Genomic DNA, 144,179 nt, shown 5'->3' with positions numbered 1-144,179 from the left:
ATAGCGTCGGTCGTCTACTGTTATAGCCAATTTGCACCCCATTGTCCTAACGTATTTGTTCGACATGTTCCCCACATTCATTTCTATGGTCATATCACGTAGTGCTTTTTGTGTCTTAGCAGTGAGAGCTCTACGCGAATGCCACTGCTTTCGGACGTTACGTGAAGGCACTGCATTGTCCATAGTAAGAGGCAATGCGGATCTCGAAATACTCAATTTCCTAACGATTTCCGAAATGGAATATCCCATCTCCAACTACCGTTTCGCGTTAAAAGCCATAATAATTTCGGAAACCTTTTCGCATGAATCACCTGATACAGATGACGGCTCCACCAATGCACTGCGCTTTTAAACCTTGTGTACGCAATAATACCGCGTTGTGTTTGTGCATATCCATATGCCACGACTCAGTGTATATCGCAAAAATTGTGTAACAGACACTGTCCGCCCAAAAAGATCAGAAGCTGGTTTTATTCCTAGCGTGAAAGCGAAGTCAGTTCAGTGACTATGGCGGCAGCTTTAACTAACAACTGTAAGCAACATACGTGCATTCGACTAATTAGTTGTGATCAGGCAGTGTTCAGTAGTGAATGTCCGGCCGTAGTGTGCAACGTTGTTATGTTACAAATCTCAGTGGAATAACATCTCTAAATAGTTTCACTCTTCTCCAGGATGATTTGGAGAAGAGCATGTGTGAGCAATGTTTATTCCGCACATCTTGACAAAAGCCACGACGCATGGACGACTTGACTGATACGCTAATCACGAACAATTATTTTCTGAAAAATAGATCGTGGGTGACAAACCGTGCTGTTATCAATACGAACCCACCAGGAGATGACAACATCCAAAGACTTATATGAAGGGTCCACGCTTCGAGTACCTGATACACACGGAAGCCAACGTGATGCACAAATTGGACAATATGGCATAGATGGTCTCTTCTGACAGTTGCAGTAGTGGCGAGGGGGGAGGGGGGGGGTTGAGGGGAGACTGCGTAGATCATCTGCACCATTAAAACCACCATCTTATCTCTTCTCTATGTTTTGTATATCCACTACCGAAATTTTTGAACTGACAGGGTATATTAATTACAACCTTTAATTGAAAAGTCAAAGAAGAGACAAACTGCCCGCACTGTTCATTGCTGTTGTTGATTTTACGCGTGACCAATTTGTTTATGTTATTCTCGTCTATTGATAAAATAGCGTTGAATAAATCTCTCCCCTCAAAAGTATGACATCTCAAACTGCTCGAAACCACTCTTCGTACTCTCTGGTAACCCACCGAGGATAACTGCAATTGTAATCTATGACGCATAATATTTCCCAGTGACCCATTTTCACGCAGTGTAGCGGTTGGTTTCAATTTCCATTATTCAGATACTTCGTAATACCTCATTCGGCTGGGGAGCGACAGAAGATGCTCCACTAGATAGAGATAAAGGCGAAAGTAGGTTCAGATCCGAAAAAGTACTATTATTTTTGTGCTTCTGGTGTCTAATACTCTGGCTATAGCTACGGTTGATTTCGATTGGGCAGTTTAATTCCCAGTATTGCAATATCGCGCATACGTTCTAAATCCTGAACGTAACAGCTTTCGATTGTCGTCCCGATAAGGTTCGTGATAAAATCTCTGGGTCTCTATAGCGCTTTGTGTGGCATCACCATGGAGAAATAACACGTCTTCGTACTCATCATAGGACTATTTTACGAGAGTGTCAATAAATTGCGTTTTGTGGCCTGAGTTAAGGATTGCACTTCGTGGAAGTATGTAATTACCGCAGCCATTTGTAGTTATCATTTCATTGTGACACACTGTATAACAACAGGTACTTGCTTAGGATTCGAATTTGCTTATTATTTTCTGCCCATTACTGTCGTCTCTGACCACATCGGCCATTGCATTCGTTACTTCATTTTATAGTAAGAGGGGGGCACTGTGACCGTCGCTATAGGTAGCGCAGATATATGCACTAAGGAGGACTTCACGGTTTAGCAATTATGGCAAACTAGAGATGTAGGTGCACTAACTCTTGTGTACAGCTCGACTCGTTGAGTAGGATGAATATAAGCTTTTACCTGACATATTTTTCACGGCCATTCAGAGTAAAAAGAGAAATTAAAATATGTTAGTTGTGCGACATGGCATTAATTAAATCATAGAAACAAAATGGAATTCGTTGTTGTGAAGTATCTGTTCTGCATACACAAACAAGAGTTAATATCTTCTTTTATTGCTGTCAGCAAAGTGATGGAAGTTTCCCGTTTACGAAGCAGTTAACTTTGCTGTATTTTAGTATTTGTCTGTATAGCCTTTTAAGAAGTCCTCCGTAGCAGACCAAACAATAGGCGGAATTTACTCCACAGTCTATTAGGTATCTTCAAGGGAATAGTTACGTATCTTTTCGGCCAATTTATATTTCACTGACGTATTGTTATATTTCTAATATTTCTCTAATATTCGTTACATTTCCTTACGTTCTTTACATTTATCAAAGAATTTCAACTTGGGGAACATACAAGTTATGATGAGAATTTCGCACATTGAGACGCAGTAAACATCACTGACATTTGATTTATAAAAGTTTATTACCACATATTGACAAAAAGGATATTTCAGAACAAGTAAATAAATGTTAACAAAAGTCTGCAGAGCTCATCCTGGGGTTCATTCATGTGCTATCGCATTTCTATGGCTTTTATATTCAGGGACTCCTACGGAGCACATAGAGCACATCCTTGATTTGTTACATCGCAGCCAAACGAGAGTTTCTGCCGAGAGGCTTTAGCGGACTGATGCCCATTGCATTTAACTGAAAGGTATGACTTGATCCAATTTGCGTTCACCAGATGCCCCTCGACAAATCAGGCCACTGCCTCTTCTTGCAAATACTAACTTATTACACAATACTTACAAAAGCTCCAGTCACACTAATGTGACCACCTGTCAGATTCCGAAAAGTACCGGCAATGATGCGGAGCTATTTAGGCTCCACAACCGCGTCCCAGTTGCGCCAAATCTCTCGGTTAATGATCCGTGACGTGAATAGTCTGGTGAAAGTAGTCCCACAGATTCGTGATTAGGCAATATCTGGTGAGTCAGGTGGCTAGGGGAGTACGACAAACTCACTGCAGTGCTATTCGAACCACGCGCTTATACTGCTAACTGTGTGACATGTTGGATTGTTCTGTTACAAGATGGAACTACAATTAAATCAATACAATGAAATGAATACCCTTAGCTGCATGCAGGAGTTGATATACGTCAACGAGGACAATTGAAAATGTGTGCCCCGACTGGGACTCGAACTCGGGATCTCCTGTTTACACGTGATGACTGGGTGTTGTGTGATGTCCTTAGGTTAGTTAGGTTTAAGTAGTTCTAAGTTCTAGGGGACTGATGACCATACATGTTAAGTCCCACAGTGCTCAGAGCCATTTGAACCATTTTTTATCCTGTTTACATGGCAGACCCATCTGTGCCACCGAGGACACAAAGCATAGTGTGACTGCAGGGACTTATCTCTGGCACGCCTCCCGTGAGACCCACAGTCCCAGCTTATTGTCCCGCACTATATTCGTAGTGCCCCTGCCCTGCGACTTAACTTCTGAGGTCATCAGTCGCCTAGAACTTAGAACTAATTAAACCTAACTAACCTACGGACATCACACACATCCATGACCGATGCAGGATTCGAACCTGCGACCGTAGCGGTCGCTCGGTTCCAGACTGTAGCGCCTAGAACCGACCGTACAGGTCAACGGCCATCTGTCTGATGGGGTGCACATGTTATTCATCTGAAAATACCACCTATCGCCACTCAGTGGAAGTGAATTCTCGGTATTGACGTGTAAATTCCAGCCTTCGTCGCCGATGAACAACAGTCATCAGGGGTGCATGGACGAGCACTTGCTGCAGAGGCCCATAAACAGGGACGTTCGCTGAGCGGTTGCTGAGGAGACACTGTTGGGAACCCCTTGGTTCATCCGGGTGGTCAGCCGCTCAACAGTTGCATATCTCTTCGCCCGTAAACATCTCAGCAGCCGTCGTTCACCCTTGTCATCTATGACCTGTGGTTCATCACCGTTGCCTCGGTGCCAGTTTTGGGTAGCGTCATTTTGCCATTCAGGGAATACTTGAACCACGGCGGAACGCGAACGGTTTATAAACTTAACCGTTTCGGAAATGCTTCTACCGCTGACCCAAAAGCCGATCATCAAGCGCTTTCGGGCGTCGGACAGATCACTCCGTTTCACGCATTACGAGAACGACTGCACTACTTCCGTGTCATTTGACAAGCTTCATACACCCTCCACTATTAGTGCTGCCCCCTGGTGTCTGTGAGAGGTTATTGCACGTTGACGACGAACATAAGTGATGGCCTCATTAATGTGACTGCACCGTATAAGACATACACTACTAGCCTTTAAAATTGCTACACCAACTTCTTGGTGTAGCAACTTCTTGGTGAAGCAGATGATAAACGGGTATTCATTGGACAAATATATTGAACTAGAACTGACATATGATTACATTTTCACGCAATTTGGGTACATAGATCCTAGAGAAATCAGTACCCAGAACAGCCACCTCTGGCCGTAATAACGGCCTTGATACGCCTGGGCATAGAGTCAAACAGAGCTTGAATGGCGTGTACAGGTGCACAGGTACAGCTGCCCATGCAGCTTCAACACGATACCACAGCTCATCAAGAGTAGTGACTGGCGTATTGTGACGAGCCAGTTGCTCGGCCACCATTGACCAGACGTTTTCAATTGGTGAGATATCTGGAGAATATGCTGGCCACGGCAGCAGTCGAAAATTTTCTGTATCCAGAAAGGCCCGTACAGGACCTGCAACATACGGTCGTGTATTATCCTACTGCAATGTAGAGTTTCGCAGGGATCGAATGAAGGGTAGAGGCACGGGTCATAACACATCTGAAATGTAACGTTCACTGTTCAAAGTGCCGACAATGCGAACAAGAAGTTGAAACGTCCCCTTAGAACAATTTATATATGACTGTGCTTAAATTGACACACAATATTTTTAGCGCAACGCAATCTGACTTTCAAAAATCCCTACAAAAGAATGGCCCTCACTAACATTAACCTATACGTTTCACAAATCACTTACCTCACCAAAAATCTTGGTTACTCGAACTACTGCAATACAGCGAGCGCCACTACTGCCAGCTAAATAAAAGATTCAAACTACGGAAGGCACTAACTACTGATAGGGATAGTTAGCAAATGAAAGATTTTAATAGAGAACAAACAATGTATTTACCTTAATAATCATAATATATATAGCAGTTCATGTCATCCAGTATTACAAATTTCAAAACTCCGCCATCTCTCTCCCCACATTCACCACTGCTGGCGGCTCACCTCCAACTGCGGAACGCTACGCGCTGTTCACATCCAGCTGCCGCTGCCCAACACTACAATGGCAGACAACAATGCAAACTAGCCACAGACTGCACACAGCACAGCCAGTGATTTTCATACAGAGAGCGCTACGTGGCGGTGGCGTTACCAATATAAGAACCTACACAGCCTACTTACATAGCCCCCATGCTCCCCACAAAAAATTTTACAAATTGTTTTGGGCACTGGGCAATACATATTTGTTAAAATTTTTCATAATTACAATAACAAAGAAATCAAATGCACACACTTATTAATACAATGTTGGTCAAAAGCTAAAATTTTCTCACAGTCCATAAAGACAGTCCAGATTATTCATCATAATAGTAATTACAGTTTTTTTCACAAAGTCTCATTAGTAAAAGAAATTGCACGCAGAAGTAGTGGATTTCCATGCAGTCTTGAAGAAGTAGTGTTGCCCTTCCAATGGGAAGACAGTGCTGACTCTTGACATGCTGACAGGTAATGGGCCACAACAGAGCAAACCCACAGCAGAGTCAGTCGACGTTTTGCAGAATATTGGTAGATAGGTCATCACAGAGCAGACCCACTGTAGTCCTGGTAGAGAATATGGTACTGGTGGGCCACCAGAAGCGCAGACCCACTGCAGTCCTTGTATAAATAATGGTATTGGTGGGCCATCAAAGATGCAGACCCACTGTAGTCCATGTAGAAATAATGGTATTGGTGGATCATCAAAGATGCATACCCACTGTAGTCCATGTAGAGACGGTCAGCAGCCATCTGTTGCGACTGTGCAGGTACACATTCACCATCGAAGAGTCTTGCGGAGAATATAGCAAGTCCATAAACCACCACTTGTGCACTCACAAAGTTTTTGGAATTGTCCTTAGAACCAGCAATGCTGTTATCCAGTCCCTTGCTGAATTAGTAACATACGTGCAAACACTAACAGTCCCAACGTCTCACATATTGTCCATATACTATGACCAACAGAAACGTGTGCAGTGAAATGTAACTTACAAGTTACTAATACGATGAACCGGTGTAATTACGATTTTATAACATGAGAATACAATTACAATGGTACAAAATACATCATTAAAGAACATAACAATACAGATAACATTCGTAGTACAAGCTTTACAAAAGAATCGAAATAACATATACATCAGTGTTACAGGAATTATGACATAAGTAAATATATAAAAGATCAGAATAACGTTTGAAACATCAACTTTACACATGAGCATTAAAACAAAACAGAATAAATAATGTCTAAGCATATTTACAAGGTAAATAACATATTATTAATGCCAATTAAATTTGAAGATAACAGTATTCCTCATCATAGTGAATATAGCTTAGAATTAGAAGAAGAAAAACTTCTATGAAACTACACAGAGGCAGGAAGAAAACAAATACACAAGGGTACACAAACACATAGTGGGATAACACAAAAGGAAAGGACAGGGTTCGTTTTCAGTATAACATTTGGTACTGCAGTCCAACCCAAAACTTCATTCCATAGATCTTTCGTCTTATTTCGATATTTGCTCCAGCCAAAAAAAATCCTATCCAAGCATGCTTTCTGTATTTTTCTCGTATAACCTCTCAGTGCATTTCTTCAAATTCATCCCAACTCATTCTTTTATAGGCTACCCCCTCTTAAGCTAACTTAAATCTACTGAGCTCAGATGCTAAACTAAGGGACGAGGCAATGCAGCAGCACAAAACAATTAACACAAACAGCAATGACAAAAAGTTCAAATTGGCAAAGCAATTGCAATATTACAACTAATATGAGGCACTGTGCAGCAAACAAGAAAAATAAATCAGTAGTAAACTTAGAAGAGTAACACAAAGTCAAATTCAGTAACACTATGACTGGCAAACAGCAGCAGTAAAAGCTATAACTTATACCTAAACATGACATAGCTCAAGCAGAAAAAAACATTATACTAAAGGCAATAATGCAGACAAGGGAAATGTATATTCACATCTTAATGTCTATGTAATTAAAGTGGTGCACCACAAAAACTAATTCTACAAAAATATTACCAAGTAGTTGAAAAGAAAATTCCGTATGCAATTCCTGTGAAGGGAAACGTCTTTTTATGCTCCTTCGTTTTTTTGAATAGATCATAAAATTATTTGCTGGATCTGTAGACATAAAATATTTATATTAGTACATCTATAAAATTCTATTTTAACCAATGCTGCAGTGCAGCTAGAAACTAGATATTAAAAAAACGAGTAAATAAATACATAAAGCAAGCCATATGGCATTTTTCTCAACTAGCAAGACAATAGCCGTGAAATGTTTCTCATTGTTTCATTAGGCATTTTAGTAAATATCATAAATTAAGAGCTCCACAGTAGAATCATATGTTTTCAATTTGAGCGTGTCGTATTTGCGGTGCTTTCTACAAAGGAATGTCAATAGCGAGGATAATGGCCTCCCCTTTTTTTTTTACCTGTGCCACTGAAAAGGCCCTTACTAATGGCTTTTTTTTTTCAGGCATCTGTCACAGCTGGGTGCCCACGACGCATTACGTGCAGGTGGTCCGTTAACTTTCTTACGGAAATATTTATGACAGCAGTTTCCACTACAGTGACAGTCTCATATACAAAATTTCACGGGTCGAGAATTTGCGTTGCAAATGTGTAGAAACAAAATCTTATGAATATAACAGTGCCCAAAAAATTTTCGCCAGCATTGTGATACATTCACGCATCTACATACATTTCATAACTCTTAAAGTACGATTCTTGGTTTCCAACAACCTTTTTCACAAACCAGAGTCCCTAAACACTACTCATTATTCCTTACCTTATTCGTCGACACTTCTTCAATATTTCATCATAACAGATACGTAGCTTAATCAAATAACTCATATAGCAAAAGCTTATTGATCATAAACTTACCGCAACAGCATAATACACATAGTCATCGTAATAATAACATCATAACACATCAGTCAACTCTCAAAAACGTCGTAGCTTCCTCCAATAATTAAAAAAAAATCTCTGCTCATGTCAAAAGTGTCATCTGCCTCAAATGTACTATAAAAATCGTGATCCCATACCAAATACATCATTCAAAGCTCTCATAATATCACAATGGGTCTGAAAAAATATGAGCAGTTCACAAAGTACAGACAAAATACAATTTCATAAGTGTGAAGTTATCCAACGGTGTAATTGCGTAAACATCTGTCACTGCCATAGTAAAAAAGTTTGTCTTTCTCAGTTAAATGATCAGATAGCTGTGTAATTTGTGTTAGAGAAATATGGTACCAATGTGTAAAGTTGTATAAGCAAATACCATATTAGCTAGGGCTCCTTGTGCTTGCCAAACACATGATACACAAAGCAAGCGTATACCCCCCTGAGGATTAATGTAATTATACCCTCAGGTGTTACAGATTACAGCAATGGAATGAAATGTATCATGGAAAACTTTCTTTGTAATTCAAAAATCTTTGAAAATAAATGTTTTAAGTACAAAATTAATCACTGAAATGGGTGTCCTGTAGCGCTAAATGTGCCTCTTGTTGTAAGATAATCTCTGTTGAAGTGTCGTAGTTACTTTCCTCTGAAAGCTAAGTTCTGCAGAAGCCAATGTACTTACCTCATGATAAACAAAAGTGAAATGCTTTGCGTAGAGATATCTTAGTTATTACACTTATTGTTGTGATGATGAAAGTACTGCGCTGTAACGTATTGTTGTGCTACGGAAAAGGCTGTCTCCTTGTAGCTATACCACTAAAGTTACTACTAAAACATGTTTTACTTTCCAGAATTATTCAGAAAAACTGTGCAGATATAAAACAGATACACCGCAAAAGCAACATTGTAAATTGTCACTCATTAGTAACGTTGTGATATAATCGTGTAGCTGTCACATAAACTAACCACTGTGTCATCTGGCATTTCACAGAAAGCACCTCATATCCAGAATCCACTCTCAAGCAAACCAAAATCTTGCATGAAAATCTCATTAGCAGTACCAGTATATGTTCTAAGTATGTAAGCCTTATAGTCGTTACGTAATCGTGCAACTAACAAGCAAGAATGTACACACACAATAAGACCGTGACGTCTGTTCACTATAAAAATGCAGTGGTAATTTCTGTTTAAATAAGTTCTCTTGGTTCTTGACTGGATATTTAACTTCAAACACTGTTGAATGTTAACAGATACTAAGTCTGACAAAGCATACTGGTAATGTAAAGTGAAAAGTTATATGGCAAAGACAAAGTTAAAAAGCAGATTATCTTTCAATAAACGGTTTTACATGTGAAATGTGGTGTAAACCTTTGCTTTTCTTAGTATGCAGAGTTTCAACTTTAATGCAATTATCATGTGGAATACGTCGGTAAAGAATACTGGAATTTTTCTCAAGGTTAGCATCTATGTTATTTTTCTCTGAGTCAGCCGGCGCACGCGGCAGCCTGCGGTGCGACTCATTGTCTGTTCCTTTGTTGGTGCGCGTCATTATTGGGATTTGGAGACCTAACTTCTACAAATTCACCGTGACGAGAGGCCCCTGCCCTGTTTAAATCTCGCCAGTTCTGATGCAATTCAGGTCTGTCGTTACGATTATATCGTCTGTCATCATGTCGGCAGATTGTATAGTTTCTTTCTTGCCGGTCACGTGTTGGGGAATTTCTTCCTGAATTGTAACTGCGTGCTGAACTGTTGCGTCTGAAGTTATTCTGTCTCCCGTGACAATAATAGTTCTGGTTGCCAAATTGTCTGTTTCTATGATTGTCTCTGTCATATTCATAACTACGGAAATGCGATCTTTCTCTGTAGCTATTACTCTGCCAGTGGTTGTCATAAGGGTGGTGTCTGTTTTGGTCACGATTTACGTTGTAAGAATAGGCTTGTCGTGTCCAGTTATTGTTTCTGTCGTCACGGAATTCTGATGGATGTGACCTGTAGTGATTGTTTTCCTGTTTTCGCATCCCGCGACTGTCTGTGTCAATTTCTAATTCTTGTAAGAGTCCCTGAAAAGCTTCAATGTCGTCTTTGCAACGCCCTGCTAAAATAATATGTCGTAAATGTTCAGGCAGTTCGATTAAGCAAATGCGGATGAGTTCTGAGGGGCTGTATGGGTTTGATAGGTACTGATTCTTGTGCAACATGTCTTAAAAATATTTCACAAGACTGGAAAATTCAGATTGTTCGAAATGTTTCATCATCATGATTTTATGTTTTACTCGGTCTTGTGTAGCTTGAGACCAATATGCTGAGAGGAAGGCATGGTAAAATTCTCCTTCACTGTGACAATCGTGAATGACCGATCGCATTCTTACAGCTGGTTCATTCTCCAAGTAGTCACACATAAATTCTAACCTGTGCTCCAATGACCAGTTGGGAGGAAAACAATGAGAGAATTGATGGAGCCACGCTTGTGGATGAATGTCGTTGGTATAATTCTTAAACGTTTTGAATTTACGTGTAGTAATGAACAGCTTATAGTCAAAATCATCGTGTCGGCGAGTAGCATATCGGTCATTGTTACGTCGTTTCGGCGGTTCCATTTCAAAATTCGGTGCACCTTGCCAATTTCTTTCATAATTTCCGAAGTGCCCTGAGTAATTATTTTGTGGCTGTTCCGTATTTCTATGTCTCTCTTCCCGTATTGGAGCGCGAGTGGCCTCTGAAATACGTAATTCTTGTATTACCTGTGTCAACTGATCTTGTACATCCCGGATTTCTCTTTTGTACTGTGTATTGATTTGATTTTGATTTTGTTTGAATTTTCTAATTTGTTCATACTCTTCTGTGTCAGTGAAGGCTACGGGTCTTGTGTCATTCATATCATCATCTACCTTTGTAGATAAGTTAGTGACCTCATCCGAAAGTTCAGCTACTTTCTCAGATAGTGAACACATTTCCTCAGTGTGTTTTTCTGAACCAAGTTTCAGAGTGTCCATTTGTGTTGAAATCGAATCTACTGTGTTCTTTAAGTTTTCCTGAGTTTTTGCAAGTTGCGTAACCGAATCGGTAGATGCAACTGAGTCAATTTTAGCCCACAAGGTCTCATGATTTTCATGAACAATGGTTTGCAGTTCTTTTATGGCTGCTTCGTGATTCTGTAATGCATTTTCATGCCGCGAAAAAATAGGTTGAAAATGCTCACAAATTTGTGTTTTTACGTCATTACAGACTTTTTGACATTTCGATTCAATGTTATGTAACTCAGTAGTTAAATCTTCACGTGTTTGTTCAAGTGTGGTGTCTAACTTCTGAAGATTTTGTTCCATTGTGTCTAACTTTTGAAGCTTTTGCTGTGTTTGTCTCTGATTTTGTTCCATTGTGTCTAACTTTTGAAGATTTTGTTCCATTATGTCTAACTGTTGCTGTGTTTGTCTCTGGTGTTGTTCCATTATCTCTAACTTTTGAAGATTTTGTTCCATTGTGTCTAACTTTTGAAGCTTTTGCTGTGTTTGTCTCTGATTTTGTTCTATTGTGTCTAACTTTTGAAGCTTTTGTCCCATTTGTTGCATTAATTGTAATAATAATGCACTGGTGTCTGAAACATGTTCCTCAGTGCTATTCGGCAATACATTTGAACCGGCAATATTCGCAGTTTGAAAAGCAGAAAATGTGTCTTGACTTATTTGAGAGAAGGGTGAGGACGCAAAACTTGAATCTACAGTATTTGCAAGATTGTGTCCTGTCATTTCGGATTCCTGAGGCAAGCTGTTGCCGACCGATCGATCGATAATGCTTCCCTGTTCACTAATTGTTTCACTGTCTACACCATTGTTTGCAGCCCGCTCCATTTCCCTATGTACAATTACCAAACTACTACTTTGAACATTAGTTAATTCATTACTCGGTGGCGCTAACACACTGCTTTCGTCTTCAGTGTCATTTCTCAGTTTACTTTGTAGCCTAGTATTACGTTTTTCACACGACAACACAGAAAAACACAACTTGAAGAGCAAAAATAGGGGAATACATTAACATAGCACTGAAAATAATATCTAGTTAATTGCAAGCGCAGCTGCGAAATACTTGGTGCAAATCTACGTGCATGACACAACTGTTTTACTGTACAACAATGAAAGTCTGCAACTACAAAGGAGATTCTCTCTACAATTACGCGCTAGCAATAAACAATAGCTACACTACTAATTACACAAACTACAACAAAAAAATCAGAAGATTCCAGTGAGGTATCCTCGGCTAAGGGTCGACATATGAAACGTCCCCTTAGAACAATTTATATATGACTGTGCTTAAACTGACACACAATATTTTTAGCGCAACGCAATCTGACTTTCAAAAATCCCTACAAAAGAATGGCCCTCACTAACATTAACCTATACGTTTCACAAATCACTTACCTCACCAAAAATCTTGGTTACTCGAACTACTGCAATACAGCGAGCGCCACTACTGCCAGCTAAATAAAAGATTCAAACTACGGAAGGCACTAACTACTGATAGGGATAATTAGCCAATGAAAGATTTTAATAGAGAACAAACAATGTATTTACCTTAATAATCATAATATATATAGTAGTTCATGCCATCCAGTATTACAAATTTCAAAACTCCGCCATCTCTCTCCCCACATTCACCACTGCTGGCGGCTCACCTCCAACTGCGCAACGCTACGCGCTGTTCACATCCAGCTGCCGCTGCCCAACACTACAATGGCAGACAAGAATGCAAACTAGCCACAGACTGCACACAGCACAGCCAGTGATTTTCATACAGAGAGCGCTACGTGGCGGTGGCGTTACCAATATAAGAACCTACACAGCCTACTCACAAAGTGACCGAGACGGGTAACCAATGACACCCCATACCATAACGCCGGGTGATACGCCAGTATGGCGATGACGAATACACGCTTCCAATGTGCGTTCACCTCGATGTTGCCACACGCGGATGCGACCATCATGCTGCTGTAAACAGAACCTGGATTCATCCGAAGAAATGACGTTTTGCCATTTGTGTACCCAGGTTCGTCGCTGAGTACACCATCGCAGGCGCTCCTGTCTGTTATGCAGCGTCAAGAGTAACCGCAGCCATGGCCTCCGAGCTGATAGTCCTTGCTGCTGCAAACGTCGTCGAACTGTTCGTGTACATGTCTTGCAAACGTCCCCATCTGTTGACTCAGTGATGGAGACGTTGCTGCACGATCCGTTACAGCCTTGCGGATAAGATGGCTGTTATCTCGACTGCTAGTGATACGAGGCCGTTGGGATCCAGCACGGCGTTCCGTATTACACTCCTGAACCCACCTATTCGATATTCTGCTAACAGTCATTGGATCTCGACCAACGCGAGCAGTAATGTCGCGATACGATAAACCGCAATCGCGATAGGCTACAATCCGACCTTTATCAAAGTCGGAAACGTGATGGTACGCATTTCTCCTCCTTACACGAGGCATCACAACAACGTTTCACCAGGCAACGCTGGTCATCTGCTGTTTCTGTATGAGAAATCGATGGGAAACTTTCTTCATGTCTGCACGTTGTAGGTGTCGCCACCGGCGCCAACCTTGTGTGAATGCTCTGAAAAGCTAATCATTAGCATATCACAGCATCTTCTTCCTATCGGTTAAATTTCGCGTCTGTAGTACGTCATCTTCGTGGTGTAGCAATTTTAATGACCAGTAGTGTACTTATCGCGTTAATAGGCACCCTTTTTATTTTTAAAAGATTTTATTTTTTCAGCTCGAGCACGGTGTTAATGAATCGTAATTTAGGATTCGTTATTTTGCTAATCCTCTTTTCCCGCAGTTCCTCTCTTCATATCAGCCTCCTCTAGACCGCTGGGGGACAGGCAGGAGATGAAGGGTGACACCAGTACCGTAACAGATGTTCGAGAGAAAAAACGCCACGTCGTTTTTGGGATGTCAAGTCTCATCTTCAACCAGCGGGACAGACGCAACATATGCCAAGTGGTAGACACGGCTTTGTCCGCTCGAAAAGCCAGATTACAGTTCTCTTGCGATCTGATGCCGTTGTATATGAGAGTATCCCTTAACTTAAGGCAAGATCATATAACATGGAAAAAGAGTGAGGTGGATCACAATGGCACTGAGACAGTACTATACTCTGCAACAAGCTCTCCCACCTCCCCAGAACAAATGGTAGTTTATGACACACAGTAGATTACCTCCTAACGTTAGTCGTAAGAATGCACCTCCAACACGTAAACTCCCTGCCACCTTCACAGGACGGGCGCCAGAGCCAGTGAGTAGTACTGAGATCATAAAATCATTAGGATCAATAGCAAAATTTAAAACAACAATTTCTCATTTACATTGTAGCTATCTCTGCATTACAATACGCTATTTTAGGAATAGCCATTGACTTTTGAAGTGATTCTAACTAGTATATTTAGTTGCCTGAAATTTCATGGACTTTTTTTTCAGTCGTCAGTCTTTTGACTGGTTTGATGCAGCCCGCCACGAATTTCTCTCCTGTGCCAATTTCTTCATCTCAGGTAGCACTTGCAGCCCATGTCCTCAATTATTTGCTGGATGTATTCCAATCTCTATCTTCCTTTACAGGATTTGCTCTCTACACCTCCTTCTAGTACCATGCAAGTCCTTCCCTGATGTCTCAACATACGTCCTATCATCTGTCCCTTCTCCTTATCAATGTTTTCCACATATTCCCTTTGATTCTGCGCAGAACATCCTCAATCCAGTAGCACCATGTCTCAAATGCTTCGAGCCTATTCTGTTCCGGTTTTCCCATACGAAGCATGGATAAGGTTTGAAAATTGTCAAGTGGTAGTGCTGAAGCTACATGTTGCTCATCCTTTACATTATGTAAACCATCGTATATCCAGACAACGTCTGCCGCTCATCCATCTGCTCTTTGTTTGTTGACGAGACGCTGCACACCGAGATGGTTTAATCACATGCACGCTTCCTGCAGACGGCCTGCTGTTTGACATGGCGACTAGGATGGCCCACCTAGCACTGAGGTATGGCTCGTTGTGTTCAGGATTGCTGTAGAAAACGTGTCTACTATCTTTGAAGAATGACTGCTTTCCTCTGCCTTCGTAGTCGCGAGCTCGTGGCTTTACAGTCGACAGCTTTCGTGCTTCTGCAATTTTGGTTTATAGAAGCTCAGACGCCAGCGTTTACTGTGTAGAATAGATTACTGAGCTCCTCAAATAATTAAGTTCACATACTTTTGCTGTTTGTATAATTGCTAGTCTTGGAAACAAGCGAATCAACCTCCTGAGATATTTTACGTATTTCCACTTAATAATATGTAATGAAATAATTTTACGGGGTAACACACCATTTAGAAACAAAATATTGATTGCACAAAAGCGAGAATAATATGCGATGTTTACCAGAAGCATTTTTGAGTTGCGCTTCTAGGAACTAGGAATCTTAAACGCGCCGCCACAATATATTTGCTAATGAAACTTTTCTTATTCATCCACCCCAATTTGAGAAGAACAGTGATGTCAATATTTACATCAACAGAGCAAGAAATGATCTTTATTATCCACCAAAGCTGTCAGTGGCTCAAAAAGGAGGCCAATATGCAGCAGTAACTTTTTTGATCATTTGGCCATTAACATAAAACGTCTGACAGGTAGCAAAGCAAGTTTCAAATCTAACCTAAAATCATTCCTTCTGGGCAACTCATTCGATTCCATGGATGATATCCTATATTAAAACTGATTTCCAGAAAAAGGGAAAAATAGAGGGCTGCAAACAGGGCGGTTGGCTCGCTCGTACTCACTCGAGCCCACAGTGCTGGAACATGGCTTATCCTGTACGAACGATCGAAGCCGGCAGACTGTGGTCGAACGAGGCGCCGCGGGGAGGGCGGAGACCGCTGCGCTGCTGCTGCGACTCTGTGGCCTGCAGGCTGCTGTCACTTCTGACGTACTCGCGTCAGCTGGTGGAACTGGACTCAGCTACGCTATAGACATATATTCCTGGCTGGTAGATTCTAATGCATTACCAAAAATCTGGAAGCGTTTAGGCGTTTGACAGGGACTCCAGTTACCATCTTTTGAAGTTATGGTAATTAAAAATCACATTGCTAATTTTTTACACTGAAGAGCCAAAGAATCTGGTACATCTGCCTAATATCTTATAGGGCCCCTAAGAGCACGCAGAAGTGCAATAACACGACGTGGCATGTCTGGAGTAGCGAAGGAGGTAACTGACACCATGAACCCTGCAGGTCTGTCCATAAATCCGTAAGAGTACAAGGGGATAGAGATCTCTTCTGAACAGCACGTTGCAAGGCATCCCAAATATGCTCAGTAATGTTCAGGTTTGGCTAGTTTGGCGTCTAGCGAAAGTATTTAAACCTAGAAGAATGTTGCTGGAGCCACTCTTTAGCAGCTCTGGACGTGTGGAGTGTCGCATTGTCCTGCTGGAACTGCCCATCTCTCAGAATTCACAATGGACATGAGTGGATGCAGGTGATCGGACAGGATGCTTAGATACGTGCCACATGTCAGACTCGTATCTAGACGTACCAGGGTACCAATATCACACCAACTGCACACCTACCACACCATTACAGAACCTCAACCAGCTTGAACATTCCCCTGCTGACATGCAGGGTGCATCGATTCCTGAGGGTGTCTCCGTCCCATACACGTCTATCCGCTCGATACAATTTGAAACGAGATTAGTCCGACCAGGCAACATGCTTCCAGTCACCAACAGTCTAATGTCGGGATCGTTAGGCCCAGGCGAGGCGTGAAGCTGTGTGTCGTACGGTAATCAAGGCTACACTAGAGGTCCTTCGGCTCCGAAAGCCCATATTGATGATGTTTCGTTGAATGGTTCGCACTCTGACACTTGTCGATGACCCAGCATTGAAATCTTCAGAAATTTGTGGAAGGTTTGCACTTCTGTCATGTTGGACGAGTGTCTTCTGTTGTCTTTGGTTTCGTTCGTGCAGGTTTTTTTCCGGTCGCGACGATGTCGCAGATTTTATGTTTTATCGGGTTCCTGATATTCGCGGTATACTCGTGAAACAATCGTACGGGAAAATCTCCACGTCATCGCTACCTCGGAGATGCTGTGTTTCATCGCTCGTGCACTGACTATAACACAACGTTCAGATTCACTTAAATCTTGATTACCAGCCAGTGTAGCAGCAGTAACCGATGTAACAACTGCGCCAGACACTTGTTGCCTTATATAAGCGTTGCCGACCGCAGCGCCGTATTCTGCCTGTTTACATATCTCTGCATTTGACCACCTAAGTAATTAAGATATCAAGGAAAAAATGGTGTCCAAATGATTCCATTTTACCATAATTTCAATCAATCGATTTGTTTCGGATCAAACCTGCTTCGTCTGTTCGAGATAAGGTTCCATGACGCACTGAAATTTCTTACGGAACGGAACGCAAAATATTTTTCTCGATTAATTCGATAGCATGGGAAAGAGAGTATGATTTCGGTGTCATCTCTGCAGCCGATCATCTTCGTCGCCATCATCTATTCGGCTTAAATAAAAGTCAGCATCATCGGCAGACTGAGTAAGAAGTCTCTCACAGCCTAGTCACTCCGAAAACAGTACTTTATGGTCTTGGCTGTTTAGCGTGGCTTTCATTCGCTCAATGGCCTTGAAGATATATATATATATATATATATATATATATATACAGAGTAAAATAATACTGCCACCTTATAATGTTGTCCTAGCTTAATAGGAACTGTCAGACACAGATTGTTTAATAACCGAAAGGGCGCCCAGAGAAACGTTACTATTCAGTGCAAGGTCAGAATTCGAACTCTGTACTCTATGAGAAGGAGACAGCGCTCTTTCAGCACTCGTAGTATGTACAGTTAATAGACGATAAAACGACAGCTATGCAGTACTGCCAACATAAGGGTGAAACTGAAATTGTTATCTAATTAAGTGTATTTTTCAATTGCTGGACACGTAGAGGGTATTAAACAAAGAAACTAAGTCTACAGTAATCACTGGATCTACAGTAATCTAAACGTACCTCTGTACTTTCGGGCCCTTTATTACAACAATATTTCAGTTTGTCCACCCTTAACCAAACAATTGGAATTGTTGGATACTTCTCGCCTTCCGGCATTCATATTGCCCCTTTGAATTGATCTAAAACGTCACGATTTCATTTGCAATGTTGTTGTTGAAGTGTCGGCAGAAGTGCCAACACTGTTTTGTTTGAGGAGACCGAAATGCACGCTATAAGCTCACGCAGGCTGGCGTGAGGTCTGAAACAGGATACGTAATGAATGCTATAAAGAAAAGTACGTAGCTTCTGGAATACTTAACTTTAATTCATAATTGTAGAACATTGCTCTTGATGATACAGAAGTATTATAGTAATATAACAAAGGATAATGGCGCCGTGCTAGGTCGTAGCAATTGACGTAGCTGAAGGCTATGCTAATTATCGTCTCGGAGATCGTTATTGTCAGTGAACCATCCCTATGAACGTCGGCTGTACAACTGGGGCGAGTGCTAGTACGTCTCTCTAGACCTGCCGTGTGGTGGCGCTCGGTCTGCAATTACTGACAGTGGCGACACGCGGGTCCGTCGTATACTAGCGGACCGCGGCCGATTTAAAAGCTACCACCTAGTAAGTGTGGTTTCTGGCGGTGACACCACAGTTGTCGTAACCAGTAGCTTTTTCCGAGACGTCTCTCTCCAGAAACATTTCTACGGTTTTATCGTCGTACTGCGTAACTACAGACGGTAGGTCCTAAACAAGCTGTTTCACTTACCCTCCGTCATCAGTTTACCTCATGAAAGGGATAGTTTCTTTGGCAGCTTAAGTCGTGGAATAAACCATTACAACCCAGTGCCTTGCAAGTCTTACCGCCTCAGTCAGAGAGAATTGAAATCTTATTAAAATGCTGGCAATTTACACCTAGCAATTTGAATAATGTTTCATTAGTGTAGTTCTCAATATGTTCCCAGATGTTTTCCTTCGAAGAAAAAAGAATTGTCACCAATACCATATTTCGCAATCGTAAACTTGATAAGCAAAGTGCGAATTAATAAATATATTACACATCCGTACCCGGCCGCTGTGGCGAGCGGTTCTAGGCGCTTCAGTCCGAAACCGAGCTGCTGCTGCGGTCGCAGGTTCGAGTCCTGCCTCAGGTATGGATGTGTGTGATGTCCGTAGGTTAGTTAGGTTTACGTAGTTCTCAGTCTATGGGACTGATGATCTCAGATTTTAAGTCCCATAGTGCCTAGAGCCATTTCAGTACATCTGTATGCAATCATGTGCATGGCTTGGATAATGCTGGGCATGATACTCTCCCACACATCATCGGCCTGTCTTTCACTATTTCATGATAGTGTCGTAATATGAGGCAAAATTCTGGAGACGTCTAGATGTACAAATTATTCTGAACTGCTGTTTACAACCTTCTGACATAAAGTGCGAAATCCTACATCTGATATCAATGTAAATGGACGAAGACCTCTATCACACATTTCTACACACCCTTCCAACTAGCGTAGCTTTCAATGAAACTGGTAATGGTTCAGAACTTACACTTCGACGTGTTATGCAGAGGTGTTCCTTTAGAAAGGTAATGGTGGATCCGCTAGGAGAACAGGGCACTTGCCACAATACGTGTAGCGGACATCCTTATTAGTCGCTAATGAAAATCTCTCCTAGCCGTCTTTCACAGTCAGGATATAATCTTTCGGATAAAGTTCCGCTTTCGCACTTCCTTCATGTACGTTTCACAATTCGTGATCCTAGGGCGGAAGTCTGAGTGGCGCTCAGGTAACTGTAGTAGATAGTCGGGCAATTCGAGCATTTAAGATTTTCGAACGAGCGCCGAGGAAGTCGAGTGCATCTGCTCCCCCAGTCAAAAGCGGGTGTATCGGCATCTGTGGGACTTCCATCGAACTACATCGAACAATTAGAGCGAGCGTAAACGTCAGATGCAGACCTCTAGAAGAAAAGGAGAATTAAACTTGTTCAACATGTAGAGCCTGAGTCGGACTGAAAAGCAGTGTGTTCATTAATGTTAATGTTAATAAAGTGTACATATTTTGTAAACTGGTTCGTTTCACACAATTTCGGTAAAAGAATTGTTCAAATTACTCGTGGAACATGTAACTAACTATCTAACAGAACAAAAATAGTGAGAAAGTTTTGTTTCATGTTGAGTGCTGACTGTTCTTTGAGCAAGGCCTTTCTATAGACGTTAAATTGCGCTTACCAACTGCCACGCTGTGTAGGTTTCAGTAAAGACCGTTGTTTTGCTCTTTGTTCCCCAATGTGGATCAGCATTCCGGGTGCTAGTGCAAGCCCGAGTTACTTAAAACTTACTTTTAAAAAAGCCAGATAGAATTTAAATTTTAGTGTATATCGTTTTATGAAGGTTTATTTGTGTATCTATTTAAAAATAGGAAACTTATCTTTTTAACTTTGAACTTTCTTGTAAACGTCACATGTTATACCTTCAAAGAAGTTAATCCATGAAAGACCTTCGTTTTAAATACTGTCGTAGCAGATTACTGTCGTTATTAGACCACGTAAAATCTGGAAGTGCATTCTGAGATGTCTTGTGCGAATTACAATTTATTTACGTTGTTATTACATTGTGTCTATGTGGTTTAAATGTTGCTCTCTACTTGTTCTAGAGTCCCTAATCTGAATGAAGGGACTGATTGATGTTTGGACTAAGTTCAAGCTAGTAGGACCAGACGTATCTTTTTCAGGTTTTTCAGCTCTAATTAGTATTTTATTTTTCGGTTTAAAATGTCGTTGAAAGTGAATTTGTTACAAAAGAAACCTTATGTGTGCCAAACGGTAAAAATTTCTATAAGCATTTTATAACTTGAATTATCATCGAGTGAAACAACAAATTTACTAATACCAGTCACTGTTTATTTATACACAAAGCATTTCGGAGCTTTAAACCTATATCACGACCTGGATTTAGATGTGCTGGCATGATAGATGTGTGTCTTGTGTCACAGTTTTGAGATAACTTGCGCCACTGTCTAGTGGAGAAACAAAACCACTATTTCAGAACATGGTTTTGGGGTGTTTGAGTAAAATCTAAACGTGTTTTTAATGTTGAAAATAAAACAAGTAAAATAGAGTATATCCAACTCTCACAGGTTTCTCTCTCTGTCGTACTACGTCACAGGTAAACTACCATATTTTGAAAACAAAGATGGTATCTGGAAACTACTAAGTGCAAAGAACATATAGCAGGACAGAAACATTATCTCTATGTACAAAGAATGTATGTCATAACAATATTATCATTTCAGAATAATTTTTAAAGGACTGTGAGAACTTTTAGCTGTTGATTACACGCATAAGAATAAATAATACAAGTGGTATAGAAATATTTTTCTGTTACGTTTATACACCTAAAATTTTATACGCAACTATACAATCAGGTGACATGTTGCCAACTTTAAGTAAAATAGTAATGTTGCCAAGAGTGGTAAAATGAAACAAAAAGTCCCATTTTCTCTGGGATTCAGAGACATTGATGACAGAATGGAGGCAGACAGAGAGAGAGAGAGAGAGAGAGAGAGAGAGAGAGAGAGGGAGAGCGATTCAGATAAGGAGGATTAAAAGAGTGACTGGAGGAGAGAAAACGTTTCCAGAGCGGAGGTTCTTAAGATTATATCTGCCACATGTACCAACTAAGCAATGACTGGAGTGATACATTAGTTCCTACTTTAAAAATATGCTGATAGATGTACAATTTATGCTGTTGCTTGTTGTACATATAGCCCAAACGTGACAGGAAGTTGTTCATTTAGAGAATATAACTAATCGCTTATGGTTGATACGAAGGTGTGTGTGTGCCGGCCGCGGTGGCCGAGTGGTTCTGGACGCTTCAGTCAGGAACCGCGCGACTGCTACGATCCCAGGTTCGAATCCTGCCTCGGGCGTGGATGTGTGTGATGTACTTAGGTTAGTTAGGTTTAAATAGTTCTAAGTTCGAGGGGACTGATGACCACAGATATTTAGTCGTATAGTGCTCAGAGCCATTTGAACATTTGAAGGTGTGTGTGAAAGAGAGTGTGTGTAGACTAAAAATTTAATAATGTAGGCTCTTGTGGAAAACAGAGATGATACTCTTGTAAATGTTGTATGTTTGTCATTTCAAAAGAACTCAGGTTGTTTTCTTTGGTGATTTTATATTTGGAGTGTTTCAGATATGTCTAGTCTTTTGCCTGTAGGCTGGATATGTAGGATGGCGATGTAATTGGAATAGTGTTTTGTTTAATGCAGAGTTGTGGTATTTTTTGTTTTTTTTAGTGCTGCCATGTGTTCTTTGAATCTAATCTCAAGTGATCTACCTGTCAGGCCTATCTACAGACACTGGCTGAACTTCACAAATAATAACATATAGAATGCAACAATTAATAATAAGCGGAGGAAGGCTAATTAGGTTCGCCTTCCTCCAACACTCCACTCGCTGCTCTTCGTCTCGGCGTCACTGCGATCAGCAACACGCAAGCAAAATGTCGAGATTCACAATGGTGCAAGTTTCACTACTTGAATTAAGGTCCACTCAACTTGAACTTCTTGGGTTCCGTCGACAACGAGGTTGTACCCCTCGCGACTACAGTCCTGCATGCGTGCTGCCAGTGGTCCCAGTGTGTTCTCGCGCTGCGTGGACCTGGCTGCTCGTCCGTCCCCAACCGAAATGCCGACGCACACGACACGGAAACACCACAACGTCACCCCAAAGATAGTACCACCGTTACTAGAAACCGATAACCACCGCTGCTGCCAAAGCGAACAGACAACGCTTGCAAATAGAGTGGCGCCAATGAGCACAAGAGCAAGACGACAACCGTAACTATACCACCTAAACGATGCCAACCTATGCACCACCGCGAACCGCAGCAAGACTCAACAACGTCCGGACGTTATTTGACCTCTGTTTCGCCACTCGTTGAAGACGCTCAATAATGCACTCCTCGATCACCCGATAAGTCGTGCAATTTCCGAAATGCTCATACCGTGCCGACGAGCCATCACAATCTGACGTCAGTAAAACTCAGATTGACAGCGCGACTTCTCCATTCTACACACGGACAGCAAGCTTCTGATACTGCATGCACCGTGTCTGTGTCTGACTAGGTTATTCCTCGTCAGGTAACGCTACTGTCGCCTGTGCCGCCTTACATCGATGGTAGCTAGATGACCATAATGTTGTGGCTGATCTGTGTATGTCACATGGTTCTTCCCAGGAATTTTCCCAAGGCTTAGATTTCCCATCGACGGTCATAAAATAAAATATTTTGGATTTAATATGTCCTTCATAAAATCTCTCGATCACTCCCACGCACTCACATAATAAAATATAAGTGAATATTAATTTTAAGAAGGTCCATTATTACGTCAAATGAAAATTGCAAATGTTATAAAACGAAAGGTTCTAGTTAATCGGTTTTCAGGAGCTGAACTTTTCATAATGACTTCATATGATTTTGAAAGGTAATCTATTGCCGTTACTACATCAATTTTGAAAAACTAGAATGGTTTGTGATTTTTATGCAAAATTTTATCTACTTTCATAAAACAATATTTTAACAAACAGACTACCAACGCAAAGTTTAAATCTTTTCCAAATTGCTTTTCCTTTAAATAATTACATCTAAACCTTCCACCTCACTTAATGATTAACAGAATCACTATGGTTGGCGTCCTTGAAAACCTATCACATTATTGCACGAAACTTCGCGTTAATTCTCGTCTATCAACAAAAGTTTACTAGCACAACACCACCGACTTCTCTATTACGTCACTGGGTACAAAATAGTTTCTTTCTTTCGCAACAGTGGCACTATCTTTATTAATTATTCACAAAATCGCTGTGACGTCCGTGTACACCTATTGTAACAAAATAACACGCATTTATACGGAGTCACTGAGGAGGACTTACTTCTTTCTCAAACATATGCGTCGTTTACATCTAGGGCGTCGCACTGACGTCTGGCGTCCAATCATCTGTCCACAACCAGGTGTCTGTGAGTCTCGTGTCTGGTTCTACACTCCTGGAAATGGAAAAAAAGAACACATTGACACCGGTGTGTCAGACCCACCATACTTGCTCCGGACACTGCGAGAGGGCTGTACAAGCAATGATCACACGCACGGCACAGCGGACACACCAGGAACCGCGGTGTTGGCCGTCGAATGGCGCTAGCTGCGCAGCATTTGTGCACCGCCGCCGTCAGTGTCAGCCAGTTTGCCGTGGGATACGGAGCTCCATCGCAGTCTTTAACACTGGTAGCATGCCGCGACAGCGTGGACGTGAACCGTATGTGCAGTTGACGGACTTTGAGCGAGGGCGTATAGTGGGCATGTGGGAGGCCGGGTGGACGTACCGCCGAATTGCTCAACACGTGGGGCGTGAGGTCTCCACAGTACATCGACGTTGTCGCCAGTGGTCGGCGGAAGGTGCACGTGCCCGTCGACCTGGGACCGGACCGCAGCGACGCACGGATGCACGCCAAGACCGTAGGATCCTACGCAGTGCCGTAGGGGACCGCACCGCCACTTCCCAGCAAATTAGGGACACTGTTGCTCCTGGGGTATCGGCGAGGACCATTCGCAACCGTCTCCATGAAGCTGGGCTACGGTCCCGCACACCGTTAGGCCGTCTTCCGCTCACGCCCCAACATCGTGCAGCCCGCCTCCAGTGGTATCGCGACAGGCGTGAATGGAGGGACGAATGGAGACGTGTCGTCTTCAGCGATGAGAGTCGCTTCTGCCTTGGTGCCAATGATGGTCGTATGCGTGTTTGGCGCCGTGCAGGTGAGCCCCACAATCAGGACTGCATACGACCGAGGCACACAGGGCCAACACCCGGCATCATGGTGTGGGGAGCGATCTCCTACACTGGCCGTACACCACTGGTGATCGTCGAGGGGACACTGAATAGTGCACGGTACATCCAAACCGTCATCGAACCCATCGTTCTACCATTCCTAGACCGGCAAGGGAACTTGCTGTTCCAACAGGACAATGCACGTCCGCATGTATCCCGTGCCACCCAACGTGCTCTAGAAGGTGTAAGTCAACTACCCTGGCCAGCAAGATCTCCGGATCTGTCCCCCATTGAGCATGTTTGGGACTGGATGAAGCGTCGTCTCACGCGGTCTGCACGTCCAGCACGAACGCTGGTCCAACTGAGGCGCCAGGTGGAAATGGCATGGCAAGCCGTTCCACAGGACTACATCCAGCATCTCTACGATCGTCTCCATGGGAGAATAGCAGCCTGCATTGCTGCGAAAGGTGGATATACACTGTACTAGTGCCGACATTGTGCATGCTCTGTTGCCTGTGTCTATGTGCCTGTGGTTCTGTCAGTGTAATCATGTGATGTATCTGAGCCCAGGAATGTGTCAATAAAGTTTCCCCTTCCTGGGACAATGAATTCACGGTGTTCTTATTTCAATTTCTAGGAGTGTATAATGGTTCCATACGTGCACAATACAGCCCGTCTAAGCCAACTGTTCACAATTTATTCAGCGTAACTACACACATATATTCTCTAGTCACAATCGGTATGCTCAGTCTTTGTGGGTGACTCTGTTACAGTACAAGACCTTCAGAAAAACTTTTACTTATTAATTTCAGATGAAATTCATTATTAATAAAAATTCTTTTTACAGTAATGACCTTTTGCAACACAAATCTTAATGCGCATTACTACTCTCTGTCAAAAGCCTCGTTCGCTACTAATACTTTTCCAGTAATAACTGAAGTAACTAACATTCAAAAATGTAAAACAGTACCGGTACCCAAGTGGCATGATCAACTCTAATTTCTTATCAAAAAATCGACAAATTAATTATAGTTGAGACAAATTACTAACGCGAACTACTGCTGAAAGCAATACTCTTAACAATGCAATCAATTTTTTTTATTCACTTTATTTTGATTTGTTTATCTCTTCAAAATTTATTTACCTCTTCAAAAATTTGAAAAAATCGTTTAGCTTTTCTTTTTTTGGAAACATTATTTAACTTTACAGTTGCTATTCAATGGCACAGCTTTACACACTATTATTTGATGCGTACAGAAAATACAAAAGTATTGAGAATACTGAAAATATAGAAAATACATTGTGTTCAAAAATGTCAAATACTTCGAGAGTTGGTAGTACTCATCAAAAGAAATAAATTCCAAATAATATGGATCTGGAAATGGATATTTTCGTAGATAATTCCTTTAAACATGGGTCCCGAAGTGCATATATTCTGCGATAAACACGCGTGTACAGGAAGTATTCAACGTGGCGTCCATTCATGACAATGCGCCCTCTCTGCCCTCCGGCGTAAGCATGACAAATCCTTTGGCGTATACCCCGTTTTAGTACCTGCTGGCACGCAAACGCGACCCTGTAGTGTCCGCACATCACTGATTGGCGTCTCGTAGATCAATTTGTCAATTCCTTCAAATATCACCAAAACTAAAAGTCTAGGGGATTGAGGTTTGGGCAACGCGCAGACTAAGGCGTGCCCCCCCCCCCCCCCTCTCCCCCATGCCCGACCGATCCAGCGGTCCTCACATGTATGCATCAGATGTTCACGCACATTGTGACTAAGGTATGCTGGTGCGCCAACATGCATGAAACACATTTGTATTCGTTACTGCAATGGCACAGCCTCCAGCAAGATAGCCAATACATTTATGAGAAAGTCCAGATAATGCGCCCCAGTTAACCTTTGTGGTATGTATCTATCACCCAATACGCCTGCTTATACGTTGACTGAGAATCCGTACTGATGTCCTCTTTCCTGAATTACTGGGCGATTTACATCTGCCCATACATGTGGGTTATGGAAATTCACAACACTGTCTCTTGTGAACCCTGAATCATCGGTAAATAGAGTCTTGGATGTGAACAGTTTATCTGCGGCACACTTCTGCAATAGCCATTGACAGAACCGCCGTCTGCCACAATGATGAAATGAAATGGTCGAATGGCATTTATTGGTAGGGATATCCCCTTCGGCCGCCACCAGAAGCTTCCGAGTCGTCTTCGCGTAATGAGTGTAAGGGAGAATCCCTCTAAATCGTTTTCTCTGAGGATCAATCGTGTGCCTTCAATCATTTTCAAGTGTGCCTACTAGTACTCTGAACGCCTCAATGGGCAGGAGGATCCTCGAATAATGCAGCTAAATAATTCGATAGTCGTGTGCGGTGCAATGCATGGTGGAGGAACGCGGCATGAACCGTCCGGAGGACCCACAAGTCCAAAGCGTTTTCGAGCGAGGCTTGCAAAATATAATACATCACCATGCCCTTGAGCCAGCTGACGGCATTCCTTCTGGTAGTGGAAAAGAAGCGGTATATGGATGAAGGAGTTCGTCCGGCGTGATAGACTGGCTGTCGTCGCAACAGGAGCGCCAGCATACGTTGTACAAGATCCCAGCAGCTGCCTGTCACAGCACATGTCAGGCGGTGCGCGTCCAAATCGACGACTGCACTGTGCGGGCTCAAAGGGTCGCCAGTGAGATGGGTGGAATGGAGGCGCTGGCGTGTGGCTAATTTGCCGTTCACCACCACATACCAGAAGGAACGAGCGTACTTGGGCAGGTATGGAGTGTGGACGGCTGGCCACACCCTGGTCGACCGGATGGTTGCATGTTGTTGTTCCACGTTGTTACGGGGTTGCCGTGCCTGATAGATGAAATAGTAATCCCTCGTGCTCCGCGCCCTCGTCGTCGGTATATCCTCGGTCATGCAGCTCAGTTAGACCAGGAAATCACGGATGTGGACAAGAGACGGAGCTATGTGGACCACGGCGACCGATGGAAGAAGATCTCGCGGACCGGCGATCTGTAGCAGCGTCCCGGCAAGCTGTTGTTGGCCGCGGTCCATGCGAGCCGCCTCGGCCATAGGTACAATTCCGCGCGCGGTTGTGGACGTGAATCAACCCCAGGTCCCCTGCCAGTGGAGGCCTCGCTAAAGTAGCGTAGTGAACTTTGAAGATACGACCTTCAGACACAAACTGTTCGTACGCGCCTAGAAGCTGTGGGCCATAGAACTGTGAGCGGAAGAATATGCGCAAAATAATTAAGTTTGGACGCTAGGTAAGTGTTGACGTAACGCGTTTGGAGAATCATATCCATATTCCGGATCTGCTATCACAGAGCAGCTCCCGTGTCCTTTGTATTAGCCGGTGATACGTGCCTGTCGCATTTCGACGAACTGTACTGGAGAGCTGCACCCCCAATGCATTGAGTGAGGGAACTTTTTGGAAGGGGATCGCTGTCGGGTGCAGAAGGCCCCTCCCGACATCCATGTATGTCGTCTTGCGCATGTTGACGACACTGCCCGATACCGCGCCGTGACGGCACAGCCATTGAAACGTCGCTCGGATTTCGTCGCCCGACTACCACATCGTCTGCGAAGGCAGCACATCGGAAGGTGACGTCCCGAACGCAGATGCCTCCCAGTCGTTGACGAAGGCCGTGCAGTGCAGATCCGAGGGCCATCGCGAGTAAGACTCCTGATAAAGGACATCCCTGTCGCACCTACCGTCCAAGAGTGATGTGTTCAGCCCGGTGGCCGTTGATCATAATTCGGGGGCGCGCTCTGTGTATGAAGCACAAGATAACCGTTGCTGACGCCTGAGTCAGACCCACGCGTTCGGCCGGCCGCGGTGGCAGTGCGGTTCTAGGCGCTCCAGTCCGGAGCCGCGCTGCTGCTACGGTCGCAGGTTCAAATCCTGCCTCGGGCTTGGGTGTGTGTGATGTCCTTAGGTTAGTTAGGTTTAAGTAGTTCTAAGTTCTAGGGGACTGATGACCACAGCAGTTGAGTCCAATAGTGCTCAGAGCCATTTGAATCCATGCGATCGAGCACGGCGCACAGGAAACTGTAGTCGATACGATCACAGGCGCGATAAAAATCGACGTCGATAAGAGCGCCTCGAAGGCGGCAAGCCGCTACCAGCGCCGTGACGTCGCGGTAGGTGCCAAGTACCCTGTGGACGTTGTCACCGCCTAAACACGTCTGGTCAGGATGGATCACGTGTCCGATGGCGGTCTGAAGTGGTGTGCGGAGGATACAGGGGAAAAGCTTATAATCGTCGTTTAGGAGCATAAGAGAACGATAGTCGTGATAACGGTGAGAACCGCTAGGTTTGGGAACCGGTGTTAGGATGCCTTTAAGGAAATCTGTGGGGACGGTAAAAAAGTCACGGAGGAGGTCTTGAAACATCTGAATCCACTGAGCGTCCGTCAGGGAATAGAAGGCGCTGTAGTATTCGTTTGCCAAGGCGTCTGGGTCCGGTGACTTGTTCGGGGCACCCCGTGCCTAGGCCGCTGTAAGTCTTCAGCAGTTATGGGAGCCAGCAGGGTGCCGTCCTAAGCCCCTACTCTGGGGTCAGGCAGACCGGACAGGATGTCTTCGTACTCGTGAACAGTCTGTGGGTCCTCGGCGTAAAACGTCCTGTAATGCTGGACGAATGCTGCAGCGATGGTACACTGCGAGTGGACGCGTCTACCCTCTGCTGCCTCTACTGATATTATGTGGCGCTTGCGTTGGCGTCTCTCTCTGATAACGTGATATACGGATGCCATTTCGGTGGGGATGGTATCCTGCACCCTCTCCCGGACTCAGGCTCCGTCAAGCTGTTCTGCAGTGAGACGGAGTAAGAGTGCTTTGAGAAGATTAACCGCTGTATGTCGTTCACTGATGGCGGCTGGGTGATGAGTTCCTTCAGCGCAGTGTGATAAAATTCTAACGTCGCCAGACGCCAGCACACTCTGTCACGGCCATATGCCATGAGTGTCCGTCTGAGGGCCGGCTTGGCGCGGTAGAGCACCAGTGTAAGGTGGAAGGATGGGCTTGCAAACTCCGGAGGCAGCGGTCCCACGTAGTAGCGATATCCGTCGACATGTGTCCTCGTACAGGAGGAAACGTTCAGCGACCATGGACCACGGCTGCGATACGTGAGCTGTCCGGTGGTGGGACCGAGCAGATGTTGGCCACAGTTCCGCGTCCCTTGTCGTGGCGCGGAGACCTCGTGACACTGATATCCGATCGAGGCGGCTGGCAGAGTGGTCGGTGAAATATGTATAGCCACGGCTGTCCCCGTGAAGGAGACGCCACAGATCTCGCATGAGTGCCCGTAGTGCCGGGCATGTAAAGTAGTGCGGTGTTTGGTCTGCTGGATCCAAGACACTATTAAAATCGCTGCCTATGATTTACTGGTCAGTATTCCTATTCATGAGTGGAGCAATTTCGTCGGAATAAAAGGTGACCCTTTCTCTGCGACGAGATGACCCGCAGACCATGTAACACCGACAACGCGGACTGCTCCGACCGTGACGGAAACACCTCGTGCAGATGGCAAATACGTAACTTCCGATGCCTCGATGCCGTCGCGTAATAGGATGCCTGTTCCGGCGGCCTCGTCGCTTGATGGGATGCTGTAGGCTGTGTATCCATAAATGTTCAATTGAAGCTCTGGCGGGGCTTCTTGGAAGAGGGTGATATCCAGTCCGCCACCCGGAGTAGATCATGGAACATGAACTCATTTTGATGACGGAACGTATGGCGTTTAAGTTGACTGTACCCACACGGTAGGATTGGGACATCTATATGTGGAGTGAGTAGATGCAAATGGCGGCCTCTCGGTGATATTGGGGCTGCTTGGCTACTCTTCCTTTGCGGCAGGTACCTTTAAGGCGGCTCTTCTGCGGGTGTTAGGCTCTTCCCATGTGGGGCGCCGGTCCAGTGTGGCGAAGGTGTGTCAAGGGTGTGTTGTGCGTCTTCTGCTTCCACTTCAGCCGCCCAGTCACCGAGCGGTGACTGGGCGGGTCGTGCTCCATCACCTGGTCTTTGTCCTGAGGGGCTTCAGCCATGAGAACGGCTGAGCTGGGTGAGGGCACCGTCCTGTCCGTGGTGTCGGGTGGCTGCACCTCCCCGGTGCTGGTAGATTCCGCTGGCAACGACACGTCAGAGACGGCGTCGGCAGCGTGCTATCTCCGGCCTGTTGGTCGTCTTCCGTCGAGAGGCGGCGTTTCTTATGACCCTTTGGTGACCATTGTTTCCGGGTCCGTTTGTCCGCTCCCGTCTAAGGGCTGGGGTCAGTACCTTCGGTCATGCGGCTGGCGTCCGGAACCGACGCCTCTGGTACGAAGACGGTGGTGGGCGTTGTGTCTTTCAAGGGCGTCTGGTCGTGCGGCGCCGCAGTCACAGCGTCGTCGGCGGCTAAGCTCGCTGCCGCGGCATCTGTACACACCGGACGCTCCGCTTCCGCGTACGTAAGCGCCAATGTGGTTCGTTCAGCTGTCTGTGCTGGTTCCGCACTTGGCACCTGGACAAGGCAGCGCTGGAGGCAGCTGGATCGGACGTGGCCCTCCTGTCCACAGCCGGCATATATCCGCGGCTGTCCGTCATAAATACCGATGGCTCGGCAACCTCCGATAAACACACTCGACGGCACGTGTTTTCTGAGTTCGATGCGTACCTGTCGGACGCGACTGAGCACGCGATACGTTTCAAAGGTGTTCCATTTCTCTTCCGTGTAGCTTAGGACCGTTCCATATGGCCGCAACGCGTCCTTTACAAGCGCTGCCGGGACTTCGAACGGCAGATCGAATATGCGCACCGTGCGCCATCTCATACCAGCGTCGTCCTCGGTTAAAAAAAAAAAAAAAAAAAAATAAAAAAATAAAAAAAAAAAAGGTTCAAATGGCTCTGAGCACTATGGGCCTTAACATCAGAGGCCATCAGTCCCCTAGACTTAGAACTACTTAAACCCAACTAACCTAAGAACATCACACACATCCATGCCCGAGGCAGGATTCGATCCTGCGACCGCAGCAGCAGCGCGTTCCGGGACTGAAGCGTCTAGAACCGGTCACAGCGGCCGGCAGTCCTCGCTTACCGAGCTTACGTTACCATCAGAGTGGCGAAAGCGGTAGCCGTTGGTGGAACGTCGCACTAGGTTGTCATTCGCCTCTTCCTTTCTCAGCTTGAGATAGACTATACGGGAAGTGATAGACTGGTGTATGCCTATCAGCTGGTGGAGATCGACATGCATGTCGCCTCTCAGAAACCGTTCATCAGCCTATGGACGCGCGTAGAAATAGTCGAATGTGAGTTTCACCCTCTCCTGACGGTAAGAGAACGCCACAAGTAGTGAGTGCTGTAAATTACACAACGAACGCAGTACCTCTCGCAAGAGAGTAAACAAACACGTGTGGAGCGCTTCTCAGCACGCCGCGCGTCCGGGCCATGTCACGGCTAAATGCTGACTGGGGTGCGGCCACCCTATTGCGAGTCGTTTAAGTTGACGCCACTTCGGCGACTTGCGTGTCAGTGATGATGAAAATGATGATGAAGGACACACAACACCCAGTGCCCTGCCGGGAATCGAAACCGGTCCCCTTTGCGTGGTAGGCGGTAACGCTACCGCTGCGCTGCAGAGTTGCAAGGATAACCGTGTCCATCGAACAGTCTGCCGAACAGCTTATCGGAGGGCGCTCTGGGCTGTGGATATTTTTCAGCGCACGGGGCACGGTCTCACAGGCTGCGTCCATTTGCTACGCAATATTTGTCACTTCACTAGGCCGGTGGTGGAAGGGAGAAAACGTAAATACACCACCTCAAACAGCGCAATAACAGTAAACACATAAGTAAATCCGCGTTTCAAAAAAGGTAAAACAGCATGATACGTTCCCAGGGTTGACAGTACTGTACAATAAGGCATACATACACGACGAAAACTAACGTATCCTACAACACGACTCGAAACAGACAACTGAATGCAGATCACCTAATGTGTTACAGACTGGACACAATAGGAAGGACCAGGCCCCTTCGTTTTTTTTTCTTTTATCACTCGTTTATTACATCAGAGAAATATACATTTTAAGACAAAATTTAACTACATGAAATATTGCTCCCAAAAGGTTAAGATAAGCAGTGACAAAACTTAGTTCTCTTATGGGTTTTTGCTGGCAACAAATTTTAAGGAAGCAATGTAAGGTTTACATCAGTTTAGCTCAAACACGTAGCTACTGATTCAATCACGACATAGACACCTTAACAATTTCGGCAACAAATAAATAGCGTGAATTTGTAATCACAGTATCCAACTAATCAACAGCCTTGCCATTGAATAAGTAGTAGGCCATTTGGAACGAATTAGCAACACCCCACAACTAGGGGAGTTAATACCAACAGTCTTTAAATGTTTTGCTCCCCATTAAATAAACGAACTTACAGTAATTAAGTGAATAACAATTCAAACACACTACGCTCCACTTAAACTCTTAGTAGAAGCCAAGCCAAAATGAAGATTCCATTAACTGACTATCACTGAAGTCACACTAAAGCTCTTCTCTGTGTTCCCAGACACACATGGGGCAAACTTATATAAGACAAGATTTTGAAGGGAGCACATCAGTAAAACCGGTAGTGGAGCTAACTCGTGCCACTGAAAATTAAAGTACTAGACCGGGGCACAAGGTGGTATCTAATGAGGTTGCCTTAGTGCTATACTGCGCTCTAAAATATTAATTCAAATGGCCAATTTAAAATTAATTACACATAAACCAGCATTAATTAACGAAGAGTGACATCAGATCGCTCGAAGGGATGACAAGTCTGAATTGAAAAGACGAATGCCGGAGGCGGCAGTAACATCAACCACCTTCTCCGAATTTTAACCAGGAGTCACTTCCCGCTATACAAGTAAACATTTAAACAAGCACAAGGAAGGAACCCCAAAGAGAAAATTCAAATAAAACCCCCAAAATATTATAAAGGACAGGTAACCGCAACTATTTAAATTTAAAAGAATTGACTCTCCCCAAAGGCAGTGTAAACGCTAAGGCCACACTTAAGAGGCCACCAAAATTGGTTACAAAAAAAATCTTATACATTTGCTCCTTTTCTTTAAAAGACACACAAGGCTGCTTAACGCCTGCTGGACGTCCGGTATGGCTCGTGTAGGATACACCAGGCAGCAACCCAAGCTAGGCGGTCGCAAAGCACGGCGAGCAAAATCAGGAGCGCAGACAGGCAGCCAGCCAACACATATCCTCCATCGTGAACCGTCAGACCGCGTACAACCAGCTCCACATATACGAAGTTGCTTCCCACCTCGTACCTCGCGGCGTCTCAGCAGGTCGCCGGAGCAAACGTCAACTGCCACTCGCCCCGCGAATGTGTAAAACAACACGGCAAGCAAAGATAAGAAACATCGAAGGATCGATAATGGAGAGACTGGCGCGCCAGTAACGAGCGCCACGGCTCAGCAAGTACTGGGAGTAAGACATCATAATTCCCTGCCGACACATTTGACAGAGCGCCAATGCAACAACAGTGCGAATATCCGCAAAGAAGCGTCGCGTAGCCCTTTGCGAGTCCCACGAGAAAGAGATGCGTACGTCACGAAGGTAGGCCTGCTCTCGCTCAGTCTCAACTCTGAAGACGAAATACGTTTCTACACCTGGTAACTCGTAACTGGAGTGTACTTACAAACTAGAATTGCATCTTCTACTGGAATCCGCTATTATTGATATAATACTGTTATTAATCGTACAATGATCAATAGTGTATAGGGCTACTTTTAATTTGTTATGGCTATACTGTGGTACAATTAAATTAAAATCGAGCCAGAATGATTATCAATTGCATAAGGCACCACTTCTTGTATGAAATGAGGACTGTTGGGCAGAAGAGGCTAAATGCTATAAAGAAGCCATAATACCATTTATATCGAGTATTGATCTTGAATTAAATTTTGTTGTAGTACCGATAATCAGTAAGACTTCATAATAGCAGATTCCAGTAGAAGATGCAATGGTCGTTTGTACGTACACGCCCAGAAGCAGGTTTAGAAACGCATTTTGTCTATTGAGCTGAGCGAGTGGGGACGAGCGAGTTCAAGCCTACCTTCGTGACGTATCCGCCGCACCCTGTCTTTCTCGCGGACCTCGGCCCTTCCTATAAACACGTGGTTATCTCGGAAAAAAATGGTTCAAATAGCTCTGAGCACTATGGGACTTAAAATCTGAGGTCATCAGTCCCCTAGAACTTAGAACTACGTAAACCTAACTAACCTAAGGACATCACACACATCCATGCCCGAGGCAGGATTCGAACCTGCGACCGTAGCGGTCGTGCGGTTCCAGACTGAGGCCCCTAGAATCGCTAGGCCACACCGACCAGCTATCTCGGAAAGTATGGGTTTCCAGACCCATGTTTATTGGCCTTATTTCTCTTGTTTCGTAGAGTACTACCGCCTCTCAGAGAATCCGGAATCCGACCCTTTTTTTTTTTTAATACTCTGTATTTACAACAGCTGCCTCATCTGTCTATAGACCACAGATACAACGCCTATTTTTTTCTTCTAGGCATTTTCTTTACACCTCATACAGCAATTATTTTCCAGTATCACTTCATTTATTATGAAACTTACTTCGCATCACCTTAATACATTAGCCTTTCATATTACATCACCAATACACAGCTTTAAGTATCGAAATATACGAGGGTGGGAACTTAAATAGTGGCAACTATTTATTCACAATCGATACAAAAGAGTTACATGCTTGTATCTGTTACTGTCGTTCAGAGTAGTCACCAGCGCTGAGTAGAACCCGTTGCCAGCGATGCGGTAGGCGTAGTATACCGCTAGCAGAGTGTGTTCTGTTGATGATGCGAATGGGGCGGTCTAATATTATGGTGATTCTCGTGTACGACTGTGATGGTGTTGTACTGACGCATTACGTTCCTCCACGGCAGGCCGTCATGCTCAGTATTACTTTTAGTTTTTGGAGCAACACCTGCAACCAGCTTTGCGAAAGAAGTGACGTAACTTTCTGGGCAACTTACCCATCATTTTTCACGACAATGCGCGGGTGCATACAGCGCAAGCTGTGGCTGCTCTGTTCGGTCGATGGGACTGGGAAGTACTGTACCATCCAAAATACTCCCCGGACTTAAGTGCTTGTGACTTTGATTTGATTCCGAAGATGAAGAACCGCTTAGTGGCATTCGCTTCAGAACAGTTCCAGAGATTCTACGGGCAGTAAACTTTTCCATTCGCATCATCAACAGAATAGGCTATGTTAACGTTATAGTACGCCTTCCACATCGCTGGCAACGGGATCTACGCAACGCTGGTGATTACTCTGAAGGACAGTAACAGGTATAAACATGAAACTGCCGCGCGGGATTAGCCGAGCGGTCTGGGGCGCTGCAGTCATGGGCTGTGCGGCTGATCCCGGCGGAGGTTCGAGTCCTCCCTCGGGCATGGGTGTGCATGTTTGTCCTTAGGATAATTTAGGTTAAGTGGTGTGTAAGCTTAGGGACTGATGACCTTAGCAGTTACGTGCCATAAGATTTAACACACATTTGAACATTTTGAATAAACATGTAACTCTTTTGTCTTTACTTGAAAAAAGAGACAGCATTGGTCGTATATTTTTTACTATCGCAAAATCGATTTTCTGTCACTGAGTGACCATCTTCAGTGCTATATTGTATGACTTAAATTAGGATGCACTGTTGTCACTAAGCTTACGGCAATCACATAGACTCTATTTCCGTAAGCTTAGTGACAACAGTGCATCCTAATTTAAGTTATACAATATAGCACTGAAGATGGTCACTCAGTGACAGAAAATCGATTTTGCGATAGTAAAAAATATACGACCAATGCTGTCTCTTTTTTCAAGTATACCTGTTATCTGGTCGTAGTGCACAAGACAACATGGAGTCGCCAATCTTTTGTCTTTTGTATCGGCTGTGAATAAATAGTTGCCACTATTCAATTGTTTACTCTCAAAATAGACTTACAGGTCTCCTTGCACTTACTCTTTTAGATTAATGGAGAAGAAGGAAAGCTGCGCGGAGTGGCCGCGTGATTTGAGGTGCCATGTCACAGATTGTGCGTCCCCTCTCGCCGGAGGTTCGAGTCCTTCCTTGGGCATGGGTGTGTGCGTTGTCCTTAGGGTAAGTTAGTGTAAGTAGGGTGTATGTTGACCGATGACCTCAGCAGTTTGGTCCCTTAGGAATTCATACACATTTGAACATTGTTTAAAAGAAGGAATGACGGTTCTAAATAAAGAAGGGGTGGGTTGACAACATGAAACGAAAAAGGAAATGATATTACCGACAAGATGTTCGTCACGAACCTGACTGGACCTACACCTGGAGTTATGGTCTGAGGTGCGATTCCGAATGACAGCGGGAGCACTCTCGCGGTTACTCCACGTATCCTAACGGCAAAATTGTACTCCACTCTGGTGATTCGACCTTTGTGCTGCCATTCACGGACAGCTTTCCCGTGGTCATTTTCCAACTATGTAAAGCTCGCCCACATACCGCTGTTGTAACGCAACAAGCTGTACAGTGTGTCGACATGTTACCTTGGCCTGCTCGATTACCAATCTGTGTCCGATTGAGCACGTAATAAACATAATCGGACAACTCTAGCGCCATCCAGAAACAGTATTAACTGCCTCTGTATTGGCCGACCAAGTGCAACAAGCCTGGAACTCCGACCCACAGCCGGCCTGTGTGGCCGAGAGGTTCTAGGCGCTACAGTCTGGAACCTCGCGACCGCTACGGTCGCAGGTTCCAATACTGCCTCGGGCATGGATGTGTGTGATGTCCTTAGGTTAGTTAGGTTTAAGTAGTTCTAAGTTGTAGGTGACCGATGACCTCAGATGTTAAGTCCCATAGTGCTCAGAGCCATTTTTTGATCCAACCCACAAACTGACATCCGGCATCTGTACAAGACAAAGCCTGCACGTTTTCATGCTTCCGTCCAAAGTTTGGCTGTTCAACTGTTATCAATGTACCAGCATATCACATTTTCAATGGCTTATTCCACGCGCACAGGAACCGGTGGTCTTGCATTGTTAGTCACTTGCATATGTTACCTAGACAAATGTATTCCAGAAATTAATTATTTTTGGTTTTGCGATACTTTTCTGTCAGTGTAGTATTAATAAAAAGAAGGAAAAAATAGAAAATTACTAATATTTTGTTACAAGTCCCAGTAAAGTATTTCGTCGGTAAAAATGGTGTTGCCAGGGACGTTGTAGTAGTTTTCTGAGCACAAGGACAGTGAGAGACCAATATTTTATTCATAACATTGGCAGTGGGGGACAATGCAGTCTATTCCATTCCGGTAAGAGACTTAAGAGCCGACACATATTTGAACGTTCAGTACTGTAAGAATGTAATCCAGAGAGGGTGAAACCCATTGTCCTACACAGTTGCACTAACATGCTCGCGCGCTCGCGTACGTAGGTGCACACGTACTGACAACATGAGAAACATTGCGATGAAACTGCACATAGTGTTTCCCACTCTTCTGCAACGCGTGCCGACTTAAATTTATATGTATCCATTTCGGTGCCTTTATAAGGCCCCTCGAATTTCGTTCACAATAGGTGTCCATTTTTTTCCTGGGGCTCAGGCGAGGCGCCCGAGAACTTTTTTATCATTCAAATTAATGGTAATCGTCTCTTTCACATTAGGAAGAACGACTTGGCGCGAGAAGGCATTCTCAGAATCCCATTACGGGAATAAGCCGCGCGGATCCCGTATTCAGCGGGGGCGGCACCTGCGCGCCCAGCCTTTCGCTTCCTCGCCTCTCGCCTGGCCGGGCCGTCCCTCGAGATAAGCAGGTGGCCGGCGCCGCATTTATCCTGCGGGCCGCCCGGCCGCCGGCTGAGCGATGCGGCTCGCGTGCGGACAGCCGCCCCGCGCACGGCTGCCGGCGACTGCACGAAAGCCGGCCATCCCTCTCGGCAACACGTTCCCCCGCTTATCGCCTGCGGGGGGGGGGGGGAAACATTTAGCCGCGCCGAAATAACTCGGCGCGTGTCCTTTCGGTCGTGAGCGTCTGCAATGCGAATTCGGCGTCAGTCCCTCCCCCTGGGGCCGAAATTCGGATAAAAGGCGACGCCCTGACGACATTTCGAGCGAAGCCGAGATTTCCGCAGCTGTTGCACGCGACTACTCTTGCAGCGTCAGAGAACGTCGGCGTTGAGATATTTAGAAACTGAGGTACGGCTCGCTTACACGAAGACGGAGATGAAAATTGTCAGAAGCCTTCTGGACAGAAATCTTTGACGTTCTAAGACGGGTCGATTTACGAATATTCTTGACTTACGGAGAAACGGTCTTCAATTTTATTTATACTTCTTGAGTTTGTAGCTTACTTACCAGATGCCAGTACCCTAAGGGAGTGCGACGCAACTTCCGAAAACGAAAATTCGCAAAAAGTCGCCTTTGAAGATTAGCAGATTTCTAAACTCTGCCGCGCGGGTAGCTGTGCGGTCTATGGGGCCTTGTCACGGTCCGTGCGGCTCCCCACGTCGGAGGTTCGAGTCCTTCGTCGGGCATGGGTGTGTGTGTGCTGTCCATAGTGTAAGTTAGATTAAGTAGTGTGTAGACGTAATGACCGATGACCTCAGCAGTTTGGTCCCATAAAACCTTACCACGAATTTCCGAATTTCTAAACTTTGTAACTATATAACATTTGAGGATGTTGAAAGTAGCTGTCGGAATGTGACTGCCTAGCTTACGAGTCAGCGACTGGTAATCAATTCACCGGTTCTAACCTCACTAATAGTGACATGCCTTTTTTTTACATCTATTACAATTTCACACTCAATATAAAATGGAAATCTTCGTGAACAAATATTAACTCACAGTTTTAAGGGTCCGCGCTGTATTCTGTAAAAATTAAAGTCTTGTGGGATAGTTCTGTTGTCCGTCCGTCTGCCTCCCTGTCCGATGTTAAGAACCCTTTTGGCAGGAACAAATACACGTATCAAGTTCAAATCTGTTTCATGTATTAAGATACATAGTCCAGTCACGGTGTAAAAATTTTAAGCTTCTAAGGCAGTTCAATCAAAAGATACGGCAGTTCATGTGACATATTTTGATACCCGAAAACCCACTCGTGAAAAGCTATAGGGTACTTCCCGTTCACCTAGAATCATGATGTTATGATAAGGAGCACTATTTCACAGTGAAAGTAGAGCAAAAATCCGAAAATTGTTCATTTGCAATTATATGACACCAAAAATAGATTTATTGTCTTTTATTTCCGCCTGTTTGTCCTCCCGTCTGTTAGGACCCTCTTTCTCTGGAAACGTTTGACCTATCAAGTTCAAAATTATGTCACACCCTAAAGTCTGTGGTCTCTTGGCAAAGCAAAAATTTTAAGCGTCTAAGTCCATACCATCAAAAGAGGCGACCATTTATGTCACATATTTTCATACTGGAAATCACTCACCGAAATCTATAGGCCGCTTCTCGTTGACCGAGATTCATGTCATTTGGCATAACGCAAGGTCTTACAGTTCAAGTAAAGAGAAAATTCCGAAATTGTTAATTTGTAATTATATAACAAAAAGAATACTTTTGTAATTTTTTATCAGAATTCAACCTTGATACTAAATAATTTCGACAGTCTTGAAATCCATGGAACCCATATTTTAGCAGTATCAAAGTCGATAACAGGAGAAAATCATGAATATCCCAGCTTTAGGGAAATGCTGCAATACACTTGTAACTGACACGGACATATGATGCCATTTTTCAATATAGTCGCCAAATATCCGTAAGGTACGTTCTGGTCGGTCTACCAACAGTTCAATTACTTGACAACAGATTAACACTTCTCGATCATGGGGAATTCCACAACCTCTACATGTAGGCCCTCACTGAGCTGTGTTCCGGCTCACGTTGGTGCCGTTGGTAGGTTGGCATCCTGTAATAGGGACAGTGGCATCTCGTTTTCTTCTTTCGTTTACTGGCGCCACAATGTTTTTCCTTGCGCTGTCTGTCCATGAGTGGCGGCAGCAGCGGTTTTCGATGTTTGGTATCGTGGTACTATCTTTGGAAGGACGTCAAGTGTTTTCTGTGTCGAGTGTGTCGGCAGTTCTGTTGGGACGGAGCAACAGTGAGGTCCGGCAGCACAAGGACATGCTGGGACTGTTGGCGACACGCTGGCATTGTCTGAGCGAGGGGCTATAGTTGCGAGCGGCACAACCTCGCTGTCCACCGGAACCAGGACGTTTGAGTTGAGTGAACATTAACCCAGCAGTGAAACCTCCACTATTTTGCGATCACGCCATTTGTTCACACGTTGCTGCTCGCTGGGTCGCCGAGACGAAGAGCAACGAGTGGAGTGTTTGGAGTAGGCGAATTTAATTAGCCGTCCACCTCTTCTTACTATAAATCATTGAATTCCTTGTATTCATTGATGAACTTCAACCAGCAGTATTTTTCTGTCTGTGGGCCGCTAACTCCCCAGTTACCTGCCCTGGAGGTTAGCGTGTTTTTTCGGCACTGTACCTTTCCTCGCGTTTCCGCCGCCGTCCAGTAAGGCATGTAGTTCGACAGCCTCCTGGCTTGTGGTGTGGATATTTTGTTCTTTTGGACTACCTTGGTCGTAGTGGTTCCTTCTGCTTCTGTATGTTCTAGACACTAGATTCTGAAGACGCAGCGTTCTCCGCCACTTCCGTCTTGCCTGGGTTATTCCATCGTTGTGTTGGATACCAGACATTGGGTAGATTTTGAAAGAGTGTTGGTCTGCGTTTGAACTGTTACTAGTTTGAGTTGCCATCCAGTTAAGTGAATACAACACTTGGCTGCCTGTCTCATCAGTTATGAAGTTGAGCGACATTCCCCGGCTGATCCATGGAGCACTCTCCGAGGCCCACTTCTCTCTTGGTTTGATCAGGTTGTGCTGATTGTTTTTTCTTTAATAATTTTGACTTATTACTATTGGGGCCTTCAGCCAACAAGTAATTTGAATTTCTTGTCAATATGGCCTTCAGTCGTGAATGCAATTTGTCTTAAGAAATTTTAATTAGATATTGTCTCTTAATAGTGAAATTTAGATAAATGTTTTAATATTTTACTATCTCTTGGAGAAGTTCAACTGTTTTTAAGAATTTGCTATCCAGGCCTTCAGCCGTCAAATTGTTTTTCAGTTCTTACCATTGGGGCCTTCAGCCGACAAATAATTTGAATCTCTGGTGAATAAGGCCTTCAGCCTGGAGTTCAACTTGCTTAAGAATTTTTTATTAGACATTGTGTCTTAACAGTCAAATTTGATAATTGTTCCTTTTTGTCAACCTCATTTACAACTGGTCCCAAATAAAGTGTATGTGATTTTTTTTAAAGCAAACTGAGAAACCAACGGTAAATGAGTAAGACTCCATCCACACCGAATCCGGCCTTTCCGTAAGTTCCATGTTTCACTCAAAAAAAAAAAAAAGTTCATGTGGCTCTGAGCACTATTGGACTTAACATCTGAGGTCATCAGTCCCGTAGAACTTAGAACTACTTAAACCTAACTAACCTACGTGTTGTGTTAGCTGAAGATCCAACACCGTATTACTAGAGGAGGCCGAAATGCACGCGTTTTAGCTCACGCAGGCTGGCGTGAGGAGGCAAGAACTATACTGACGTGAGGTCTGGAACATGACAAGGAATGATAATTCAGAAAGCGGACATAATTAGTAGGATACTTAACTTTAATCCATTAATGATGAACGTCCCTCTTGACTGTACATGATTCACAATATTATCTGTTCAGAATTATAGTAACTGAATATGGCGCCTTGCTAGGTCGTAGCAAATGACGTAGCTGAGGGATATGCAAATGAGAGCGTATGTATTCAGTGAACCATTGCTAGCAAAGTCGACTGTACAACTGCGGCGAGTGCTAGGGTGTCTCTCTACTACACCTGCCGTGTGGCGGCGCTCGGTCTGCAATCACTGATAATGGCGACACGCGGCCGATTTAAAGGCTACCACCTAGCAAGTGTGGTGTCTGGCGGTGACACCACACTAAGGACATCACACACACTCATGCCCGAGGCAGGATTCGAACCTGCGACCGTAGCAGTCACGCGGTTCCGGACTGAAGCGCCTAGAACTGCATGGCCACCGCGACCGGCTGTTTCACTCAAGTCGGAAAATGTGCGACTGATGCAGATCAGCGTCTCGACTGGGTGTACATTGTATTTGAACCGTAAATTTACTTTCAAAATCTTTTCTTAAAGAATTTACTTTATTTACTAGCTGTTTATCAAGAACATTCATACATTTAATCACACTAGGTGAGCGTGAAAGTAGTTGCCAGGAAGTAACTGATGGAAAATGGAATTACTTTTAACAAATCTGAATTTTATTCCTAAATGGTTTCAAAAACAGATTTAAGATTATAAGCAGAAATGCACCTTCGAAATATCAAGTTACAATTTTATTTAGAGGCAGACAGAACAATATTAACAGTATGAGCCTTTGGGCTGAGAAGTTGCCTGCTCCCTTTCAACACGGCCGTAGTCATGACCGCTCACAACACCTCCGAAAGAGTACACTAGTGCAAATCTGCAACACACCAGATTACTTTAAACTAAAAAAAATTTAACAACTCACACAAACACGTAAACTATGCACCCCGTAAGAGGGATGGAAATGGTACAACACTCAAATTATTAGCCACCGAAAGTGCATTTTTTTAAGGACTCTTGCGGTGGAAGGGTGGCAACCTTATAACCTAAAAATGACTATTTAAATAAAACCCATAAAAAGCAGACTTACATAAAATGTACAACATGCTCTACATTACACATACACCGCCGCACAAGATGATAGGCAAGATAAAAACATATTTCAAGAATTCGGTCTTTAAGCAATAAGTTCGTTAACACCGAGTCAGACAAACATGACAGAGGCAGCTGTTAACGTACGGGAGACCGACAGACAGAGAGACAGACACTAAGTGCCTAAAAAATGCGGACGAGAGACAGACGAGCAAGCTGGAGACGAGAGACTGACGAAGAACACAAGGAGAATTTAACAAGTAACTGAAACAACATATCACTAATCGCTTAACTTCTAATAACTGCGATTTCTGGCAAAGACCTGGCGCAGCACCCTCAAAACGCTCTCCCGAACCGTCCGCTGCCAGCCGCTTCAACGGACGCATGAAAGCGAGCCAATCTCCCGTCTCACGGCGTCGCAGCTCGCGCCGGCCAGCCCGATGTAGTGGATTGACTCCTGTTGCTCTCGTGTCGGCCGCGAAGCCACTACGCCTCGCTATACGGCGCGGCCCACTGGACTGACGTGGCGACCTCACATGCACCGACGCTCAAGACGGACAAGTCATCCCAGTGCGCGACCGACCAACCTATCGATCCGACCGCCAATGCCCATCGCCTAAACAAACTCGAGCAGACTGGCGGCCTAACACCTACTAGCACTCCGAACGACAGTCAGACAATGACTTGCCTCCGACTGACTGATTGACTGACCCCTGCCGAGCTCATAGCGCCCCTTAAATGCACGTGAACAAGCAACTTTTCCCCTTTCCCACCAGAGGGAGACATCAAAGCTGCAATTTCCGGCCAGTGTGGCAACGCGGTTAAAGGCGCTTGAGTCTGGAACCGCGCGACCGCTACGGTCGCAGGTTCGAATCCTGCCTCGGGCATGGATGTGTGTGGTGTCCTTAGGTTAGTTAGGTTTAAGTAGTTCTAAGTTCTAGGGGACTCATGACCTCAGATGTTAAATCCCATAGTGCTCAGAGCCATTTGAACCAAAGCTGCAATTGCCAAAGCGGCGCCACCGCCAGAAACGGAAGACGACTACTTTACACTACGCGCTGCGGCGCGCTCTTCAAAACAGCAAATTTTACCACGGCTCAGTATTATTTCGTGATTAGCATCATCCAGGTCGATGCAGTTTTGATCAGGTCGTTGGTATCATTCCAGTAGAGGGTGCAATCAACATTGCAACTGGACGTACACCACCGGAATTTCACTGTTAATCGGCGCAGCTTACATGATTTGTTCTCAAGAATCATACTGTCCCTCGTATTTCTACTGCAGAATACGTTTCGGGTTATTGCGCCGTTCCACTCGCTCAATGTTGTACATGTGTTATCCGTATCGGAACTGTGCCTGCAGAAAACGTGGGACATTCACTCTCTTCTGACTGCGTCGCTCTAGTTGGGCAGTGGTCTTAGCGTGCGATGACTTATGTAACCTCATTTCTGAAGTCTCTTGTATTTAATTTTTTTTCATATAAGTATCAGACGTCTTGCAAATGTGAGTCATATTTTAGTTTATTTATTACGACTAACAATTAACAAGACGTTCTTTTCATTAAAAAATTTTTGTCAACATTTCGATAAAAAGTGCACTATTAATAAATGTAAAGAAAGACTCTATTGGCAGGATTCGAAGCCGTGTTTTTACGCTCACAGGACTTCTACAATACTCATTCAGTTACGAGCGACGATTTAAATTTCCTGTAAAAGTTTTTTACGCTGCTTTGCTAGACTCAGGGACGAACAGATAAAGTACGATAGTGTATTAACTATTAACTTCAACTGTCTATTTTCGGTCGATGCTTGACAGGATATGATAATGTTCTGCAAAATTATATTTATTTGGTCACAAACAGGCGTTCGGTTTCTCATGCCATCTTCAGGTGGCAACTGAATGTCGCAAACACAGATAATCATGGTGTGCGACTTACACAGTTATTATTGGTACAGAAGATACAGAACTGATACAGTGTTTTCATTGCAAAGTAAACAAAATTTCATGTGGAGAGACATTTAACAACTGATGAGAAAACAGCATATTTTTGAATGTAGTATTTGTAACGAAAACTTAATTTAATGGAGGAAACGGAGTCGGTTCATTTAAAAATATGCCGACACTGCGTGTGATGTGTTCGTCGATTTTCAGTATTTCCAGTAGGGTCATCCTTATGCTTTTCTTGAAAGAATGTAAAAGTCACATTGTGTTCCATATGAATGTTTTTCTGCTAAAAGAGAATCTGTAAATGTTGAATCTTCCTTCAGTAGTTTCTAGATCCTCTCATGCAGCCTAATTGGCACAGCTCTGTCCTACTGACCAAAATACACGTTTTCACTGTTTTTGCGTGTGATTTTATATACACCACTCTGTGACAAGTCTTGCAGTTGGCTTTTATTATTGTATAAAAATTTTGATATGATATTGCTATTGTAAGTGCAGGTCTGTAGTTGGCAGACTTCAATGTTTTTGTAACACTGTCTCAAATGTTGCCAGTATGTGGAATATTGGCCAGGCTTTCTTAACTACTGAGTGATTACTGTTGGTCAGTGTACAGAAGCGGTCTGATTTTAAGCATTTTCTTTTTCTTAGTGTATTATCTATCAGAGCAGAGCTATAGCCATGGCTCGAAGGAATTTGTTTGATTGTCTGTAGCCCTGTTCGAAAGTCTGATTGAGATAATGGAAGAGATATGATGCGATGCACCATTGAATGGAAAGCTACATGATTGTGACTCTTTGGATAGCAGGGATTACCGTATCAGTAGCTATGATTTTCTTTAAATGCTAAACACGTGTTTCCTTGTACTATTATCCATATTACTCCGTCCGAACCGGCTTCGGAAGGCCCATAGGTACCGACCGACCGTCTTGTCCTCAACCGACGGGCGTCAGTGGATGCGGGTAAGGAAGGACATGTGGTCTACAGCACGCTGTCCCGACCGTTGTTAGTTTTCGGGACCGGAGCCGCTACTTCACAATCATCAAAAGTGCTGAGTGCAGCCCAATTGCCAACAGCGCAAGCCAAGCCCGACATCGATTAACTTTGATAATCTGACTTGAACCGTTGGATAATATCTATATTAAGGTCCAAGCTCCAGGCTCAATTGTAAACTGTTCTTGTTTTGCAAGTTTCATTGATTTAGTAACGTATCTTAAGTGTCTAGTGGTACCTGTCCATTCATTGACATATCTGAGCCAGTTCTTAATTTTTGCAATTCACTCGCTCCTTCTGTAAGAAGTTGTGTTCAGAATTATCGATGAAAATTTCAAGCTGTATAGGAGTAAGTAGTCAATCCATAGCTAGGCCAGCAGACTGAAATAATTCTGTTTTACATACAAATGAGTAGCATCGATTATGTCATGTAATTCTACAGTATTTATCTCTGAGTTGTGCATCTGTGCAAAAGATTGTGGGAACACTTGTAAATAATCTAGTGATATCGAACGATACTAGTCTACTACTGGTTGGAATTTTCGTATCTTTAATTTTGACAGTAAGAGCTATAGAATTTGTATACCAGACTTAGGCTTAAAATGAAGATATAATCAAGCTTTTACGCTAGTAAGTAACATGGAGCAGAAAATGACGTTAATACTGGGCGTATGGAACACCGTCTTTATGTAGTTTGGGTAACTAATATAATGTAGGAGCCATGGTATTCTTATTAGCTAACTTACTGTTGTTTCATTTACAATACCTTTACGTGATCTGAAGGTGATTTTTATCTGTCGTTTTCCCTACGCCTAAGATCCCCTGCCAGCTAGATTGTGGACTACTTTTCGTCTGATTCCTGCCCAAAAGACCTATCTAGCTAGGGTGGCCCTGCCAGAAGCTTACGTACCAGCCAGCATAGCTCTCTGGTTCATTGCACAGTGCGAAAACCTCCTCGTCACGGGAATGCGGCAGTCCTCGAGGAGGTCTTCTTCTTTTAAGCAGTTGTACTTCATAAAAGACAGAGTGTCGGAATACCTCGATTCTGATAACTACACGGCAGAACACAATTAAAGCATCATTCTTTTGAAACCCGTCATTATATCCCCCGTCACTGCGATGAATAAGTTACAAATTTAGCTAGAATGTGGCCGCTCTTCCTCTGTAAACGTGGAAAATCGTGCCGCTCTGCAACGTCACCATCGGGCTCGTCGAAGCTTCTGACATCAACATGACGACGGAGGTATAAGGTGGATTAATGATGTAACACTGGACCAAATTTCACCACAGTTCTCCCAAACGCAATTGTGGACACGTCACAGGATGAGAAAATCGTCCCTCCCCCCTTTCATCAACATTTCAAACCTTCTCTTGATGCCTCTTCGGAGTTCAAACCGCGACGCACGACGCTGAAATCACACGGTTTCCTTACGGGTGAACGAGGAAAATATTTCAGACACACCGCCGTTCAAAATCGACATGAACAGGCGTCAGGAAGTGGCACTGTACAATGAAATAACTCTTGACTACTGGAGCTGTTTTTTTTTTCGTTTATTGTGATTTCATTCCCCTACCCCATATAGGCAGGGGAGGGCTGACAGCGGCACAATGCGCCCCTCTTCAAGCGAGGGACATTACAGATATGAAACCACAATGAAACAATACATCTAAAAATGGGGGCTAAAATACACATTTACACAGAGACTTTTATGGGGAGAGACAGTTAAAAAAAGGCCACATAAAGATAAAAACACAGTTTGTATGTGTGTAGCATGTAAAGTACACCAAAGTCACAAGCACAAGATAAAAGCCGACCCAGTATTAAAAATTCACACTAGAATGACAGCACTATCGAAACCACTGCTCGTGGTGGAGCACACACGACAAACACTAAACCCTGCGAGGAGGGACCTGCCAAGTGAACGAACACCTGAGGGGATGGAGAAAGGGGAGATCAGGGGAGGGGGTCTGGAGATAGTGGGATGAAAAGAGAGAGGGTCGTGAGGAGCATCAAAGGGCAGGTAATGGACGTGTTGGAAGAGGGGGAGGGAAGGCAAGCTAAGAGGGAGTGCAGCACTGGATGGGGTGTGGGTGTAGGATGGAAGAAAAAACTGCTCATGGAAAGGAAATGGAGGGGAAAGGGAGCCCTGAGGATGGGAGTAAAGGAAGGATTAGATTTGGTAGGAGGGGTCGATATTAGAGTGAAAGGAGGGGTAGGCATTGGAAGGTACGTTCGTAAAGGAGGTGGATGGTGTGGAGATGGAGAAATGGAGGAACACAACGGTAAAGGTGCAGCAATGGGCTGAGGGTAGATAGGAGACACCAGGAGGTGTTGGGGTCGAGTCTGCTGACGATGTACAGGGCTCAGAAGAGTTCAAGGAAAAGGAGAAGATGTGTGAAGGGGATGAGGTCATGTAGAGTCCAGGTAGGAGACAGGAGGTGGATATGGAAAGTGAGGCACAGTGCATGAAGTTTGAGGATCTGGCGCGCTTTATAGAATATGGGTGGGGCGGAAATCCAGGCAATGCTGGCATAGCAAAGGTTGGGACAGATCAAGGATTTATAAATGTGGAGGACGGTGCAGAGATGCAATCCCCATATATGGCCAGACAGAGGCAGAGTCTATTGTGGACTTTGTGTTGAATCGTAAGGAAATGGGGAGGCCACGTGAGGTGTTGGTCGAGAATAGGCCAAGGTATCTTGGATAGGAGTGAGGTGGACAGGGCAACCATAGATGGTAAGGTAAAAATCGTGGAACCAGAAGGATGGGGTGGTGGTACAACCTATGATGATTGACTGGGTCGGAACAGTTGATGCAGAGGAACTATTGGTTGCACCAAGCAGTGGACTGATCGAGGTAGGTTTGAGGGATACATTGGGGTCGCTGTAAACCAGGATAGAGGGCCAGGAAAGCTGTGTCATCAGCATATTGGAAATTTGGTTAGGAGACATTTGGGCTTATCTGCAGTATACAGGCAACAGGGGAGAGCGGAAGGACAGAGCCTTTGGGCACGCCTGAGGTGGGATAAAATTTACAGGGGTTGGTATTGTGGAAGGTGACATAGGAGGGACGACGGGAGAGTAAGGCAGCAACGAGATGGACGAAACTGATAGGAAGGGCGTAAGTCTGGAGTTCAAAGAGGACCCCCAGATGCCAGGCATGGTCGTAGGCGTTCTGGAGATCAGGCGAAATAAAAGTAGTGGGACAATGTGAATTACGTTGGAGTGAAAAAAGAATGGTAAGATTAAGGAGCTGGTTGTAGCCGGAGAAGGGGGGCTGGAAGCCACACTGGGTAAGGGAAAGGAGGTGGTGCTGAATTATTGAGGTCGTGATGGGTACACCAGAAGAAGATGCGCTTGAGGACCTTACTGAACATGGAGGTGAGGCAAATGGGACGATGGGAAGATCAGAAGGAGGTTTGTTAGGTTCAAGGAACAACAATGACCATCTTCAGATCTATTTTCAACAGTAGTGCTGCTGCTGTTATTTATTTATATTTGACAATGCTGGTATTGATTTTGCGTTTAACATTTGATGATGCCACTATGGCTGCAGCACATTAGGACATGTTTTTACAAAACAGATCTGAATGTGGTCATTATAGACCGAAACCGATAATCTGATGACAAAAAGGTTGTTACCATAGACGTAAAGTAAAAGAAATTTATTCTGTTTTCGGGTGGCTGTTTTATCCACGACGATGTCGTAGCTTGTGAATCATACCTCTTGACACACTCGGTGCACCTAATTTGGTCGTCTGGTAGAACCTAAGCCCAGTAGTCGCCTTGCATATCGCGAACGACACCAAATCAAATTCTTTACGCTGCTTGCTCAGAGCTCAGTTATCCTCAGTTACAGAGCAAAGGGAACTCGAACATAATCTGAAATTCGGACGAGAGTACTTTACGCTGCGGGTCATCGTGTTGCAACGGTGTAGCACAAATCGTAACGGCATTTGCACGTCACGCTGAATTCAGTTCAATTAAACCTAAACGATCTGATAATGAATAATGTCCGTGTCAAGGCCATAAAGCTAATCCTTTGGTCGCAGAAATCCTGCAAGTATCATTCAGAAAGTGATGATGATAATGAGCGTTTGACGTCAGTGGCCAGGTCCGGCCGCCTTGGCGCAGGTCTTATTACATTCGGCGCCACATTGGGCGACCTGCACGCCGGATGGGGATGAAATGATGATGAACACAACATAACACCCAGTCCCTGAGCGGAGAAAATCTCCGGCCCAGCCGGGAATCGAACCCGGGCCCGGAGGACGGCAATCCGTCACGCTGACCACTCAGCTACTGGGGCGGACATTCAGAAAGTAAAAGTTCAGCTTATTTCAGCATTGCTACAATCTTTATTAGAATAGGCAATACATCGTTGAGAGCAGCGATTTCCAACATTTCTGATACAATTACGTCAGAATGCAATGACAAATTCGCTAGTAATCCCCCAACCCCATCTCCCCAATTCTGCCTCCCCCCTCCCCATTCACCCCATCCTAAAGTTATGAGCATTAGCGTCTCAGTTAACTTGATAATGAAACATAATTTTATTTGAACGATTTTATTTTTAAAACTACAAATTGCAAATGATATTTACTTTTAAGTAGGTTCTTTATAAGCCACGAAATAATGAGTCAATGAGGCCATTCGTGCTGTTTATTTCTACCAGCCTCATTTTATAGAATAGTGAGGCAATTCTATGTGCGAAGCGAGTGCTACCTACAATTTCCTCCCAGAAAAAAAGCTAACTGTTCACTTTGAGGTTGGACACTTGTTACGAAACATGCTTTCACTGCACCGCTCCCCTCTTTAGCGACACTTGCTTCATCCGCACCATGCACCCCCATTTATCAACGTGCTGTTTGCAAATAACTTGATTGCTGGACTTCTGGCCGAAATTGGAAGATTTGAGGCTGCCAATGCATGGTCGGAGTGGTACCACAAATAATAATAACGTTGAGAGCAGATTCTGCCTGCATGCAAGTGATGATCTTTTGCGTGTACAATGTAGTCGCGTTGAGGTCTGTCGCATAGAATGCAATTTCGTAGGACACACTGCCCATCCCAGGCCTTAAGAACTGGTGTGAGATAAACCACGATCTAGCTCACCTTTGGTATTTCTGAGAGGGAAGTTAACCAGCACTCGGTATGTGCAAAACATTGCTAGACCCGTCCTTCGCCGTTCTTGGGGCAGCATAAATCTCGCCCACATCTCTGCCTACGGGATCCAATAGTGTAAATCTCACCCACACACTGTCTGTGAAACTCAAGGGGCTGTGGGAAACGTGCAGGAACTTCCCTGGCCTCACGATCTCTGGGCTTATCTCCAATCGAGCACATGTGGGATATGATGGGATGCGTAGTGACTCGCACGACTCGTCACACAACAACTCTTGTAAAACTAAGTGAAACGATCGAGCAGGCATGGCATAACGCATCCCAGGGCTCTATTCGCCATCTGTAAGCTCGACTGAAAGAAAGAGTCCGCCCCCGGTAGCTGCGTGGTCAGCGTGACAGAATGTCACTCCTAAGGGCCCGGGTTCGATTCCCGGCTGGGTCGGAGATTTTCTCCGCTCAGGGACTGGGTGTTGTATTGTCCTGATCATCATCGTTTCTTCCCCATCGACGCGCAAGTCGCCGAAGTGGCGTCAAATCGAAAGACTTGCACCAGGCGAACGGTCTGCCCGACGGGAGGCGCTAGTCACACGACATTATTATTACTGGAAGCAAGAGGCAGCGCCCGCATTTCGGCCCTTGGAGGCTACATCACATTCTGATATGTGTGTTCCAGCATGGGTCGATTTCTGGCACCTCAGAACCGCTTGTGTTAATGGTCTATAAATGTAATCATTTCATGTACTCTATATGCAATGTTGCAAGACGATATCTTGAGTGAACTAGAAATCCATAAAAGGGAGTACTATTTTTTTCCTGCAGTGTATTTAAGCAGATGAAATATAGATAACTCAGTTTTGCTGTCATAGATGCATGACACAAAGAATACTTTTAGTGGGTGGGCTGGTGAGGAAGGCGATCCTGATATATTTATTTCACTATCTATAATCTCTATCATATTCTGTTATATATTATTGCTATTATTTAGAAGGAAAAAAAAATTGGGACCTTCAGTAATGATTATTACAGTCTTAATCAATAATGATAACAGCAATGACCTTTTAAAAATAATTTAGTTTCATGACCCAAACACGACTAAGTCTTATTATTTTTACTACTCAATGTATTACATTTTATCCCAAGGGAGTAGTTACTCCCAGGTTGGGAATCACTGGTCTAGAGTGATTGAAGTGTAGGTGTTACCTGCTTTCAGTTATTGTTCCAGTCATGTTGTCACCTAACATAATCCCCATTATAAACAATCCTGTTGGAGGAACACCCGCAACTGAGCATTATACCAGTGGTTGTAAATACCACTACAGTTGTAAAGTTCTATTATTATCACACGACCGGTTTCGGGCTCTTATACGCCCATCTTCAGGCGCTCCTTTTACACGTCCACCGCGGCGCACAGGGGGTCACAGCCCCTTGTTACGACACCTGATGATGGGCGGATAAGAGCCCGATACCGGTCGTGTGATAATAAAAGAACTTTACAACTGTAGCGGTATTTTCAACCTCTGGTGTAATCTCCATTGATATCTAACATTTCAGTAATTTTTCACCGAGCCCTTAATATGTCATTTTTAAACAGAATGCAGACACAGTGTCCATACTACGCCTCTAGAATGCAGAAGTTCTTTTTCATATACATATTGCATTTTCGAACTACAAGCGAAAGAACAATGAACAGGCTGAGTCATTCAAGCTGACAGCGAAGTGGAGCATGGATGACAACATCGAGCAGATTTGCCGTGGTTGGCACGCCACTTAACGTTGGCACGACATACTCCTGCGAGTCACGGTACATCGCTGGCGAGCGAGGTGTTAATTTAGCGAGCGCGAAGCAGTAGGTGAGCAGTGATAGTTACAGACCGAAGTCGGCGGACACGTGGCTATCGCGTCAGTGAGTGATTTGCGCCCATCCGACGTGTGGCTCTGGTGGCGTTGCTGTTGTGCTTGTTGTGTGCTAAGGCGACTACGGTATCAACAGGTTTCCTGGCGGAGGATGATCTGTGGAAGTGGCTGTACTCTTGTAGTGCTCCCTATTGATACTATTTTACAGCTTGTGGAATGAGCGCAAAGTAGAAGCTTTTGTGAAGATTGTGCTGTGAGATGTGGCAAAACTGTCTTTCTCGGGAAGTGTCAGACTCTAGTACAGCTGATGTATTGGGCTCTCCATAATATGAAGAATTTCAATCTGTTTCAGGTCACGTATTTTGCTCTGGTTTGAGCATGTATTAAAAGGACATGCCATGTTGGAACCGATGTATCGTGTAATGTGATTTGGTGACTTGGAGTTAACGTGCCCAATCTATCAGCGACGACATTTGAGAAGAGAGTTACTGAAGGTACTGCCTTGATAAACTTCATCTAATCCTTCTCAAACTTGCGCATTGCCAAAGTTGTGTATTTTAACGGTGTTCACGTTAATACAGTTTAGGACATCGATCATCTTTAAGAATTGAAACTAGTGTGCTGTTAGATATTTGACCTTAGGCAAGATCTAATTTTTATTAGATGATTACGAAGTTATCCTTTGTTTTCAGCTTTCTATCTTTGAAGGTAAATTTATGGGATCGTGCTAAAGTAACCTCAGTTGGGGACTAGAAAAAAATATTTTGCTTCACGTAAGGGATCATTTTCATTTGAAATGAACGTGTTCACGTGGAGAACTGATTAGTGTGATTGTGAGTTGTGTGCTTGAGTACATAGTGTTTTTCTGAATGTGGCTTATAACCATCCTGAACATTGCCTGCTCATGTAAAGCTGACTGTTGCAGAAATTTTCTTAGGCGATAAGACGCTAGAAGGCGCGTAGGATCATAGAGAAATGTAACGACCATCTTTTACGGCTTTTAAACTGTAATCATTGACTATATATTCAGAGTTCACATCCAGTTATGATTCTGTAATAAGTGTCTCAGTATTTCTTTAATTGGTTAAATCTAAAAAACTTATATTTATCTGTTTACAATAAATATGTTGTGTTTAACTGGCACCCAAGCTCAATCAATCGCTCCACCCTTTCCTATGTTCCAGCATTTTGCTACATAGTTTCTCGTCCTTCGGCAAAAATCTTGGCGCTTTGAATCTATCAACGACACTTCAGTGTTAGCGAAAGACGTGGAATTCAGGATTCCGTGCGAGTGCAGCAAATCTTACATAGGACAAATCACACGACCAGTACAGGAGCGCATTGCTTCTCCTGCAAGAAAGTGCCTCCGCCGATGCCGAACACCGTGAATCCACTGACCGTTCGACGAACTATAACGAAACGAAAATTGTGGCATGTAAATGGAACATCTGGATCCCCACCATCAATAAATCAGTGTAAATACCACAGTCCAGGGACCTGGTCAATCGGACCTATGGTTTCCAGTTGAGTACTGTGCGGAACACTGTCATCGGGAAACCTGGTACTCTGCAGAGCCGACGTCTCTCTACGATTTTACCAAATCACGGTGATCTATCTGACTGCGGCAACGCAAGCTTTCACTACGGAGGGTGTTCGGAAAAACTCAAAGTAGACGGACGTATGCTCAGCTAATGCTTCGCGTCTAGTTCCGAGTACACCACCTTTACACCAGTGAGCTATTAAATAAACGATCTCATTGCGTTGTCGGCAGTTTACTTGAGGAAATGACTTACATCAGGAAATGGCCAAATGATTCAACGTGAAAAAATCTCGCGAAAGATTACTGAGATCCGGCGATTCTTCCGACTTATCATGGAAGAATTTGTACAACATATAGCACATGCCATTTTAGGTACATTTTCTTTACAGACTTTCTACTGTACCCCTCATTAACAGTTACTGATTCATAATCTTGCAACCGTGTACTAATTTGTCTTCCTGTGTGTGCAAATTCATTACATTTGTCTAAGTTGAGGGGTAAATGTTAAGGATTAAAATCCACCAGGCTTCGATCTTCCTAGCAATCATTTAAATTGCCACAATTAAATTCAAAGAACTCGTATTTGAAAAATAAGGATGAAGAGACAAGCATGTTTGTGTATTCTAGTTTTGTTAAATAACAGTTATTGCTCCAAAAGCTAATAACTAGCAAAACGTTCAGCAACCGACGAATCAAGAGACTCCTTCAGCATCAAATGCGTGTACACCGTATGTTAGTGTATAGGAAGGAATATACATAGAAACGCCAAAGAAACTGGTACAGTCATGCGTATTGAACTACAGAGACGTGTAAAAAGGCGCTGCGGTCGGCAACGCCTATATAAAACAACAAATGTCTTGCGCAGTTGTTGGAACGGTTCTGCTGCTACAACGGCAGGTTATCAAGGTGTAAGTGAGTTTGAACGTGATGTTACAGTCGACGCACGAGTGATGGGACACAGGGTCTCCGAGGTAACGATGAAGTGGGGATTTTCCCGTACAACCATTTCATGAATGTACCGTATATATACCAGAAATCCTTTAAAACATCAAATTCCCGACGTCGCTGAGGCCGGAAAAAGATCCTGCAAGAAGGGGACCAAAGACGACTGAAGAAAATGGCTCAACAAAACAGAAGTGCAACACTTCCCCAAATTGTTGCAGATTTCAATGACGGGTCAGCGTGCGTTCAACGAAACATCGTCGATATGGGCTTTCGGAGCCGAAGGCCCACTCGTGTACCTTCGATGATTCCACTACACAATGCTTTACGCCTCGACTGAGCCCGCCATCATCGACATTAGACTCTTCATGATTGGAATCATGTTGCCTGGTCGGACGAGTCTCGTTTCAAATTGTATCGAGTGGAAGGATGTGTACAGGTATGGAGACAACCTCATAAATCCATGGACCCTGTATGTCAGCAGAGGACTGTTCAAGCTGTCGGAGGTTCTGTAACAGTGTGGGGCGTATGTAGTTGGAGTTTTATGGGATCCATGACACGTCTAGGTACGACTCTGATGGGTGACTCTTACGTAAGCATCCTGTCTGATCACCTGCATCCATTCATGTCCATTGTACGTTCCGACGGACTTCGGCAATTCCAGCAGTACATTGCGACCTCACACCTTCCAGAATTGCTAGTGAGTGGCTCCAGGAACAGTCTTCTGAGTTTAAACACTTCCACTGGCCACTAAACTCTACAGATGTGAACTTTATTGAGTATATCTGGGGTGTCTACCAAAGTGCTGTTCAGAGGAGATCTCCACCACCTCGTACTCTTAGGGATTTATGGGCAGACGTGAGGTCATGGTATCAATTTCCTCCAGCACTACTTCAGAAATTAGCCGAGTCCATGCCACGTCGTGTTGCGGCGCTTCTGCGTATTTGCAGTTGCCCTACATGATATTAGGCAGATGTACCAGTGTCTTTGGCTCTTTAGTATATGTCATAAAAGTAATTCTTGAATTTGTATTGGTTTATTACGACAAAGAAAATGAAACCACAGTTTATGGTACGTTACTACTGCACTCTTACCTGCAAAAGTATATCTGAAAGCTGTATAGCATGCGTACTAGGGCAGCTGTGCCTATTTTGAATCTCTCCATTTTTCTCAAAACTCAATGATTTATGAAATACGTCTTGAATGTAAGATTTTGTAAATACCAAATGAAAATAAATACGTGAGTTGTCTATGTAGGGTACTTTACCCTTACAAATAACTACTTACACAAGCTTATAGAAACATTAAGGAACACTGATTTTTTGTAGGGTTCTCGGGTGCCCAGCCGGATAAGATCGACTAATACACACATTCACTATTTCGGCGAATAACCGATCCACCATATTCAGGTGCTGAGCCACTGGTTTGTCCACTATGTGCCGATAATATTTATCCCTCCCTTGTCCAGGTGGGATTCCGTGCGCCGGCGACGAGCGGGTGGTTTGCCCGATTTTCGTAGCGAGCCTTTCGTCTTAGCCGGTGTTCGTAAGCATGTGTTGATCTCGTGTTGCTTCAATAGTATCCCTATTTTGGACGACCCGTTGCCTAAAATGATAGAAACGCCAGGCCTTTTTCTTCTTCCGTTTGTTTTTCACCTTGGTCCCTGCTGCGCTTCTGTTGTTTGGAGGTTGCCGTATCCATTCTTGCGGAAAACAGTCTCCAGGTGTTTGAGTTCGGTTGATAGGTTCTGCTCGTCCGAGATCGTATGTGCTCTGTGTACCAAGGTGTTAAGCACTTCGTTTAGATGATTTGGATGGTGGCTGCTGTAAGCATGTAGGTACAGGTCAGAGAGTTTGGCCTCGCGATACACACTGTGACCTAGCCGGCCATCAGACCTGCGCTGCACCAGGACATCAAGAAAGGGTAATTGTCCATCATTCTCGATTTCCATAGTGAACTCTATGTAATTTAGATGTTGTAGTAATATTTTTAATTGAGCCTTTCCATGTGGCAAGAATACAAATGTGTCGTCCACATATCGGAAGAAACATACACGCTTCAGTTCAGCGCTTTCAAGAGCTACTTCTTCAAAACTCTCCATGGATAGGTTAGCTACCACTGGACAGAGAGGGCTCCCCAGCGCCCGCTCCGTCGGTCCACTTGTAGTATTGGCCGTTGAAGACAAGGTGGGTCGGCGTTAACGCATGCCTGAAAAGCTGTGTTAGATCTGCCTCGCATTTCTCACAAATGGCTCTGAGCACTATACGACTTAACTTCTAAGGTCATCAGTCGCCTAGAACTTAGAACTAATCAAACCTAACTGACCTAAGGACAACACACACATCCATGCCCGAGGCAGGATTCGAACCTGCGACCGTAGCGGTCGCTCGGTTCCAGACGCATTTCTCACAGATTATAGAATCTTCCAGGGGGCCTCGTGTAAATAGTGACACGAGATCAAAGCTAATCATAATGCCGGATTCTTGTAAGGTTTGCTCACTTAGGCGGCCAATGAAGTGCGTCTAATTCCGGATATGGTGCGCTCATTTGCCCACGAAATGTCGTAGCAGGTCCGCCAGATGCTGTGCTATCACTGTCGTTCTTGAGAGACGCGCGTATGAACAAAAGCTGCTGCCATTACTGGACGACTCAACATGTCGGAAAATCGAAAGCAGACAGGACTAAGAAGATACAGCAAAGGATCTGCAATTTTCTGAAAAATGGCGCCTCGGAGGATGAGGACATCATGAAACTTCGCCAACGCTCGATGGTAGCACCAATGATACATGGCCTTCCAAAGACGTATAAAGCTGGAATGCGGTAGCGTGTAATAGAACCGTTTTTTAGCATTACATAGCAGGGAAAAGAACTTTACACATTCAGCCATTTTATCGCTGATATTGCTTAAAATAGAATTAATAATGCGCGAACTCGGTTGGTGGTCGAATTTTCGACACCTTGCGTGTGTATCGCTATCCCGCAGGACTGCCCCACGAAGAAGAACTTTCGTCTCTCCCGAGCTGTCTGCGTGTTGCTTCTAAGAAAACCACTGCTTTTAGTTCGCCCAATAGAGCATTTTCATTAAAACTTCAAAACATTACACTGTTTTTAATAATCTTAGCAACTGTCCGACAAAATCTTGACTTACCTAACAGAATACTGTTACTAGCAGGACGCCTATTTATGGATTAAATGTCGATCCAAACCGAACTATGGATAATGCGGTTCGATTTTCAAGATTGGTACACCACAGAAGTTATTACATACGCAACTTCTTATACGACATACCCTGGTTTGGTGGTTAACAGCTTGCAGTAATGTAGCTATGTAAAGAAAAAATGTAACTATGAACATTGTTTTGTTCGCCAACTCTGAAGGTGCAATATAAAAGCTTTCTTTCGGTTTATGTTTTTGAATGTGATAGAAGTAAATGACTTTTGTGGCTACAATTTTACTTGTAATCAAGTTGAACTGAGGTGCACTGAGATATTCTTATGTGGCTTACTTTGAATAATTACGTAAAGTTAATATTCGGCTAAGGCAAATTTAAAGGTAAGGAATCTCATAAAATTTAACTTCACAGTGACATATCAAAGCGACCACACTTATTATTCCTTCAAAATGAAAGTAAACAATTATTCTAGGGAATTAGTTTTATTAGACACTGAAAGATTGTCTGAACATCAAATTTAATTAATTAGAATCTTTTGACTATACAGAATAACACAAAATTTAATGTAACAAATTGGACAGAGGAATCTGTATCGGCATATGATTTTGGAAGAATTATTCTAACAAATACTTTTAACAAAAGTATATTAAAATTATGCCAAACCATAGGGTCGACTATAACATCCAGATACGCAGCCAAATACGGTTAATACGAAAATGTGTTGCCTTGTTGGTTGCATTCATATTGGTGTTGAGGTTGATGCTTGCTGAATGAAAATTTGGGTAGGCTCTTCACTGTTTCGGCGATGGAAATTATTTGTAACTACCCTCTACATCTGCTGGCCATGTTAACTTGGTGTATCGTCTGCTCTATATTCCATCCTGTAAAACCAATCTGATATTCTTGCTTTCTGACACAAAGTAGGCAGAAGACAACTCAGGACCTGTAAGCCACTCTCACACTAAATATTGAGCAGTTTCACAGCGAATTTTTACTGTTTAAGCCTCACATTCCCAGACATGGCACCCTGTGATAAGTACACTCCTAAGGCTCAGTTAAAACTAATTCTGGTTTTCCGTTCTTTTCCTCACTCTCGCTGCTTGCACCAAGGCAATCCAAAAGACTGGCGGTTGAGAACCCATAGTGAATTCACTACATCTACATCTACATCCATACTCCACAAGCCACCTGACTGTGTGTGGCGGAGGGTACTTTGACTACCTCTATCGGTTCTCCCTTCTATTCCAGTCTCGTATTGTTCGTGGAAAGAAAGATTGTCGGTATGCCTCTATGTGAGCTCTAATCTCTCTGATTTTGTCCTCACGGTCTCTGCGCGAGATATACGTAGGAGGGAGCAATATACTGCTTGACTTCTCGGTGAAGGTATGTTCTCGAAACTTCAACAAAAGCCCGTACCGAACTACTGAGCGTCTCTCCTGCAGAGTCTTCCACTGGAGTTTATCTATCATCTCCGTAACGCTTTCGCGATTACTAAATGATCCTGTAACGAAGCGCACTGCTCTCCGTTGGATCTTCTCTATCTCCTCTATCAACCCTATCTGGTACGGATCCCACACTGCTGAGCAGTATTCAAGCAGTGGGCAAACAAGTGTACTGTAGCCTATTTCCTTTGTTTTCGGATTGCATTTCCTTACGATTCTTCCAGTGAATCTCAGTCTGGCATCTGCAGTACCCACGATCCCATGCAGCTGTGGTGATGTTTATGTGGGTACCACTAAAAGAACTGTTTCTAAACGTTTGGAAGAGCACAAGGGAAATTGTAGAAGAGGAGAAACGGAACGATCAGCTGTTGCAGAGCATGCTTTCCAGCCAGGGAACCACAATACTCGTTTCGAGGAGACGCAAGTACTTGCGGCCACGAGCGGATATTACGAAAGGCTCTACAGGGAGGCGATCGAAATCGCTAAACACCCAAATAATTTCAACCGAAAGGAGGAGGGCGTCAAATTAAACGGTATATGGATGCCGGTGTTAAAGAAGATGTGTACCACTCGTCCACTACTGAGTGATGGCAACGGCGATCGACGGCGACGGACAGCGGCCAATTGCACTGACGTTTTCAAAACACGTGACGTCACGCCGCAGCGCGGGAGCGCGCGGACACGGAATTTAGCGGCAGTCAGTAGCGAGCCAGTGTGTGTGTTGGACCTTCCATCAAGCTACGGACCCCCTTGAAGATGTCTCCCGCAGTCGGAGACGAAACGTTGGGAATCACCACAGCATTCATCAACCGACCACGGCATAACAGCCCGGATAATTATAATGGACATGATATTTCCGGCCGTGAAAGTTTACATTTTAGTATTGAACGCGTCTCGCATAGCCGTCCTCACACTACATTTCGCTTCGCGTAATTTTTGTTTGACTGCAAGGTTTTGGCTGTGTTTATGTTTGCTGTGAAGTTCCCTTTGACTCCGCAACAGTTTTCTAACTCGGTTGTTGTACCACGGTGGCTCTTTTCCATTTCTTACGATCTTGCTTGGCACATATCATGTAATACATATTGTACGATAGTTTGGAACTTTGTTTACTCATCCTCAACACTATCTGTACTGGAAACAAAACTTTTTCGTTGAGCCGTTTAGTACTCTGAAATCTGCTTTTTGTCACTTTTACTAAACAGAAAAATCTTCCTACCCTCTTTAATATTTCTATTTACGGCTGAAATCATCGATGCAGTAACCGCTTTATGATCGCTGATTCCCTGTTATGCGTTAACTGTTACAAATAGTTCGGGTCTGTTTGTCACCAGAAGGACTTATATATTATCGTCACGAGCAGGTTCTCTGTTTAACTGCTCTAGGTAGTTTTCAGATATTGCACTTAAAAAACTTTCACTGGATTCTTTGTCCCTGCCAGCCGTTATAAACGTTTGAGTCTCCCAGTCTATATCCGGCAAATTAAAATCTCCACCCAGAACTATAACATAGTCGGGAAATCTATTCGAAACATTTTCCAAAGTTTCCTTCAGGTGCTCTGCCACAACAGCTGCTGAGCCAGGGGGCCTATAGAGACATCCAATTACCATGTTTGAGCCTGCTTTAACCGTGACCTTCGCCCAAATTATTTCACATTTCGGATCTCCGTCAATTTCCTTCGATACTATTGCACTTCTTATCGCTATAAACACGCCACCTCCCTCACTGTCCAGCCTGTCTCTGCGGTGTACATTCCAATCTGAGTTTAGAATTTTATTACTGTTCATATCTGGTTTCAGCCAACTTGCTGTCCCTAATACTATGTGGGCATGGTGACCGTTTATTAATGAGATCAGTTCTGGGACCTTTCTATAGACGCTCCTGCAGTTTACTATTACCACATGAATATTGTTATTCCCTGTTGCGTTTTGCCTACCACTTCCTTGTCGCGTCTCAGGATGCGTCTTGTCGGGCCTAGGCAGGGAATTCTCTAAGCAAAAAAAACCCACATGTGCACTGCACACGTACTCCGCTACCCTTGTAGCCGCTTCCTTTACAATATCAATTTGTTTAAATTTATTACATATTCCAATATCCTTAGTATGTTTCAGTCTGTACATTTATAAATTACATTCGTTTCCATATTTTATTTTTCATGAAATTACGAATGTTTTCACAAAATACACTCTCCTTCCAACGGATATTTATCACAGAAATAACACTCCTACATCTTGTCATACTTGCAGAGGTTTTCTTAACACAAACCTTTAGTATAAGAGCGATAATTTTACTCAGACAATTTTCATTCGATACCGTTTAAATAAAAGAATTCTTAAACGTTTCAATGTCACGTTGACTGCTGCATCACAAACTAACAACAAGCACATTAACAAGACGGCATATACTCAATTACGAGTGGCATAAATTTTTTTTTTGGCATAGTGTCTTTTAAAGTAACCATTCCATAGACATTATTACCATCCAACTAAATGATAAACACCATTCAAACATACAATAAATACTCTAATAATCCTGCAAGGGAAGTAACTTACCCATTTTCTAAAAATGGTTCAAATGGCTCTGAGCACTATGGGACTTAACATCTGTGGTCATCAGTCCCCAAGAACTTAGAACTACTTAAACCTACCTAACCTAAGGACATCACACATATCCATGCCCGAGGCAGGATTCGAACCTGCGACCGTAGCAGTCGCGCGGTTCCCGACTGAGCGCCTAGAACCGCTGGACCACCGCGGCCGGCTTACCCATTTTCTGTTTCCTATTATGGACATATACCCGTTACACTGCGACCTATTTGGGGCATGTTTCAGATTGCATGTCTGCTGTGAGTTTAGTTCTACTGCTGAATTAAAAGTGCGGATTTGCATTGAAGGAAATAGCACCTAATGTTGGAAAATACAAACGTCCATCCATGAACTAGGAAAGAATTAAAGGAACAGCTCGCCAAACAAATAGCTGGTGACATTGCAAGTCTGTAATCAATTGGGCCGTACTGCGATATAAAAGTGGGAAACACCATCTTTTTCTGGTTGTTCAACACCAGTTTTCCACAAAGTTAGCATAACCGTCCAATCTTACAATTATGTCAACATGATATGAAAGACTAATATGTTACTACTATCGATACAGACTGTGCATTAGTTCTGCTTGCAAAGGTGCAAAGGAGGTAAATTACCTTTCATGGTTGTGTCCTTTATTCAGTTGAGCAACACACACTAAGGAAGAATACAGTGGAAACGGATGGCAGTTTTCTGCCTAAACGTATAGTATTAGAAATATTGTAATAGAACATTTTCTGAAAGTAAACAAATTACTGCCATACTCCAGAGAAAGAGGATATATGACGGCGGAAAGCTAAATCAAGCCCTACAAGAATAAGATATTCTATATTAATAATTGTGGAATGTGTATGTCTACGTGTGTGGGAAATACTATGATCACGGGAAGAAAATTTTGTGAATGTATGCTGTAAACACTTACATAATACATGAGATTACTGTATATTTATCAAATTTCTGCAAAATAATAATGCTGAAAACAAGAAGTAATCGTTTTGTAACATGTTCGCCAGTAGTCGTTACAGAGTATATGTGTGAAGAAACCTTATTGTGGCAGTCATATATAAAGGCGTCACAAACTATGTTTTCCGAATTAGAATATTATCAGATGCAAGTTTACGTCACATAACTTTGTTGTAAGATGTGGAACACGAAATTTGGATTGTCAGAAACGCGTTAATGTCTTGCATTTCACCTCACAAATGGCACATCGGGAAACCTAAGCTGCAGCTGAATTTAAAATTGTTTCCGTTCGGAAGTTTGTGCAAAAACAAAAAAGACCCGCCGGAAACTATCTGCCCCTAACTATGCAGTTTTGTTCGTAATAACATAGCACGGAAAGGAAACAGCTGAACTTTAAACTACGAGACTTAGCTGCCAGATCTCTTGTTCTCCTCTAGCGTTTCCGTGACAGGCTTCTTTATGAATTTCTTGCGAAATGAACTTTTCGCCTGTCGGTCCTTGGCCTTCATTTTGATTTGACATTGTGCAAGACGCTTGGAAGAATTTAATTTAGAGGAAACTTTCCAGCAGACCGAGAAACCACGAAGACCCAAAGACTGCAATCTTGCGTGTTGCTCTAGAACACTGCTTCTTATCGTTAATAGAGTTTCCGGAAAGGTAACGGGAAGAATATTTAACAGAAGATATTTAAATATATAAATGTAAATGTGCGGATACTTCTAATAGTAGCAGCCACGAAGTAGCCTAAAAAAATATGAAACCAAAAACTGATAACAGTTTTAAAAAGTGTTTCTACTGCGCTAAAACTTCTGATGCAATGCAAACGTGTAAACAAGAAGCTATCTTCATACATGGATCAAGGTTGATATTTACCATATTAATGTCTCAGTTTCATATGGCTTAAGTAAAGGCTATACCGAAATGTTGCAAACAGCACACTACAACGCCTAACGCTGTTGACAATTACTCAGTTGAAACTTTTCCTTCTCAGGACGACAGCAGACACTTTTTTCTTTTTATTTTTTTCATTTTGAAGGAGATATACGGCGGAAAGCGTAAAATCGTCGCTAAAGGATTAAATTATTATAATTTCCTTCCAGGCCATATGGGCTCGCACCTAGCAAGCTAAAATGAAAATTCACGGGCTGTATTTTAAAACTATATATCATAGTTGAAATGAAACCTTTCTAAATTCGTCATTGTCTTCAGTGTCGACTATAAACGTCAACCTCTCCCTTTTCAGTCATTGTTTCAATAAGTCGTTTCTTAACGTCATTTTGCAATGGAAGGGTTTCGTCACATGCTCAACGTTTGTCAGTCTTTCCCTTCTCATCATTCCGTTTCATCTTTTAATATGACGAATTGGAGCTTTTTGTGTCTACCATGGCGTTTCTCAGTCGCTTCTGAACTATTTATTACTCTCTTACTGAACGTCGAATATCCTGTCGAAATCTCATCGTACTATTGCCTTCCATACCAAATCTGTTTGCTCATTCACCGTTTTGAATGTCTCCGTGAGACTCATGTTGTCTCCCAGCTCGCATCTTCTACCTTCTTCTAGATCCACAGTTGAAACATAGCTCTTCACAGTATCCATCTTTCTGCATCATATAAGACTACACCGTGCACATAACATCGTATTTACCCATTGTAGTAGCTGACGTTTCAACTCCGCTCCGAAAATTTCCTTGCGTCTCTTTAAATGTACTTTCCCATTCCTGCTCCGCTTTTTACTTTTATGTTGCTTTTCGATATTACCGCTTATTATGCGTCTCAAATTATTAAAAACATTTCATACTTTAGAACTCTTTTCAAAATTAATAGTCGTTATCTTCTCTGCCTTTTCCTTCTCCGATGAAGAAGTCGTCGAAGGGATGTTAAACCATAATCTTCCTTTCTTCCTTCTATCTATAAATAGTCTTACTTTCATCTTTCTTTTCATTCAGAAGAGCATCCTTGCCTTCGCCTTTATATCCATGTTATGTTGTTCGCAGCTTTCAATTTCTTCTAGCTTCTACTCATAGTCTCTCCTGCTGGATCTAATAATGCCATTTCACTAGCATTTCATACACACCTGACTGAGAGCCTCTCACTAAAATGTCACAATTTTAATCTACTTATTATTGGTATAAATTAAATAAGGTGAGCGCTTGTTGAATTCCCATACCAAGCTCACATTAAACATGTCATAATTCAAGCACCAGCGATGGAAAAATCAAAATAAGTACGTAATCTTTTTTCCACCTATTGTTACTTATCCATCACTCTGATGACACTTCCTTAGCAAATTTTGAATGTATATGGTGATGAACATCGTATTTGTCTTACATCTCTGAAAATTTTGATCATCTCTCTTATGTTTCCTATAATTTCTATTGTCATTTCTTGTCTAGTATAAAGTCCTTGAAAGTCGTCTGTGGGTTCTCCGTAAAATTAGCCCATTTCAGCTAATAATAATTTTTTTTCCAAACAAAAAAATACAGAATTTTCAGCTACAACTTTACCAAAACATTTATAATTTTTTCAATAGTGGGTACCTTACAGAATGCAGATACTTGTATTTGTCGTAAATCAGAGTGTAGCGTCGCCAACTACTGCTAAAGTTATTGCTATCTCTTTACTGTTACCTCTTCAACATTAGCAACAGAATCTTTTCCAATTACAGTACTTTTGTGAACACATGAATAACGTGCCAGTTCACATTTTATGTCAACAACACGAACTGCAAAACAGAACCAATATAATGTAATTGACACAGATACTCTAGGTAATTGAAAAACTTTTTCTGCCTCGTTATGAAGATGCTGCTGATGATGATGATGGGTAAGAATCGAAACTGGTAACAACATGAACCATGGACTCAGCAGTCGCTGGGACGGTCTGCGTGCCTCGGCGATACAGATAGCCGTACCGCAAGTGCAAACACAACAGAAGGCTATCTGTTGAGCGGCTAGAGAAACTTGTGGTTCCTGAAGAGGGCAGCAGCCTTTTCAGTAGTTGCAGGGGCAACAGTCTGGATGACTGACTGATCTGGCCTTGTAACACCAACAAAAACGGCCTCGCTGTAGTGGTACTGCGAAAGGCTGAAAGAAAGGGCAAACTACTGCCGTAATTTTTCCCCGAGAACATGCAGCTCCATTGTGTGGTTATATCATGATGCCGTTCTCTTGGATAAAATATTTCGGAGGTAAGATTCGGAGGTTTGATCTCCAAGCGGAGACTACTCGTCTTCAGGAGAAACAAAACTAGCGTCTTAGGGATCCGAGCGTGAACGTTAGATCTCTCAGTCTGGCAGACAGGTTAGAAAATTTAAAAGGGGAAATAGATAGGTTGGGGTTAAATATAGTGGGAACTAGTGAAGTTCGTTGCCAGGAAGAACATCACTTCTGGTCAGGTGTATGCAAAATTATAAATAGAAAGTCAAATAGGGGTAATGCAGAAGTGGGTTTAATAATGAATAAGAAAACAGGAATGCGGGCAAGCTACTATTAACAGCATAGTGAATACATTATCGTAGTCCAAATCGACACGAAACCCACACCTGCCTCAGTAATACAAGTTCACCTGCTAACTAGCACCGCAGACGATGAATAGACTGAAGAAATGTATGATGAAGTAAAAGAAATTATTCATGTAATTAAAAGAGATCAAAATCCAACTGTAAAGGGCACTGGAATGCGAAAGTAGGAAAAGAAAGAGAAAGAAAAGTAGTAGCTGAATGTGAACTGGGGGAAAGGAATGAAACAGGAAGCTGCCTGTTAGAGTTTTGTACAGAGCATAATTTAATCATCGCTAATAGTTTAAGAAACATAGAAAGTTGTGTACGAGGGTGCGACCTGGAGACTCCAGAAGGTATCAGATTGGTAAGGCATTTCCAGGAGCAAACATGAACTCTGGCCACAATTTATTAATTATGAACTGTAGATTAAAACTGAAGAAATTGGAAAAAGGTAGGAAGTTAAGGAGATGGGACCTGGGTAAGTTGAAAGGACTAAAGGTTATTGGGAGCTTCAGAGACAGCATCGGTCAATGGTTAACTAGAACAAAGAAAGGAATACAGCAGCAGACGAATGGGTAATTCTAAGAGAAGAAATAATGAAGGCAGCAGAGGATCAAGTAGGTAAAAGGACGAGGTCTAGTAGGAGTCCTTGAGTAACATGGGCCGGCCGGAGCAGCCGAGCGGTTCTAGGCGCTTCAGTCTGGAACTGCGCTACGGCTACGGCCGCAGGTTCGAATCTTGCCTTGGGCGTGGATGTGTGTGATCTCCTTAGGCTAGTTAGGTGTAAGTAGTTCTAAGTTCTAGGGGTCTGGTGACCTCAGATATTAAGTCCCATAGTGCTCAGAGCCATTTGAACCATTTGAATAACGTGGGAGATATTTAATTTAACTAGTGAAAAGAGAAAAATTTAAAAATGCAGCATGTAAAGCTGGCGAACGGTAATACAAACATCTAAAAAAAATCAGATTGACAGACAGAACAAAATGAGTAATCAGGAATGGTTAGAGGACCAATGTAATGATACAGAAGCATATTTCACTAGAGCAAAGATAGACACCGCCTACAGGAAAATTATAGAGGCCTCCGGGGAAAAGAGAAGCAGCTGTATGAATATCAAGGGCTCAGATGGTAAACCACTCCTGAGCAAGGAAGGGAAGGCTGAAAGACGAAAGGTATACATAGAGGGAGATGAACTTAAAAGCAGTATTGCAGAAAGGGAAGTGGAGTTAGATGAAGATGAGATATATAACAGTGTGAGAAGAATTTGACAAAGCTCTGAACGATGTCAGTCAAAACAAGTTCCCGAGAGTAGACGACATCCCGTCACAACTACGGATGGCTTTGGGAGGGCCAGCTATGACAAAACTCTTCCCTCTGGTAAGCAAGAAACTGGTGAAATATCCTCTGACTTCAAGAAAAATGCGGTAATTCCAATTCCAAGAAAGCAGTTGCTGACAGGTGTGAAAATTACCGAACTGTCAGTTTAATAAGTCATGCTTGCAAGATACTAACACGAATTCTTTAGAAGAATGAAATGACTGGTAGAAGCAGAGCTCAGGAAAGATCAATTTGGATTCCGGAGAAATGTACGAACACACCCTACGACTCCGACCCTACTAATTTTCTTAGAAGACACATTAAGGAAAGGCAAACCCTCATTTAGAGCTTTTTTAGACTTAAAAGTAGGTTTTGACAATGCTGTGTGGAATAGTGTCTTTGAAATTCTGAAGACAGCAGCAGTAAAATCCAGGAAGAGAAAGGCCATTTACAACTTGTACTGAAACAGACGGCAGTAATAAGTGTCGAGGGACATGAAAGGGGAGGAGTGATTAAAAAGGGTTATACCAATTTCTGAAGTTGTTCAAACTGTACACCTGTAACCTCCACCTTCCTAATCGGCCTACTGCTTTGCAGTATAACTGGCCGTGATCGAGTATGCCTAATGAAATTTTACAGTGTCTGAAGCTATCGTTACCGAATGAAACTAGTACCAGTTTGTAGGAGAAAAGTGTATTTTGAACTGAGTGAAGTTTAGTGGAATCGCTCACGAACTACTATGGGGGAAAAAGGGTACCACGTAATATTTAGTACAGAGAAAATGATTCGCAAAAAGGATAACTAAACGTTTTTATCCCACTAGGACAATGAACATCCAGAATCCTAAGAAAGACAATGACCAAGAAAATGAAGCAAGTAATCACTGGCGTGTAAACGGAAAGTTACCACGATTTTCCACAACACCACATTTCACGAAAAAATAGATGAATGAGAAAACCATGAGTTTGCAGGTACTTATTCTCAAATACTATATTTTGAAAGTAAAGTTAAATGAAGTGGCTGGTTAAATAAATGATTGATTGTAACTGAAACTTTGTTATGTAATAAAATGATTTTTAGTAATCTCAGCGTAACTTAATGCAAAATTTGGATAAACGAAAGCAGTTTACTTTTAATTATTGAGAGATTGAATTGCATTTACTTTTAACATAAGGACAAAAGTACGCAGCTAGCCAGCAGGACACATTTGCTAAGCTAACTACGAATAAATGAAATAGGGCGCTCTTAATTTGCGCTGTATCTTTAGTTATTAGTTTCAGCAGTGAAATTGTTATGTTAGTTCAAGTGCGTGAAGTTAATACTGAAAATCGCAAATATGTTACACCTCTGTTAAGCAATACAAGAATGAACAGTTACTGAGACAGCAAAATTTCTACTGAAAGTGGTAATTAGCAAACAAACAAAACTGGCAGTAAATAGTTAATCAGTTTAGATATTTTAAGACACTCGCTGATTGTATATAAAGGAAAAGGATACTGCTTGGCAATAATATCTAAGGACAGTGACAACACAGGTGCTCTGCAAGTTTTAGCGAGTGCAGATTATTATTCAAGAAAGTTAGTCAAAGTTTGTGAAATAAAAGCAACTGGGTAATGGTTGTGCAATATTAGCTATATGCTGTCAGTTAACAGTCTCACGATGTTATAGTTGTGCCGATGACGAAGAATGTAGCTGACGACAATGCCGAGGTGATGCTGTTCCTGCCCTTGGTTCAGAATCACGAGTAGTTTCCAGAGCCACGGATTATTATGGGACGGGAAATTGTTAGAACTGCAACTTCCTCCGACCGTTCAATCCTACCGTGGTCTCAATACTCGCTGGTTAAGGAAGTAGGTGCGCCACAGTGGTGCGATCATAGCTGCACGCTGCGCCTGCGGGAGCGCCCAGCGAACACTTCCGCACTATTTCATGACACAAGCTGCTCTGCTTCCTCTCTGCTTGCAGTGCAACGTAGACTCTCCACACGCAAACATAAACAACGGCACAGCCACGGCCATTTCATCGTATCTATCGATATATGTAAATAAAGTTCCCTCGGCTGTTACCCAGAAATTTACAGTATTTTCAATATAATTACAGTCAGTTATAAACATTCAGAAGTAAATACACTATTACATCCCTTACTTATTAAATGCAGTTTTTGTAATAAAGCTTGCAGATTCAGAATTAAGGGGGGATGTAACGTAAAATGTAAACATTTATTTAAAAGAATAATTATAGCCATATTTATTAATGTTCAAAACTAAAATTTTGCATGTGCAAAGCAAAAGATCTGTGTTTTGGAAAAATATAATAAAATTGCGGCACTAATATTTTGCCAGAAATCAGAATTTTTAATTTTTTATTGTCTTTTATAAAAAGCCATAACTCAAATACTAATTATGGAATTAATCTGAAAATTTTCTTGTAGTGTCCTGAGAAGGTTATAAGACCACTGAACTACAGCCATTAATTAATAGTAGAAACTGTATCATTAACAGAGATTTTAATTTTGCACATCCAAAATTAAATTTTTTTCTACAAACAATCATCTAAAAATTAAAATGTATTTGCAGGATCTCATATTTTTTAGTTCCAGGGAGACAGCAACACGCTGCGAACAGTTGCTGAAAATTTCGTGACATTAGCGCTTATACTTTTTGAGAAAAACTTCTAATAACGCAAAAAATGTAAAACAGAGAAAATGAGATTGAAAGATTTTCGTCTCATACTTCTACATCTAATAAGCTTACCTCAATATTTAAATCCTCCATACTGATACCCTTCTTCCTCCAGGTTTCTCTTCTCTCCTCTTCGAATCTGCCTGGCCTGTATTTACAGGTAAGACACTGATCTGTTAGCTTTCTTGACCCTGCTCTCGTCAATGGTGTAATATGCTTTTGTTGTAAACGACCCAGGATCCACACCAACTCTCTACAGCACTTCAATTCTGCCATTATTTCCGTTATTGTAACGTAAAACTGCATCATAGACACTTATTTTGAGCTCTTCAAGTCCACAGAATCTCCTGTTTGAGCATCTAATCGTGAAGACACTTCCTCGATAAATCAGTATTTGCAAGAAACGTTAATGTGGGCTAAACTGCATTCATAACAGGTTCTGGTAATGAGTGGTTATGTGAACATGTCTCTTTTCTGTTGTTAAACTCACACCAATTGTCTTTCGGACACAGATTGTGCCTAATACTGTCAAAACGTAAATAAACCAAACGCAAGAAAGTTTTCGGGCAGATATATAGATGTCATCCACAGATATCTAAAAAATAGCCTTCACACTGACATTAATTCCTCTGAAGCAAGCAATTTCCCAAATGTCGGAAAAGGTGGGGGTGGTCGCCAGGGCAGAGATGACTAGTTCAACAATTTAATAGCTTTTCTAAGGCTGCCATCACGTTAAAATTCCCACACAACAAAGATTCAGTGTATATCAAGAAAATAATATTTTTCAAATTCGACTTTTTTGAACAAAATCCATTACATTCCCCCTTAAAAGTACAATAAAAGTTATCGGTGGATACCAAACGGTGAAAAAGTTCGGATGATGCGGAAGGTACATCTGCATTTTTGGTGTTACACACTATACAAGCAGTAAAGGAAACGAAAGAAAAATTTTTGAGTAGGAATAAAAGTTCAGGGAGAGATTTGGCGGCCACATTGTAATTCTGTCAGAGACAGCAAAGTACTTGGAAGAGCAGTTATGGACGGTATTTTGAAAGGCAAAACACGGATAATGGAGTGCCGTAGAATTAAATCAGGTACCCTTAGGGAATCAAATTCGAAAACGAGACACTGAAAGTAGTAGATAAGTAACTGATAATGGCCGAAGTGGAGAGGATACTAAATATAGACTGGCAATGGCAAGAAAAAATGCATTTTTGAAGGAGAGAAATGTGCCAACGTTGTATATAGGTTTAAGTGTCAGGAAGTTTTTTCTAGAGCCATGTATAGAAGTGGAAGTTGGACGATAAACAGTTCAGGCAAGAAGAGTATACAATCATTAGAAATGTGTGCTACAGAAGAATGCTAAACATAAAATGGGTAGATCACGTGGCTATTGAGGACGTCCTGAATAGAAATCTTGTGGCACAACATGGCTGAGAGGACGGGTCGGTTGATAGCAGACATTCTGAGCCATCAAATGATCACCAAGCCGCAGGCAGGTGTGCCGAATAAAAGTCGTGGAGGGAGGCCAAGAGTTTAATGCAGTATGCAAGTTCAAAGAATGTAGGTTGCAGTAGTTATTCGGAAACGAGGAGAGCTGCACTAGAAAGAGTATTATGGAGAGGTGCGTCAAACCAGTCAACAACAACAACAGCAAAGATTTTGGTAGTAGCTAATCGTGCTTCAAATATTTTAACTAATTTTTGTCATTTTAGTGCGTTCCTCCACCTTTTCGTGCATGTACAGATTGAGTCACATAAGACGTAGCACCACTTTTGTCGTGGACGGTTCCAGATATCGAAACGAGGCTTACCACAATTGACAGTATACGGAAGGGCACGTCATTTTTTGTATCGATAATGACACTTCTAACTCTGGGATCAGACGAAATACTCAAACAAGTATGTTTCTCCAAAAGAATAGTATACTTTTCCTTATTGCATTCTGTAGCTCTTCGAAAGACAATTACAGTGAGAAAGCGCTTGTTAACATCGACGTTGAATCTTTCCGCAAAAGAATTCGAGAAATGTATTAAAACTGGAAAGCAATTCTGCCAGAGTCCTATTGCGGCGTAAAGACTGCCAGGCAGAGCTCTCATTCCAGGTTCCGTCGTTGTATGCAGCAAGACAGCCAACGTTGCTACGTTTCCTATACGACAAAGATACAGGGTCCGCTATGATTCTTTTACATGGTACTAAATTATAAGCTAACTTCTTGCATGTCAGATGAGGCATAGGAAAACTATAAGAAAAGAAAAGGAAGAAGGAACGACGCATCACGAAGGAATTACCTGAATGGGACCCAAATCAGTAGATGTGATTTTCATGTATAAATGAAGAAATTATTGTAATTTCAGAAATGTTGACTGATTTATTCAAGAGAAAGAGCATAAAAAATTCAGCAGACCAATAATGCACTGGTTCACTTCTGGCCCCTAAGCAAGCGGCTATTCGGCTTCACATTGATTGACATTGGATACCCTCCTGAGGGACATCGTGCAAAGTTTTGCCCAACTGACACGTTAAAACATCAAAATCCCCAGCTGGTTGAATGGCCCTCCCCATAGTGCTCCAAACATTCTCAGCAGGCGAGAGGTTCAGCGTCCTTGCTGCCCAAGGTACGGGTTGGCAAGCACGAAGACAAGCAGTAGAAATACTTGCCTTGTGAGGGCGGGCCTTATCTTGCTGAAATGCAAGCCCAGGATGGCTTGCTATGTAGGGCGATTAAACGGAGCGTAGAACACCGTCGATGTGCCGCTGTGAGGGTACCGCGGATGACGATCAAAGGGCTGCCGCTATTAAAACAAATGGCCCCTTAGACCATCACTACTTGTTGTCGAGCCGTATATTGGGTGATAGTGAGATTGGTATTTCACCGCTGTCCGGGGCATCTCCAGACACGTCTTCACTGTTTATCTGAGCTCACTTAGAAGCGGGACATATCGCTGAAGACGATTTTTCTCCAGTCAGTGAGATTCCAGGTCCGGATTTTGGCGATCTAACGCGCTAGTTGAACATAATTTGGCATTATATCTCTCATGAGTGCGTTCAACATCTCTATTAATCAATGGAAAGCCGAATTATTGCTTGCGTAAGTGACAGAGGTGGACGAATTCGTTACTGACCTGCTTAAGTTGCGAAGAGCTCCTTCTTGAATAAATCATCCAATTTTTCTGAAATTTTAATCGTTTATTTGTCTGAACATTTCGTCACATCTAGTGGTTTATGTCTCATTCGGACAATTCCTTCGTGGCGCATCATTCATTCTTCGTCGTCGTCGTTCTGGTTTTTGTGGAAATAGCTACAGTTTCGTCAGGCGGTTCTCCAATTAAACATGCGCGATTGCTGCACAGTTGTCAAAGACGAAAAGAAACGTCGATCTTTCGTACTTGATATTGTTAAACAGCCCTATTCAGCGAAAATATATTGTATTGACCTTTGATTTGATAAAAAATGATAATAATTCCTGACCTGTTGTTGACTGGCGACGTGCCAATGATTCTTAAACACCTGCTGCTGGAACCACACACACTGTCGTTTACGCAGTGGCACCTCCTCTAGGAGAACAATTAGAATGTTTGCAAGCAATTGTGCTTACATATCTCTATTTAACACCCTTTGAATGACGTTAGGTTCCACAATAGAATTTCCTGTGATGCTTCACCAAACGTTCAAACTCAAGGTCGTTGGTGTTGTACCTTACGAAGCCAACTTGAATTTTCAACTGGCCAGTAGTCTATGATATAATGGCTCGAGAACGCTGGTAAAAAGCACACGTTGGAAAAATGCGGTTTCCTTTACCAAGCAACGAACCACAGAGTTCTACACAATGTTCGAAATCACGTCATCCGGGTTCTTGATGTAGTGATACGGGCGGAATTTATGTCGATACATGATGCAAATGGCACTTGCCTGGTGATCCCACATTCCTTGACAGTAAACCTAGTGCCATCATGCAGACTGATAAGCGGCAAAGCCAGAAAAGCTTCTGCAAGTGGCAATATCCGTCCTCGTCCTCTGTTTGACGTTGAAGCTGCAAGTTCGCACTAGCAACACAATGATCCGTGCAAGTACCTGGCACCACGGACGGCGACGATCAGGACTGACATCCCTGTATCATCGGCAGATTTATTTTAGATTCGCCGTGTAAAAATGGCATATCTAACTTCTTCTTATTTCTATTGATATCAGCATGCAAGGGATTTTGGAGCAGCAATGACCTGCTGCAAACGACACAGTTCCTGCCAGTTCTGCAGCGCAGACAAGTAAACAGGTTCGATGCCACGAAGTAGCCTGGTATGAGCGTGTTTACAACGCAGTAGCCGAATCCGGACGACTTACGTTCAAATTTCGGAACATGTCCGAATCGGTTTCGCACAGTCGGCGATGAAGGGTAGCGAATTCTGTAACACCGCATCTTTCTATCGGGATGTGTCGCACGATAAAATGGCACGGCTCATCGTCCATTGCAGTTGGCCACGCCATAGATCAAATGCAGTGCAGCCATTTCGTGGTACGTGTAGCTTCCGCGGATTGAATGACGACGGTCTCTGGGCGCTCTTTCCGTTTTCCCCCAGAATAAAATAAAGCTCCCATCATAACACTAAAAAGGTGAATATATACTGGACAGAGAGGCATATAAGGGAAGGCAACTAGCGTTTCGGTGTTTCAAGCAGCTTCAAAGATTTTTAAATCAAAACATCTCGAAATATTCGCGCTCTTTTACGTAATATTATGCGTTGTGTCAAGTAAATTAACATGGTGCCTGTCGTCGTGTGATATAACTTGACCTATGCAGTAATGTCGTCGAGCATGGCTTTGTCATGTTGTGCAATATGACACGTAATTAAGGATTAGAATGCATGCATCCCTACTCTGGGATGCACAGCAATTTCGCCTACTTCCTGTTGTAGACGTATGGACTTTGTGGAAGAACATGAATTTATATCTACTTGTTCTTACAACCCTCACCATACATATAATGGGGATGGGGGGGTGGTGGAAAAAGTCAACCGCCTCCACCAGAAAAAACATCGTTTTAGCATTTCCCCAGGAACAAATACATCCCAAGAAATTTTATGCCCCCCCCCCCCCCCAAAAAAAACCTTTTTGGCTGTTACATGTGTGATACTCAGCCATATGATATTGTATATTATTTACAGTTGCTGGCGAATCCGCTTGATTTTGTACACAGGACAGGGACTTTAGCCTATAAAAAGTTGTGCTCGATTAGGAGACGTCTGGCAACATTCTCTTGCTTTCATTTCCACCAAGTAGTTATTACGTGATGTTACTTTACAAATCTCGTCCTTAATTTTTCCAGTGCCGTGTCAATTTTACATTACAATTCACCACATATACATTGCACATCGACCCGTGCAAAAAATGAAGTATGTGTGGCTATCGACATAATTTGTTCAAAAAATAAATCCGTGAAAATATGTTGCTTTAAGAAATTCACCAATTCTCTACAACAGTAATGAACTCCGAGACAAACAATTTTGAAATTCACAGTCAACCTTGCAAGATTAAACATACAAAATACAGAATAATATCACTGTCATCTCGATTAAGATTTGCCTTTCATGACAACTAAATAATCTTCCACACAAAATATTTTGGCGCAACAGTTTATTTAGATGTTATTAAAAATATCAGCAAGTACATCAACAAGATTATACAACAGAATATTAATTTACTAATAAGTACACCTGTGTTAGTACACACACATGTGTGTGTGTGTGTGTGTGTGTGTGTGTGTGTGTGTCTGTCTGTGTGTGTGTGTGTGTGTGCGTGTGTGTGTGTGTGTGTGTGTGTGTGTGTGTGTGTGTGTGTGTGTGTGTGTATGTGCTAAGACAGGTGTATCTATTAGTAAATTAATATTCTGTTGTAGAATCCTGTTGATGTACTCGCTGATATTTTTAATAACATATAATTAAACTGTTGCGCCAAAATATTTTGTGCGGAAGGTTATTTAGTTGTCATGAAAGGCAAGTCTTAATCCAGATGACAGCAATATTCTTCTGTATTTTATGTGTTTAATCTTGCAAGGTTGACTGTGTTTTCCAAAATTCTTTGTCTCGGAGTTCATTATTGTTTTAGAGAATTGCTGTATCTATAACCTTAGAGAACTTCAAGCGTATCTCGTCATTCCTTAGTACTTCCGTATCCCATTTCTTTGCGTGAACTCCGAGACAAATGAATTTTTCATGACGAATTCTGGTATCATAATTTTCAGATCTCTGTTATAAAATTGCAGCATAAGACAAAGTAGGGAAAGATCATTACAGTAAAGCAATGAAGCAGAATTAATACATTATTTCGATGAATAGTATCTTGTCATTTTATAAACGTCTGACTATTTCTAGGCTAGTTCAACAACCTAATTAAACTAGACTACGTAAACTGATTTTAAAGTTTTTTATCTGTATGTAAGTGATATAGCTAAGATGAAGGTCCGATCCTACTTTCACAGTCCATACTGTTTCACTGTAAAGAGCTTTTTTTCTTTAATTATTTTATGATTATGGACCCGTGGTCTAGGAGTAGCGTCTTTGATTCGTGATCCAAAGGTCTTCGATCCCAGGCTCTCACCCTGCCACTGCTTAAGTTTTGATTAATAATCGGCATTGGCGGCCAAAGACTTCCGGCATAAGAAGTCACCCTCACTCTGCCAACGGCCTTGTCAAAGAGAGTGGAGGAGTGGACAGATGTTCAGGGTACTCTCTTGGACTAGGTGTAGGAAACTGCCCCTAAAGGCGGAAAAATCAGCAATGATCAACGGCGTGAGAATGCAGAAGGCAATGGAAGAAACTGCATTAAAGACAGTAGCGTGTATCCACAGGACACGTGACCTGTAAATGAAGAAGTTTTATGACGATCTTTCCAATGGAAAAAGATTCCGGAAAAGTGCCCCATTCGGATCTCCGGGAGAGGGGTGCCAAGGGAGGGGTTACCATGAGAAAACGATTGAATAATCAATGGAAGGGTAATGTTCTACGAGTCAGGGCATGGCATGTCTGAAGCTGGAAAATGGTAGGGAAATTAGAAAATCTGAAAAGGGAAATGCAGAGGCTCAATCTACATTTAGTGGGGGTCAGTAAAGTCAAGTGGAAAGAAGACAAGGATTTCTGGTCAGATGAGTGTAGGGTAATATCAACAGCAGAAGAAAACGGTATAGTAGGAGTAGGATTCGTTATGAATAGGAAGGTAGGGCAGAGATTGTGATACTGTGAACAGTTCAGTGACAGGATTGTTCTTATCAGAATCGAAAGCAAACCAACACTGACAAAGATAATTCAGGTATACATGTCGACGTTGCAAGCTGAAGATGAAGGGATAGAGAAAGTGTATGAGGATATTGACACGGTAATACAGTACGTAAAGAGGGATGAAAATCTAATGGTCATAGGGGACTGGAATGCAGTTGTAGGGGAAGGAGTAGAAAAAAAAAGGTACAGGAGAATATGGGCTTGGGACAAAGAATGAGAGAGGAGAATGACTAACTGAGTTCTGTAACAAGTTTCAGCTAGTAATTGCGAATGCCCTGTTCACGAATAACAAGAGGAGAAGGTATACTTGGAAAAGGTCGGGTGGTATGGGAAGATTTCAGTTAGATTACATCATGGTCATACAGAGTGTCCGAAATCAGATACTGGATTATAAAGCGTACCCAGGAGCAGATATAGACTCAGATCACAATATAGTAGTGATGAAGAGTAAGTTGAAGTTTAAGACATTAATCAGGAAGAATCAACACGAAAAGAAGTGGTATACGGAAGTACTAATGAATGATGAGATACGCTTGAAGTTCTCTAAGACTATAGATACAGCAATAACGAATAGATCAGTAGACAGAACAGTTTAAGAGCAATGGACATCTCTAAAAAGGGCAATCACAGAAGTTGGGAAGGAAAACATAGGTACTAAGGAAATACTTGAGTTTATTGATGAAAGGAGGAAGTACAAAAATGCACTCAGGATTACAGAAACACAGGTCGCTGAGGAAAGAAATCAAGAGGAAGTGCAGGGAAGCTAAGAGGAAATGGCTGCAGCAAAAAGAAATGTTTGTAGGAAGGACGGGCTCAGCATGTAGGAAAGTAAAAACAACCTTCTGTGACATTAAAAGCAAGGGCGGTAACATTAAAAGTGCAACCGGAATCACACTGTTAAATGCAGAGGAGAGAGCGAATAGATAGAAAGAGTGCATTGAACGCCTCTATAAGGGGGTAAACTTGTCTGGTGTGTGAGAAGAAACAGGAGCCGATTTAGAAGAGATAACGTATCTAGTATTAGAATCAGATTTTAAGAGAGCTTTGGAGGACTTAAGATCAAATAAGGCACAATGGATAGATAACATTCCATCAGCATTTCTAAAATCATTGGGGAAGTGTCAACAAAACGACTATTCACGTTGCTGTGTGGAATGTATCAGTGTGACAACATACCATTTGACTTTCGGAAAAGCATCATCCACACAATTCCAGACGGAAAGAGCTGACGAGTGCGAGAATTATCGCATAATCAGCTTAACAGCTCATGCAACCAAGTTGCTTACAAGAATAATGTACAGAAGAATGGAAAACAAAATTGAGGATGAGCTGCATGACGATCAGTTAGGATTTTGGAAAAGTAAAGGCACGACAGAGGCAATTCCGACGTTGTGGTTAATAATGGAAGCAAGACTAAAGAAAAATCATAGGATTTATCGACTTCGGAAAAGGGTTCGACAATGTAAATGTATCTGAGCACTATGGGACTCAATATCTGAGGTCATCAGTCCCCTATAACTTAGAACTACTTAAACGTAGCTAACCTAACGACATCACACCATCCATGCCCGAAGCAGGATTCGAACCTGCGAACGTAGCGGTTGTACGGTTCCAGACTAAAGCGCCTAGAACCGCTCGGCCACCCCGGCCAGCATTCGACGGTGTAAAATGGTGAAAGATGTTCGAAATTCTGAAAAAATAGGGGTATGGTATAGTGAGAGACGGGTCATGTACAATACATACAACAGCCAAGAATGGACGAACAAGAAAATGTCCTCGGATTAAAAAGGGTGTAAGACAAGACTGTAGCCTTTCGCCCCTATGTTCAATTTGTACATCGAGGAAGCAATGATGGAAATGAAAGCAAGGTTCAAGAGTGGATTTAAAATTCAAGGTAAAAGGATTTCAATGACACGATTCGCTGATGACATAGGTATCCTGAGTGAGAGTGGAAACGAATTACATGATCTGCTGGACGGAATGAATAGTTTCCTCTGCAAAGATAATTCCAACACAGTGTTTATTTTTGAGATGTTGGTGTGATAGAGATGTGTCAGATGCTGCACATATCCTTCTGCTTTTCTAATCGGTTCATTGGCTCTTGCTACTTGCTAAATGTTTGTGAAAATAACCATCCTGTCAGAAGGAAGTGTGACATTGTTTTTCTTTAGGTGTACATGTGTGATAAATAATAATCTGGGTCGACACTCGGCACTTCCTCCCTAATCTAACATGAAAATCTAATCTGACAAAAAATTACAAAGACGTAGATTAATAGGGTGAGCACGGGAAGATGCACGTCACTACTTGGATTTTGACAGAGACATTCGCTTGTTTTGATTAAAAGTCGGTTGAGATTGGTTTCCACCAGTAATTTCAATGTGAACAGAACAGAAACAATTGCAATCACATTCCTAATTGAAGGTTTTATGGCATGATGATGTAAGTCAAATTGTGACGGAAATGAGGAGAGTACTAAGTTATGTAATAGGAACTACACACTTTTGCGGACATAGTCTTGTATGTCTTTGTATGCACAATAGCATCACAGATAGCACCACAAGTTCTACTGTGAAATGGTTTAAGTCTGACTTGCACAATGGAGCCATGAAACTAAATAGATATTCTGTTCCACCACTGGGAAGTTTCCCTCTCTTTTATTGTTATTATTAAGCAAAATGTTTGTTAGATTTTTACATTATCAAACATGTTTTCTGGTATTTTTGTATTACAACAGAGTTTAAACTGTTTTCCGATAACTTTTAAATTATTATATTGATATCGAAACCATTAGCTTGATTATTTGGCAAATGTTACTGGTGTTTGTATAAGATTATTTATATGGTAAAATGATTTATTCACAAAGGCTTAGAGAAATCATGAATGGATGGAGAGAAATTTTGGATTTGGCTTTAGAATATCATCCACCCGAAAAAGAGACTAATGAAGAAGATAACAACACCAATCACGTGGAAGAAAACGACAGAGAAAAAAGAAGGCAGGAGACGAAACTGAAAAGGGGGTGAAGCATACAGTACCAGAAAATGTAAATTAGTTCCCGCTAAAATATTTTGTGATTGTGAGTGTCACTGTAGGCAACAATGTGCTTGGAAAACAATCGAAGTAGAAAGGAAAGGAATTTTTAACTCTTAAAATTCCTACCTATATGAACTATCAAACCAGACTCTCATGTAACAAGAAGACCACGAACTGGCTCTCGACCTCCAAAGGATTGTAGTAAAAATACTATTGGCATCTTCAGACATATTCAGTATATTCTCGGAGATTTTCAAATTTTCAGTGACAGGATGACTCGATGTACACAAAAAGTCAATAAAAGAGAGGATCGTGATACTGATTTAAGACCTGGTCATAAACCTTCCAATAAAGCTCGAGAATGTACTATCAGTCATATTAATTTCCACAGTAAGAGTTTTCCACGTCATCAGTAAAATTATTCTCGATTAGAAAAGGCTAGCAAACATTACTTGCACGCTGAACTGAACATCAGAGTTATGTACTATTATAAAAAGAAAATTCTGTTGAAAATTACATTAGACTAGGATCAGTGGTCTTGTATGTAAAGATTTTCTACCGCGATTTGAATCTAATTTTTCATCCGGCAAGAATAGACACACTGATCAGCCAAAACGTTATGACCACTTATCTAATAGCCAGTATGTCCACCTTCGGCACAGATAGCGGCGATGCATCGTGGCATGGAAGGAGTGACGGCTTGTTAGGTCGCCGGAGGGAGTTGGCACCATATCTGCACACAAGTCACCTAATTTCTGTAAATTCCGAGGAGAGGTGCTATGATCTCTGACGCTACGTTCACTCAAGTTCCGGATGTGTTCGATCTGGTTCAGATCTGCCGAGCTGGGGCGCCAGCAGATCAGTTGATCAACTCGGAACTCGCCACTGTGTTCATCGAACCACTCCATCAAACTACTGGCCGTGTGTCAGGCTGCATTGTCTTGTTGAAAAATGCAACTACCTTTGGGAAACATGATCGTCATGAAAGGGTGTACGATACTCCTTCGTCGTCATGGATGCCTACGTGAATCTTCCCCAAAGCATAACGGAGCCGCAGCCAGATTATCTTCGCCCGCAGTATAGGTGTCAAGGAGTGGTTCCCCTGGAAGGTGACAGATCCGGGCCCTCCCAACGCTATGATGAAGAAGATATCGGGGTTCATCAGACCACGCAACGCTCTGCCACTGCGCCAGCGTCCAGTGCCGAAGGTAGTTGTCGATGTCGTGGTGCTAACACTGGCACATGCATGGGTATGTCGGCTGCAGAGGGCCATCGTAGGAGTGTTCGGTGCCGCCAGTCCTGTTTTCCCAAACTGCCCCGCCTACAACTCAGATCACAGCCTTCCCCATTCTACACACGAACAGGGCTTTCACTGATACTATACGCATTGCCTGTGTCTGACTAGTAGCCATTTCTCGCCTAGACGGGTTTGTATCGACAGTAAGCTGGTCATCGTAATGTTCCGACTGATCAGTTCAAAAATGGTTCAAATGGCTCTGAGCACTATGGGACTCAACATCTTAGGTCATAAGTCCCCTAGAACTTAGAACTACTTAAACCTAACTAACCTAAGGACATCACACACACCCATGCCCGAGGCAGGATTCGAACCTGCGACCGTAGGACTGATCAGTGTAAAGGCACATTTGATATGTGCTAGTTGTGGATATCGATTGCTGGAGGTGAAAACAAAAGCATTTGGAAGTGCAACATGAATTGTGAGTATATATAAGGAAAGTCAATCTTTATGAAATTTGATGAACACGCCTAAGGAATTATCAAACTCTAACTCCGAAGGTGTTTATGTATTTAGGCTACACTTGGTTTGAAAAAAGCCGTGGCATTTCCATAGTTAATACGTTCAGTATCATACAATAAATGCAAATTTATACTGTTATAATCCGTGCTGTCACGATCTCAGAACTAACTCTGCTTTCATGTACGTATGAGAGGACTGCAGGAAATTTCATCAGGCATAGTGAAACAACACTTAAAAGAAGTTTCTAGTATAGGAGAACACATAATAATGTACAGTAACGTCTGCACTGGGCGAAACAGAATATTTAAAATGGCACTTCCTTGTTTGAAACATATGAAAAATATACTGCTGCAAGTAGAGATTTTTGACCTTATTTTCATGATGAGTGCGTACTTTCTTCTAGCAAATGGTACTACTGTCTACACTCCATCAGACTTGTATAAAACAAATGTTCAGTCACGACGAAAGAGGCTACTGACAGATGAATCAAGAAGAATTTGTATTGAAGGTGGCCTTGGAGAACCGAAAAAGCTAACTAATTAAAGTGTCCAGTAGTTTGGCTACAAATTCGGTGGTTGCCATATCGAAGCTCTGAAACTACGAAGGTACATTACAAGACACCTCTGAATACTGATATGGAGTTTTTCACCTTGTACATAAAAAAAGGAAGAAGGGATGTTGCATCTAGGTCCACAGTATAAAACAGAAATCATAGTACAGTGAAATACCATCAGTTAGTAATTACTAGAAAACTGCCATGTTAGAGTTTTTCCGATACATCCCTCCTGTTCATTATATATTTTTCAATGAAATAAATACCCTTAGTTGCACACAGGCGTTGATATAAGTCAACGGGGACAGTTGAAAAAACGTGTGCCCTGATCCGGACTCGAACCCACGACCTCCTGCTTACATTTCAGACGTTTTTCCATCTTATTTTTTATCTCATTTTGTTCTACATTGACCGTTGACTTTGTTCGTGGCGGCGGACGTCCGATAACGCTTGTGCAGGTGGTTCGTTGATCACTCCGTTTTTTATAGCCCTCTGACCTAACACGCTGAGCTACCGTGCCGGCGTCCATCTGAGCCACCGAGGACACAGAGGATAGTGCGACCGCAGGGACTTCTCTCTAGCACGCCTCCCGTGAGGCCCACATTCGCAAATTATTGTCCTGCGCTATATTCATAGTGCCCCTGCCCATCATACTCATTACTCGCGGCTTTACTGACGATTCCCGTAAAAGTTCTGGCACTGTTTGTGCATCCGCACAGAAGAAGATGGCCAAATGGCCGGTGAGCCTTTATATATATATATATATATATATATATATATATATATATATATATATAAAGAAACAACAGATATGTCCCATAGAACAGACACCATCTGCATATATATATAGAAACTTTTGAAGACAAAGATGATTGAGATGTATTCTGTGTTAATTCAAACTGAATTCGTGCAATTTATATACACTAATGATGACACTGTTAACATTACTACACTTAATTGTGCTCAAGCATTGTTAATTCACTGTGAGACTGTTAATTGAAATTACATTTTGTGGAATTTATAATAATTATGTTGATAATATAACATGCTCTAGTATTAGTACTGTTCCTTATTAGACTCTGTATCCTTATATGCACTTCTATTAGTCTTACCTGATTTTTCTGCATAATGTTTCGCAAAATTTTCATCTCCTCAAAATGAGCAAAATTGATTTATACCATTGTGGCATAAAACCCTTCAATTATATCCTTAAAATAGAATCTGGATAGGCAATTTTACATTCCTCTTAACACGTCAAATAACAAGCAAGTCAGATCTTATTGAAAAAATGGTGTTTCTGATGTTGCTGAGCGACAATCATAAAATAATTTTTAAATGAACACGCAGCCATTTGACTGTATTGTTGTTTATTTAATTACGAGGCAGGTTTCGGCCTGTGATTTTGAAGTGATTAAGTTTATGTCATTAACAGGACATCAGACTTAAAATTGGCCACAGATTAAGAAACATATTCCCCCCTCCCCCACGAACGACATAAACTCAATCACTGGGTCGTAATGAAATAAGCAACAATACAGTCAAATGGCGACTTTCGTTCGTATGAGGTAATATTTGGATGGCCGAGTATCACATGTGTTCTCTCCGGCATTGCCGTCTTACTTGTGTCACTCAGACAATACAGAGGAGCCGCTGCACAGGGCAGTCGCTGTGCATGCCCCCCAGGGGTCGTCATGGTTCGTTCTGAGCAAAATGAACTCAGATCAAGGAGAGGGGGACGTTTCACTGATTAACGGTGGTAACGTCGGAGACATGCCTCTTGCGGACACAGTGAAGTTGAAAAGGGAGCTCACGAACTGATGAACGCGTATGCCATCAGGTCACATACTAGCAACCGTAGAAAATTATCGGTACGACTAGACATACCGACGCCAAAGGTGTTTACCAAAACCGTAGGAACTGGTACGATGTTTTCCACACTTGCGTGGTAGCGGGAGAAACGAACACTTTCTCATGTGTCATAGTCTAACGCCAAGACTAGAACTCACACTGGCCGCTAATATGTGGCATAGGTCTTCCTTGGGCTCATAAGACGAAAGGAGGGGACTCATGTCGAAAATTTTCTCTCAACCGATAGGTCAAACAAATAAGCACGAGCCCTGGCTGTCTGATGCGGGTTTTTGGTGGGATTATTTGTGTTCCGTTGTCAGAATTAAAAGTAAAAGTGCGGAGTATGGAGAAGATTCGGTTTCGGAGAGGGACGCAGAAACCTTTTTGTTCTGGAGAGCGGTGTAGAGAAGGCTGTTCTGAGATCGTTGGAGAGCGTTTGGTCTTCGTTCGGGATCCGAGTCGGCAGCAAGATTGGTGGGTATTCACGCTGGAGTCTTTGGATTTAGTTGAGATCGGCGTCGAGTGAAGATTGGGAACCTTGGCACCAATTTAAAGGCGTTTCACAGCTGTAGTCATAATGTATAATTTTTCATTTCAATTCAATGCCGTTTCAGAAGTAACATTTGTTCACGTTCCTTCACATCGTTTAAAGTCAAATCAGTCGATCTCTGGAAGTAGTTCTTATTAACGCTGTGATTATCAGTACCTTGTGGACCCATTATATGTGCATTACTAAGGCAGTTTAATACGTCATGTATCTCTAGTCATTTTGACTAAGAGTTTTATTACGTTTAGTTTTTTCTATGTATGTTAATCTTTGTAAAATAAATACGGGTTCCTCTTGATAACATTTTTGTAGTTAGTTGCTCCGATGTCATTTGGATATAGCTTAACCAATGCTGTCAGCCATATTTATATCTCAGATATATTGGTTCCGCACCGTAAATCAACTTTTTAACAACGGATAACTTCCGATCGGCATACAAGCCATAGAATATATTCCTCTACTTCGTGTTAATCATTGATACTCAGGCATCTGGCGTCCCTTGCATTGACTCATAACTAGAATGTAACAGCAACAGTTTGCTTGGTACCTCCAAATATCTTATAGTTTCATTCATTTAACTCAGCGTACTAGGACGTCAACAAAGTTCCCCCATAGTAGAGGGCTCTAGTACACGATACTCATAACGCCAGACGGTGTCGTGCCACGCCGATGTATTTATCACTGTTCTTTCGTACTAACGTGGTAAGTCTGTAGGTTCTCTGAGATCGGATGCTTAAAAAGATATGCCAACCAATCAGAGTAGCAGACACTGAAACGATGTGAACGTAGGGATCTCTGGTGGTGGTAGTGGTGGTAGTGGTGGTGGTGGTGTGTGTGTGTGTGTGTGTGTGTGTGTGTGTGTGTGTGTATGTGTGTGTGCGCGCGTGTGTGTGTGTGTGTGTGTGTGTGTGTGTGAGAGAGAGAGAGAGAGAGACACCTATCTGACACAGTGAATGGTGGAGACGCGAGCACGCCATGTGGCACCCTGACGACATTTAAATGAGCCGTATCCCCCATAGCTGTGAGTGGCACACCGCACGCTGGGTGTGGCCGACACAGAGGCTGTCGGTAACACATTTATTAGTAACGAAACGAAATTTTATAAAGTAATAACTTTAACGACATTGGCTTATGGCAGTGAAACCTACGTGCCAACTCAAAAATAACTCAAATGAAACAAGTCAGACTCTGAAAGTGTATTAAAGGATGTGTGAAGATGGGTGGGATAAGGAATGAAGATTTTTTTTGTAATCAGTCTGCTGAATGGTTTGATGTGGCCCTCCACGAATTCTTCTCCTGTACCATCCTTTTTGTCTCAGAATAGCTCTCTCACTCTACGTCTTCAATTATTTGCTGGAAGTATTTCAGTCTCTGTCTTCCTTTATAGTTTTTACCTTCTACAGATCCCTATAGTTCCCCCGAGGTTCTTCCCTGGTTGTTAACAGATGCACTTTCATCCTGTCAGTTATTCTTGTCATTGTTCTCCAAATATTCCTTTCCTTGCCGATTCTGCGGAGAAACGTCCTCGTTACTTGTCTTATCAGTCTACCTAATTTTGAACATTCTTCTGTAGCACCTCATCTCAAAAGCTTCGATTCTCTTCTGTTTAGGTACATTCTCAGAAGTTTCTTCCTCAAATTAAGGCCTATGTTTGATACTAGCAGACTACCTCTTGGCCAGAAATGCTCTTTTTGCCAGTTCCAGTCTTCTTTACATGTCCTCCTTGCTTAATCATTTGCTAACTTGTTAGCAGAATTCTCTAACTCAGTCTCCTTCGTGAACCCAATTGTGAGCCGGCCGGAGTGGCCGAGCGGTTCCAGGCGCTACAGACTGGAACCGCGCGACTGCTACGATCGCAGGTTTGAATCCAATTGTGATGCTAACTTTCTTGCTATTTCCAGATTATGTTACCTCTCATTTGCTTAGGTCTTTCTTCGATTCACCCTCGATCCATATGTACTCATTACGCTTTTCATTCTGTTCAGAACATTCTGTAGTTCTTTTTTACTTTCACTGAGGATAGTAATGTCAAATGGTTGAAATGGCTCTGAGCACTATGGGACTCAACATCTTAGGTCATAAGTCCCCTAGAACTTAGAACTACTTAAACCTAACTAACCTAAGGACATCACACACACCCATCCCCGAGGCAGGATTCGAACCTGCGACCGTAGAAGTCCCGCGGTTCCGGACTGCAGCGCCAGAACCGCACGGCCATCGCGGCCAGCGATAGCAATATTTGCGAATCTTATCACTGATATCCTTTCACCGTGAATTTTAATCCCACTCTTGAGCTTTTCTTTCATTTCAGTCACTGCTCTGATTTATTGTGAGCCGTGCTACGTCTTTGAGGCAAAGATTCTGGTGCGCGGAACGGGTCAGCGAGAGGGCGCGCTCGAAAATGGGGATTTGGCAGTATGGCGCGAGGCGAGGGGAGCGAGATGAGTATGAAAGATTGCCGTCAAACCTCTTTCACTAGGGACGCCAGATGAAAGTTAATGTCGTCAAGCCCTGAATAAAAATTGCGCAACGGATAACTGGGGAGGGGAGCTTGAGAGCGCTACCTAGAGAGCATGCCCTTTCTGTACGATACTAGGCAAGGGGTTGGAGGGCTCACACGCTGATGTGTGGAAAGGTGTGAGAAGGATTAGGAAAGTTCATGTGCTGATTCAGATGCACGTACAAGAAATGCATAATACACAACACATATAAATACGTATTATGAAGCTTGACACATTTCTTTCCACCCATCCACATGGGTTCTGCTGCACCAGCGGCCGGCCGCGTCGTGCAAAGTAATTGGCGGCGGAGCCATCTCCGTTTGCATTTCCCTGTGCGAGCGAGCAGCGAAACCTGCTGCTAATGGAGTGGAAACTGACTGAAGCGTTGCAATGTGAGGCCGTGGCCTTCTAGCTTCCAGGCTCAGATAGAAGACGTAGTCCTCACATAAGTGTGAGAGTGTGACGCTGGTTGGGACGTCTGGCTGGAAAGAAGCCGAGCAGTCCGAAGGATCGGATTTTGGAGGTGTAACCACTGTCCGCAAATCTTCCTGCTGCCGCTACCCAGATTAGATCTCTTTATAGCCGACTAAGAATCCGGTAAAATAATACTTGTTGTAGAGCTATACGAACTACGGTTATATTTCTGAGCAGCCTTTAAGTGGTAGTCGATGCAGATTAATTCTGCGATTAGTTCAGGGCTTCGCAGAAAGGGTTCCCTCCAGGATCATAACGGTCGTTAGATGTTCTGTCGGTAGCCGATATTTTACCAATTTCTGTAGAGTGATTCTACTCAGGCTCCCTACAGTGAGTTTCCGGATTAGCCATACTTGTGTGCACTCTGAGGTATTGTACGTACTCGTATGATAGATCATAATGCCCGTGCCTACCTGGTCGTTAACCAACGGGTCCCGGTTGTGTTAACTTTGCTGATTATTTTCAGCGCAAGACATTGGTGCTGTGGATACTGATTTTACGCTTGTATATGTGCATACTAAACTGTGGAACCGACGAGGCCTACTTACTAGAGACAGCTCTGTTTTGTAACTTGCTTTATTTTCGTGGGAAGAATAAAGTGCAGATTACCTTGCACAATAGTCGCACATTCATCCTAGTGTTTGCTTGTTCAGTTTTAAAAGCAGTTTGAACGAGCCTGCTTAGATATTGTAACACTTTCTGCTACTTTTGTGCGCTCTCTCCTCCCATGTCTGTCATTAGTCTAAGTTGACCTCTTTATGGAGCTCCTCACGTTTAGTTTACCGTTCCAGGACAAAAAGAGGAATATAACATCTTAAAACTTTATTCAGTTCTTAGTTCGCTCACCTGAAGATTTTGTTTTATCCATCTGCCGAATGGTGAACTCACACCCGAAATAGGATCGGAGCCTTGAATTGGTATGTAACTGTTACGCGTGTTTCTAAGAGACTATTTTGCGTAAAAAGAGATGTTTCGCTCTCGTGCTTAGCCTAAAGGTCAGTGCGGAAGGTCGGTTGGCCAGTTGACGCCGGACGTGATAGTGTACTCCGCCTGGGCGGCTAAGGCGGTTTGCACTAATTCTGACGTGGCCGGATTTATGATATCTCACTTATTCTGTAACTGCTTGAAACCTCCGGTTGTGGATAAAGGGATGTAACGTGAAAGATTGGCACCCATGTACCAGCATTGTCATTGACGGTTACTACCTTATTGACACAAATACATCTGAAACAGGTAGACCGTTGGGAACCACAATTTCAGTTACTTACGACACAAATTGATTAAGATATCAGAGATCAGTAACAGGGCTATAGAAAAAGGAAAGCATTGATTAATAAGAGTTTAAGGTAACTCAAATTATGAAATGACTCTTTATTTAATTAAAATTGAACAGGCTGGCCTTCAACAATAGCTATGTTAAATCGCTAAATAGAAAACAGGTAGGGTTTCAATAATAAAAGATTGAGCTAAGAAAAATTGCTAAGCAGAAAGCAGGTAAGCCTTCTTTAGTAAAAGCTTCAGTTAAGAAAAATTTATGAAATGCAATGACGCAGGTCTTCAATGATAAGAGCTTCAGTTAAGCGAAATTACCAAATGCAAAACAGACAGGCATCGAATAATAACAGCTTGAATTAAGATACTCAGTAGAAAACAGGTAGGCCTTTTTTAACAACAGCCTCAGTTAAATAAAATTACCAAATAGAAAACAGGCAAGCCTTCAATAAGAAAATAACAGTTAAGGACTCAAAATCCAAACCTTAACTAAAGATCACAAATCGAGGCCGAAGGATGCCCTTTCCGAAGGGGACCCAGAATTCAGCACAGCGAAACTGGCTTCATCTCTCCCATCGGTGTGCCACGTCCGAGAGCTGCTTGGCCAGGCTAAGCATGAAGTCGGCACTCTAGCTCAGCCATGGATTCAAATCGGCCCACAAATATACCCAGCAACGATTCGGCGGACTGTGTGCCCAAGACGCTTGCGCAAGTGGTCCCCTTAGTCACCGGTCGGACCTCTCAAACCTTTCTCCTCGCTCCGTTACCACTCTCCAACTCTCCACGCCACAACACGCCCAGTCCCCCATCAACAACCTCGAGCAAAGACCTCAGTGGCCTGAAACCAGAGGCACATCACACGACAGATCGAGCTGGTGGCGCCAAGAATTCGAAAGAAAACGCCAGCAACTCGCTCACGCCTCACTGTTCTTGTTGGTAACATTTTATTTTAGCTTTGGTAGAGATCGTGGAGCTCTTGATCTTTCACCTTTTAGGTTTCTAAATAACAAAGTAAATTATCATTCCTTGAAGTCTAAGGACTACTTAATAATAGTTGTTAACGGCGTTAAATTTTGGCGGTGGTTTGCCATTAGCACGTCAGAATAATTGTTACTTTGTTATTTAAAAGCTCTAACGAACCCTAAAGGCTTTTATTACACAGTAATTGAAACACTGTCATCGCTACTAAAACAGTTTTACATGTTCTCTGAAGATAGCATTTTAATCTCGTTACATAGTTTTAAATAAATTGTCTTACGTATTTTACCAGTGGTGCTTAATCTTCATTGGGGGCCAAACCTTCCAGCCCTTCAGCAATCTACAAATTGCAGGAAGCGTGCCTTATAGATTCAACAGTAGGGGTGAAGTACTACATTCTAGTCTCACACCCTCATTAACTGAGCACTTTGTCCTTGGTCTTCCGCTCTTGGTTAATGCACATATTGTACACTACCCACCTATTCCTATAGCTTTCCCCTACCTTCCCCAGAATTCAGACCATCTTGCAACTTTTTACACTGTCTAACGCTTTTCCCAATGAACGTGTGTCGTTTCATCAGTCTTGCTTCCATTATCAACACTAACTTCAGAACCGCCTTTACGGTACCTTTATCTTTCCTAAAGACAGATTTTAAAACCATAAAAAAGAATAAATACAGAATCAGTAGATAGAAAAACGTAAAATACTAGATGGAAATGAATCGACCACTTACGAATAACGGAAAATACCAGATTTACCAGAGCAGCGCTGGAGTACACGCTGAGCAGAAAAAGACACTGGGGATGGCCTAGAACACTGGAGAGAACTGTGAAGCTGCCAAGGGCAAGAATGTCTTATACACGTAGTCAGGAAGAAGAAGATGAGGAAGAAGAAGAAGAAGAAGAAGAAGAAGAAGAAGAAGAGATGACAACCTCAGCTACTTGTGAAATTAGATGCTAACGGGTACTTGCAAGAAAATATTTACTCATAAGTAACAGAACTTAAATTGTTGTTCACGCTATCTGTCGTAGATGCAGATCAGATTTCGTACCTATAGCAGTGCACTATTTATAGCAGTGACAGAACTGATATACGTACTGTCTGTCACAGTCTGATAGAGATGGAAAGGGAACGTTTTCCGAGAAAATAAGTGTGTCTGCATCAGTCAGAACAGCGCGATTAACGGAGTATTGTAGGCATTCCCCTTATGAGAGCAGCACAAATGGAACCTGGGTGTGCACTGCGGACCCGGCTCATGGTGGCCGCAGTTTGCTCAGTCGTACGTCAGCGGGGCGTGCCTAGGCGGACAACGGCCCGTTGTCGGCTGTGTTACGGCGCGGCGTGTCGGCGCGTGTAGCGCGGGTTGCCCACGTCCAGGAGACAGCTGCCGCTCTCTGCTCGTGAAATAGTGATGGCGGCGCAGCGCAGCGACGCTCCGCCACGCGCCGCCTGCCGTCTAACGAGGCGGCGACGCGTCAGCACGGCACTGTGCGCCACTGCGCGTCCCGCGGCGGCGCTTATACGGCGCCAGCGCAGTAGCGGAGGCCGCAAACGGCCGGAAGCCCGCCAGCACGGCGCCGAAAAGTCCTCTGATAGCGGACTCGCACTTTCCTGCCGTCCTAACGAGATTGCGTTAAACCGCTGGCTGCGGTGGCGTGACGGGCATGCAGTTCGGTGCGCGAAGTCCTACTGCTGATTCTGTCGAACACTCTGACGAATAAGTGCTTCCGCTGGTTTCCTTTTGTCGTCTGGAGCATTTTATTTCGGCGCCGTTTCCTGACAACTACAAAACGTTTTATTCTTCGGTTTGGCTTAAATGGTGACTGTCGTTTATACTCTATTTCATCAAAAGTGTCTGGATATCTATCAGTGGACATTAATTTCGAGTGTTGTCCACTATTCGCCTCCAAGACGACTTGAAATCTTCTGGGGACACTTTCAATAGAGAGTCTTAATACAGTAGCTGTGGAGGAATGGTAGCCCAGTTGCCGAAACCAGAGAAGGTAGTAACAATGGACGGTGGGGCCTGGACGTTCTAACTCATCCCATCGGCACTACAATGGTTTCAAGTCGGGACTTCCGGCAGAAGACTATATTTCTGGAATGTTACTGGCCAGAAACCATTGCCTCACAGATGATTTATGATAGGTTGCATTCTGACACTGATACATAGAATCATCGCCTCCAAACTATTCGTCAACTGTGCATTGTACACCATGGTGTGAAATGCACTCGTACCCTTCAGCACTTGGAACCGCATCCTACTTCACTATTGGCACTGCACATGGTAGCAGGTAATATTCTCCTAGTATCCGGCAAACCAAAATTATTTCATTTATATTGCCAAAGATTACAGCGCCATTCACCACTCCAAATCACTCGTTTCCTGTGACCTACTGTCCATTGGGTGTCGCTCTTCACACGACCTCAGGCGTCACTTAACATTGGCTACTGAAATTTGTGGCTAGTGAAGAACTGCTCGACCACTGTACTCTCTAGACTACTATTAGCTTTTTGGATCTCGTGAGTGATTCCTTCTGCTGATTTCGTGCCATTTTTTACAAACAACTTCCACAGTTCTGAAAGTTCCTGTCCGTCAGTACATGAGATCAATCTGTTTCTGGTTTAAATGTGATTCACATCACCAACAGTCGTTTTTAACAGAAATGTCCCTGAAGGATCTGTTACTCATGTATCATCCAATGACAAGTCCACGTTCGATGTTACCAAGCTGTGCTGACTGATTCATTCTGATGTTACTACTTCTCAGAGACAATACTACGCTCCCCGCCTCCTTGTATACTGGCAGGTCCACCTCTCTTGACGTCTCTCTTGCGCATAGCACAGTGATGTCCGAGTGCCAGTATGCGGATGCACTGTGTCTGAATACTGGGGTATAGAATGATTGTCCAGAAAGTAACGTCCAATAGATCAGATTTATTAGAAACAGTATCTCCATCTTTCTGTTACTGCTCTGCAAAATGACCACGCAGGCTTCAGCAACTTCCATATCTTTAAACGAACTGCAAGTGCTGACGCCTAACACTGCAGCCACAAGATGATACTATCATAAAATTCTTTGTCGGAGGAAAAACGTTAAAATGTGAATATAGAAGGGTGAGGATCAATCCGTGTCTAGTCTGCACTATGAGGAGATTATTCAAATGAATCTGATTTGTACTGACACAACGTTTTTTGTGTTTGTGAGGCAGAGGTGCCAAAAGTCAGGAGACAGTATCGTCTGTTTTGAGTGGCGCACTTCACTTTTCTTAATATCTCGCAGTATGCTTCGGACTGGTGTCTCTTATATGTCTCATAAATTCCATAAATAAGATGGTGCCCGAATCATAGATAAACAATAATCGCATCATTTCTGGCTAAAATTTCCGCTTAGTGTCATTCCTAATTGGGGCAATAATTATACATGTACTTAAAATCAATCGTCAAATACGAGATGTGTACCTTCTGTCCTTCAAGTTACATCTATAAGCTGAACATTCCTTGAAATGAACATACATGTATTGAAACAATAATCGAGATATAGTGTAGCAGAAGCATGCTAAATGTGAGGAAAGAATGATGGGTTCGGTTTCTGGGTTTTCTCTAATTAATTATTTTCTATGAAAAATTATCTTCACAAAGATCACACATAAGGAATCTAATATTAATTACCGGAGCATTTGTCATCAAGTTGAACAATTGACTGCGTGACGTGACTTTGATATATAGTGCGATTTACTGCGGATACAGGTGAAGGGTATAGTACTGGTGTCAAGGGAGAGAATTAACAGATCCACTGCCGCTGTGGCTACTGCGACCGAGATTCGACCAGAGTCAGGAACAACTTACAATATACCCATTGAGGATGTTCCGGCTACTCTAGGGCCGTGAACAGCAGATCACAAATCTGAGCTGAAAAATAATGAGGAAACTGGTGACAATTAGCGACAGTACTAAAGATAAATAGAGCTCAACGAGTAATCCAGAAAGAGAAAACTTGAGATGTGGCGGAAGCGGAGACTAAGAACGAACAGTACATCATGACAACTTGATTAAATAGAACCGACTGCACCACAGAGCCTTTTGTCACTCCGTGGAGCAACTTAGAAGATGATTGCCATCACTCCAATTGGCCAGCTGAAAGTGATATAACCTGTGGCAGACGAACTGGGGTTAGCAGTTGTAACTACTCTGCCTAGTGGAAGAGTTCAGTAGAAGGGGAGCTGGGTACATTTTACCTAAATCTGTCATTGTTCTCCTTATTTAAACAAACCACTCACTTGTGGTGTTATGTTTATGTAAGCCTAATTTATGAGCTTAATCTAAACAAATTGATGACTTGGATATGGTCCTTATGTAAAACAAAATGGTAACGAGATGCTTTTAGTCTTATATAAACAAACCATCCACTTCTGCATCATTTATGTAAGTTTAATTTATGACCCTATTATCTTAATGGTCATAATTGATTGTGGTCACCTTGCCGCAACACCTCTGTTTTAATGTTTTCCAACCAAACGAATGTGTCATATCCGCGACACACTCTCCACTATTTCACTATAATACAAAACAAGTTGCTCCTTCTCCAACTATCTCGATGGTCTCTGTCAATCCAAAATGCTCAGGATCCCAAACTGCGCAGCAGAAATCTACCAGAGGATGCACGCGTGTTGTGTAGACAGTCTCTTTCGTGAATTAGTTACATCTGCTTAGAGTTCTGCTAATAAAACGCAGTCTTTGGTTCACCTTCCCCAAAACGTTATCTATGCAATCGTTCCGATTTTTGTTCATAATTATTATCCCTAGGTATTTAGTTGAAATGACAGCATTTTGAATTTTGTGATTTATCGTATAACCAAAATTTAGCGGATTCCTTTTAGAGTCTATGTTCATGACATCACACTTTTCGTTATTTAGGGTCAATTCTCACTTTCCACGCCATACGGATATCTTGTATAACCCAATTTGCAGTTGGTTTTAATCTTCTGAGAACTAACTGCACGGTAAATAACACTATCATCTGCAAACAATCTAAGACGACTGCTCAGATTCTAGCGATAGACCTATGACACTTCCTTGTGGAAGTGACTGATTTCACTTCTTTTTCACTTGACGACTTTCCGTCAGTTTATAAGAATTGTGAAATTTCTGTCAGGAAATCACTAATTCCGTAAACTGAAATCTGTTTCTTGTCGCCTTTTAGTGTCGCCAAGATACTGAAGGTCAGTGTCAAATAAATCGAGTCGTCCTGTTCCAAGTATTTCCCTATTTATATGGTGACTGACGCTCATTCTGTAAAACGCATGGGAAAGTCGTCTTAGTAAGAATGATCGTCACCCTTAATTAGCCACATATGAGTTGCTATTTATCTGAAAACATTAAATCCAGACTTCAAGGTTTTAAGGCTATATATCATAAACATATTGATATGAGCGTGAGAAATAGTTCAGTTATTTGGTCACATGACTGTGTGAACTAGTGGATCGAAATAAGAAAAATAGTTGGTTCTGCGCTATAAGCACTGTGCAGCGCCGCTAATAAATTTCGAATTGTTGCTGTTGTTTATAATAAGATTACTTTGGTGGAAGTTTTTATTTGTGAGGAGGATGTTCCAGCAACGAATTCAAATTATTGGTAACTTTTCCAGAATTGGCGTTTATTGTATAAAGTTTACTCTTGCAAAGTGGTGTAATCGTGATGACTCAAGTAAACATGGTGATGAATATCAGTAACCCAAATCCTGTGCTCATTCCTTAATAATCTTGTTAATGAGCAGCACATTTTTTTTTTAATTTGTGATATCTGTATTATGCACCATAAATAAGTAATACCATAATTTTTAATTAAATCACATTAATGCTCATGTTAGAAATTGATTCAACTACAAACAAATAGCTTTTATTAAAATAAGTCTTCGCTAATTTAGTAAGTTTTCAGCTACTTTATAAATTCCTACGATTGACTGAGTAGTATCGTAATATTTAGGCACATGTCTGAAATGGAGTGAAGCATCACCTGCATGTAGTGGACGATCTTAGCGCAATGAAACCTTTTTTAAAATATCTCTCAGTCATCCATAAATTGTCGTTATCACTTATTTTTACTATTCAGCTGTTTTTTAATGATATTTTCGCAGGAATATTGCCAAACCTTAACTACCTTGAGTAGGTGGAGTTCGTAGCGCTTACATTGTTGATGACCCACGTAACATTTTCAGAAATCATCTTCCTGTTTTTTTTTTAACTGTGACAAGTCAATTTGTTAAAAAACTGCTGATGGTCTAAACAGTGGAAGATGTGAACATTTTTGTACAGCTTTGTGTTTGCATGCTTATACCGTTTCAGAAATATTTTTGACGTTATTATGAGCTAATTTTGCAAAATCTTCCTAAGAATTAAGTAATGATGGTTGATTATCATTTTTATGATACTTTTACAGAAGTTCAAAATACCTTTTTCAATTTACATTTTGTTGTAATACTAAATTTCGCCTCACTTAGTTGTTTAGTTTTATGAGAGATGCTGTCATATCCTACAGCTTGTTTTAAAAACTGTTATTGTTCACTGCAAACTACCGAACTATCTGTTATCTTACTATTTGGTAGATGTTCCCATTATATTTCTTTGGGCATGTGATTGGAAAACATGTTGGTGAATTTACTACTACTCCTTATAGTATTATTTTAAGCAAAATTTAAATAATATGGAGATTAAATTTTCATTTGCTAGTTTCAAGGAGAGTATGGCTTTCGGTACTTTGTTGAAACTTACACAAATATATGAAGTTCAGTGACAACAATCCTTACTACATGATGCATTTAAAACTTCCCTGTTGTTTCAAAATAAGCTTCTTAAATGTGATACGTATATCAGTCTCATCATTAAGTTACATACAAAACTAAATATATATTCATGTCGCTTCATCGACGGTCATTTTCTTTCAATGAAATTCATCCCGTTAATAGACTAATTAAAACGTTGGTTAATATAACGGACACAGAGCTTCAGAAGATTTTTCAATGCACATTTAAGTTCACCGTATTTTGTTCATAGTGGTGAAAAATGAGATATATTTGGGAGAAATTTAGTAAACATGAAGCTACTTATTACAAACAATATGAACCCGAGCAGTTAATTTCGGTATCGTTGTAAAATAAATCTATGAAGATTACGTCGTACTCAGGAACTCAGCCGTCAGTCATCAACTAAACAGTCTGGAGATTAAAAACAAAGAAGTTAATGTTCACTGAAATATCCGATTATTGGATGATAAATTAGGCACGCCAAGCATTGTGAACGCAAACTGTTTTTACATTTAATTTTTGTACGTGGGTTGCATTCTTTTAGGATGATATCTACATTTTTTTTTCTTTTTAAATTCACAATGAGGCAGGTGTTAGCCAGAAGGGCTCTTTACTTTCGTTAATTTGACAATCATTCTCGCACTTTACTTGCGCGCAGTACTGGCTCCAAATCAATTAGCAACCGACATTCTAGGTTTTTCTCAAGTCACACTTCGGTGCACTTCTACTATTGCATTATGCTATCTGCGATCTTGAATTAATGAGTGATGAAGGACCATTGCAGTCTCGGCGTGCTGACAGGAAGTCGGACAAAGTGGTGGCCGCTTCTCTTGAAAACTCTAGGGCGACGTGTACAAAAGAGTGAAAAATTGTTCACAGGTTTTTCTCGCCTGGGGGCTGTGTGTAGCAAGAAGACCGTTCCGCGGCAGCCACCGCTATCGCCAGAGGAAGATGGAGAACCCGGCCTCCTGGGGGATACGCCTCAGATAGTACAGCAACATGGTGTGAGTTTTTCCTGAGCCCCGGGTGTTGGCCGTTGTGGGTTTGATAAACTGACGTAAGCCGCTCCGGTTGAAAATGGACCGTAATCCGTTTTGTCGCTGAACTGTCAGAGCGTACAAGGATAAAAAACTTTCTTAACATGTGAACAATTATTTTTAACAGCCTTACCTTAAACTACAGTTCTTGCGTCCACACATTTCAGCAAAGGGTCGAATTTGTTTGAAACAGCAGTGAGAATCCAGAATGAGTTTTCATTTTGCAGATCAGTGTGAGATGGTCTGAATCTTCTTGGCAGATTGAGATAGTCTGCCGCACCTCGACTCGAAGCTGAGAACTTTGGCCTTTCGCGGGAAACAGCACTACCGACAAATCCATCTAGTCATGATTAACGACCCACCTTCAATGTTGTACCTCTTCCAGTAACACTCGCCTACCTTCCAAACAACAGAAAGGTCCAAGGTTTAAATCAAGGTCAGTCCACTTTTGTAATCTACTAGGAAGTTTCTGCAATAACATTGTCTTAAAACCTGTAACAGCATCTTTGCGAAACAACTACTATCAAAGGCCTACATTTTCCTCAGAATTCTGTAGTTTCGGGGACGAATATTGTATAATAATACTGAGATGTAAATGGTAAACGTTACACCACGAACATCTTGACCGAACGCGACCAAAGTCATACTCCACTATTTCCATGACAGTGAGATATGTTGATTAAAATTTCATCCTCATGCTAACTTATTTTCTCCACAGCCATTTTTACTAAGTATGGAGTGGGTAAGTAATGTCTGTTCGAGGTGTGTGATGTAACTGTAACCTTTCAAGTGAAGATGATAACACAGCATGGTCAGAGGATGCCCGCATATATTTTTACTTATTTTTAACAATGTATGAAGAAACTGACATTGGTGGTGATCTTGCAGCTGCATTAAATTTATGAAATTTATTCGCAGTTGCGGGATCTTTCTGACATTAGTTGCATATCTAATGCAATTTCAAATATACTGAAGAGCCAAAGAAACTGGTACACCTATAAAATGTCGTCTAGGGACCCGCGAGCACGCGGGAGTGCCGCAGCACGACGCACCATGGACTCAACAAACGTCTGAAGTAGTGCTGCAGGGAATTCACACCATGAACCCCGCAGGGCTGTCCATAGTTCGAGGGGGTGGAAATCTCTTCTCAACAGCACGTTACAAGGTATCCCAGATAAGCTCAATAATGTTCTTGTCTGAGGAGTTTCCTCACCAGCGAATGTGTTTATGCTCAGAAGAGTGTTCCTGGGGCCACTTTGTAGTAATTATGGACGTGTGGGATGTCGCATTGTCCTGCTGAAATTGTCCAAGTCTGTCCGAATGAACAATGGATATGAATGGATACAGGTGATCATACATGATGCTTATGTATTGGTTGGGTTGTGTGGGGAAGGAGACCAGACATCGAGGTGATCGGTCTCATCGGATTAGGAAAGGATGGGGAAGGAAGGCGGCCGTGCCCTTGCAGAGGAACCATCCCGGCATTTGCCTGGAGTGATTTAGGGATAGCACGGAAAACCTAAATCAGGATGGCCGGACGCGGGATTGAACTGTCGTCCTCCCGAATGCGAGTCCAGTGTCTAATGCTTATGTATGAATCACCTGTCAGAGTCGTATAGCACTGCATGCACACACCCCACACCATTACGGAACCTCCACCAGCTTGAACAGTGCCCTGCTGACATGCAGGTTCCATGGTTTTATGAGTTTGTCTCCTGAACCGGACAGGTCCATCCGCTCGATTCAGTTTGAAACGAGACCAGGCAACATGTTTCCAGTCATCACTGCAATGTTGGTAAGCCCATATCGATGATGTTTCGTTGAATGGTTCGCATGCTGCCACTTGTTGATGGCCCAGCATTGAAATGTGTAGCAATTTGCGGAAGGGTTGCACTTCTGTCACGTTGAACGATTTTCGTCAGTCATCGTTGGCCCCGTTCTTGCAGGGTCTTTTCCCGGCTGCAGAGATGTCGGAGATTTGATGTTTTGTTGGATTCCTGACATTCACTGTACTCTCGTGAAACGGTACTACGGGAAATCCCCACTGCATTGTTATCTCGGAGATTTCACACATGTATCTGTTGACATATTTCGTACTTTTAGAAAGGTTGACTCATTTGCATGAAGGAGTTGCGAACATCATACTGATTTCGATGACTGCGGAACGAGAGGTGATGACGAGGATTTATTATAACAGTGTGCCAAGTATAGGTTCTGGTCCTTTCACAAGGGCTACCGCCCGATAAGATAGTCAATGCTCGATTGTCACTGAAAAATCCAGGCACAGCTTACTGACACAATTTCTCACGAATCACCAGGAAGACAGGTTATTGGAAATTGATACTTCGAGTACCACGGGTGGTTTACCGCAGGTACGATATCAACGACTTGCATGGTGTGGAGGCTGAGTCAACTAGGATAATGACTGGCTAGTGCTGTTACAAATGAGCCTCGGCTCTATCTGTGACGATCAGATCAACGCCATTGTGTCCGTAGACGACACGGTGCAACGCACAAGAACCAGTGATTCTCTACACTGAAATCTCTGCAACTCCTGTAATCATGACGTGGGGAACTGTGGGATATGACAACTGGATTAAGTATTTAAATGTTGAAAGGAAGGTGAGTGTTCGCCTTTTATGACAGGAGTGTTGGCTTATTCTTTTTGCCCACAGTAACAAATGGCATGATCCATCAGGATAACATAAGACCAAACACGGCGGTATACACCTAGAGGAAGGTGCACATCGTTTATTGGCTTCAGTGAGCCCCTAATAAATCACCCATACAGCACGTCTGGGATGCCATTAGAAGACGTTTTCTGTTAGATCAGTTTCCAGTCAGCAGTCTTCGCGAAATTGTATAGCAACTGTTTACGGTTTGTAAGGAATTCCTCACGGTTTCATTCGGGAGATATTCACTTTCTCTTTTTCCGCGTCATCAGTATTTTGACTACTTTAATGTCACCCGCCACTAACACCTCTGCTATGCCAACAGCTTCATCTTAGAGTTGCATTTGTAATGTACATCCTAAGTTATTTGTTGGATGAATTCCAAACCACGTCTCCCTCTAGTACCATGGAAGCTTTTCCCCCAATGTAATAACAAATGTCTTAGCATCCCGACCCTTCTTCTTCTTCTTAGTTTACCATACGTTTCTTTATTCACTGACCCTGTGGAGAACCCCCTCATTCTTTAATGTATTAGTGCATAAGATTTTCAACATTCTTCTGTAGCACAACGTCTCAGCCGCTTCGATTATCTTCTTTTCTGGTTATCCCACAGTCAGTGGTTCATTACCATGCAACGCTGTTCTACAAACGTACATTCTCAGAAATTACTTCCTTAAATTAAGGCCTTTGTTTGATACCAGCAGACTTCCTGTACTAGTCTGCCTTGCATCTCCTTCTTGCTTCGACCGTCATGGTTTAGTTTGCTTCTGACCTATCATAATTCCTTGACTTCGTCAACTTCTCCATCACCAAATTTCAATTTACATTTCTCGCTATTCTCATTTCCGCTACTTAACATTACCTTCATCTTTTTTCAGTTTAATGCTTCAAATGGCTCTGAGCAGTATGGGACTTAACTTCTGAGGTCATCAGTCCCCTAGAACTTAGAACTACTTAAACCTAACTAACCTAAGGGCATCACACACATCCATGCCCGAGGCAGGATTCGAACCTGCGACCTTAGCGGTCGCGCGGCTCCAGACTGTAGTGCCTACAACCGCTCGGCCAGTTCAGCGGGCTTCAGTTTAATCTCAGTCCACATTCTGCACTCATTAGACTGTTCAACAGACCATGTAATTCTGCTTCACCATCTCTAAGGACAGCAATGTCATCAGCGACTCTTATCGTTGACATCCTTTCACACTGAATTTTAATACCACTCTTGAAGTTTCTTTTTTGCGTCGTGAATGCAATATGTTGCAATTGTAATTTCAAATTTGTCAGGTAAACTAATCCCATGGTCAGGTGCTACTTAACTGCATACTGTCAATCCCTAACAGTCACGCATTTAGGTAGCATCTGAAGATGGGACTAAGCTCCTGAAACACCGTTAGTGTACGCGCTTTTATCCATATAAACGAAATTTGGAATTACAGTTGCAGCCTATTTTATTCATCGTGGACACTCCAAATAACAACTGTGGATGTCCCACAAAGAATATTTTTTCTTCCGTCATTGCTTCTACTATGTGTGAACTGAACAGCATGGGTGAAAGACTACATTACTATCTTACACACAACTACATTCCTTTCTGAGATATTCGTTCGTGATCTTCAAATTTTATTGTTCCCTCTTGGTGCGTATTATATATTACCCCTCTTTCCCTACAGATTACCCACATTGTTCTCTTGATTCCGACGTGCTGCACCTTTTTACAGTTTAGAACCCTTTTCTGAGATCGACAAACCCTATGAACGTGTCCACAGTTTTCTTTAGTCTTGCTTCCATTATCAACACAGCGTCAGAACTGCATCTCTGGTGCCTTTACCCTTCCTGAAACCAAACTGATCAGCAAATAACAGATACTCAATTTTATTTTCCATTCTTCTGTATATTACTTTTGTCAGAAACTCGTATGTTTGAGCTGTTAAGCTGTTTGTGTGATAGTTCTCGCATTTATCCACATTCCCTATCCTCGGAATTGCGTGGATGGTATTTTTCCGAAAGTCAGATGGTAAGTCGCCAGCCTCATAGGTTGTATACATCATCATGAATAGCCGCGTGGTTGCCACTTCCCCCGATTATTTTTCAAATTCACATTGAATGTTGTCTATCCCTTCTCCCTTATTTGGTCTTAAGTAATCCATAACCCTTTTAAATTCTAATACTGGATTGCCTTTCTCCCCGATATCGACTACTTAGACCACGTCATCAGATAATTCCTTCCCCTCATAAGAGGTTTTGTGTGTAGTATATCCACCTATTCGCTTTCTTCTCTGCTTTTAACAGTGGAATTACCATTGCATTCTTAATGTTGCAGCCATTGCTTTTAATTTCAACGAAGTTGGTATTGACTCTCTTGTGTGCTTAGTCAAGATTTCTGCGCGTTCGTTTCTTTTTCGATTTCTTCAGATTTTTCCTGCAGCCAGTTTTCCCTTGCTTCTCTGCGATTTCTGTTTATTTCATTCCTAAGCGTCAAAACGGTCACAAAAGTATATTCACGGCTGTGGGTGCAGGCCAATAACTAATGATGATGGATATCATTTCCGACGGAACATAAGTTTAATTATTTAATACGCTTTAGGTGTTGATCATCTCCACAATGTGTTATAAACATGGGACTGCTGCTTCGTTATGTAACACTATCCATTTCCGTCGAGAAAGTGCCGCTGACATTTCCACAAACAATCTGAGATATGAAAGTAGGTTTTCGTTGCGCGATTGTAGGTAAAAGCTTCAAATAAGGATCGAGAGCTGAGCTGCTATTTGAAGACCCGTCATCTTTCTGTACCTACCGAGTGATTTCGTGACTTTTTATGATAATTAGAAGACGTGTAGATTGATGAGTCTTCCATATCTCTGATTAGTTCTCATGAAAGTTACAGGCGTTTCATAGAGGTGTTGATCAAATATTGATCACTGATCTTTTGACTATTTTGTGTCCACTTTAGAACGTAATAATTATCTAGGAATAATAGGAGACGACCATCAAAACGTAGTTTCCAAATGATGCCATTTTTCATGGAACAAGACGCGATCATTCCTCCCTTTCTCAGATTACTTCTGTTTTCGATTTACTTCTTTGAACAATTCGCGTCTGTCCCTGTCATTAATAGTAAAACCATGTTTGCTAACGAGACAACAGCAAATTAAATTATTATTCATCATAACCTACTTACCTTGAGTTGTTTAACAGCGTGAATTATCGCTAAACATTTTTTATTTCAGTGAATGACATTTACTTATAACGAATGGCACTATTACGAGTATCACGTTCGTGGTCATAACATTCTCTTGCATCACTAGCACCCCTTGTTTTCTTACTCTCGTACACAGGTAGTCTAATAAAATGGTTTTCAGATTGATGCAAAAGATGGTGGTGAAACTGTATTGCCGGCCGCGGTGGCCGAGCGGTTCTAGGCGCTTCAGTCCAGAACCGCGGGTCTGCTACGGTCGCAGGTTCGAATCCTGCCTCGGGCATTAATGCGTTTGATGTCCTTATGTTAGTTACGTTTTAAGTAGTTCTAAGTTCTAGTGGACTGATTACCTCCGATGTTAAGTCCCATAGTGCTCAGAGCCATTTGAATCAGTTTTTGAAACTGTATTCGACATAGACGTAGGCTCGTATCGGGCAACACTACACCATCACATCACTGCTAATGGTACTCTGCAACTGATTACACATACTACACAGCATACTGCTCAAGTAACGCTTTCACTTGGGACTGTAATAGAGAAGGAGCATCTGGTTATCAACCATAGAGGCGGCTTACATATGCAGAGGAATAGTGGTAAAACGAAACTCCACCCGAACTGCCCATGAAGGCCCAACGGTACACACCGGCCGCCGTGTCATCCTTCGCCCACAGGCGTCATCGGTTGCGGCTGTGGAGGAGCATATGGGCAGCACACCGCTCTCCCAGCCGTATTTCAGTTTACGAGACCGGAGGCGCTACTTCTCAATCAAGTAGCTCCTTATTTTGCCTCTCAAGGGCTGAGTGCACCCTGCCTGCCAACAGCTCTCGGCAGACCGGATGGTCACCCATCCAAGTGCTAGCCCTGCCTGACAGTGCTTAACTTCGGTGATCTGACGGGAACCGGTGTTACCAGAGGAGTAGTGGTTGTATTATCCTTCTACATAAATGCTTTCCGACGACGCCATGGAAATTGCTAGCTGCTTCAACATATGTACGACCTCTTGCAACTTATCATCAGATTTTCTGTCGGAAGTACCATTTCCAGAAAGAGAATAGTTCATAAGAGAGCGAATTATGTACAGTGAACTGAGATGTATGACAATCAGTTTTAGTTGATACTGTAACACAAACGTTCGTTCTCTTCGGTCTACGAAGTATCATAGGGTACGTACAACCGATTCCAATTGTATACCTCTACGTTACCTCCAGTAACAGCATGAAATGAGTGCAAATATCTGCTGACTTTATCAGTAACGTCCAGAATCATGTTCAATAGGAAATTACAGAATTTTAGCGAACTAGTTATTAGCTTGCGATGGTCATAAATAAAGTAAACCGAAAACTATATAAAGAATCTGTAATCTTAGGTGTTGACCTCCAAACACATTTCCTTCTGATAATTTTGGTGATAAAAATGTGACAAACCGAAGATATTTTCCATACTCACGTCAGCTGGTGTAATGAGTAATAAGTTATACACAATAGAATTTTAAAGGATGTTTCAAAGTTTTTGCATCAAACGCCTAGATGTGATATAGCACGCAGTGAAAAATAACTTTTGTTGGGGACAAGTTGTTCGCTGATACTTTCCAAAGACGCTAGTCATCTTTTTGTTGAATTTGACTGTCCTGTGACGACAATATTTCAAAAAAACCGGTAGGGTCCACCAATCTGAGTGTTACCTACCACAGTGAATTGACAGAGTGAGTTTCAACAAGAAAACTTAAGAATGAATGTCTTTAAGCGGAGAAAGACATTCGATAATTGAATCAGGAACTTCGGTTTGTCTCAACTACTCTCATTCAAGCAAATCAGACGACTTGATTATAAGCAAAAAATATTGCATACACTCAACGCAAATTTGCTAAATTCAGCCGCCACTCAGGGCATAACAAATAATCAAATACACCTAGCGTCGTTTGCCAGCGTCAGCTTTAAATCTGAAGTATTGTTTGCCCGGTTCCCATGACATCCGTCTCAACATGAAGGCCAGCTAGCAGCAGCTTCAAAAGGGATTTATTGCATGTTTGTTATTAGCAACAATTCACAACTCAGGAATAGTACTGCTGAAGAATTCATGTGTATAATATGAATTAAAATGATCATAATCATTTATGACCTTACCTGACTCAAGGGGAGAAAGGAAGAGACGTACGACCATATAAATATTTGATAGACAGTAAGCCAAACGGAAAACAGAGTTCTTCCGAGACTGATTCTTTCCAAAAATATAATTTAAAGTTGCTCAAATTATCGTGAACTTGTAATCGAAATTTCCAAAGATTGTTATTTTTGCAAGCATTAGCCATGTTCTTCTACATTGTACCCACTAAAAAAAGTCCAGGGAACATCAAGATAATAACTATCACCCTTAGAACATAGGAAACTTTCTGCACCACTACGCTATCCGTAACACAAAACCTGTAGTAGAGGAACACGTACAGTACGCTATAATCTACGGTACACGAAAGCATGCCAATTACAAAAGTGTTTGGAAAAAAATAAAAGCCCGTTTGAATAAGGCTGAGTGCATTTAAGGATCAATTAACAATCTCAGTACTTACTCGCTAAGTCACCAAATGTGTGATTGCTCTCCACTGATTAAGCGTTTAATCTCGGCAGATTGTAACGTATTTACTATTGAATAAAATCCACCAATGATCACTCCACTCTCCCTCTAATATAATTTTTTGGGGAGTTTCAATACTTTATTTCTTTTTGTGTCCACTATTTCAGTGTGCTCCTGTCTATACTGTATACACTGTGTTGAGGTGGTCTCTCTTTCTCCACACGAATAGAGTAATCGGGTAAGAAAACTGTTCCGTCTACGGGTGTGATGTTTTTAAAGCAGCTCTAGCGCGCAGTGTGTTGAGTGCTCCCTATCCCATCAAGTCTTCTTTGTACCCCGCTGGTCGATATCCAGATACTAGAATCCACTCTCTGAGATGAGATTACATTTGGAATTTGGTCTCAACCAGGAGAACCTGCAGTCAAGCAGTCACGAGAAGGGAAATAAGCTAGTATTTCCCGACTTTCGTAAAAACCCAACCAGACCCAAATTTTCACCTTGCTATCTGATTATTGCAAAGGTCTACATTTCAATTCCCCAGAGTATTGTAAGCTATACATACAGTTTCACAACTTTCTTCCTAAATTCTGTGGCATCCTTTATAGCAACAGCGCTCTATGGATGAAGACCTCTTCCTTCATCTGCGTAACTTTGTTACTAACGTCATTCGTCATTTTGCGTGATAAAGCATATGTCACTTTTTCTGACAGTCACTTCCCTAATTTTCAATTCGGAATATGGATGTTTTTGTTTCTATTACTTTTCATGCCTTTCATATTCTACTGTCATTCCAAATTCAGTAGCAAGCAGGCATCTCGTATATTTCATTTCGTTTTATGAGAGTTTCTTGCTCTCTTTCCAGAAGTAAACGTAATTTGCGAGCATTAAGACTTACTTTCTTCAGTGACCCAGCTTTGTCGACTATGACCGCACTCACTCTTCTTCATTTTTGCTTCTTCGGCGTACAAAAAAAAAAAAAAAAAAAAAAAAACAATGTATTAACTGCTAAATACCAAATTGCTTCGGACCTCTGATCATATGTCTTTGCATTGTTTACAAAGCTGTATAAGGACATTGCGATGAATATGTCTTGCAGCATGCTGCTTCAGGGAAGTCTTGAACGCTACTTTTAGTGCATGGCGCAAGTTATGATATTGGAAGGACTGGAAGAGCGGCGTTCGAAACCTTTCTCTGTATCCAGCTTCTAGTTTTTAAGACTTGCCACAAGTAATGAGAAACATCACTGTCGATTTTCTTCCCAGTAGTTATGTAACAAAACAAATGCTCCTTATCTCAGGGTATTATATTTTTTGATTATTCACTTTAGAACAAATGAGTTCCAAATCATCCCCATCCGGCCTTGTTCAAGGGCCTTGAGACTCCGGCTGAAGTCTTCTTGCTACTTCCTTCGAATTGTCCTCCTCGTTCTGTTCCTTCTTTTTACTGCACTTATGGCTTCAAATGAGGAATCATTTAGTAACCTACGAAACGATATTCAAATAATATATCTAGCTTAACGCTACTTGTCCTTTTCTATTACGATGGTCGCTCGACTTCTCTAAATGACTTGACCAATTTAAAACCAGTGGAGAAGAAGACATAAGACTGCTGTTTTCTCACTGATCTTGGATTGCTTTTTTGGTCTGTCAGCCTCTGTATTTTTTGTTCTCATTTATCTGGCATTTCTCCTGTTAATTTTGACTACGACTGCGTAAATTTCGCTTGTAAACTCAACAACTTCCGATGTAACGTCTTTGAGAAGCAACATCACCGGGTAGAAAAAAAAAGTTGATGAGCTGGACTCTTGCGTTTATTCACACAGATTATGTCTTCCCCGTGTTCAGTGAGCGTATGAGATTGTGATAGAAACGGATTATCTTAGCCGAGATCCGTTAATGAAGTTGTCTTTTATTACACAGACGTTGACAACTTGGGAAACCTGACTTGTTGGCAACAACAATAAAACTTCTTTATTTATGTACCGCCTGTTATAGTGTTTAGATTATATTCCGATTTTAATTTCTAAGCTTCTAACTAATTGTTCACTGTATTAGCTGCTATAATCCATACATATTATGAAAACGGATGTTCAGGGTGAGCACAAAGTCCTGCCCTGATTATAAACATTTTTAACAGAATAACCTATTGACATAATAAGTTACATTTGACGACGATACATAGGTTAATGTTACTACTCGTAGTTTTTTTTTTTTTTTTTGACCACTTACGTTAGTAAAACTCAACGTGTGCTCCCTTGGTAGCTCGGAGAATGTCGAGGCGGTATTCCAGTTCCGGCCAGGTATTTCGTAACATTTGTTCTGTCAGAGTACCCACAGCAACTTGCATCCTAGCCTTCAGGTCGTCGACGTCAGCAACTGGTGTGGCGAAGGCTCTGTCCTTGATGTAGCCCCAGAAAAAAAAGTAAAGGGGCGTAACGTCTGGAGAGCTTGGTGGCCAGGGTGTTGGACCGTACTTTCCAATCCACCGATCCGGACATTACTCCCCTCTCCAGACATTACGCCCCACGACTTTTTTTCTGAGGCTATATCAAGGACAGAGCCTTCGTCACACCAGTTGCTGACGTCGATGACCTGAAGGCTAGGACAGAACAACTGTTACGAAACACCTGGCCGGAACTGGAATACCGCCTCGACATTCTCCGAGCTATCAAGGGAGCACACGTTAAGGTTTACCAACGTAAGTGGTCTTAAAAACTAGTAACACTAACCTATGTAACGGCATCGAATGTAAATTATCATGTCAAACGGATATTCTGTAATAAATTGTTATAATCAGGCAAGACTTTGTGCTCACCCTGTATGTATCTGTGTGTGTGTGTGTGTGTGTATGTGTGTGTGTGTGTGTGTGTGTGTGCGTGTGTGAGTGTGGGGGGGTGGATGGGTGTGTGGGTATTTGGGTGGGTGTGGGAGTGTTCCACATCTCCTTCTAAACCATTGAGCCGATTTCAACCAAATGTCGTACACATATACCTTATTGTCAGTCGACAGTCACTGTTGGTGCAGAAAATACCTACCCAATAAAGGGGTGGGAATGAGTGAAAAAGAATCGTAGCCCGCGACACGTGAGTTCGCAGAATTTATTCGTCAAGTATTTGAGAATGAGAGCACTTATCGACTTGCAGTAAGCTTTACACTTAATTTCTACCCTCTGTGAAACCATTTGTCACTGACCACCCTTGCAATATGATGATAGAAAAAATATTTTCCGCTTACTGCTTTTCAGTTGTTCATGCAGTAAAAGTAGCGCATGAGACGTGATGTTACAATTCATTGCTTCTTTAATACTAACTGTATTTGCGACCCATGTGGAAAAACGTAAGTTAAAGCGAATGAGTACGTAGATCTAACCTGTAATGTTCCGTTACAGTACTACTAGTGACCTGCGTGACACAGTCAAGTCTTATAAAAATCTGGCGGTAACGTTACAAAGCGATATAAAATGGAACGAGCGTGTGAGAACTATGGTAGGAAAGGCGAACAATCGACATCGGTTTATTTGGAGTATTTTAGAAGCGAGTGGTTCGCCTGTAAAGGAGACCGCATATAGGACACCGGTGCGACCTACTCTTGAGTACTGCTCGAGTGTTTGCGATCCGTATCAGGATGGATTATATGTTCAAATGTTCAAATGTGTGTGAAATCTTATGGGACATGACTGCTAAGGGCATCAGTCCCTAACTTTACACACTACTTAACCTAAAGTATCCTAGGGACAAACGCACACACCCAAGCCCGAGGGAGGACTCGAACCTCCGCCGGGACCAGCCGCACAGTCCATGACTGCACCGCCTCAGACCACTCGGCTAATCCCGGCCGGCGATGGATTATTTGAAGACATCGAATCAATTCAGAGGCGGGCTGGTAGATTTGTTACCGGCAGGTTCAAAATGTTTAAATGCTCAAATGTTTGTGAATTCCAAGGGACCAAACTGCCGAGGTCATCGGTCCCTAGACTTAAACACTACTTAACTAACTAAGAACAACACACACACCCATGGCCGAGGGACGACTCGAACGTCCGGCGGGAGGGGCCGCGGTAGGTTCGAACAATACGTAAGTGTTACGGAGATGCTCCGGGAAGTCAAATGGTAATCCCTGGAGGAAGCGCGACGTTCTTTCCGAGAAACTCTATTCAGTAAATTTAGAGAACCGGCGTTTGAAGCTGACTGCCGAACGATTCTGCTGCCGCCAACAAACATTGTGCACAAGGACTACGAAGATAAGATTCGAGAAGTTAGAGCTCACACAGAGGCATATTGACAGTAGTTTTTCTCTCACTCTGTTTGCGAGTGGAACAGGAAAGGAAATGACTAGTAGTAATACAGCCTCCCTCCGCCACGCACGGTACGGTGCCTTGCAGATTATCTGTGTGGAGGTAGATGTAGACAGTACCACATATACCGCCAAATGAAGACGGAATATTATATCATTGTATGAGACATAATTCAGGAGCTATGACCCCGCAAATATTGAGATGCGTAAAAACTGCCGCACCATGCTCGACGTTTAAATTTATTATGTCTTTGCTACTAACTCTGTTCGCAATAAATATCTCACACACTACCCACATATGCCGCTGAATGTATCTACAGTATTAAATCATTGTGTGACACACATTTCAGGAGATATGGCATCATTAACATTAAGCAGAGGGACAGACGGTGAGTGGTACGAGTGTGGACGCACAGCTATAAATAAATACCTGGAAAACGCCGGGTGAACTCTAAAGCGTGAGGCACAAGTTGGAGCTCCGGCCGCAATGTAGATGGGCGAGGGTGTGTGGGGCTGGTGCGGGCGAATCGACAAAACCGCGTAGGTGACTTGGCACTTTCTAGATTGGGAAAGTTCCGGCATTTTCTGATCTGTTGCAACGGTAGTAGTCGACGCCGCTGGGAAGGAAATTCATTTGGTTATTCCGCAGAAAGCTCAGGGCTACCTTTAGTGGTCATAATATAAGAAATAATACATATTAAGTGTGCAGTAGCGAAACTAGATATTAGCTTCTTCTCATCCATGGTTATACTTGTCTTCTGTGTCTTTCTACGAGTGTCTTCCAAAGAAACGCATCTATTCTTAAACTGATATATTCTGACTCACTGTCATTGTTGCAATCCTCATTTGTTGTTAGTTATTATAATACATAGGAGAATAACCAGTTTCAAGGTATTTATAATCCCCAAGCACCCTTTTATTCATTACTGATGTCGCAGATTTTAATTTACTCGTTGTGGTCACATTAGTAAGAGAAAGTGTACGAACAAAGCATCCCTCGTCAGAGTTAAAGGAAACAATTCCTAATGATAACCGTTTGCTGGTCCTAATCATAAGCGTTGGTGACCGAAAAAAAAGAAGGAAAAACGAGGACATGCTCATAAATAATGCCTCCGAATTTTCCATGTGAAGACTCTGAAGGCTTTTTAAATGAAACGAACATTTGCGCCAACATGCAAAGTGTGTTGTTCGGTAGTCAGCTTGAGAGAGAGTCGTTGTTTTGAACGCGTGTTCAAAAATGGTTCAAATGCCTCTGAGCACTATGGGACTTAATTGCTGAGGTCATCAGTCCCCTAGAACCTAGAACTACTCAAACCTAACTAACCTAAGGACATCACACACATCCATGCCCGAGGCAGGATTCGAACCTGCGACCGTAGTGGTCGCGCGGTTCCAGACTGTAGCGCCTAGAACCGCTCGGCCACCCCGGCCGGCAAGGACGCGTGTAACATGTCGCTTTTGTCTGGTGAGCTTATTGTTTGATGAGTCAGGTGAACAGCAAGTATTACGTATAGGGCTGATTGTATGGTAGTGGAACATGGTCATGAAAGAAATTAATAACTGTGTTGCTGAATATTTTGTGGAATCGATAATATAAACGTAAACCTTGTTGCATATTTGATGAGGTACGCGATAACCTGTGACAGTCACAACACAGCATCCCACCAACAAAATGTGTGTGCTCTCTCCCTAAGCAGCCCGCAAGTGGATTATAGACGAGGAGCTCATTACATCATATTATAATTTATATGGCCCAGCCGTCCTGCACGAAGAACATATTTTTCGTAACGGTTGCTGTCGCTGGTGAAACATAGGATGGTACTATTTTAGATTCTGACTGAAGCGGTAGTATTTGAAGCAGCTTCTGCATGCGAATCTGAAGGTTGCACCATGTCACATGGCACGTCCGCTAATTCTTCCATTATGACAATTACTTGTCTTTTAAATTACGCAGTTTGATGCTGAATTTTCCTTATATGTACAGTCCAAGAGAAGAATCTAGTGCAGCACTGTATTGCCCTACCGCTGGACACTCAACACTGCCGAGATACTTGACAACGTAAATGTGAAAAGTATATATGAAAAATGTTATCGAGCCACATAAATGGTACGAATATGAAGTAAATTTTGTCCAGTGGTGACAGAAATATACATAGTCCTGATCGTTGACTGTTGCAGCAATAGGATGATCCTTGTAGACCGTAGATTCCCAGATTGATATTGATTTAGGAAATTGTCTTGCTGCGTGAGTAGAAGTTGTATAAAAAGCTCATTACTGGCAATACTATAACAGACAATAATGCGAGCAGTTTTCAACTTGGCTGTCTCTCAGCAACTGCATGTAAGTTCAGAATAGGAATCACACAGACAACCGGTTGCAAATAACCGTTTGATATATGGACCTAGGGTTCGACGCCTCTAAGGATGTGAAGTTACATTGCGAGAAGGCAATGGTCAATGTTTCGAGTAGATACGCTCCAGTCAAAAATAAAAATTAAACACGTTACAGCCTCTGGCACGGGGAGCAGTATATGGAATGGGTCCCAGAAACTGCCAGCTGCATCCTACATGACCATCAACCAGCGAAATTACAGGATACAACTAGGATTGCTCACGGTTATATTTTCAACTACATACTGTTGTAGTTTTGATACGTACGAATGCATGTTGTTACATGACAACAGCTACGACGCTTTCTAATGCTTATTCACCGCCTTTTCATATTCTGAAAAACTTGAAGATGGTTTCAGGTAGCAACTCCTTATCAGATTTTTATTGTGATAGGAAAATTGCGGTTTAGGCATCAAGAGTTTTTACTTTTAAGAAATTTTTTCTTTAACAATCAACATTAACGCCGCCGTCTACCCCACCACCCTCAACCCCCCACTCCCCCGCCCCCACATCGTCAACGTCAGGCTTCACTAAAGTGAATTATCTATGATTTTTGTTTCGTAGAAGGATATAACTAACGTATTCCATTCACATTTGGACTGTGTAGCTTTAACCATTCTTCGAATGAGTTAACTACAGATCAAAGCCGTCAGTGATACCAAAGTTTCACAGATACATATGTGACATTTTAATGCAAAGAATAGTAGTGCATCAATTAAATATTTAATGCATTTGAAATTGAAACCATTTACATGTTGCTGATGTTGTTGTTTTTGTTGCTGTTACATGTATCAATGTTACAAGTTTTACTTTGGGGAATCGTCAAGTAAAGCTCCAGGTAAACCGGTTTATTAATTTATATAGAGTCGTCAATTATTAATTGGAAAATATGTCAGCCGAATCATCACAGCTTCTTTAGCAATCGTATCCCAAGACAAGAACGTCAAAGTGTAAAGTGGAAACGAATATTTCCCGCCTCTTACTAACAACGCGTTACCAATACAACCTCCCGATCACTCACGAGATCCAACGCAGGAAACATATGTATGTAAATCCATGATATTTCCTCAGTAACCTTTTAACTTTTTTCCTCTAAATTATCTCTAATTCTTTTAATGGATGAATAATAAAACAGCTTTGTACGGCTTTCTGAGCAAAAATATGACTATATAAAAATGTGAAACATGAGGCGTCTCCATGAACTACACTCATATGTATACAGAATGAGATTTTCCACTCTGCAGCGGAATATGCGCTGATATGAGACTTCCTGGCAGATTAAAGCTGTGTGCCGGACCGAGACTCGATATCGGGACCTGTGCCTTTCTCGGGCAAGTGCTCTACCGACTGAGCTACTCAAGCACGACTCACGCCCCGTTCTCACAGCTTTACATCCGCCAGTATCTCGTCACCTATCTTCCACCTAGAGCATTTTCCCGCGAAATGAAAAGGTCTCGAGTTCGAGTCTCGGTCCGGCACACAGTTTTAATCTGCCAGGAAGTTACACTCATATGTACTTGCGTACGTTGTCACCAGAGTAAAAACTTAAGTCCGCCCAAACAGGCCATGAGGGCCCAATGGTACCGGTCGACCGCCGTGTCATCCTCAGCCCACAGGTGTCACTGGATGCGGATATGGAGGGGGATGTGGTCATCTCACTGCTCTCCTGGCCGCATGACAGTTTACGAAATCGGAGCCGCTACTCCTCACTCAAGTAGCTCCTCGGTGTGCCCCACAATGGCTGAATGCAACCCGCTTGCCAACAGTATTCGGGAGAACGGATTGTCACCCATCCAAGTGCTAACGAAACCCATCGGCGCTTAACTTCGTTGATCTGATGGGAACCGGTTATCACCAGAGCAGCAGATGACAATCTGCTGTTGCTTAACGCTTCTCTGTTTCTTTTCGTGCATTACGGTCACGTTAAAATTTGCCCACAGCTTAGGAAATCTGCTGGCCTATCAAGGAATGTACTGATGGTTTAGGTTTTGGGTGATGTAATTAATTGTGAAGACGCTTTTTGCCACAACGAATCTTGCTGTCCTACATCTCTCAAGGAATATAGCGGCACATGCACGACGCCAAGCACAATTAGTCGGGAATTACTGTGTCAGACGAATAAAATGTATCTTTCATTAGCTCACGTGCTTATTATCTTTGACATCCTCGATTCGTTCGAAAACTTACATATACAGTATATACAGGGTGGTCTATCTGAAGTTTCACACGAGATTATCTCGAAAACTATACACCGGGGAAAAACAGTGGCTAAGACAAGTTCGTAAGCGCAAAAGGGGACATCAAATGATACTACACGTGACCCCCTGTCCCCGCCCCCTTGTGTGGGGCGGGGGCAACTGTTAAATCTTAAGTGGAAACCCAAATTTTTTATTGTAGATTCGGATTCTCCATAAAAAGTAATCATTTTTTTGTCTGAAACATTCTTTTAAATCATTGACAGATGGCCCTGAAATCGAGAAAAATTAAAATTGGGGAAGAACTCCGATTTATTTAGAATGATCCGAGAAGGACGCATCGACATTATTCGAAATTGCACTCCACGAGCTCGAAATGGATACATGCACAGTCCACCTCGTCATCGCGAGTACAATGAAAATGACGCTCGTACCCTTACCGTTCTCACCTGTTGTCATCTGGATCCGGAAGTGAGTAGTCGTGCGATTCAGAGACAAACGTGAATACCGAAATCAACTGTTTTGAGGATTTTGAAGGCGCATAGATATCATGCGTATCGTATCACAATGACACAGGCATTGACGCCGAAAGATATGCAAATACCAGTGCATTTCTGCCAACGGGCCTTGGAAATGATACGTTCCTTTTAGATACGTTATGTTCACCGATGAAGCCACATTCAAAAACAAAGGCGAATTAAATCGTCATGATTGTCATTATTGGTCCCCTGTCAATCCACACTGGCACAGACCTGTTGGCAATCAACACAAATGGTCGTTAATGGTCTCGTGTGGAATTTTAAATGGTTACTTGTAAGGACCGTATTTTTTGACCGAAATGTAGCTGGGGAATATCATTTACCACTTCTACGTGATGACTTGCTGGAGCTAATGGAAGATGTTGATTTAGAAACTAGGCAACGAATGTGGTGCCAACAGGACAGAGCAGCTCCCCATTATACTAAAAATGTGCGGAACTTTACCCTGGTCTGTGGATAGGACGCGGCGGACCAATTGTTTCTCCTGATTTTTTCTTATGGGGTTATTTAAAAAATATTCTTTATGAAAGACAGCCCACAACCTGCAACGATATGGAGCAACACATTCGAAGAGCGTGTGCAGCCATACCACGGAATGTGTTGCTGAAAACTGTGGACAGCTTTCGCAGACGATTGACTTTATGCATTGAAGCAAATCGGGATAATTTTGAACAATTTCTTTGTGGCTAATTTCATTTATTAAGCACTTCTAATTGTGAGAGGCAAGGGGACTCGCACTAATGAAGCACCCCAACATGTGAGAGGCAAGGGGACTTACACTAATGAAGCATCCCACGGGAACATCATTCCACTCTGTCGATGTCGTTGTTCCTGGGTATCGCTAAAAGTAGGATACACTACATTTTGTAAAAAAAAATAGCTTAATTTGGCGTAACGAAAGAATTGGCACACATTTTTAATCAATTTGATGCGTCTTTCTCGGATAATTCTATATAAATCTGAGTTATTCCCAAATTTTACTTTTTTCTCGTTTTGCAGCGCCATCTGTCAATGGTTTAAAACTTGATTTCTTTTTATGGAGAATCGGAATGTGCAATAAAAAATGGGTGTTTCGATTTAAGATTTAAAAGTTGCCCCCCATCCCAGCAAAGTGGCGGGGGCTGGAGGTCAATTGTAGTATCATTTGATGTCCCCCTTTGAGCTTACGAACTTGTCTTCCCCACTATTTTTACCCCATGGATGGTTTTCGAGATAATCGCATCCGAAACTTCAGATGGACCACCACATAAGGGAAAGATTCACTTTGTTGTTAACTGCCAGTGCAGAAATTCAGCGTGAGTGCCCACCCAGAAGACGACTGAAAAATACACTTTCGTACTATCAGCGGAAGACTGCATCTGGCTGTAGCTCCAAAGTTTCATCGATTCGTTGTTACGGAGAATTATGTGATACTTTATCACACCATGAAGTGCCAAAAGAAAGACGTATAAGTTGGTTACACGTAAAGTCCACGATATCTACCGGAGTATCTCTCGTTATCAGCATAAGAAGTTGTATCGTAGTAGCCCCCAGATGAACGCTTCGCCTGATCACTGGTACTCAAGAAACACTGGACTCGCAGTCGGGAGGACGACGGTTCAATCCCGCGTCCGGCCATCCTGATTTAGGTTTTCCGTGATTTCCCTAAATCACTCCAGGCAAATGCCGGGATGGTCCCTCTGAAAGGGTACGGCCGACTTCCTTCCCAATCCTTCCCTACTCCGATGAGACCGATGACCACGCTGTCTGGTCTCCTTCCCCAAAACCAACCAACCAACCACTGGTACTCAAGACACTCAGCTCTCCATCCATTGATCCGTACAACAGATATCGCAAACGGTATTGTCATATACCAATTTACTGTAGGAATTGCAACGACCAGAGTCATTTTTAATGATCGCTAATTCCCTGGCTCATTACCAACCGGGACGAACTGTACGTCCGACGGGCAGACTCTGATTTGTATTGCCTGTATGTCTACTTCGGAGTTTTCACAAACGATGTTGAAAGATACACCTCCGTACTAACAGCGGAAGACTGCATCCAGCTGCAGTTCTAAATTTCCATCGTCTCATTGTTACACAGAACTATCTGATATTGTATCACACCGTACAATGTCAAAAGAAAGAGGTATACGTTGGTTATACGTAACGACCACGATTTCTGCGAGAGTATCTCTCGTCAGTATAAATAATTGTAGCGTAGTATCTCCAAGAAGAGCACTTCGCCTAATAGCGGGTACTCAAAACACTAAAATGTTCATCCACTCATCCTCCGACAGGTATTACAAACCGTATTGTCATGTGCCATTTTTCTCTCGGCAGTATAGTGAGCAGAATTGCTTTTAATGATTGCTAATTGTCTGGCTCATTACGAACTATGCAGTCTATGATTTATTATGGCTGCACGTCTGGTTCGGAATTACCATAAATTACGTCTAAATGGAAGTTTTAACACTTCAATGCAAATTCTGACATTTACTCTGGTTGCTACCAATATCCTTTTGATTTCACGAATAGTACCGGAATTCTTGGGCCACAAAGTCGGACTTGTCTTCCTTTTACGTTCTGTATCCTCTCTTGCCACTAGTACACACAATATGTCTCGGTCGCAACTGAGATCCGTCAGTTGTAAATAGTCATACCACTATCTTGTTAATATTTGAATCCTTGGATATTATAAATTCATCATCCATGTATCTAAATTTGCAAAATGAATACTTTATTTCTCCAAATCTAGTAGAAAATGAGGTAGTCATTGAGAGACTGCAATAAATAAAGAAGGTTTTGTTTTTGGGCAGCTCTGTATATTTGACATTTAATTTTAGTGGCATTATTAATATGTTGCGTGAGAGAAATCTATAATATTCCGCGGAAATATCTGTCCACGAATTAAACGTGGATTAATAATTTGCGTTCCTTCGTATCTCAACTTCTCCTCCGTCAAAGATAACAAAAAACAGCAACCTTGCTTTCTGATGATGAAGTGATGCTATACGATGTACAATGGTGACACCCTAAGGTAAATCCGACACAACATTGCTACTCATATTGTCACTGTGTACACTGCAGAAACACAAATTAGATTAAATTATTTGTTTAGAAGCACTGTGAACAGACTATGCTCATAAGGAAGAGATAAGGTAAAGTGACTTACAATGAGCAGTGCATACCATGTTAGAGTTAATATTACAATTCCAAACTTTTGTAGCTATTCAGATTTTTCGACATACAGCTTCGCGTTTCCACCGGGAATTCGAAAGTGATGTCCAATGCAATCAGAACACAAAACACATATTCGCAACCAAACGTAATCGTCGCACAATCGAGGCTCGAAAGGGATAAATATCCCGTCGACAGCAAATCTAGCATTAAAGGAGCACAAGCTCGTCTCATGTAACGATGGTACATGATATCAGCCATGATTCTTTCAATGGAACAGTCGTAGCATTCATTAAATGCGCCTTCATTGTCTCAACTACTTGTTCATGTACAGTGACAAAAGGAAGATGTGTATACTTTATTCTTTCCTTATTTTAGATTTCTTTATTTGATCTCTTAGAGTACATACTTTTACTTTTCTTAAAAATGTTACTTCAGTTGACCATTTCTTTCTCTTGTCTTTCTTACTTAATGTCCAAGTTTCACATCCGTATGTGAGCATAGATGTTGCCATTACCTTCTAGAATTTAATTTTTTTGCCATTACTTTCTAGAATTTTGTCTTTGTCTTTCATGGTACGGCAAGAAAGGAAGAATTAATTGATTGTTGGTGTTATTAACGATCATCGTCCTTTACCTCCTCTGCATTACTGCATATGACGTGTCACTAAGCACATCTGTTCTGTGCATGCAATACACGTGAGGCGCCTAGTTGTTTCCTCTGCACTGTGTGGAATACGAAGGTTCTGTTATAGTTCACTAACCTGCTGTCATCAGGTTGATGTCCCCAGCGCAGAAAACTGCACGCAGGTCGTAGGTTCTGTATCTTGAAGCTGAAACTGACATTTAGCGAGGTTCTGTTCTGAAATAATGTATCACTTCTTTGGGATGCCACTCACGTATTTTAATATAGCCACACGAGAAGACTACACGATCCTAATACAACACCTTCTGATTCAGCAAAGTACATGATCAAACACAATGTTTACGACAATGTATATTTACACTATTTTTGGCAAGTGTCTGTGCCTCATGACTATCGGAGTGAATCTTTTAATACCGAATACTGGCAAACACATCCTGTGACAGACAACAGGTCTGTTCTTCTCGACTGCCTAATCCAGAGTGACGAACAGGAACTTAAATAAAAATTGGAAACACATCCTACGACAGACAACATGTCTGTTCTTCTCGACTGCCTAATCCAGAGTGACGAACAGCCCGAAACACTTCGCGTTCCATACCAGAAAAGGCGTGACCCGAACGCTTCCGAAGTGCTTCATCTGCAATTTCGTCAGTTTTTTGTTTTTGATTTAAACTGTTTTAAATAATTCTAAAATGACTGACTGATAGTCAGCTGTTGAGAGATATTTATATTAAAAAATGAAGTCATTCCAATGAGTAGTTTAACTATACTTTAACGTTTTGGCGCCCTTGCTCCGCACACAGCAGCCAATCACAGAGCAGTACCATTATGGAGGCAGTGCGAGGTGCATTCAAGTTCTAAGGCCTCCGATTTTTTTTTCTCCGGACTGGAAAGAGACAGAAACATGCGCATTGTTTTAAAATCAGGCCGTGTTCATTGTCAATATGTCCCAGAGATGGCAGCACCGTATGGCAGATGCAATTTTACCGCCAGTGGCGAGAATAAGAACTGTTTTAAATACTTAAAATGGTGACCTTTCCTTTACTTGAACAGCGTGCAATCATTCGTTTTCTGAATTTGCGTGGTGTGAAACCAATTGAAATACATCGACAGTTGAAGGAGACATGTGGTGATGGAGTTATCGATGTGTGGAAAGTGCGTTCGTGGGTGCGACACTTTAGTGAAGGCAGAACACCGTGTGACAACAAATCGAAACAACCTCGGGCTCGCACAAGCCGGTCTGACGACATGATCGAGAAAGTGGAGAGAATTGTTTGGGGGATCGCCGAATGACTGTTGAACAGATCGCCTCCAGAGTTGGCATTTCTGTGGGTTCTGTGCACACAATCCTGCATGACGACCTGAAAATGCGAAAAATGTCATCCAGGTGGGTGCCACGAATGCTGACGGACGACCACATGGCTGCCCGTGTGGCATGTTGCCAAGCAATGTTGATGCGCAACGACAGCATGAATGGGACTTTCTTTTCTTAGGTTGTGACAATGGATGAGACGTGGATGCCATTTTTCAATCCAGAAACAAAGTGCCAGTCAGCTCAATGGAAGCACACAGATTCACCGCCACCAAAAAAAATTTCGGGTAACCGCCAGCGCTGAAAAAATGATGGTGTCCATGTTCTGGGACAGCGAGGGCGTAATCCTTACCCATTGCGTTCCAAAGGGCACTACGGTAACAGGTGCATCCTACGAAATTGTTTTGAAGAACAAATTCCTTCCTGCACTGCAACAAAAACGTCCGGGAAAGGCTGCGCGTGTGCTGTTTCACCAAGACAACGCACCCGCACGTCGAGCTAACATTACGCAACAGTTTCTTCGTGATAACAACTTTGAAGTGATTCCTCATGCTCACTACTCACCTGACCTGGCTCCTAGTGACTTTTGGCTTTTTCCAACAATGAAAGACACTCTCCGTAGCCGCACATTCACCAGCTGTGCTGCTATTGCCTCAGCGATTTTCCAGTGGTCAAAACAGATTCCTAAAGAAACCTTCGCCGCTGCCATGGTATCATGGCGTCAGCGTTGTGAAAAATGTGTCGAGAAGTAATGCCAGTTTCATCGATTTCGGGTGAGTAGTTAATTAGAAAAAAAATCGGAGGCCTTAGAATTTGAATGCACCTCGTATTTCTCACGGGAATGGTACCGAATCTAACATCTGTCACAGGTACCTCACACCACATTTCGTCATCTATATACTTCTTCCATCTCCACTGTTCTGAGAACAGCTTCTTGGAGCGTCATATGATGGATGACTAGGCCAGAAATATTACAATGGTTTTAATGGCTGATGTTCAATGTTTAGTGCTACGTATCATGTGACACTTTTTAATTTATTGTAGATATCATTACCATACTCATGACTTACATCAAATCCATACAGTCTAAACTGAGATGCCTGTTCAGCTGATTTTCCATTTAGTGTTATTTGAAAGCGTATTGGGCATTTTCCTTTAAAAGCATAACTTTGGTTTTTATTAACTGACTTTTTCAATTAATAGAGTTTACCTGTTGCATGCAATCTACGGAAAGAAAATTGTAAATCTGCCTCCACCTTTCGTAGAACTATTTGGTCTGTAGCAGAGGATACAGTAGCTAATTGCTTGTATATAAGAATTCATTTTATTCCTGGATTAACTTGTTGCTTTCATTGTCTAACAACGTTGTCAGTATACATTGAAGCCCCGAAGAAACTGATATAGGCAAGCGTATTAAAATACAGGGATATGTAAACAAGCAGAATAGGACGCTGCGGTCGGTAACGCCTACAAGAGACAAGTATTTGGCGCAGTTGTTAGATCGGTTACTTCTCCTACAATGACAAGTTATCAAGATTTAAATGAGTTTGAACGTAGTGTTATAGTCGGCGGAAGATTGATGAGTCACAGCATCACCGAGGCAGCGATGAAGTGGGGATTTTCCCAAATGATCATTTCACGAGTGTACCGTGAATATCAGGAATCCGGTAAAACACAGATCTCCAACATCGCTTCCGCCAGAAGAATCGTTCAACGAGGTGCAACAATTCCGCAAATTGCTGCAGATTTCAATGGTGGCCCTACAACTTTAGTCAGCGTGCGAAACCATTCACCGATATGGGCTTTCGGAGCGGCATTTTCACTTGTGTACCCTCCACGACTGCACGACACAAAGTTTTACGCCTCGCCTGACCCCGCCAACACCGACATTGGACATTGATGACTGGAAACATGTAGCCTGGTCGGACACGTCACATTTCAAATCGTATTGAGCCGATAGACGTGTATGGGTGAGGAGAATCCATGGATCCTGCATGTCAGCAGGGGACTGTTCAGGCTGGTGGAGGCTCTATCATGGTGTGGGGCGTGTGCAGTTGGAGGTATATGGTACCCCTGATACGTCTAGATAAGAGTCTGACAGATGACGAGTATGTAAGCGTCCTTCTGACTGTATCCATTCATGTCTATTGTGCATTCCAACGGACTTGAGCAATTCCATCAGGACAGTGCGATCACACACTTCCAGTATTGCTACAAAGTGGCTCCAGGAACACTCTTCTGAGTTGAAACACATCTGCTGGCCGCCAAACTCCTCAGACATGAACGTTATTGACCATTTCTGGCATGTCTTGCAACGTGCTGTTCAGAAGAGATGTCTAAGGCTAATGATGTGTTCAAAAAAGTGGCTCCGAGCACTATGGGACTCAACGTCTGCGGTCATTAGTCCCCTAGAACTTAGACTAGTTAGACCTAACTAACCTAAGGACATCACACACATCCATGCCCGAGGCAGGATTCGAACCTGCGACCGTAGCGGTCTCGCGGTTCCAGACTGCAGCGCCAGAACCGCACGGCCACTTCGGCCGGCCTAATGGTGTGTAGTCCTTTATTAACTGCTATTGGTCCTATTCCGTTTCTGCCTGTACTAATCAAATTTCGTTTTTTAAATACTACTTTTGATAACTTATATTAAATGTTTAGTATAACATCGTATTTCCATATGCTTCATAGCGTTTACGTCTTCATTGCATCTAAGGCTTTTTCATAACGCACAAATGCAATATGATTCTCCAGATTATGTTCTCATCTCTTTTCAGATATCTGCTGCAGTACCGTAACTGTATGATCGTCCTTTCCTAAAACTATTTTCTTCCTCCACTAACAGGGCGTCAGCTCTTTGTTTTACATGCATAGATTATTATTTAAAATATTACAGAAAAGTTTGGAAGATCTTAAAGTGCTACTCAACGTAAATCAGATTGCCTTTAAAGAAGTAAATACAGCGAGGTAAGGCGTTGGGTAAGAAAAAAATGGTTCAAATGGCTCTGAGCACTATGGGACTTAACTTCTGAGGTCATCAGTCCCCTAGAACTTAGAACAACTTACACCTAACTAACGTAAGGACATCAGACACATCCATGCCCGAGGCAGGATTCGAACCTGCGACCATAGCGATCCCGCGACTCCAGACTGTAGCGCCTAGAACCGCTCGGCCACTCTGGCCGGCTTAGGTAAGGCACAACAGAGCGAAAGTACGACACGCTTTCCATGCCAAATACTGGATTTTCCTCACAGTTGATGACATCACCGCTTTCTACCATCCAGATTACGATGAGATCGCCAAAGACGCTGAACCGGCGTCCCAGGAACAATTTGTTATTGATGCCGCTGCGCGAAGCAACAAAGACAATAGCCATCGAGGTGTTCTTTAGATGCACCCATCCAGCCACCAAAGAATGCATCATTCATTGTGTTCGTGTCATCCATGCGTTCCACATACGCAGGGCACCGGTGATTCTTTCACCAGACCGCAGCTCGTGGTTGTGCGGTAGCGTTCTCGCTTCCCACGCCCGGGTTCCCGGGTTCGATTCCCGGCGGGGTCAGGGATTTTCTCTGCCTCGTGATGACTGGGTTTTGTGTGATGCTCTTAGGATACTTAGATTTAAATAGTTCTAAGTTCTAGGGGACTGATGACCATATATGTTAAGTCCCATAGTGCTTAGAGCCATTTCTTTCACCAACAGCTACTGGTACATCAAAGACTAATATCGCCCATGCTGGCAAGGCTCACTCATCGACCCAGGCGCTATGGTCGTGGATCAAAACGCTGTGCAGTCGCCAGCCGTGGCAGTCAAGCTGACAGCTGCCACTGTTCGAGCAGCCACTGACGTCTCTGGTAGTGTTGCGTAAGCCGCCGCCAGCCCTGCTCAGTTGCCCGGACTCGGCGGTGTGGCTCAACTCCGTGACATGCTGCCACCGCCTCACTCCGCGTGACTAGAGACCGACACCGGACTACGCCCTCAGCTTTTAGGCACATACTCGTCTCCGATAATATTTGAAAGCCCTGTTAACCTGGTCAAAGGGAACTGAGTTGGCATAAAATAAGCACCAGTAGAGCGATCATTAAGCATATAATTTTTATTTGTCTTGATTGACCTGCTGCTTGAGCTGAATTACCTGTTTCGGCTCTACAATAGCTGCCTCCAGACCCTGCAATACAAGCAAAAGGAACTACATCACTAGCTAAGAGATTAAAAACAAATGACAAAAGCTATTATAAAAACACGTTATACTTCTCATTCTGCTGTCCTGCACCAAGTCATAACATGTAGAACTAAGAAGCAAGATTTAAAAAATAGTTTACCAGTATGAAAAATATATTCGTCTTCCTAAAAATTAGACTACGAAGAGATCAACAAAATGTTCAAAAATAAAACTGTATTCAGAAATCATTTTAAAACTGAATACCTTTTGATGGCTCCAAAATCATTCTTATAAAACAAGAAGACGGAATAAACGTCGAGAACATGCATATTGTCTTGTTTCTTATATTCCAATTTATACTTTGATTAGGCCAGTAAGTAATAAAAACGAAAAATTAAACGTAAACGGATGTAACATTTTACTAAATTCTGATAATCTGAAATTTTCAGAAAACAACTACTTTTTCGTAAGGCAAAATATCTTTTTAAAAATCTTCCTTTTTTATCTGCAACTGACAATATTTTAAAGAACTATACTTTCAAATGATTTTGCTTTGAATTACTTTATACATTCATTTGTACGTTATGCATCCGTCAACAACCTCTTGCTTAAGCGTCCATGGAAGTTTTGACTCATGTTATTTTTACATGTTATGACATGTTACAGCGCAGCCTAATTGTCGTTATTCAATTCTAAGCTGATGTTAATCCTTAATCACAACTGCGAATTCATTTGACGGGTAATTGTGTTTCAATGTTACAAATTCAGTCATTTGTTTTTAATTTCTTAACGTAGTAGGTAGTAATGTACACTTGACAGCAAAAAAAGTGGGTCACTGCCGAATACAACCAACATAACGTAGCTGTGTTGCAGGTCCTCGAAACACCAAAACCCCGTGGGGTACAGTCGTTTGACTACACACAATGGGTACCGCAAGAGACTACTAAACACCAAAGGACTATATGGCAGTCAGTCTAAGCGTCAACTAATATCGTCATAGAAAACATATTAGAAAACATGTTCTTAGCGATGAGACACCCCATAACACTCGTAAACTAACCTTAATTACAACAAGTGACATTCCAAAAGTTTTGAGAAAATGGATTATTTTACATGTGTCGTACAGTAATCCTTAGTCAAAATTAAATACTTGAGACAATATATGGAGTTACAAACCCGTACGGTAATTGGAAAAAAGTTTTTCGCTCTCGAAGAGGTTTTGCATCCAAATGCAGAACGTCGCTCAACGGCGAGTGGCTCTGGAAACTGGATATTGGACGAACCAGTAAAAAAAGCGATTATCGGCAACAAGCACTCTACGGAAATCTCAATTTTAACAGCGAATCACCAGTAATGTCATTGTTCTCGTAACACTTCAACAGCTACGTGTACACAAAAAAAAAGGTTCAAATGGCTCTGAGCACTAAGGGACTTAACTTCTGAGGTCATCAGTCCCCTAGAACTTAGAACTACTTAAACCTAACTAACCTAGGGACATCACACACATCCATGCCCGAGGCAGGATTCGAACCTGCGACCGTAGCTGTCGCGCGGTTCCAGACTGAAGCGCCTAGAACAGCTCGGCCACACCGGCCGGCTACGTGTACACAAATTTCAACTTTAAATGACATGACCAACGTCGTCGTTCTGGACCCAGCACCTATAGGCATTGCTAAGTATGCTAAGCTTTGTTTGTGCCTTATTTAGATCCGATCACTAGGCATAAAGAGACATGAAGTACAGACGTTTGCACCAGTATCAATTATCAATTCAGATCCTGAAAATAAATGTCGAAAATGTTTGTACTGAACTGTGAGTCCTGTCATAACAGTTACCTTCCTGGGAACTACCGCCAGCGACGTTTAATATGGTGTCATTCACTAGGAACAAGGTATGCTCATGATTAAAATTGAAATGCCATTATGTAAACCTTGTGACAGGGATGCGAACCCAGCATCTAATCGGATTGTTAACGGAGTACGTAAAATCAGAAGGTAAATATCAAATGTTTTCACCAATAGCGAGATGTTGGACCCTTAAATGACGATAGAATTGTTTTTGCCTGACTGGGATTCGAACCCAGCATCTAGCGCCGTCGTTTTCTAGCCAGGAAAAGACGATAAATAGCTATTGTTGGTTCACCAGTAGCGAGATGTGGGCATGTTTAGCTAGATATCGGGCGACGAAAAGTTCTGTGCTGAATGGAATTCAAACCCCGCACACGTGGTCATGAAGATACTTTAACTATCAAATCCTTTTCCAATAATAGCTAGGAGTGGCATGTTTGTACTTTCAATGATGTGATGGAAAATACTCTTTTGGCTAGAAGTTGAATCCACAACATATCGTCTTTGGTGATCACAACGAACACAGCCGCGCGGGATTAGCCGAGCGGTCTAAGCGTTGCAGTCAGGGACTGTGCCGCGGAGCTTCGAGTCCTCCCTCGGGCATGGGTGTGTGTGTTTGTCCTTAGGATAATTTAGGTTACGTAGTGTGTAATCTTAGGGACTGATGACCTTAGCTGTTAAGTCCCATAAGATTTCACATACATTTGCACGTTTTTGGAACAACGAACACACCGTCAAACACAAATCCGTTTTCGCCAGTAGGATGGAGAGGAACGTTTGAACTTGAAAAGATGTAAGGAAACGTTTGATCTTGAAATGTTGTGATAAAAAGCTCATCATGTGGCTGTGAGTTGAAACGAACACGTTACAGCTGATAACGCACGAAGAGACGTTGAAAATGCAACTATTTTTCACGAGTACTTCGGAGTATTTTGCTATGATCAGGAATCGAAACCAGATAGGTGCGTTTCGCGGAGGCTTAGAAGAGTTTGCAATCTTGGGGAACACAGTGAAATCGAATTCGAATCCCAGTCCAGCACAACAATTTTCAACGTCTCAGTTTCAAATAAAGTAAGAGCCTTGTGAAATTACATGGCCATTGGTTCATTAAATGAAATACGTTTTCTAGTTTACGACGGCTTGCTGGTGACAGAGTCTCTGCATTCCGGGGTTTCTCCATCTGTAGCAGCTCAAACAAATGCCGCTCTGCCCCAGTCAGCAGCGAAGGAAAGTTATCTTTACTGCGAATATTGAACTACGGAGCTTACTGGCGTTCTGCACTTGGCGTTACTAGGGGTGAAGGAGAGTTACTTGTGTGTGTTAAAAATCTACGCCTGAGATGTGAACCTACACGTTTTACACATCAATACAAGATTAATCCACAAGACCACAGAACCTCCTGCCAAGCACATAATTATGAATTTCAGAGTATTCATTTAGATATAGATGCAGATGTAAAGGGACGGATAACAGGAAGGAGGGCGGGATCTGGGAATGGATAGAGGTGCAGCAGTGCAAAATATAAGCGTGAAATGCTTGCCAAGTATTGCTTACTTAGATGTGTGCCACAGTTCGTTTTATCTTAGGACCGAGAGGTAAGGAAGAACTGTTTTAGAACGAAGAATGGGTTATAGAGAAGGGGAGATCAAAGAATACGGTTTCATAGGTGTTGAGAGGAATGACAGAGAGTAAAGACAGCAGCAATTAAAAGAGAAAATGTAGCGTCAATGGAAACCACTAGATTTGTTTATAAAGTGTTGGGGGAATGGAATAGAGGGGCACTTGCGGTGATAGTGTCAGAGAGAGAGAGAGAGAGAGAGAGAGAGAGAGAGAGAGAGAGAGAGAGAGAGAGAGAGTGAGAGAGAATAGAGGAGATATTAAAACAACATACGAAATCGTTTGCGTATTGTGTGGAGGACGGAGGGTGTATTCATGGATGGAGGGGAAGAGAGAGATGTATTTGAAATAACAAAAACTACTGTGACAGAGTCCATTTGCCGGCCGTGGTGGCCGAGCGGTTCTAGGTGCTCAGTCCGGAACCGCGCGACTGCTGCGACCGCAGGTTCGAATCCTGCCTCAGGCATGGATGTGTGTGATGTATTTAGGTTAGTTAGGTTTAAGAAGTTCTAAGTTCTAGGGGACTGATGACCTCAGATGTTAAGTCCCATAGTGCTCAGAGCCATTTGAACCAAGAGTCCATTTACGCTGATTAGTTTGTAAGTATATAGACAGGGTATAAATGAATTAAAAATAGAATATTTAACAAACTGTATATTCAAAAGAAACCCACTTTAATTAAAAAGGCAACTCAAAGGAAAACTAACCGATATTGTATCTTTTCTGTTGCCACTCGATCTTCCACTAGCTCCCAACAGGGAAAAATGACGAAAAGGAAGACATGACGAAACATTTTAAGGATTCTAACATTTTATCCAGAATCCTTCATTATTTTGTACTTCTACCATGCGTCTTGGCATAGAATGTATGAGCCGTCGGACGTAACAGCCTGAAGAAGCAACTTCCTCCCAGGCTTCCATGACGCAGTTCCAAAGAGAATTCCGCAGTAGTTGGTTGGTTTCGTGGCCAGTTCTCTGTTAATGTTCTGCGACCTCAGCCCACATGTTTTCCAGGGGGTTCATGTCAGCCGCCCGTGGCGGCCAGTCCATGACGTTGACGCCAATCGTGGAGAGCCGCTGCTGAACAGATGTAGACTTGTGAATGTGAGAATGGTCCTCTTGCAACGTGACGCCCCCTTCTGCGTACAGCATTCGCACTGACGGAAGCATCACATTTTCCAATATGTGGGCATACTGCACGCTTTCCAGAGTTCCTTCTATCCTGTGAAGAATTCCTGCTCCTCTCGCAGAAATCCAACCCCGGCAGGTAACAGATAGCCGGCCATTTCTTCTCTTCGTGGTTACATATTCGCTTCGATGGCGAGTCCATTGCGGCCTGTAAACGATTCGTGGACCGTCGTTACTGGTGGAAAACACCTTCTCATCAGTGAAAATGACGTTGTCCCACGACGCCCTCAGATGGAGCTCCGCAAATGCTAGCCGGTATAAAACGTTGTCTTCGCTGAGATCTTGTTTCACGGCGGATCGTCGTGCATGCAGTCCAGCGTCCCTCAGCCTTCCGCGAATCGTGTCACTGGAGCCGGGGAAGTTGGTCTCCCGCCGCAACTGCTTCGCGTTCGGTAAAAGATTTTTTCTGCTCCTAGACACTAGGTCCCTGTCTTCCTGGTGTGAGCTCACTATTTTCCTGCCTGAGCCAGGAACCTTGTTGGTGGTGCCTCTTTCAAGGCAGATCCTCCACCATCTGGTTGCAGTGGTATGTGGTACGCAATACCGTCTACCAGCTTCTCTGATGGAAAATCTTCCTTACCCAGACAGCCATTACGGGCCCACCAACGCCACCGCCAGCTCGCTCACTTCCGTCTCGCCTCGGCCAGCCTGGCTGGCCCGTAGCTCGCGACCCGCGGCTAGTACAGACTCGGGCCGCAAGGCCACGATCACCCCTTGAAGGATCAAAAGTTACACCAAACCTACCCAAGTCTGTAGCATAAACTAACGCAGGTACAGCTATTATACTATAACATGTGCAGGCACACCTACAGTTGACGATTCATTCAAATATTTGACGAGCAATACGTTCAAATATACATTCATTTTAAACATAGCTACCACAAAATATTTCACCTAGCTAGCAATAGCATGACGCAGGAAACTATTATTTCTTGTAAGCGCTCTGCATTAGATGTAGCCTTAACGTGTATTCAACCACGATAACTAAGCGGAATGTAAAAGTGAACAAGTTTGGTGGCAGCTTCTCCAAATAATAGTATATACGTAGTATATAATACACGTTTTGTGCACTTATAATATGTCTCTGAAACAATACGTGCTGCACGACGGAAATTACTTTCTGCTGAGGCACTTCATTTACATGTCAATGATATACGACAACTAGAGAACATTGCTCTTTACGTCAGTCATTCCCCTTGTAAATTAACACCGTGATATCGCAGATATTAGGTAACACGTCACTAGGGATGAGAATGGCCTTAAGGTTTGCAACTAAACATGCTACTCCTAGCTACTACTGAATAAGAATTTGATTATTAACGTGTCTTCATAACCATGTGTGCGGCGTTCGACTCTCAGCGTATTTTTCGTCGCCTTATTTCTAGTTAAACGTGCGCACATCACGCCAATGGTGGACCAACATTGGACATTTCTCGTCTGTTCCTGGTAGGCGCCGGTAGGCGCCGGGTTCGAATCCCGGTCAGGCAATACAACTAAAGTCGTTATTTAAGGTTCCAACCTCACTACTGGCGACAAACTGTGACATCTACATTCTGATTTACGTACTTATTCAACAATCCGATTAGGTGCTGGGTTCGCATCACTGTCCCCAGCATTACATAATGGCATTTCATTTTACAACGTCTTTCGAGGTTAATTACCAAGAAGGTAATTGTCATGTTAGGGTTCCTGCTTTCGTACAAACATTATCGTTATTTACGTTCAAGTTGAGAACTGATAACTGATACTGGTGCAAACGTCAATATTTGACGTCTCTTTCTGCCTAGTGATCGAGTCTTGATAAGGCACAAAGCTTTGCTTGGTTAACAATGGCTTTCCGTTCTGGGTTTGCATCCGGATCCAGAACGAAGACGTTGGTCATGTCATTTAAAGTACAACTTTGTGTACAAGTAACTGTTGATGAGTAATGTGAACAATGATATTACTTGTGATTCGCTGTTAATGTTGGGATTTCCGTAGAGTGCTTGCCGCCGTTAATCACGTTTCCTTTTAACTGCTTAATATTATATAAAGTTGATGCGAAACCACTCCCCGTTGAACGCTGAACGACGTTCAGCATGTGTTGGTTAAACCTTTTAGATAGCAAAGAACTTGTTTCCAATTGCCATACAATTTTATAAATCCAAATACTGTCTCACATATTTAATTATGCCTAAGGAATACTGAACGATTGATGTGACAGAATTAGTTGTCCCATAACGTTTGAAATGTCACTTATTGTAATTAAGTTTAGTTTACAAATGTTAAGGACTGTCTGATCTCTTCTGTATTATCGTGCTGTTACTTTTCATCTGCACGGACTGTCATATAGACCAGTGTTCTCTAGTAGCCTCTAGTGGTACCCATTGTGTATCTTACAACAACTGTACTGTGGAGGGTTGCGACGATGTGCAACACACATATGCTTTGTTGGTTGCATACATTCAAGTGCAGCCTACACTTGCAATTCAGGCGTGACCCACTTTTTTTGCTGTCGAGTGTACATTCTTTTCTTTCTCTTGTAGGGTATGAAGATGTCTATTGCATAGCCTGAACAGGTAATTCCATTCATAAAGGTGCGCTATCAAGACAATTAAATAAAAGACGGTTTTTAAAAAATTGTTCAAATGGTTCAAATGGCTCTGTGCACTATGGGACTTAACACCTGAAGTCATCAGTCCCCTAGAACTTAGTACTACTTAAACCTAACTAATCGAAGGACATCGCACATATCCACGCCCGAGGCAGGATTTGAACCTGCGACCGTAGCTGTCACACTGTTCCAATCTGAAGCTCCTAGAACCACAGCAGCATTCTTAAAAAATTGTGCATTGCCGCAAAAGTAATTATTGAAATGACAAACGAGGTTACCCGATGCATTTTCGTCGAGAAACTTCTGGATCAAAGTTGTGGATTGTCACCTATTCTGTTAAATTTTTATTTGGTACAGGCAATGAATGGCTGGTACAGGAAATACTCAGGCATGGAAACAGACCTTGGTAACGATAGTTTTAATTCTCTTTTATTTGCACATGACCAGGTAATATCCTCACGAGATGAAGAGATTATGGCAAACGTGCTGAAATACTTTAAAGAGGAGTATAGCAAACGAGTTTGGAAATAAATGTGGACAAGACGGTGTGTGTGTGTGTGTGTGTGTGTGTGTGTGTGTGTGTGTATGGGACACGATTTCGTGAAAATTAACAAAGAGGAATCTTGGGAAAGCTACAAATATTTGGCAAAAATAATACATAAATCTGTTACACGTGACAAAGGTACTAGTTACAGAATAGCAATGCGGAAGTGTGCTGCTAAAGCTTTACAGCTGATAATACGGAATAATAATAGTCGGTGGAACACTAAGAAAAGAATATTTCACAATGTGGTGGAAATAAATTTCTGTATGAAGCTGAGATGTTGTCTCAGACAACGAAAGTTAGGGAAAACATTACAGTCGCGAATGAGACTATATGAATAGATTTTTGCGAGTACGAGAAAGTATAGAATACGGAATGAGAAGGTACGGAAGTGAATGGAGGCAACCTGCTCCACAGCAAAAACTTTGCAGAATAGTGCGCTTCAGTGGTACAGGCATGTACAAAGAATGGCGTAGGTGACCGAGAAACATTATAAACTGGATGCCGCCCGGGAGAAGGAGAGGAAGCCCAGCGCTAAATCAGGAAAATGCATTTAGGAAGCGATAGAAGACTGACTGGATGAGTGAAACGAAATAGGTCTGTGCAGTTCTAAAACGGCTAACACCTTGGTCGAAAGGCCGAAGAAGAAGAGGTCCAGTTGTTAACAAAAGAGTTCATCTTAGCAGCTGTTGTCTTTCTAGCTGTACCCTCATCTCCACAACCGGCATTCCAAACCGAAACACAAGATTAGATGCTAGCCATGCCATCTTGACAAACTGAATAATTCCCCTGCCGTTCAGCAGTGGTTCTACAAACCCACTGCTACACACCGGACTCAGATGTGATTCGGTTGAAATTCCCATCCACTCATGTACATTTTTGTTTTCTAGTATTTTGCCAAATCATGTAAGGAAAATTTCTAGCTGCGTCCTTCGAAAAGAGCACATTTAATTTCCTACACCATCCCAGTCAAACACAAGGCTGCACTGTATCTCTAATGACTTCGTCTTCGACGAAACGCTCAACCGAAATCTTTCTTCATCTTCCTAGAAAAAATACAGGAAATAAAAATGCAAATCTGGTCTGTTACTGATTAATGGAAAGAAAACGAAACTGAACAATTGTGTCTCAATGTTAATTTTGAAACTATCAGGGAACCTATACATTGCATAGCATAAGACTACGTTGCAAAGTATAAAGACTCGCTAGACTAAAGCCGTCCTTAAACGAGTCGAGGGAGTAACGCTGAAGTGGAACCAGACGGGAAATCCCACCTCCCAGGGAACACTGCGGTCGACACACCGAACGGCCTAGTTAACGTGATCGGCGCTCTTAGCGCTCTCCAGCGGCCGTTGTCGGCTTTATTCGGCTCTCATACCACACAGTTTCGTCACGAAAACTGACGCGCGTACGACAGCGAAACACTGGTAGAGCAACACTACATAACGGTGCACAAAGATCTGAGAAACATATTAGTAGAAGTTATTTGTTAACCAGATTGAATTTTCATTCAGTTTTCAGTTTTAAATCGAATGAAGTTAAGGTTCAAGATTTCAAGGTCGAGATTCGTTTCGTTGGTTGGTTGGTTGATTCGGGGAAGGAGACCAAACAGCGAGGTCATCGGTCCCATCGGGTTAGGGAAGGACGGGGAAGGAAGTCGCCCGTGCCCTTTCAAAGGAACCATCCCGGCATTTGCCTGCAGCGATGTAGGAAAATCACGGGAAACCTAAGTCAGGATGACTGAACGCGGGTTTCAACCATCGTCCTCCCGAATGCGAGTCCACTGTGCTAATCACTGCGCCACCTTGTTCGGTAATTCGTTTCGTAATTTCGTTTGAATGGAAGTGGACATTTTTTCAAAGTTGCTCTCCATCACTGAAAAAGAAGTTTACCGTCTACATACAAACATGAGCCAATCCATTAACCAAGAGATAAGTATATATAGGTTACTGAAAGTTTCATAAAAGCAAAAACGTGTAATATTTAAGTTGTGTTTACTTTCAGACATAAACTGGCAGTCGTGATAAGATTTCTAGTCACTGGTGAAACGTTCCATTCGTTGGTCTTTGCAACAAGAATTTCAGCAAATACAGTATCTATATAAACAAAAATCTTACTGAAATCTTTTTGTTTCAACCGGTACAAATCCACGGAAATATTCTAGTCGAACTGACCGATTGACTGACTGAGAAAGCACGATGCAAACCACTGGAGATAGAGATATACAGGTAGCACTTCATATTAATTGGCTGTGAGAAAGAAGGTGCCAAACTGCGCAGTGAAGGTGTGCGGTTTTGTTTTCCTCTTAGCAGTTATTTTTAACAGAAAACAGGAAAGTTGTTACTATGGCTAAGTTTACAATTCTATCTGTTCGTAGGCTAAAACCATGCGAAATAATATCATTAAACCTACTATTCTCACAGATCCCGCACCTGGAAACGCCTCGCTCATGCCCCGTGTACTAATGATTTCAACAAATTTACCGATTGACTTTGACTTATATTCCCAACCAAGATTCGGTTTGCAATAAGAATAAATAAGGTCAGAGAGAAGGGCGAGGGGGGAACAGGTAGAAAAAACGGTTCAAATACCTCTGAGCATTATTGGACTTAACAGCTGTGGTGCGCGGGATTAGCCGAGCTGTCTGGGGCGCTGCAGTCATAGAGTGTGCGGCTGGTCCCGGCGGAGTTTCGAGTCCTCCCTCGGACATGTGTGTGTGTGTGCGTGTGTTTGTTCTTAGGATATTATAGGTTAAGTAGTGTGTAAGCTTAGGGACTGATGACCTTAGCAGTTAGGTCCCATAAGATTTCACACACATTTGAACATTTTGAACAGCTGAGGTCATCACTCACCTAGGACTTAGAACTACTTAAACCTAACTAACCTAAGGACATCACACACATCCATGCCCGAGGCAGGACTCGAACCTGTGACCGTAGCGGTCACGCGGTTCCAGACTGAAGTGCCTAGAATCGCTCGGCCACTACGGACGGCCACACAAAAAAGTTTTTAAATTTGTGGTAAGATCTTATGGGACCAAACTCCTTAGGTCAGCGGTCCCTAAGTTTACAGACTACTTAATCTAACTTAAACTAACTTACGCTATGGGCAATACACACAACCATGCCCGAGGGAGGACTTGAAACTCCGACGGGGCGAGCAGCGCGGACCCTGACAAAATGCCTCAGACGGCGCGGCTACCCTGCGCGGCAGATGGAGAAACTGAGGGGGAGAAGCAAAGGGATGCATATTTAGCAGTTGCGGAACACATCCAGCTTCGCTAGTTATTACAATAAATAAACGGTTTTCTTGAGATAATACTTCTGTTAAATGAATAAGAAAGATCCAGAAACTCTTACAAAAGAGAAGGTGAAAAAAATTTCCTTTGGAAGAAAGGCGGACGATAACCTGCTAACCTGTTCTTTCCAGCTCAGGGTAAACGACGGTATCCACAGTGCTACAACTTCAACAAAGCAATCGTATATGGTCTACAATCCTTATCCGTCATTATTTGATATTCAGTATGCACATTGTACTAGAGAGACGCGCTATTGGTAGGTCACCATCGTTTACTTCACACAAGTTACAACATTAAAAACATCAATAAAGGAAGTCTTTCCCTATCGATAAGTTGTTTCCTGTCATTTTATTACCACAAATCGTAGTTAAAACGAAGCATTCCAGAGATCCTCAATTTGCTGATGCTTTGAAACGGCTTAGAATCGTACAAATTATTCTAAGAGGAAAAAGAAACACAAAATACGGTGTTTTACGCCCCTTCTGCTTGTAAGGTTAAACGTTATCGCATATCACTGACCACGCTCCTCTTAAAGAGGAAAAATTCTAAGATGCCAAGATCTTCATTTCATGCTCCGCAGTGTAGTAGAAAGTAGAATTACGCCTTGCGACGTCCGCATGCGTTCTCATGACCCGTGAGAGGACGGACTAAAGTTAGGCATAGAACAGAGTACTCTACCACGTATCAGCAATCACATCAGACTAGTCAATTTATTACACGTATTTACACTACTGGCCATTAAAATTGCTACACCAAGAAGAAATGCAGATGATAAACGGGTATTTATTGGACAAATATATTATACTGGAACTGACATGTGATCACATTTTCACGCAATTTGGGTGCATAGATCCTGAGAAATCAGTACCCAGAACAACCACCTCTGGCCGTAATAACGGCCTTCATACGCCTGGGCATTGAGTCAAACAGAGCTTGGATGGCGTGTACAGGTACAGCTGCCCATGCAGCTTCAACACGATACCACAGTTCATCAAGAGTAGTGACTGGCGTATTGTGACGAGCTAGTTGATGCGCCACCATTGACCAGACGTTTTCAATTGGTGAGAGATCTGGAGAATGTGCTGGCCAGGGCAGCAGTCGAACACTTTCTGTATCCAGAAAGCCCCGTACAAGACCTGCAACATGCGGTCGTGCATTATCCTGCTGAAATGTAGGGTTTCGAAGGTATCGAATGAAGTGTAGAGCCACGAGTGATAACACATCTGAAATGTAACGTCCACTGTTCAAAGTGCCGCCAATGCGAACAAGAGGTGACCGAGACGTGTAACCAATGACACCCCATAACCATCACCCCGGGTGATACGCCAGTATGGCGATGACGAATACACGGTCCCACTGTGCGTTCATCGCGAGGTCGCCAAACACGCATGCTACTATCATGATGCTGTAAACAGAACCTGGATTCATCCGCAAAAATGACGTTTTGCCATTCGTGCACCCAGGTTCGTCGTTGAGTACACCATCGCAGGCGCTCCTGTCTGTGATGCAGCGTCAAGGGTAACCTCAGCCATGGTCTTCGAGCTGATAGTCCATGCTGCTTCAAACGTCGTCGAAGTGTTCGTGCAGATGGTTGTTGTCTTGCAAACGTCCCCATCTGTTGACTCAGTTATCGAGAAGTGGCTGCACGATCCGCTACAGCCATGCGGATACCATGCCTGTCATCTCTATGCTAGTGATACGAGCCCGTTGGGATCCAGCACAGCGTTCCGTATTACCCTCCTGAACCCACCGATTCCATATTCTGCTAACAGTCATTCGATCTCGACCAACTAGAGCAGCAATGTCGCGATACGATTAACCTTGTCGTAATTGGCTACAATCCGACCTTTATCAAAGTCGGAAACGTGATGGTACGCATTTCTCCACTTTACACGAGGCATCACAACAACATTTCACCAGGCAACGGCGGTCAGCTGCTGTTTGGGTGTGAGTGAGAAACTTTCTTCATGTCAGCACGTTGTAGGTGTCGCCACCGGCGCAAATCTTGTGTGAATGCTCTGAAAAGCTAATCATTTGCATATCACAGCATCTTCTTCCTGTCGGTTAAATTTCGCGTCTGTAGCACGTCATCCTCGTGGTGTATCAATTTTAATGGCCGGTTGTGTAGTTACGTGAGCTTCAGTAAAATTTCGCTACCTACACCTGTTACAGAGTTAGTATCTACTAAGCGGAACAGCCAAAACCGAATTTCCCACACAGCATGCCTTCACTATCGACGCACAGATTTCCTTACTCGATTTAAGCGCTGCTCAGTAGAAGCTGAATAAGGCAGAGATGCTGTCTTGAGAATGGGAACTTTTTCGGGCGAGCTCGAGAGCCGCTCTGGATGGGAAAGTTCATACGTCAGAGCGCGCATTACCGCCGCTGCAGTGGGAAGAAGCTGGCTGGCTGCGTTATTGGTTTTCGGAGTGAGTGACTGCAGGCGGGTACGAAACCTGCGGGAAACGGGAAATGGGGGGGGGGGGGGAAGGGGAGGCAGAGGAATGCGCCGCTGGCGGGCTGACAAATTCCGCGGATTTAGCGCCGAGCCTGCAGACAGAAGCAGGAGGCTCCAGAGAAACGTCTTCCTCCTCGGGCGCGGCGCCGTCTCAGGTGCTCCTGGAGGCAGCCTGATGGCTGCTGGCGGCAAGTCTGGTCGCCTCCCGAGCGTCTTCGCGGCCGCTGCCTCATCCGATTCTAAGGCGGCCACGAGTGATGGCGGAAAACGTTCGCAGCGCCCTTCTTGTGCGAGCGCTGTCGTTGAGAAATAGCCCCACATCTCGCTTCTCGTCAATTACAGCTCTCTATGTGTGCGTAGTGCCCTCACCGAGTCCACTTATAACGCGAGTCATTTCAGAACTCTCGCTTCTGCCGAGGCCATTTCGCTTCACTGCCGTCAGTATTTTCGTTTCACAGGCATCAGTATGTGTCACTTCACTAGGTGGTATTATTGGCTCTGAATGCAAAAAAAGCTCTGTAGCTTCGTACAGGGAGCAGACGCATTTCATCATGGCATACTGAAACGCGGCCGGGCGCTTGGTAGCCTTGTACTTGGAGTAACTGGGCAAACAGGGCTTAAAGGACATCCTCGAAGCATATAAATTTTAAATACCCTTTATTACATCACCAAGTTCGTTGACAATAAAAAAACTAAAACGGTGCAACAAAAAATAAATTTAGCTGAACTCATTCTAAAACACAGATATTGCGTACAATAACTGACGACGAAATTAACACATTACACACTATTACGGATCATGAATCTTTTTCTTTTTTAAAAAAACTGAATTGTGCTTCATTGCAATCAACCTCCAGAAAAATTGTTTCAAAACCCAAGCGTTCAAACGGCAAGTGAGCTACACACTTTAACCAATTACCATTAAGTTCAAAAACTAAATGAAATGTGCAAAAAGATTAATAGCAATTGTGTCAAAATTTGGGTTACGCACATGCTCTCAGAATAAGAGTTACAACGCTCGCTTCAAATTAACTGGTTATTCGTGCATAAAAGGTGCAGTTAAAATTGATTTCAGACTCAGCAGATTTAATGAACCGATGTATTTTACCACTTCGGCCTAAATTACTTTGAAATAACTCTAGAAAGAAGTTCTATAGCAAACTATTGTGTGCTCAAGGAACGATTAGACAAAAGCTTTGATTTAAATAGGGATCTATTTCTTTAACAAGCTGAGCTAAAACTAAACAGGGTGCGTGGCAAGTCGGTAAACAAGAAACGGGATGCGCCCACCCGCTTTGTCGTATTAAGAACACATAGAGCTTAGGGTATCTTAAGTTACAGAGCAAGAAAAGGATGACAGATTCCTTCAAAACACACAGAAAAAGAGCAGAATTTATTCAACCGATTTCACTGGTTACCCAGATTAAATAGTCCATACAGACGGAAGCGCAGTCGGGCAGTGCATTAAATAATTCTTTCATAAACCACAAAATTTAAAAGGGTACGGTTCTTTAAAAAATATTAAAGAAACCAGAATGCTGTACCGCATACAAATTTAACGTCTAAAATACGCTTGTCCGCACCTGAAAAACCGAGTTTGTACCACTCAATAACATGAAAAGCAGAATACGTAGAAATGTCGGTTAAGGCCACGGAAAAACTCAAGGACTGGTTGCAGAGTAAATTGACTTGCCCCAAGGCCACAACGTGCAACACATAGAACGTAGCGACAGGGAAAGTTTCGAAACGTGCTCACCGGTAGTAACAGTCCAACAGTCTGATAGAGAACACAGGTCGACGTCGATCAAACAGCAGCTTCCTCCCAGTGCTAGAAGTCCATCGCTGCTAGCCGATTCCCACAACAACGCTGGTACATCGATAAACGCCCGTTGGCTTATTCAATGCAGCCGTCCCCACTCTCGTTCGTCCAAGTCTCCAGGGCCAGCACGCCGGCACGATAGCTCAGCGTGTTCGGATAGAGGGTTAGCTGCCCTCTGTAATAAAGAAACTGAGGCAACGGCTCAACGCTGAACTTGAACGGGTGTCCTGGGACATCCGCACCGAACAAATGCAACGAAAAAAAAAAAAAAAAAGACACGGTCCCAGGATACGAGGCTACTCGATCCAGTTCCTTCTTATTGGTCATCAGTCTTCAGACTGGTTTGATGCGGTCCGCCATTAATTCCTCTCCTGTGTTAATTTCTTGATCTCAGAGCAGCACTTAAAACCTCAATTATCTGTTTGATATATTCTAATCTCTGTCTTCCTCTAGAGTTTTTGCCCTCTACAACTTCCTCTAGTACCATGGAAGTCATTCCTTCATATCTTAACAGATATCCTGTCAACTTGTCCCTTCTCCTTATCAGTGTTTTCCACATATTCCTTTCCTCTCCGGTTCTGCGCAGAACCTCCCCATTCCTTCCCTTATCAGTCCACCTAATTTTCAACATTCGTCTGTAGCACCACGCCTCAAATGCTTCGAGTCTCTTCTGTTTCGGTTTTCCCACAGTCCACGTTTCACTACCATACAACGTTATACTCCAGACGTACATTCTCAGAAATCTCTTCCTCACATTGAGGCCGATATTTGATATTAGTAGAATTCTCTTGGCCAGGAATGCCCATTCTGACGTTGCTAGTCTGCTTTTGATGTCCTCCTTGCTGCGCCCGTCACTCGTTATTTTACTGCCTAGGTAGAAGAATTCCTTAACCTCGTCTACTTCGTGACCATCGATCCTGGTATTAAGTTTCTCGCTGTTCTCATTTCTACTACTTCTCATTACCTTCGTCTTTCTTTGATTTACTCTCAGTCCATATTGTGTACTCATTAGACCGTTCATTCCATTCAGCATAGCATGTAATTCTTCTTCACTTTCACTCAGGATAGCAATAATATCAGCGAATAGTATCATTGATAAGGTTTCACCTTGAATTTTAGTCCGCTCCTGGACCATTTTTTAATTTCCATCATTGCTTCCTTGATGTACAGATTGATCATTAGGGGCGAAAGGCTGCAGCCTTGCGTCACACCCTTTTTAATACGAGCACTTCGTTCTTGGTCGTCCACTCTTATTATTCCCTCATGGTCGTTTAGCATATTGCACATGACCCGTCTCTCTCTACACCTTACCCCTAATTTTTTCAGAATTTCGAACATCTTGCAACATTTTACACTGTCGAAAGCTTTTTCAAGGCCGACAAATCCTATGAAGGTGTCTTGATTTTCTTTAGTCTAGCTTCCATTATTAATCGTAAGGTCACAATTACCTCTCTCATGACTTTACTTTTGCTAAAGCCAAACTGGTCGTCATCAAGCGCATCCTCAATTTTCTTTTCCATTATTCTGTATATTATTCTTGCAAAGCAACTTGGATGCTTGAGCTGTTAAGCTGGTTG

This window comes from Schistocerca cancellata, chromosome 1 (assembly GCF_023864275.1).
Source record: "Schistocerca cancellata isolate TAMUIC-IGC-003103 chromosome 1, iqSchCanc2.1, whole genome shotgun sequence".
Taxonomy (NCBI): domain Eukaryota; kingdom Metazoa; phylum Arthropoda; class Insecta; order Orthoptera; family Acrididae; genus Schistocerca; species Schistocerca cancellata.
Note: the sequence above shows the minus strand (reverse complement) of the source record.